The 113,037-nt window shown below is 37.9% G+C and overlaps 2 protein-coding genes and 1 long non-coding RNA gene across 3 annotated transcripts; 2 read left to right on the top strand and 1 right to left on the bottom strand.

The window, feature by feature from the left end:
- Nucleotides 1-4,476: 4,476 nt before the first annotated feature.
- On the bottom strand, nucleotides 4,477-90,266 carry LOC121650691 (transmembrane protein 163-like). The gene is made up of 8 exons (XM_042002344.1): nucleotides 89,721-90,266; nucleotides 81,789-81,908; nucleotides 30,304-30,347; nucleotides 29,412-29,503; nucleotides 24,565-24,661; nucleotides 14,951-15,062; nucleotides 5,449-5,590; nucleotides 4,477-4,885 (listed from the first exon to the last, which is right to left on the bottom strand). Exons 1-8 carry the CDS (start codon nucleotides 89,920-89,922, stop codon nucleotides 4,825-4,827), a joined length of 870 nt encoding a protein of 289 aa, XP_041858278.1. The 5' UTR covers nucleotides 89,923-90,266; the 3' UTR covers nucleotides 4,477-4,824.
- LOC121650692 lies at nucleotides 42,976-49,422 on the top strand. Its single transcript, XR_006012317.1, has 3 exons — nucleotides 42,976-42,989; nucleotides 44,129-44,227; nucleotides 48,476-49,422. It is a non-coding gene; the product is annotated as an uncharacterized LOC121650692 (long non-coding RNA).
- A 7,950-nt stretch (nucleotides 90,267-98,216) lies between the features above and the next one.
- Nucleotides 98,217-105,870, top strand: acmsd (aminocarboxymuconate semialdehyde decarboxylase). The gene is made up of 10 exons (XM_042001845.1): nucleotides 98,217-98,341; nucleotides 100,985-101,029; nucleotides 101,681-101,777; nucleotides 101,873-101,922; nucleotides 103,594-103,830; nucleotides 103,996-104,089; nucleotides 104,413-104,508; nucleotides 104,619-104,791; nucleotides 105,103-105,201; nucleotides 105,317-105,870. The coding sequence occupies exons 1-10, from the start codon at nucleotides 98,285-98,287 to the stop codon at nucleotides 105,377-105,379; spliced, it is 1,011 nt and encodes a 336-aa protein (XP_041857779.1). The 5' UTR covers nucleotides 98,217-98,284; the 3' UTR covers nucleotides 105,380-105,870.
- The last annotated feature ends 7,167 nt before the right edge of the window (nucleotides 105,871-113,037 follow it).

A 113,037-nucleotide genomic window follows, 5' to 3' on the forward strand; every position in this document is an offset into this window, starting at 1 on the left:
ATGTGTGGCTGCAATGCATCTCCAACCACCAACACTGTAAGGGTATTTACAAGCCCATGCAAAGCCTGCAGCAATGATGTAAAGTGGTTAGTATTGCTATCATAACTTTATGAAAGAATGAATGGTTTGATGATTTTTCTAGGGTCTTAATGGTAAGTGCGTTCATCTTTACAATCATTACACCTGAATTACACATATCCAGTAATTTCAGTATGGCCTACATATGGTCTCGATGACTTCATAAAGTCACAGAACTGGATGCGTTTCTGAGCAGTTTCGCTAAAATTTTGAAATGAATTCATATGCTATGTCACATGTCATATGATGAGAGGTTTATTGTCTTTGCTCCTCAGCACAACAAAAACATAACAATTCTTTATCAAAAAACTGCTTCAAGGGATGGAACCAAGTGGAAGTGTCAAAATGGTGTTCATTTAATGTGTGCGATGATCATGCGATGGTGGTCACATATTTCTTATTTTCTGCCATTCACTTATTGCATGGAACCTGTATTCTGCAGCAGTGAATAAAACATCTTAAAAAATGGCTCTAAGTTTCTGCAGCATCAATGTGTTAAAAAAAAGAAGTCACATGATAATAACATAAAGCACAAAGAAGAGAGGTAGAAAGGATTTTTGTTGGCAAGATCATAAATTATTTTCCGTTTATCCAACACAATCATTTGCCCTATGAGCAACTTAGCTACGGAAAAGAAAGATCTGTATAATCAAGCGACAGTGGGTTTGTTCTGTGCCTTGTGTGTTGGTCTTAGCATGTGCAAACACTGTGCTTTTGTTAGAAAAAGTCGTAAAGATTGTCTTCTATGCAGTACAGAGGTGGGGGGAGGGATGATTACAAATCAGTGTGCTGTTGGTGAGTTAAACTGGTGTGAAGTGATTCACACCTTTGCTTTGCATCTAACCCTTCACACAATGGAGCTAAAGATGATACCTACAATTCTGCATCTTGTCTACGATGTCAACTCAGAGCTGATACAGTGTAGACTGGAGGCTGAATCGCAGCCACTGGCAAAGTCTTTGATACTATTCAGCTGGGGATGATTACACACTCACCACTTTTGTCATTTAAACTACCAGCCACAAGAGGGCGGAAAAGCTTTACAAACTGACATCCACAGATAAACAGGCCTCATTTTTCAGTTGTCTTCAATTGAAAATGTAAATATTTTTAATCATACCCACTGAGTTCATTATGAATTTGTTCATAACACAACATCTATGCAATATTTACATGAATTTACACAAAATTCCTCATTTCTATTATCTTTTCTAATACTAACATAATCTCTAGTTGGATATTTCCACTCAATCCTCAGTGTTTCTTTAAAAGCATTTTAAATAATCTTATGTTTGAATACATAATGTCCACAATCCTTCAAACAACACAGAGATAACTAACAACAAGTCCAAAGAGGGATTTTTCCAGCTAAGACACAGTTAAGCCTTGAACAGTGCTGTCAGATCAAACCGAAGTCCCCATCAAAAATGTTCACATAGAGTGCAAAAAACCTACAGTAAGACATGTCATTTCATTTCACCAGTATTCTATAGTAAAACGTAAAATAACATTTACAGTATATTCACACTAACAGAGTAATCATGTTTAACAATATGCAACATTAATTAGTCTGGACTTTAACTAAATGTTTTTTACTCCAAAAACAGTGTAATAAATATATTTACAGAGCGTGTGCTTTGTAATTACATTCTGGTCATTGCAGGTAATTATGGATAAGAATGGAGGCAACATGCAGAAGAAATAGGTGAGAAGCAGGTAAGAAGACAGAGAAAAGACCATGTCTGTAAATTGTATTTATACAAACTGCTTGTATCTTAGTTATTGTGCCTAGATTTATCTAAAGTTTTATCTTTAGCTTTAACTGAGGGAAAAATGAGGTAACTATATCTAAAATAACAGTACTTAAAGTAAAAAATACCCCAGCTGGATTTAGTGCGACACTAATAAGAAAATTTATGAACAGAGCAAATGGTACGGTACTGGAGTCTCTCCTGTAAAAAAAAAATAATAATAAATAAATAAAATAAAATAAAAAGTTTTTTGTTATTGCCTGGTGGCATTTGACTGTGTCATTATATTATCTACAAACTAGTCAAAACATACGACTGATTTAAATTAAACAGTCTTCCATAGCAGTTAATAACAGAAGTAAAAACCATTTTCTAATAATTGTTTGGTGTTAAATAGAGCCACGTGATCAGTTGCAAACGACATCGGCTGGAATATGAAAAAGGTAGGAAAGTTTGCTAATCTGTGCTTGTTCACATCACATGTAGTAGTTTCTGGCTGTCTGTTTTTAAAAAAATTATTATTATTATACAAACACGCCAAATTATTTTAGATTTGTGCCCTCAGGTTTTTTTTTTTTTTTTACTGTATCAAACATTTGTACTTTGTTCTGTCTTCTTTAAGGCTAACTTTTAATGCTGAATTTCAGAACCATGAATGGCCCTCAGAGGAAGCCATGTTTGCTGATTCAGCGTTGCTCATTCTTTGTGCTCTCTGTGTCATTCTTTCTATACTTTTGCTTGCTTCTTTCTTTCTTTACTTTCCAAAAGATAAATTTTTCAAATGTCTGTGCTTAATAATTGAAATATTTAACAGGTAAATTAAAAATCAGTGGGAAACCAAAAGCTGGATGCTGTTGCAAATAAAGTTGTTAAAACATTAAATTAATATATATTTTGAAGTCTTTTAGTGAATCACAAATACATATTGCTTAACCCTGTTCTCACTAAGGAAAAGCAATGAAAACAATTTTCTTAGAATTTTTTTTTTCCCCCCTTGGCAGAATAGTAAGAATGATATTTTTTTAAACAAATGTATGCGATAACAGTTAATAGCAACAATAGTTAAGTGAACAAAACTTGAAACAGTAATGGGATAGCCAACACTTGATTTTGGTATTTCATACCCAAACCATGCAGTAGAGATGGCTCAGGATTCTTTAGTCACTGAAAAATTTACCCAGTGGCAAAGAAGGCAGTTAAAGAAAAATTTAAATCATCTGATAATCTATGATTTAACTATGCTGTGCTGTGATTGGTTGGTTTCTCTCTCACTGTCAATTTCAAAGCCATTACTAGCCATTCGATTATGTTTTCAGCAGCGCTGGTTTGTCTGTCTGTTAGCAACGTAATAGATGGATTTTGATAAAATTTTAGGAAATCTCTGAAATGGAATAAGAAACATGTAATTAGATTTTGGGGGTGATCCAGACACTGCCTGGATCCAGGGATATTTTAAAGATTCTTTAGAGGTGCAGGGCAGGTGCAAACACCCGGGAAAATTGGTGAACTCTGTGAAATCTGGGTCTTTTACAAGTAAAAACATAAGGTTGCTAAACTCACAACACTGGATTTTCATCCAACATTTTTTTTTTTTTTTTTGAGTTTACTTTAAATATGCTGAAAACTTGTGTTGTGGCTGGCTGCCATAAACATAGTTGTTCCACAGACAACACAAGATTGTTGTTCAAACTACCGAAAAAGACACAAAAGCCCAGAAAGAAGTGGTAACTTGCTGGGAGCTATCAAGCATTTTAATGCTGATGACCTTGGAGTCCTTTGATATATTCCAGTATTTGTTCAGATCATTTTGTGACGCCAGGTAGCCAAAAAGGCATTCATTCAGTCCTACTGCCACTAGCTTTGCCAATACAGCCTCCTCTAGATACTGCAAGTGAAAAATGGCATCCCTCAAGGTTTGGTGCGGGGCCCATTATAATTCACTATTTACATAAGTGATCTTGGACAGAATATTCCAAATTCAGCTTTTCATTGCTACGCTGATGACACTGTCTTATACTGCACAGCACCCACTCTTGCGAGGCCTTTCAGTATTTACATTATTAAATACTTATTAAATACAGTATTTGCATTTGATGGAGTACAAGAACAACTTTGTATTCTGCAATTTGCTTCAAATGCAGAGAAAGCATAATATATATAAAAAATTTTTTAAAATTATTAAAAAATGAACAGCGTTAATTAAGCGTGGTGTTAACGCGCGATTAAAGCGTTAACGTGCCCAGCACTAATATATATATATATATATATATATATTTTTTTTTTTTTTCTTTTTCTAGCCTTGACACTAAGGGTATTAATATAACTTTATGACATTATGGATAATTCAAAATAATTCAAAGACTGATGGAGAAAATTTAAAACTTTAGGACCAAGTTGCACACTTCAACACAGGCGCGATTATGATGCAGGGTTTGTTTTCACCAGCAAGTTGTCCATGGTCACGTGACCACCAGGTTGATGTAAGTTTGCACCTGCCCATGGGAAGATAGTTTTGTCTTTAGAGCTTCAAACTCAAAAAAGAATGCCCACAATCACTGGACAAAAAAAAAAAAAAAAAAGTCTGCCGTCTTTGAGTGCTTCTAGTTTACCATTTCTGAATTGTTTTTACATCTCCCCTTTATCCTTATACAGTGTCATTTTTGTTTTACTTTATTAGAATAGATCTAGAGAATTAAAAAAAAAAAAAAAAAAAGATCTTAAGCTGTTTTCGTTCCAGTAGAGGATCTTCAGTCATGTGCTTCTCTCAAAGTCTCTCAGATGTATGTACACATACGTGTGTGAATGTACTATGTACAGTATAAACAGCATATGTGCATGTATATTCAGAACATGAGCATGTACTGACCATATCAATGTGCAAGTGAAATGTGGACATGAGTGTATGAAAGACTAGAGAGAAGAGGGCAGGAAGCTCCTAGGTGTGTGGGCGTATGTGTGTGTCTGAAACTGCTCATCTTGTCAGCATTCAGAGGTCTCATTCAAAGCGTTCGTAGTTCCTTGTTTGTCTTACACGGGGCACCATGTCCCTCAGGAGCCTGAGGACACAGAAACAAGCTGTTATTGGAAAATATGCAAACGTGCAGGAATCACAGTTTCCACGACATCTCAGGCTGGAGTTTCCGCTCATTAGAGATGCAAATCTTAAGTGATCTTTTGAAGCACCGTGAGTGTTTCCATTGTCTGGTTTGAAGCACTACACTAGGTTACATTATGTTACCAGAGGGCGGCAGTATAGGCTGGTTGCTGAAACTGAGCTAAACAACCATAGAGGACATCAACAGCAGGAAAATGGAAAGAACTTTTCTTTTGGGATTTATTTTAATTACTTTGTACAGCTAGTCATATAGGATCAACACTTTTTTGTGCATTAATGAAAGTTCTTTAGACTTCCATTCATCTCTTCTTATTGACATCGTTTAAATGCAAATAAAAATATCAATGGAGAATCAGCTTCAGCCTGTTTGACACCTAATCGCCTCAGACTGTAAGATGTTGCACCAACATGTGAAGCTGGCGTTAGCAGAATCATTTCATATGTTAAAAGCTTACTAGAATGGAAATATTAGACATTAGACCCTGGTGTCGGGTTATCTCTTACTTGACCCCGTATGCAAAAATGATGAGTCCGATTAGAACTCCGATGGTGCCATCCAGAAACCAAACATCGGGATGCTGCTTGAAGACTTCAGCACTGATAAGAATTGAAAATCCCATGATGGCTCCAACCAGAGAATTAAACCCTAAAAAACACAAACAGTTCACCATAAGTCAATAAAAAACATATTTAGAAACAAATTTTAATTTCAAAATTAGTGATTCTAAAGCATATTTGTTTCTCCAATCCTGATACTGACTGTTTAACGCTCTGATGCTTACATGTAATATTTTACTTTCACATCTAATGATGCTTTTTTTATTAATTTAATCTATTTCTTTTTTTACTTCATAAAACAATTTATATATTATAACATTTATATATAACATATGTCTTATGAAAAAATACCTGTTTATTACCGAGTCAAACTTGGCAATTATAATGTATGTACACTGTAAAATCTAATAAGTTGGTCTTACTAAACAAATATGCAAACTCATTGCCGTTTCCGTTAACTTGAGTTTCTGAGTACAATTGACTGGATTGAATTGAGTTTCTAGAACTTACATGAACTTGATCAATTTTGATTTGGTACATAGATTTAAACATGAACAGCAAGTATTCATTTCTTTATATTGTCCTTTTGTATATCCTAATATAAAAACTTCAGTATTCTGATGACATTTTTTCTGCTTTTTCATTCACAGATTCTTGTTTTAAGAGTCCATGACATTGTTTCTAAACGCAGAGTGCACCCAAGCCCTTCCTAATGGACACACAAGGTTCCCTGAACTTGTAACACAGCAGTCAATGGACATGTTGCTATGGCAATGTGTTAATTGTTCAAAAAGTTTCAATAAAATTTACTTAATAATTACTTTTAATGTCTCAACATAGTAGTTTCTCTCATCCATTATATCAATCTAAAATTGTCCACACCCTATAGCAGTGGTTACCAAACTTTTTCTCAAGGGGGCCCCTTCTCATCGATAACAGAGGCAGCCTATAGTGAAACCTGTCATATATTAAAGTGAAATCTCCTCTCATACATCCTCATTCTCACAGACTATAGTGAATTTCTTTCATAAATCATACTGAAATCATTCACAGTGAAATTTCTGAAATCACATTTAACTAGTGTGTTTGTGTGTGAGAGAGAGACAAATTTCAGTTAAAATGGAAGTCACTTTGTAGAAAAAAGAGCACATTTTCAAGACAAACTGATGAAGTAGGAGAACACACAGCGTGACTTTAGATTTTACTATGTTAAATTACTTAAGAAATTTTATATTTCAATATATATATATACTTGAGATATTTTAATTCTACCATGTGTGATGTAAATATGCAATAGTGAGAGATGTGTTGATGATATGTAATATTTATAGCTTGAAGTAATGTGTTTTGTCCATTCATTTCAAGTAGCTTACCTCCATCAGTAGAACCACCTCTCTATACAGCTTTCTCTAAATTGTGTCTACCATCTACTGTTTAATCGGTAATAAACTCTGTTTTATTTTCACCTTTCTTAAAGTTTGCAGAGACAACATGGTCAAAGTAGAATTACAATGTTAAATTGAACTTTTTGTTTTACAGCTTTACCTGTCTTACCCAGTGCTTTTTAACTTGATCATGTGCATTCAGTTAATAAGAAGTTGGAGAAGGCTTTGTTATTCTGGGTTTTTTTCTCACCACAGTGCATCCAGCAAACACTGAATTGCATAGTGGCTTTATTTATATAAAACAGAAAAATACTGAATATTTAAATAAACACTGAGCTGTATTAATTGTAGAAATATCTTAAGGTTACAGACATTCTTTAAACACATTTTAACAACACAATGCAGTCTATCAGTGACGGTTACTGTGTGTGATGTTAATGTCAATGCAGAAATCATACAGCTGATCCAGCTGAGTAGCTGTCAACAGAAACAGACATTGCTGCAGATGACGATGATGAAAAGGATGCTTTATATCTGTAATGATTTACTTGATTTACTCTGTCCATGCATCACTCTGTATATCCTCTGTAGGGGACACAGTGAGCTTCATATTCAATATCCGAATATTTTATTGTATGATGAATCCGCAATGAAGTCAATTCCATTACTGTTCAAGGGGTGTCAGAAAAGCATTTTATTTTCCTTTTTTTTTTTTTTAGCACTTTTTAAATGTTAAAAAAGTATTACGTGTGGGCTTACCTTGTGTATTAGTAATTTTGTATGGGTCTGCAGTACGCGGTATCTCACCAACAAGTAGTCTCTAAAATAAGCCGTCCCTATTCCTTGTGATGCTAGGTGTCTGAAAGTAAGACTCTTGAAGACCATGAGAAGTCAAGGGCATCCCTGTTTGACTACTTGGTCAGTGCAGGATGTCTGAGATCTATGCATTCAATAAGAGACAGGGATCTGCTGATACATGACATTGTCATGTTGAGGTCATCCACAGGGTTCAAGGTCCATTTCAGTAGTATTCAGTACTAAGCATTCACTGTCAGGGTTATTCAGAGTAGTGTTTAGAATTGTACCCTGTTCATGGTTATTTACATTATCTGAAATAAATCTAACTTTTTTCTTTATGTTGTGCATGCACAGTTATATAAATACCTTCAATTACATGTTATTGCTACAGATTATGCGAAGGACTGAAAACACTGGAGGTACTGGAGAAAATCCGAAGCCACAGCCTTCGCCCCTTCTTCCGCTATGAACCGGGCACTCTGACCGCCGACCAGATTAATGAACTTTTTAGCATTCACCTATTTCCAGAAGGTAGCAGCAAGAAAGCTTCTGAGGAAATAGTTGTCACGTTCTGGAGAGACCATCTCTAAAACAAACCTAAAACATGTTTTGTATGTTTTTGTCTCACTCATCTGGCTGTGAGGTCATCATCTGACAACAGGTCACACTAAGTTGTTTTATATATACTTTAGATAAGTAAGTAAAATGATGCCATGCAATGAATCTCAATGGTGTACTTTGTCTTTCTGTATTCGATCGTCTGCGTTTCCCAGTCATTCTTTCTCAGTTTCTTGTTGTTGATCCCTTGTGTTTACTTTCGAATTTCTGTCTAAAATAAGTAAGTAAGTAAGTAAGTAAATAATTGAAAATAAACAAATAAATAAAATAACAGCATAATTACAATATATATGGAATGAGGGAAAGTAAACTATGATGTTCATTGTGGTCTCATTAATGTTTATGTCAAAGTCAGGAATTATGACATTGTTATTGATTTGAAGGTCTGGTTATGGTCCTTCTTCATTGATAACATAGTTGTTATCTTGAAAAACATGATTTATAACTGAATGGATTCCGATGCTGTTAATGACACCTGTATTTCACAGGTTAATAGGAGTTTGCCCGCCTTGTGTTGACAGACCATTGTTGTTCCACTGGTTTACAAATTTTCTAACTGTCCAATCAATTCTGGGTAAATAAATATAGTGCAAACAAAAAAGCTACAGTTCATTCGGTGAATCTAATATACCCTCTTCCTCCATGAAGTTAATAATGTTAATAAATTGTCTGTACACAGCTCTATTGAGTTCTGATCATAGTCTCTTTGGTTGTGTACTCAAACACCTGTTGTGACACTGTTCGGGCCCCTTCTTTGCAACATAAATCGAGCAACTTCAACATTCTCCATACCATGGTCACTTCTGACCCTTAAAGGGAAGCCAGATATCTGTACTCTAAAAACAATAAGACACTTGTGTCTCTGTTGTTTGAAAGGCTCTTTAGACATATTATAGTATGACTAAAGCCACTGTTGCACTCATGAAACACCCTCCGCCACCTAACTAGCTTGTGATTTCCATTAAAATGCCCATCGGAAGAAAAGAATCGGAAATCAGTTTGTATCATAGTTTGTTTGTGTATCAGAATTTATGCTAGTAAACTATAGCAGTAACTATGCTATTATGTGCAGAATTTTAGTATGCCTTCCCTGACTTTTTATTAACACTAAAACCAACCAACTCATCCTAATCATTTGGTTAACAAAAACCTGAATATTTATTATAAAACTGAAATAATAAATAATATTAAGGATTTTTTTGTGAATGCGGGCCCAAAGTTGGCAAAGAACATAACCAAAACAAACACTGATGCCACATGTACAATAAAAGAAGATGCTAATAGCATCTTTCTTACTAAAGTAAGAAAAGAAGAAGTACTCACAGTAGTATATAAATGTGCAAATAAGTCATCCATATACTAGGCTGATATTAACATGAATTTAATTAAAAACATAATAGACCCCATAATATATTTTCTCTAACTTTAGGTCAGTATCTTTGTTTCCACAACTCTCAAAATATTAGAGAAGTTATTTGTAAACAGGTTGGACAATTTTTTGGGGATAAACATAACATTCTATGCAATTTTAAGTATGGATTCTGGATAATTCCATACCAGTGGCCCTAATCAAATTAACAAAAGAACTAAGTACAGCAATGGATGAAAAGCATTTCTGGATAAGCATCTTTGTTGACCTTTAAAAAGTATTTGACACTCTAGATCACACCATACGGCTTAAAAAATTGGGAAAATATGATATCCGAGGGTTGGCTCATCAGTGGGTCAAACATTACCTGACAGAAAGGAAGCAATATGTACCGTTAGACAATATGAAATCAGAGTTAAAAATATTACATGTGGGACTCCTCAGGGTCAGTACTTGGTCCAAAACTCTTTGTCTTGTATGTAAACAATCTAGTCAATGTTTTAGGTTTTAAACTGCATTCTGGTTGTTGATGATACAACTTTCTTTACTCAGGGGAGAACTTAACAGAATAAAATGGTGGAAAGGGAATTATTTCTAATGGGTTAATAAAAAAAAATTATCACTAAATCTTAGTAAAACTTACCATATGATATTCTTTAACAGAAACACAGACGTTCCCATCAATATAGACGGTATATAAATTAAGAGAGTCAAATAAACAAATTTTCTATGGGTGATTTTAGATGAAAAAAAATAATTGTAAAGCACACATAAAAATATAAAAGTGAAAATGTGGGCCGGTTGCTCAAAAAATTTAATCCGGATAAAAGCTATCCGGATTTCGTAATCCATTTCTTCTGGACGGTGGATCACGTAATCCGGCTTACTTTTATCCCGGTTGTTCAAAGCAAAATAGGATTGGATCACCCTGATCCAAAATCCCAGTTTTCAGGATCACGTAATCCGGATTTCCAGCATGTAGATCAGTGTTCGCTGCCGGCCATGTGAAGAACAGCAGGTAGAAGAGACGGTTTGCATGCTTTGCGAGTGGAACCACCGGGAGCATGTAACATAATACCTGCATGTATTGTCCTGCATAACATTGCGACCAGTGCGAATCTCCCTCTTAGTGACAATGTTAATGACTCACCTGAACCCTGTGTGGAGTTACCGGACCAACCTCTGTCAATTTTTTTGGATCAAAGATATCCGGATTCTACTCAAAAGTTTTGAACAACCTAAACTGAGGGTTTTATCCAGATAACAACCAGGATTGGATTATGAGATCCAAGTGGATTTCGGGATCATATTTGTGAGATCATAGAAATCTGATGTTCAACATGCTCCATTCATGTGAAGCATCTATTGGCAGAGAGTATTGTTAGGAAACAAATATTGTGAGTTCTATCCAAAACATTTACTAGAATTTGCACTGACTGCTCAGGTTTATCCTTTTTTTTTATCTATATTTTTCCTTTAATTTTTTAATCTTGTATAATAGATTTTATATAGGTACATATTTTGATTGTCATTCTTATATATTGTGAAATTTTGTAAGATATTGTAAGAACAAGCCACTCTTTTGAATGCGTCTTTGAAAGGAACGGCTCCTCAAGATCCAGCTCCTTTCAAAGAGCCATAAATACCATTTCTACTGGCTTCCACACCACCTAGCACCTCCAGTGAGAGTGATCAAACAACAGGCTGATGTCTGAGACAACACCAGAGCAAACACCAGGACATACACCAAGGTTAAGGCTCTGAAAGAGCAAGCTGAAGATCAAGAAATTAAAGAAGAGGGAGGAAAAGTATAGAAAAAGGTGTCAGACGTTGAAGTTAAGGTTGACAATATTCATTCATTCATTCATTATCTACTGCTTAGTCCATTACGGGTCATGGGTCAGCTGGAGCCTATCCCAGCACTTTAACAGCTTCTAATGTTGTACAACAACCTTTCCCTATCCTACCTATGGTATGAAAGTTTGCCCTCTTCTAAACACTGATGCTGCAGTGTCACAGCTGATTGCTATGTTTTATATTGTTTTCCTTGGAGTCAATATGATGCCCTCAGCTGGTCTAGATATAAGTAATCATAATCCTTTTATTTTGTATCACAGATATCTCAAAATGATGACAGATATGGTAGTCATGAAGTATGAGATACATAGGGTTAAAAATACATTGGGAGTAAAAACACAGTAAAAACAGTTTTAACAATGAACAATGTGTATTACAAGTCATTAAAATGTCACCTTACTATATCCATATCCGGATCCACTCTTTGCAAACTCTGTCTGACCCCTCCAGCATTGAACACTTAATTCACGTGATCTCAGGCTGCCAATAACATAAGGTTCACCTCAGTGGCGTGCACAGACATTTTGATGGGCAGGTGCTCAGTTTTTTTAATAAAAGAGCACTTTGCAGAGCATGTGAAACCACCACCTATGTTTAATTATAGTGTGAAAAAAAAACATTACAGGCTTCGATGTACTTGCAATTTTATTGAAATATGTTACTGTACATGAACCTGGTACTGATCTGACACTGTTGCCCCTATCTTCCTCATCTTCCATGCTGGTAGATGGTCTACTGTGAGACAGTGGAGAGAGAGTGTTATAAAACGGGTGTTTCTCATCCTTAATTGTGATTGGCTGAGCAGCGTTCCATGCCGTGATAAATTGAGTGTAACCCACACATAGACCCGGTAAGACCTCATCACAAAATATTCCTGCGCCAGTGTCAACGGGCGTAGCGTTGCCTAGCAACCAATAGCTCTGAGCGCAACTTACCTGTTCCGTTGTAAATTGTTTTTACAATTGCTAAAAAAGAAAAGAAATGTCAGACTTTGTGGTAAATTTCGATTTGCTGGATGGCCTGAGCCTTGATGAGTGGTTGGAGGAAATGGACAAGGGAGAAAAAGAAGATAGGAGACACGCTGACATCACTGAAGAGGATATTGACTATTTGGAGAAGTCGAGAAATGAAAAAGCAAATAAGATATATCACTGTGTTTTTTGGTTGGCCACCATCCACTTAATCTGACGTGAAGGAGAGAACACATAGTTCTCAATTAGTTTTATTAGCAATAAATTATTACTTAATTTTCCTCACTGCTATTTATTATTATTATATATATATATATTATTATTATTATTTTTATATTAAACTGCCAATAAATTGTTAAATTGTTTTGTGTATGTGTGTGTTCCTTTAATTAAATTTATATTTTATAAGCAATATGAAGGGTAGGGCTAAGGCCCGACGCTTTCGCGTCGGGCCTTAGCACACCCCTCCGCCGTTGTAAAATCCCTGTAACCCACGGCTTCTCGGGGCTTATTGCTTTAATATATCTTTGAGTAAGGCTGTATTGTAAGACCATGTGTGGTCGTCCAACATTGGTGACTCAATAAAGTGTAGTGCACAAGAAAAAAGAAACTTCCAACATCCTCATCATTTCTTCTCACCTTAAAAATTTGAGTCTGCACTTGGAGAAAAAGGATGATCAAATAAATGGAGATTAGGACTAGTGAAATATAAATTTTCTGTCCTGGACTTAAGAGAGCCACTAACACAGTGCTTTGCTAGTTGGATGAAACCAGTGATGGCAGGTAGCTAGTTAGCATGTCCTCATTCAGACTTGACAGGGTTCTAATAGTCTCTGCTGAGGTTAGTATAGTATTCAATAAGGCAGTATCTTCACTGAGATTATCTCCAGGCAGCTGATCAGACATTAGTAGAGCATAAATGTTTATAAAACCTTTCTGCCACGGTATTCTCAAACTTCTTCTTCTTTTTCAGTTTGTTTTGAAAATGCGCTCTTGTTTTTTTTCTACTACGTGACTTCCGTTTCAACTGAAATTACTGTCTTTTCAGGGGAAATTTGTCTCACACTCACACTAGTTAAATGCTTTTCATACATAGAGCTGAAATGTGGTTTCAGAAATTTCACTATAGTGTGTGAATGATTTCTGTATGATATATAAGAAGATTTCACTATAGTATATGAGAATGAGGATGTATGAGAGGAGATTTCAGTATAAATTTTAAGAGATAGTGTGTGAACAATTTTAGTATGATATATGAGACACTCAACCCCCTAAATGTGGCTAATGTTAAATTCCAATTTTAACACTTTTTTTCACTTCCATTTTTTTATTTTGTTTTCCAATCTTTACTTTTTTTTAGTCCTTAAAATTATTTAGCTAAAGATAGACAACAAAAGTTCTTTCTTGATGTTAGGGTACCAGAAACTACTTTGTTTTAGTTTAGTGTGTGAATGACTTAAATTTTATGTGTGACTGTAAGAGGATAATTCAGAATAATGTCTTGAACGGCCCCTTGTAGTCTAGCCCCCTCCTTCCTTGCAGCCTCCTTGTGTGGTACCTATTAATTATTTATAACCCAGCACTGTAGAAGAATGGTGTTGTTTTTAGTCATAGTTTACTGTTGCTGCAGGTAGTCTGTCACCACTGCAGAAGGATTACTATGTAGCTTTAGAGCGGTTCCCTATGCTACAGACACTGACACTAAAGGGGTACCCCACACTGTGAAAACTGATGTTGGGAAATTTTGGCTGAGAATTTGTTTAGCATTCATCTTCAGAGGTGCTTGTAGATAGATGTCTTTGTAAAGAGACAGTTGGACTGTTCTTCTGTTATCTTCTAATGAAGCCAAGCTAAACCAAAACTGCTGCAGTACAAACACAGGGGATTATATCCAAATATTCTTTAAACAAATTTAAAGAAAAAAAATGCTACACTGCATATACAAGCTGCTACATCCACAGTGTTTATTATCTTATAAACCTGTGTAGCTGATTTTTGTTTTTGTTTTTTTTATAGTAGGAAAGCTAGCTCAGTGGGTTATTGTCTTGCCTGCAGTAAGTGTCTAGTCTTGTGGGAAATAAATCCAGGCTCAGAGAACAGCAACCTCAGGTTTATTGGACTGAAGCCCTGTGTTTGAGAGCGAGACCTGTGAACAGCAGTGCAAGGTGTGGATTTGTGCTTTGCTTTTCCTCGGTGGTGCATGTTTCAATGAGCAGCAGCTAGTGTAATTACTTTCTATCTCTCTCAGTTTGTGAGCAACCCTAACAAACAACAGATGCAGATGCATTTGGTTTTGCTCTTTTACGCTTTCATTTTTAGTTAGCACCCCTTGTTATGATTGAGGTAACAGCTCTCTCAACCCTAAATGTTTTCTAGACCATTCATGTTTGTAGAATTTTTTGACTCAATGTGAGTTATTCTCTTATTTATCTGTGTGGAGGGTATCTTACCGTCGGTGATAAGTGCCCGACTAGTCAGCTTTCTTCCCAGTAAGAACTTGGCCACAGCCAGCACAGCACATGTGAGCCCACTCACTATAGATACGCTGTAGAGGAAGTCATCCTGGGGACAGTCATAGAGGAGAAAATGGGAAGTGAGCGGGATTTGTAAAACACATGTGGGATGAAATGAACTAAAGATGGCAAGTGGAGGAAAGAAAGCAAAAGATAAAGCCAGGTAAAGGGATGGAGAAGACCTGTACAGGTACTATAAGTCAGACAGATTGATGCACACAACCTAAGTTGGTTCAAACATTATTAATACATGCAGTAGCGCCTTGCTTGGTGCATCCTCTCAAGGTCATACAGATGATGCCTCTAAGTGATGTGAAGCTTTCAACTGGAGACTCAGCAGAACCCCCACACTTGCCTCCCTGAGGATCTGGCTCCTAGATTTTAATTGGCCCCCAATGGGTAACGGCATACACAGACCAGAAGGAAAGAAAAAGAAACCAAGAAGGAGGACATAACTGGATTGTCTTTGTCCAACTGTGACCTTCCACAGCAGACTTTTAGTCAGGGTTGTATATATAACAGATTTGCATAATATGATAGCTAATAAACAGTCAGCTAATGTAGGGTTTTGTCAGAAACTTGTGCTTCCGTGAAGTTTTATGACAGCTGCATGAGATCTACATACATCCAAATCAAATACGGAGGTAATTGCATCTGAACTCTAACACACATCAAATCCACAATTATGTAAATCTTCAGTATGTCACATCCCACCAGGTTGTGAGTGTTTATATAGCTAAATTGTCACTCATTATGTGGCCTTTTTCTCTGAATCTGGCAAGAATGAAACCACTGGAGTTTCTTCTTTTCTGCAGGCATTTGCACAATAAGCTGATAGAGGTTTCTTCTTCTTCTTCTTCTTCTTATTATTATTATTATTATTATTATTATTATTATTTTATTTTTCCCTGACAATGTGAACTGGATTTCAAGAGGAGACTAAATTGATAAAAACACATGCTTCACTATTAGAATTTTATTTTTGTAACTGTGGAAATACAAAAAGATTTGATTTGATCAGATTATGAATATAGACTTGGATTTCTTTCTCACTATGCGACAGACAGACAGACAGACAGACAGACAGACAGACAGACAGACAGACAGACAGATAGATAGATAGATAGATAGATAGATAGATAGATAGATAGATAGATAGATAGATAGATAGATAGATAGATAGATAGATAGGCACCTCTTTTTGATGAAAAACAAACACATCTCAATGATAAAAACACAGCAAAAATTGCACAACAGGATGAATGAAAAAGAAAGAATCAAAGTCTTGTCAAAATCCAGACCTCAACCTTACTGAAATGCTGGGGTGGGACCTGATAGAAGCTATACATAAAGTAATACCTGCAAATCTCAATCAACTTAAGCAAAACTGTAAAGGAGAGTTGTCCAAAATTTCAAAGTGACTGCTGACCTCATACAGAAAAGTATATCAAGTTATCGCTGCTAAGAGGGTTTCAACAAACAAACTGAATCATGGGCTACAGTTGCTATTTCACTCACTGCTTCTGTTTTTGAGCCTTTTATTTTGTTTTTGATTAATGAATGATGTGTTGTTTTTCATTTGTTATCATCCTCTATGGTTGTAACATCTAATTTTAACACCTGGTAAGATTTAAATAGTTTTTCATTCTGTACTGACACGTAAAACCTAAAACTTTAAAGTAGACTTTTTTTTTTTTCAAATGACCATATACTTGATGAGCTATCATTCCAGCAATAATGGGCCTTGATTACAAGGTGAGCTAATTCCTTGTTAACCGTCTTCTCACAGATTATACAAAGATAAAAGAAGAGAAGACCTTTCTGCACCATGTTTGCTGTGGTGGAGCCAGAAGTGACCATATTTGGAATAAAGGGGCGGAGTTGGAGAGCGATATTTTATGGCTTATTGGAAGAAAGGGTGTGGTGTCTTGAGCCTGTTGCATACTCTGCAGGAAGTGAGAACTTTGTTCTTGTTCTTGAGGCAATGTGAACAAACTGACGTCATTTTGTTCTCACGGCCCTGTTTTGGGAGTTCTTACGACTTATTCTTGATGCATTAGCTGAGCAGAACTTTCTTCTCATAGGGCTCTAAGAAGTATTGTGTGATTGGTTGGACATTTGAGGTGATTAACAAGGAAAAACGTGAAGCAGAAAGTTTTCACCTTTGCCTTTTCTGCGGAAGTGAGGTTGAATGCATAGTTTTAATGAACAGCTGATTGAGGTGGTGAGAAAATATGAAAAAGTAAAATGAAAACTTGAAGACACGAACATTGCTACATGCACAGTCCCACTCTGCCACAGATAAGGTTTGTTATTAAATATAAAATTACTGGGTCAGTTGTTCATTACACATTAAAACACACACATCCCCCACAGCAAAACCCGACCGGTCACGGACGAAGCTTGACCAGACCAAAACAAACTTTTTTCTTGTTCTTGTGGCCACATGAACAAAGAAAACAGATTATGTAACAAGCTTTAAGGACTTATATGTATTTAATTATTAACCAATTTCTGGTCAGAAAGTCAGAATCCTAAAAATCACTCCTAATAATGTGGTGAAAATCGGATTGAGTATCTTATTAGAGAAGAAGATGTTTTTATTTTGTTTGTTTGTTTTTTTTTATGAGAATCAAAGATGTTGTAAAGTCAGCCCCTAGTGGTCATTAGTGGAATTACACTTTAGTACTGTCTTTACGGCCAGCAACGGGCAATATAGTCCATCATTTATTCTGTCTGTAGGTAGACATTGTTACTATCAGAGTGGTCATTTAATGTGAAGCCACAGTGGCTTCTCAACCATTACCACTCATTTCCATCGGGTCTGTGTGCGTTATCGCTGCACCACGGTTTTTTTCCAACCTCCGTGGCAAGTCAATCCACTCCGGGAGTGTGTCAGGTGCGAAGTGCCCGCGAGTGTAGTCTGCCTAGCTGTATTTCATCACAAAATCACAGGAGAATTAAAGAATCTTGTGGTTCTCCTCTTCCAGGATAAACGTCTCGTCATCCATAATAATAAAAAAAAACAAAAACAAAAACACTGTGACACCCTGACTGATTAATGACGTAATGTTTTCATGGTTCAACCAGCATAAATCTGCATGGGGGGTTTTATTTTGGGAAATTACTGGAGCTTTTCACTGCTCCTGTGTCTGATTTTCTGTCTGGCCCTATCTAAACTGCTGAGCTTGACGCGTTCTCGATGCATGCTCCATAAAATATAGACTCGGCCTGTATGTTTAGCGGAGAGCCGCGACAGGGCGCTTCTGGGATGTTTCTGACAGCTGTAACACGGCACATGGACCCGGTGAAGAGGAGGGGTTACATCCTGGTTGCTAATACTTAAACATACAGATTATTTTGTCAGTTAAAGCTGATGATTACTACTTTTAAGATGATTTAATGAAACTGCCTGAGATTGTCAGCCTGTTATTTTGGTAGAGTCTCTTCATCTCTCAGAAGGCTTAGTATAAGTGAGGTTCCTTTTCTAGTTCTTTTTTTAAGAACTTCATGCATTATTAATAAAAAAAACCTCTCACTTGTATACATGTATATATATATATATATATATATATATATATATATATATACGCACAAACACAATATATATATATATATATATATTGTGTTTGTGCGTGTTTACGTACCGCTGCCCCTTTCTTCTCAGTAAAGAGGTAGCAGGAGTTGCTTCTAGCTCTGATTTTAATCAGGTACTAGACACAGACAGCCAGTCAGAGCTGCAAACAAGGACGTGATGTGAATCGGGATTTCTGATTTTCTTCACCCTTTGTCCATTCAGTGTGATTTTACAGGCCGATACGTCAAGGTAGCAATATTTCCCCAGGCTGTTCAGTTTACATGTGAGCAAAATGATCTCCTAGAGAAGGAAACTGCACCATTTTTCACCATGACACCAATAACTGAGGCAAGTCATACTTAACATTCATTACTCGTCATTTCAGATCACTTGTCACACACAGACCTGCAGACACAACAACACACACACACAGAGGCAAACAGAGCATACAGACAGATCACTGTTGAGATGATAAATCACCTGTGACTGCTTTTTGATGAAGACTTCAGTAAGTATGTTTCTGCAAAGAGAACCCCAAACGTGGAAACAGAGGAAGGGACAACATGATTCCAGGACACAGATGAAGTGAGTTTGTGGGAAAAAGATAGACAGAGTGTATAAATATAATATTGTGGAGGGAAGCAATGATATAAACGGATCATGGATGAGGTTGTGAGGTAGAGAAGGTGGATACATTAGAAGAAATGGCACCCTTCTATCTTTCAGTTTCCTGTATCTATAAATTTACAAAGATATGTTGTAAGTTGTCTGACATCACTCTTACATAAAATAATTAAGCAGAAGTTTAATGCTGACAATTATATATATATATATATATATATATATATATATATATATATATATACATAAGATACGACACAAGGACTAAAATATAGGTAAAAGAAATGAGTGAGATGTGAAGAAGAGAAGCAGGGAGTGTCAAAAAGACAGATAGTGGTAATAGGGTCTTGCTGGTTTTAGGAAATTCCTTTGAGACTTAACACACACAGTTTCTATTAACATAATGGCACTGAAGCATCACAGTCTGCAGAACAGCCGCTGCCCTCAACCTGCTCCTCTAGTGGCCTCCATCTCTTGGCTATATCACCATATATCATTTATCTTGCTCGTCCACATGACTGCACACTCAGATTTCAGCTCACACAATGTCCTATTTTTCTTTCTCTTAAATATTACAGCTGCCTCATTTACAGTTGTGCAGAAATTTTCTGGTCAGTAAAAACATTTTTATTCAGCCAATTTACTTTAGGAATTAAGTTGTGGGACAGGGGGAGTAGGCTAATAAAAGGCTAAAGGTGTGCACAGGAGGGGACAAAAAGATTGTCAACAACACATTTTTCAAAGATTAAATTGTCTCAAAACAGCTCATGCTTAAAGCATGTTATTGCTTTAAAAGAACATATTCACATATAAAAAGAAAGCTGTAGAAGCTGGTTGCAACATCTGCAGCTGTTACAGTTCTTCAATGCAAAATAAATAAAACTCCTTTAGGAAGAGCAAATCACAATCTGGTTCTCCTGACCTCCACATACACATTCATCAGTGAACAGCAACCAGTCTTCAAACAGATTAATAAATCTGTCAGGTGTGGTTTTTGTTGTGGTGAGATCTGTAACAAAAGAGCTCCTGGATGGCCACAGAGGAGAGAAGTTCATGATCACAGAATCCTTCCCATAAAACCACAACAACAACAAAAGCCACCTTTCATCAACCCCAGTGAAGGACACTTTTCCTGACATCAGGCTTAGAATTACCAAAGTCTATCAAAGAGCAGATTTGTCATTATTAAAACAAACGCTTGATGTCTAAATTTATCTACAATAAAACAATAGAAACAGAAATAAACAGTAGAAAATTGGAGAAAATAAAAAGGCTGAAACAAAAATAAAATTATTAGATATTAATTACATTATTAATATCGGCATCTATCTTGCATCCTGCCTGTACTCTAAGATCTTTCCAGCCAGTAAAAGTTGGTCTGATGCTGACTCCTGTCTTACCTCTTATTCTGTCCTCTTCTCTCTTTTTTCCCCTCCCTTCTTCCAATAATGTCCTCTTATGTTTCTTTCCTGAATCAGTCACGGGTGCGTTCAAAGCAGCTGCTTTGTTTACGTCTGCTTGCTAGCGTGTTACACTGTGCGTAAAGCAGAACTCAGCTGCACCACTGCACAGCGTCAGAGGCAAAAGTTGTGAAGTGCAGGTTCTCAGCCTTAGGACGCTGCTGAGTGATGACGGTAGGGGCTCCGGGAACCACAACTTCAGAGTCTTGCACACAGTTTTGTGCTTTGTATCTGTTAACAGGGTTTTTGCAAGACAACTTTTTTTTTTCCACAAATATAAATCTTTTTAACAACCATGCAAACCCTTTTCTGCACATTTGCAAACTTGAATTTTTCAGGCAGATTGTTTTTACAGGGTCACAAGCTTAATTTACAGATGCAAACTCTGAAATAATGTGCAAACATTAATTTACAACCCTAACATATGACATAATATTAACCCCATACAGCGGCTCCAGAAATGTGCATGATGTCACTGTGCGATTAAATGAGTCAGAAACACAGTTTTAAGGTCAGAAAGTTACATAGTGCGTCTTTAATATGTGAATGTTCATTTAAATCTTAGAAGCTGAAACTCTCCACCAGCTGGTTGGATCTGAAGAAGCCTTTCTGATCAAACAACTTCAAGACCCAAGAAACAGAAGCCCTTCATTTAAGCTCTTATGTTCCCATGACCTGGACGACTAAGAATCTACACCTGCAGAACAACAGATATTGATTGTTGAGCAGAAACGTTCCAAAGAGTAAGACTGAAATCTTCACCTTGTTTTTGGAAAGAGGCCCAGAACATAAATCTCCTTTGAGTTTACTGTTACTTATTGTTGTGAGCTTAAACATACTGTTTGTGTAGAAGAATGTCATGAAAATGAAGCGTTTTAAATTGTTTAGAGCAAGTACTTTGGATTTTATGTTTATTTCTTTCCTTTTGTTAAATTTAAGTTGACCACTGCAATGACTTTAGCTGCTAAACTGCTAAAAATGTGGACATTTTTAGGATTTTTTTTAAAACATTTTTTTGGATTGCATTTTAAAACTTGAATCTGCATATCAGAAAACCTAAGAGAAGTGTAGAATTCTGGAGGGTGATAATCTCTTTTTCCTCTGTGTCTTGGCATCACTGGTCAGTGAAATGGACAGATGGTGAGGATTAAATAATTCACAAACTAAATAAGAGTGTTCAAAGAAAAGAACTGGAAAGGATGCAATGGGTACTTCCCAAATAGTTTGACAACTGAGGAACTGGGCTGCATCCCAGCAAATGAAAGATACCACTTTTTTAAAGGGAAAATATTGTGGGGTTGGGGGGTAATTGTTTTTCTCTCTGTGAGAAGTTATATTTGGGTGTCTGAAGTCAGAAGCTAACAGTGAAAATCTGAAAATATGTTGTGTCATTCAGTGTGCAGTTTAGATTTGCAGGGGATTTCTATGTCACACTGTCTGCTCAGATTATCCAGATTAGAATTATCCATCTTCCAAATCTTTATCTCCATCAAACTTCAAGCTCCAGTCCTGCTGCATCTGCTGACCTTGGAAGGGGAAAGTAGAAACTCTTTTGCTCTCTGCTTTTTGTTTTGCTGTCAACAGAAAGTTCTGATTATTGGCAATCAAATAATAAACATTTGATCAACCTCAGAAGGAAAATTATGATTATGATCATGTAGTTACCAGAACTTTTCATATTTCTTTTCTTTATTCTGATTTAGGGGATTCAACCACTTATGGTGTTTTTTTATTCTATTTCCCAATCAGAGTTTTAGAGAAATTCTGTTTTCCCATTTGTCACTCAATGCAGCATTAAATGATAACAGATGTAAACTTATAGTTTCGGTTTAACCTGGACCAATGAATTACAACAAGATTCATTTTAGCTGCTGTATTTCTAGTTAGCTTAACCTAAATCTGGAGCTGTGCTTAAATATTGTTCTTTGAACGAGGAATGAGTAGCACGTGTCTGTGGCTGAACTGCAATGTTTGTGTTTAATAGTAAAACTGCCAGACAAGTATTTTTGGTGTGTGGCAGTCTGAGCTCACGGTCTATTTACTGTACTCTCTGTCGTACTGACAACCTGGAAATGCTTAAGTGAACGGAGGTGTATATTCATGGCTGAAAAAAGGAGCCAATGGCCACTGTAGTTTTTTTTTTTTTTTTTTTAACCACAACATGTTACAAATGTTATATTGAGAAAGGAAATTGGCTCAAGATCAGCCATTTGTGTAAACTTGTGAGGGTATGAAGGGAATAAAAGCATCCAGTGACAACTCAGAGAAAAATGGGAGATATTATGTTTACATTAAAAGGATGTATTTCTACAAGCAATGCTGAATAAATGTCAAAAGGAAGGAGGCAAAACTTTTGGTAATAGGAGATGATGATTTTTTTTTTTTTAACCTGAAATTAAATTTAAGTGTACTTGTTAAGAGAAGTATTAGTCATAGAAAGAAAAAAGAATTTATCAGTGTTTATAATAGGAGTAAAATACAACTATTGGCTTGCTAAATTTAGCCAAAGTAACCACAATCCAACATTTCTGATCATCAGATACAGACAATTTCCCAGGAATGACTCAAAGAGTTTATTTCAACTGTTTGATAATGTTAGATCCAGCGATGTGACTATGGAAGCGATTCTGTACCTTATTTCAATTTAAAATGGATTAACAGAAATGCTTTTTCATTTTTAGAATATAGCTGCATTTTTGACTCATAAATAAAATGAATAATAAATAATACTTGGTCCAAACCTGCTATTTACGACAGATTTTGTTGCTGTTTCAGGGAAGCTGCGGCCTCCCTCAGTAGCTCTGGCATAGATTTGGACATGATGGAGCTCTTCACGCTGTTTCTGACAGTCTGTGGTACCAACATAACTTTCAAGCTCTACTTTTCTCTCATGTTCCAGTGTCAGATATGCACACCGCCCTCTACTGTATTAGATGCGTAGCTCGGCCAGATTGGGGCTGAAGAATTAGAAGAAGAGCGGCCACTGACGTCACTGTTCTGCCCCGCCTGGGATTGCGGATTCAAATTGAATTTTGCAACATGTTTTGCTCGGCAGCCATGAAAAAGAAAAAGCAATGTCCTTTACGTTTTCTTTTTAGTTGTGTCATAAAAAGAGCAGTTTTGAAGTTGAAAATAAAATGCAGTTTGGATTATCTATTATCAGTTTTATTTTTGAGTCAAATAATGCACCTATGACCTTGAAATGAAAAAGCCTTTCTGCTAATGCATTTTAATTTTCAAATTTGACATTTCAAATTGAATTTTGGTACCTATTTGCTGGGACAGGTTTGGAAAAATAAATCTTAAATGTCCTTTTCTTTATAATTTTAATTAAGTTACAAAATGAGAGGTCATGGAGAAGAACATGAAAATACAGTTTGTATTATTTATTATTAATTTTATTTATCAAAAAATGCAGCTATATTCGGAAAATGAAAAAGCATTTCTGTTAATCCATTTTAAATTGAAATAAGGTACAGAATCGCTTCCATATGTGACGTTATCAGATATATAAACTTTGAATTGTTATACCTGCATAAAACTATAATTTACTACTTTTTCTTTGTTGTTGCACCTGTATTATTGCAATATGATCTTTTTATGAGGATGTAGTCTTCCATACCTCACCATTACCAAAAATGAAATCTATCTTTAAAAACACAACACAATGTCTCCCAGCACAATGTCAGACACACTGACCACAGCACAGGGATGGTTATAATCTGGAAATTAAACATATCTTTTTAATTAACAGCTCACTCTGTTGTATACAGGATCTGAAGCACTGAAGTCAACCGTTTCCTTTTGTCAAAACTGCATCAAGTAAATGTACAGCCCTATTATAGTACAGTGAAATAGTTAGGGTTAATGTCTATGTGTTTGTATAGCATTACCACTTCAGGAGGCATCTTGGTTGCCAGATCATGGATGGCCTTTCCTAAGATACACAGGGAGGAGAGAATGAACACGATCCCCAAGATGACGCACGCGCTGCAGACATACAAAAAGACAAAGAGAAAAATATTTGAAATAAACAATAAAAAGCAAAAAAAATGATGTTAGACAATGTTTAACGCTTGATACTTCTAGATCGCCTGCTCCCCTAAACATTACCGCTTCTGTTGGCAACAATTTCTTAGGAACCATCGTGTGTAACTCTGTAGAATGAATTGTGTTTGATAGCTCACCCTTTAGGTGACCTACAGATGTTTTGTTGTGATTATACAGATACTCTATATGGTAAATCCACAGTGAGTGATACATGAAATTGTAACAAGAACAAGGTTGCTAAGAGTACTATAAAAGGCCTCTATTTTGACATGGAAATTATGATGAAGTAATTTCCAGTCAAGCTTTCAACCAATCAGATAGTCTAAATTGACGGTAATGTCTAATCAGAAGCAGACAAAGATCAATGATTGACAAAAAAGTTATATGTTTGTTTGAAAAGAAGAAAAATAATGGTCCTCTATGTCTGATTTAAAGCCAAGAAGATGTTGAGAATGCACAGTGTTGCTAAACACGACCTGAGTAAGAATTGGTTTTGCGAGGATAGTAGGTAAATAGTAGCATAAATAATTGTAAATAGCAAAGAGATGCCGGGAGCAAAAAGAATAAATATGTAAAGAGTTTTTGTTTTGTATTTGTTTTAATGAAATATTTTTTCTCCTCAAAGCAGAACTTGAGAGTGACATGCAGATTCAAGGGAAAAAATTGTAAAAACAATATTTGTACAATATATACTCTAATTATGTGGAAATTCACTGTTTCTCCAATGCTTTATTTTCCTTTAAGAGGCAATCTTTGACACATTTGCCAGGTTCAAATTACAATGTCTCTCTCTTCAATCTCACTGAGACAGCACCATGGCAGGTGCAGTGAGGTGAGGTGGGATTTTTCTTTTTCTGGCTTTCACTGGACACATTTACAGTAAAACTGTTGAATTTCTCCAATAAAACGCAACACATATTTCCTCATTTAGACTTCCTGGAAAGCAACACATTTAAAAGAAAAAAAACTTTAAAAGGTGACACCATCTGCAACACCTCCGAGCTAAGCAGAGGTGTCTTTTTAAGACAAGCAAATCTGTGGAGCCTGACAGTTGAATGATGAGTTCAGCCACACCAAGGCTTACACACTTTGTTCAGTTAACTGCCTTCAATGGATACTTTTTAATTTATTGAGAATATACAGCCTGATTTGTCATTATCTTGCATTTATATTGCTCACATAATAATTCTCTGAGGAATATTCCAACACCTTGTTGAATCTATGACAACAAGAATTAAGACAGTTATGAAGGTATAAGGGTGATATCCGCATCTACGTCTGTGGTTACCTCCATATACTTCAGCTTGTCTACGATTATGTATGAATGTATAACCTACAACTTATTTCCTACACTTTGTCTTTTGTGTTCTACATATGGGCTTACGTAAAATGAATTGTACCATATAAATTGCCCTTACTTATTACACGTTTCATATCAAACTCGGCTGTCACTTCTCTTTTTGGCCGTCAACACACTGAGAGGCAATTTTTGTTGTTTCTGACATTTCTGCCAGGAGCTAAGAGCCAGTAAATCTGAATTCATGAATACATTCATGAACCACTCCTCCCTGTGCCGCCACCTTACCGTGGTGGAGGAGTTTGCGTGCCCTGATAATCCTAGTGGCTATGTTGTCGGGGGCTTTATGCCCATGGCAAACAGGTGTCTAGGGGAGGGACCAGATGAAGCATGGCTCAAAACACCCCTATGATGATGAGAAATCATGAACCCAGGTTTCCCTTGCCCAGACGTGGGTCACCAGGGCCCCCCTCTGGAGCCAGGCCTGGAGGTGGTACACTGAGGCGAGCGCTTGGTGGCCGGGCCTTCGCCCATGGAGCTTGGTCAGGCTCAGCCCGAAAGGGTGACATGGGCCCCCCTCCCGTTGGCTCACCACCTGCAGGAGGGGCCATAGGGATCAGGTGCAGTGTGAGCTGGGTGGCTGCCAGAGGCGGGGACCGTGGCGGTCTGATCCTCGGCTGCAGAAGCTAACTCTAGGGATGTGGAATGTCACCTCTCTGGCAGGGAAGGAGCCTGAGCTGGTGATCGAGGTTGAGCAGTTCCGGCTAGATATAGTTGGACTCACCTCGACACACGGCTTGGGCTCTGGAACCACTGTCCTTGAGAGGGGCTGGACCCTCTTCCATTCTGGAGTTGCTCCCAATGAGAGGCAAAGAGCAGGTGTGGGCATGCTCATTGCCCCCCGACTTGGCGCCTGTGCATTGAGGTTTACCCCGGTGGATGAAAGGGTAACCTCCCTCCACATTTAGGTGGGGGGACAAGTCCTGACTGTTGTTTGTGCTTATGCACCAAACAGCAGTTCAGAGTACTCACCCTTTTTGGACTCCTTGGAAAGGGTGTTGGAAAGCCCTCCTCCCTCGTTCAGCTTGGGGACTTCAATGCCCACGTGAACAATGACAGCGAGATCTGGAGCGGCGTGATTGGGTGGAATGTCCCCCCTGATCTGAATCCGAGTGGTGTTTTCTGGTTGGACTTCTGTGCTCGTCATGGATTGTCCATAACGAACACCTTGTTCAGGCATAAGAGTGTCCACATGTGCACTTGGCACCAGTACACTCTAGCCCGCAGTTCGATGATCAGCTTTGTAGTCATATCATCGGACTTGCGGCCGCATGTCTTGGACACTCGGGTGAAGAGAGGGGCAGAGCTGTCACGAGATCACCACCTGGTGGTGAGTTGGCTCAGATGGTGGGGGAGGATGCCGGAGTCAGGCCTGGCAGACCCAAGCATGTTGTGAGGGTCTGCTGGGAACGTCTGGCGAAGTCCCCTGTCAGAAAGAGTTTCAATGCCCTTCTCCAGCAGAGCTTCAACCATGTCCTGATTGAGGTGGGTGACACTGATTCCGAGTGTGCTGTGTTCCGTGCCTCTATTGTTGAGGCGGCCAGCAGCAGCTGTGGCCGCAAGGTCATCGGTGCCTATCATGGCGGTAAACCCTGTATCCTTTGGTGGACACCAGCAGTGAAGGATGCCGTCAAGCTGAAGAAGGAGTCCTATCAGGCCTTTTTGGCCTGTGGAACATTAAACAGACTCCTGATATGCAGATTAGAAATTTCAGCTTTCACCGCTCCGAGGAGACTCCTGTTTCCAATAGACCTTTTTCATAATTTATACATATCACTCGCGCATGCTCGTAACTGTTTCTGCCAGCCAGGAAGCTAAGGTAAGCAGCGGGTCAGTCTTTACTGAGGAAGTTAGCCAGATTAGCGAGAACTCCAACATAGACGCAGTCTTCAAGTGGTAAGCAGCAAAAATAGCACCACCACGCTTCAGGCGCACGGCAGAAATGGTGCGTGGCGCAAATGGTGGAAGCAGTCATTGACCAGAGTTGCCGCTCTGAGCCGCTTCCATTTTAGGGGGAACATAATTGCTATGAAATGGCTGATGTCACTAAAGACTGGTAATAGTAAATTAAGCTTCCTTTTCAGGAATTAAACTAGGCCTACGTCTTAAAGATCAGATTCAGAAATCCTTTTTTTAATTCCCATGGACATTTATTATTTACACCAAAGTTTATTAATTTATGTTTAGTTTTTCTTACAGTTTTACACGTCTTTACCACATGAATTTTGGGCTGAACATCATATTTATTTATTTTCAGTTGATGTTTTTCTTTTCTTTTTGATATTCATATTTTATTGGATGTAGTTCATAGATTAGTTAATAAATATTCATATAATCTTTCACTAGTCATTATCTGTAGTTTTTTCCTTGCATTATGATCAGGTCCCTTCAAGTGAGAACTCTACGAATTATCTTTTTGAGACTGATTTATTTATTTTATTATACAAGATTTAATTTGTCCTGCGATAACTTAATGGGTGGTGCCCAAGGCCTATGAATTTTATTAAAATTAATGTGTGATGACGCTACAGTCAGCCACACCGAAGCTTTCTAAACATGTGCAATTTAATCAGATAGTCCACTGTCTTAATTCTCTTTTCATGAAACATAACAGATGTGTGAATAATGGCGATTCTTCTTTGGCTTTGCTGTTTATCTGTTTGTGATTTGCTTTGCATGGTGTCCGACATATATCCTTGCTGCACGGTGTGTGTTGTGATTTCTGAACAACACACTGATCTTAGTTAAACTCAGCTACATTATGAAAAATATTGTACCAGTTAAGTGTTGTCCTGTTAAACATCATATATTGATGTTAGCCTTTAAAAAAATGGGTGCAGTGAATGTCTGCGTTTATCCGGATGTGACAGAATTACAATGTGATTTTAACTCATCTTCTAACAGATTATTATCCATTTGGTCAATTCAGTTTACCTATTTCTGATCCAACAAGTCAAAGTTATGCCTTAACGTTATGCAGTCCTTCCCCAATTCCTCCTCACCAGAGCTTTAAAAACTTTTTAGTCCAAAAGCAGCTAATGTGGAACTATCCCACTAGCTAACCCGGTAGTTTTAAGATCTTCAACTTATGTTGACAAGTAAGGGACCACAATGGAAGTGGCAAAACAGAGTATAACCTTTACGAGTAGTATTTTTAGGAAAACAAAAACCGAGAGACACATGCACAGAATATTGTCAGGCTGTTTACTAAAACAACGATAAATGGACAAAAAGACTAAATAAATAAATAAATGTATTGAGTGAAGATGTTCTTGTTTTAAGGATTACACAGATTCATCATAAAAATGTTAGTCATCACATGCCTCTACTCACATATACTCTCTGTGTGCAGAGTGCACAGCAGCAGCATTGCTGTAGCGCCACAAGACGATGGCCGATGACATGACGTCCAGCGTAGCATCAAACTAGCCAATGGCAGAAAGGCAGAAGAGACAGAGCCAACAGACATCATCATCTTCCACAAAATAGATCTTCACGTTTTTTTAGTTTATGTTTCAGTTCATGCTTTATAGGTTTAGGTCATGTAAAGATCTAATAAAATCTATGACGAAACATTCAGAAACACATTTCCAATGATTTTGTGACAAAAACTTATACTATAACATTTCCCCTTGAGCAGAAAAAAACATGGTAGGATTGTTATCATTTTTTGTACAAAATATATTCAGTCAAATTAAATACTGATTTTCACTTATTGTAGCAAAGCTAGAGATCAGTTGCCATGATCAAACAGAGGGTTATCCACTTATTTTCTTCTTACCACCTTAATAAAACCATCAAAGACATTAATGCATTTGCTAATTAAAATCCAATCTTTAATAAAGAAATAGCAGGCATGATTATGGGTGTGAATATTTTAATTGCATTATGCTAATCACACTAACAGGGTTTGGATATTTTAATTTTCACTGTTATTAAGTCTAACCTTTTTCTACTAATTACAGCCTCAATCACCTCCTTTGACTAATAAAAACTCATATGAAGCTTTTCTCTGCAAAGCGCCTCCAGATCTGTTTATCAACCACAGTAAATATTTGACACTCAACCTCAGCTCTGTCCCCGGTCCCTCCTCTCTGCCCTGTTACCTTGGCGACAAAAGGACCAATAACACTTTGGCACTAAGAATCATTAATAAATCACCAAGAGCCCAGTTATGACTAATTGATCAGCGCAAAATGAGGAAAGACAGGAAGCAGGAACTCACAGCAAATCCAAAGGCCGACGCGCTGTGTCTCATGAAGGATACAGCTGTGGAGACAGAGGACACGAACATCAGATGACGCTTTGCTGTCTGTAAATACTTGTTCACATACAATTCATCATGTAAGATTAATTGTCATACATTTCAGGGCAAAATAGAAAATAATCAAGCTTTACAATGAAGTCTAACAGGATTAAATAAATTGTTTAAATTTAGTTTTTATTGAATTAACATAAAAAGCCTAAAATACAAATGTAAAAAATAAATTGTGAAAAAAATAAAAAAAATAAATAAAAAATAAAGTAAACAAAGCATCATGTTTTTTTTTTTCTTTCAGTATATAGTGTTCATCCTTTAATTTGTTATTTCAACAAACAAAACATAGATTAAGATAAATTTGATGGGTCGAGGTCCTTTGCTTTAATTGTCACAATGTCAGTCTTCCACATGAATGAAAAAGGTCCAGTTACTTAAACTTAATTAAAAGTGACTCATTCACCAAAGTGATCACTTGAAAACAGGACTGAACACAATGAGTTCGGCGTTTAGATGTGTTTTTTTTTCTCACAAATTTCCCACATAATTGCATTAACCTTTAATCCTCCACAGGTCCAACATTTGTTTCCACACAAGTTGTGCCATCAACATGAAAACAGTCTGGATGATCACAAAAGTCTTTGCCTGATTTAGCCTGGAAGTTTTTTTTAATATTTTGATATATATTGAGCTCATCATGACATTTTATGAAAGTTTGCATGATGTTTTGTGACAAAAACATTCAATAACAATCTTTGATTCTGGCTGAATACATGAAGATTTGGTGTCTCAAAAAAAGCTGGGGTACTGGGTAAAACATTAATAAAACTTAATGGGTTGCAAATCCCATTAATCAACATGTTCTTTTAACAAAATATATCAGCAATTTAAAGTAAAACTATTTCTGTTTTATCCAAAATATTAGCTGTACTTTAAATAAACAGCAACACATCTGAAAAAAGTTAAAAAGGGGCCAAAAAAAAACAAAACAAAAAAAAAAAAAACAAAACAAAACAAAAACAAACAGCTAGAGGAACATGTTGCAACTAATCAGGTTACCTGACAACCATTCAGTAACACAAATAGGCATGAAAAGAGCACCTTAGAGAGGCAAAGTCTCTCAAGTAAAAATGGGCAGGAATTAAAAAAAAAAAAAAACAGTTTTCTTGATTACAAAGACTTTAAATATCCTTTTATTAAATATCTCAAACAATATTCCAAGAAAAGTCTACTCTTGATCTTTGTATTATAGTGTAACACTACAATAAAAACAGGTATGATTGTGCCATTTAGCCCTATAATGACATATGTATCATATTTGATACAAACAGTTCCTAAAAGCTTTTGCATCACTTTATGGTAAAAACATTGTTCAACACCCTGTTGTAGACAGTCTGATAATTGGTTTCTGCCCCCTGGTGGCTACCTTTAGCACTACAATCATTTAGACATATCACAGGGTACTAAACGGTAAATATACAAAAATTATTAAAATTTCTCGCCTCTTAATTGTTGGGATAGACTCCAGCTTCCCCATGACCCTTAATTGGATTTAAGCGGTACAGAAAATAAATAAATGAATATTTACATTAATTAAATTTTTGTTAAAGAGCTAAATAAAGACTTTAGATTAAAAAATACATAAATTATATATATATATATATATATATATATATATATATGTATATATATATATATATATAAAATTTTCTCCCCATTTTTCTGCCGCTATGGTTAAAACACTGCTCTGGAAATTTAGTTTATTTTTCCACTGGAAAAATAAAATGGTCACATAAATAGAAATCCAAAATTATTTAATTAAATAAATAGATTGGGATGTAGTGTTGTCTAGACCAGTGCCCCCCAATTTGAAGAGCAAAGGGGGTCTCCGAGACTTTGACCATTCAAAGCTATTGGGCCGTAATCCCAGTGGATTTTGGTTATCGGATAGGATCAAATCTTGAAAATGCGTTATTCAAAACGGAAATCCGGATTCCGACATCCACTTGGATCACGTAATCCAATCCTGGTTGTTATCTGGATAAAACCCTCAGTTTGGGTTGTTCAAAACTTTTGAGTAGAATCCGGATAACTTTGATGCAAAAGAATAGGATTATCCTGATCCCAACAGAGGGCAGGATTACAAGGCAGATTTTAGAAAGAAACTGTGGTACAACCTAACAGCTGATCAAATAATAGAACTCTTTATTTGGTAAATATGCTTATATTTGTATTTTACACCTGACTTAACTGTTACAGTGATAAAGTAGTTAACACAGGGACAGGCTCCTATTAGGTCTTTCAGCGTAGTAAAATAAAATAGTAAAAAAAGCACAATGTAAAAATGAAAACATGACATTATCATATCCCCAAGAAATAAATGAGCAAACAGATCCAATAACAAACACTAATATAATATTCCATTTTCCTGTTATTCATCACTGCATAATCAGAGGAGAACCTGTCAAAAAATGAAATTTCTAACGATTGCATCCCTCACTACACGTTCCGCCCGTCCTTCACTCTGACAGAATGACAGAAGTTGGTCCGGTACCTCCACACGATGCGTCATTAACATTGTCACAGAGAGGGAGATTCCGCCTGGTCACAATGTTATGCAGGATAAAACATGCAGGTATTATTTTACATGCTCCCGGTGGTTCCACTCGCAAAGCATGCAAACCGTCTCTTCTACCTGCTGTTCTTCACATGGTCGGCAACGAATACTGATCTACATGCTGGAAATCCGGATAACGTGATCCTGAAAAACATGATTTTGGATCAGGGTGATCCAATCCTATTTTGCTTTGAACAACCGGGATAAAAGTAAGCCAAATTACGTGATCCGCCGTCCTGAAAAACTGGATTACGAAATCCGGATAGCTTTTATCCGGATTAAATCTTTTTGAACAACTGGCCCATTTTGATTAATGTCCACACAAAGATAAGTTGAAGTGTGTCCACTTTTTTAATCATCTGGACATTTCGTTCACATGGAACTGCTATATTGGAAGCTTGAAAACACTGAAAACCTTTTAAACCATATCCTAAAGTGAATAGGGGTAATTAAAGTTTGCTAAATGGTATTTTTAAACATATATCTAGTCACCTCCCACAGAAAGCCACCTATAAGACTGCAACTTGCACATCCAGTCAATTATTTACAGGGGTTAGGTAGGTCAGTGAGTTGGTGGAGCTACAGTAGTGGAGCACTTCATGTCTGTCCTGGTAACGTTAATTTTTCCTGTAACGTTTACTTAATAAAACGTGTCTGAGAACCACCACAGAGCAGATGAAAAGTAAAAGAAAAGTAAGGCTATATGTTGTTAATCTTTGGATTCATGGAAGGACAGGACTCTGCCAATCTTGCTAATTTAAGCAAAAAACCAAGCATGATTTCAGCATGGGGTGGGGCAGGAGGTCCACAGCTTTTTAGTATTTGCATTAGGGGGTTCTCAAATGGTAAATGGTCTTTATTTATATAGCACTTCTACCCAAAGCACTTCACAATATACATCACATTCACCCATTCACCCACACATTCACACACTGATGGCGGAAGCTGCCATGCAAGCTGCTCAACCATGACCCATCAAGAGCATTTTAGGGTTTGGTGTCTTAGTTAGCAAAATAAGGTAGGAACCACTGCTCTAGACTAATGAGCAGAGAGACCACCTGGCTAGTTTTCAGTGCTCAGTTTGGCAACCTGTCATGTGTAATGTTATGATGGTGCATTATTGTCTATGGAACTGGTTACTTGCACATGTGGATTAGCTCCATAAATGCTGGAAATTATTTACAAGTTTTAGAACATTTTGCATCCCAGTGATTATTTAAGAGAAGGTCTTGCACATTTCAGCAGGGCAATGCTATTCCACATACTGCACCTTCAGCATGGTTTTCAAAAGTCCAAGTGCTGGACTGATCTCCCTCCAGTCTAACCCTTTAACAAATGAAAACATCTGCCCTGTCATAAAATGCTAATTGTGATGAGGATGACCCTGCAAATAAATCTTTAAAAAAAATCTTTTTCTTTTTCTTCCAGTTCCAAAAAAATCTTTTTTTTTTCCAATTTCATTTCATCACATAAGGATTGAATTCCTCCAAGACTGTGTGTCCAAGTCTTCAAGTCTTCAAGTAATTTTATTGTCCCTGATGGAAAACTTAGTGTACAGACAGGTACACAATATCAAAAAACATTAAATAATAAAATCTAGTCGCATACTTTAAACATGATTGTCCACTGGAATCACAAATAAAAAACCACTTAAAAAACCTACTAAAATGAAAATAAACTACTAAAATGAAAAATGACACTCTCACAACACACTCCTCCTTTATAAAAACTAGATTGTGTTTGGGACATACAAACTGGGTTAAATATGGGTTAACATGGGTTTTGTGTGTACATTTGGGTCTACATCTAGCAAACCTGTTTTATTTTATCCTTGTGTCTGTCCTTGTGTGTTTGGCTCTCTCTCTTAATGCTTTCAGGGCAGTCTCATGGGACACCACATTTCGAGTTAAATCGCCATGGCAACAGGAGATTTGAGGCCATACTGGGAGTTGGTTTGAGCTCATGAAATAAGCAAAAAGCTTTCAACTTCTTCCTTCCTTCCTTTCTCTCTCTCTTTCTCTCTTTTTTTCTCTCTTCCTACTTCTAGTCTTTCTTCTGATTTTGTTTCCATTTAGACCATAACAGATTTCCTTGGCAAATATCACTTATTTTTCTTGTATCCCTCAGTGGTGGTCTTTAAACCTTTTATAGACTTCGGTCTTCCACAGTGCCAGATACAGTTTGAACAGGTTCAATTAATGCAAAAAAGAGCAGAATAAAAAGGCTCTGGTACCAGTAATGCTGGGTAGAAACATATAGCTGGCTAAAAAAAATGCTTTCCATAGCTTTGTCCTAAAACATCACCACGAGTCCCCCCTTTTTTTAAGTCACACATCCCCTTCCGAGTCTCTTCACGCTCTTACTGTCTTGCACACACATTTATGAATCTCAGGGGCTGCACCAGACTTCCCAGCCATCTGGAGAGTCCAGAAACAGACTAACTGACTGCGCCAGCCTTCACCAAGGATAAACATTTATTACAGAGATATTTCTCAGGTTCGCTGTACTGGTATGTCAATAGTGTCCAATGCAGCTAGAAATAGCTTGCAAACTGAAAAACATTTAGTAAGTAATGTAACATCATTTTGTTCTTTGTGAAATAAATCAGGGCAGCTGAAAGGAGAAATCACTAGCAAAGGCTTTCAGTAACAATTATTTTATGGTGTCCTCAGCAAGCCTTTTGCTTGTTGGTAAAAAACAGAAAAATTCATCCAGATTTTGAGGCCTCAGCCTTGTAATATCACCAGAACGATGTAATGCATCTTGGTTTTGATGTATCGACTAATTTTAGCACAAGCTGCAGAGGCTGCATATTGGTGTAAACAAGTAAAGAAAATGGCCTATTCATTAGACAGAAAATTTATACCAGGCCACAAGGCCAATGTTCCCCTTTGGGCTTCTTGGCCAATTTCATGACATCTCTCAGTTTTAGAAGCACCTCTGACTTGAAGACAAAATAATTTAATATTGGCACAAAACAAGGCTCAGAGAGGATGAAAGAGGACAGGAAGTTCTGGGAAGACAAAATGTTGAACTGGCTTTTGGTTTAATTTTAAAATAGCTACAGTGATACTGAAACTGGAAAGTAATGTGGTGGCATCTATGCATCTCACTGGTGAAACCCATAACTGATATAATAATGCTTTAAAAGATCAATGAATACATTTTAACATTAGAATTTAAGCCCATATGTTGACTGATGACAATTGGAACCCCCAAAGTTGCAAAAAAAAAGCCATTTTGTGCAGATTGAATCATTTACATTATCTGCCTTTACTGTGGAATCATGACGCAGCTGAAGAGCTGCTCTGAAGGCAAAATAGGGTTCAAGCTGATACTATGAAGATGTACTAAACAAGGTAGTGAGTGTATTTCTCATATCCTTGAAAAATACTTCAAATACGGCTTTAAATAGTTTTACTTTAAATTACACTATGTTTTTTAAACACTGGTATTAATAATAGTTTGTATTTTTGTGAGTAAACACAGCTAATGTATCACTGAAAGCACTTTAGCTTGCTTAATACTTCCTGATGAAGTATCTGAAGTGGTGTTATGTGAATGTGAGGCGTTTAGTTTAAATCTCAAAAAACCAAATATATAGATACTGACAATGATTTTTGTAATTTTGATGATGCATTATGGCTCCAGAAAGTTGTTGCTTAGAAGTAAAAGCAGGCTTTTCATTTCTTTATGTATGATTTGAGCAACAGACCTTTACAGTCGTGTCTTGTGTGAACATATGAGAGAGGCGAAGAGAATCCACACTTTTTCAAAGTATAATCATCATTGTTAGCACAGAGGCAGCTTGGCTCGGGTTGTCACAGTCCATTTTGTTTTGTGGGTTTTTTAATTGGCATGTTAAGTGTTGCATTCTGGTTAACTTTACTCCCTGTCTCATTTTGTAGTTTGCATCCTTGATGCACATTTTAGTTATTTTTGCTTCTTTCCACGCCAGGCTGAGTTTACGATTGCCACACCTGCTCTGCATTACATCTTTAACCCCCTAAGTTTAAATATTCCAGGTTTTCTTCTCTTCAGTACCAGATTATTTGTCCTGTTGCTTCTTGTGTTTTCTCAGCTCTGTTTCCTGTTTGTTTTGTTATTAGGCTCCTTGGATCTCCTGCTTCTGCAGAACTTTTTGTTATTTTTAAATAAAGTCTTTGCTTTCAACACCTGCTCACTGCACTTCCCACCTGTTGGTCCTGCATTTGGGCTCTACTTTTCCTTTTGCCATGAATGGATCTGCTTGCCTTAGCACCTAATTAGGCCCACCTGTGCATTGTAATCACACTCATGTTACAAACCTGTTCTCCTTTTGCATTTAAGCCCCCTAATGTCATTCCTCCAGTGGCAGATGGTCTGTTGTCACTTGCTCAGTGTTCAGCCTCAGTTCTCACTGATTACCTTCAGTGAAAGTCATCCTATCGCCTGCCATTCCAAGTTTAACTAGTCTCAGACTTGTCTCTCCTTATGTTGGATGGCACCTTTTCTTTTGGAATCATTACTCTTGAACTGCAGACTCAGTTTGACCAGACCAGAGGTGTATGATTAGGCATATATTGCCAAATAATATTTGGAAAATAGGTTAGGAACCACATTCTTAGATCATGTTTCAGAATTCATATATCATCACCTCACTATCCGTCTCCATGGTGATAATTTCTGTCATAAAACCACCAGATGTGATGACTGAAGTTAAACACCAACATTGACAAAGAAACTCTGATGAAACTGATGATCTGGCTGAAAACACATTTTTCCTTTTATCATTGAAGTGTACAGTAAGTGTTCCTGCAGCAGAGATAAAAGTCCTACAGCAGCATCACCCAAAGTAAACACCTGTTGATAAAAAAGATCATTGGCTGTTTGTTTTACATTTGGAAAAGAAGGATGGAAAAGAAGATGAAGACGTGGCAGGACCTAAATAGGACTAGTAGAGGTGAAAAAGCAGTTGTCTCCTGTTGCCATGGCAGCAGGTAAGTCAGGCTGCTGTTCATTTAGAAGCTTAGCTTGGTCAAAAACAGCATTTTTGATAATAAGATTAACCATTTAACTTAGATTGGGAACTTGTTGTGCTGCAACAACCAAAGTTAACAGAATCTAAAAGTAGTTTAAAAAATTACAACAGCCAACCAAAATAAAATAACCCAGACGATAGAATACCTCATTATACTACAGAGCAGAAGTCATTATAAATAAGATTAATTCCAAAGCATTGCTGTTGGTGTGATCAAATAAATGGCTAAATCAATATGCGGCCATAATGAACTGACAAACAGCATGCTGTTACGATCAAATCATCACATAAAAAGTGGAGATCTAATTATATTTTGGTTGGCATGTAATTGCTTTCTTCTTATGAGCAGGACTGGAGAGAGAGGACACTGAGGACAGAGGATGACGAGAGTGACAGATGGATGAGAGAAAAGAGCTGGGGGAGGTGAAGAAGGGTATGGTATCAGAAAAGTCAGCATTTACAGGTTGCCACAGTAAAAGTGGTTGAAACATACAAAAACTTCTTAATCTGTGGAAAAGATAAAATCAGTCTACTTTCAAACATATAAAGTATTTCATTTATCAGACTTTCTAGACCAGTGCAGCTTGTATGGTCTGAAACGTTGAAATGTTCAAATTTAGTTTATTTACTTTAGTAAGACCCTGACTTACTTCAAAGCCATGTTGATTGTGTTTTTAATTCAGGTACAGCCTTGTTTAGACCTCATACTGACAGTTTTACTCCACAATACATTCCTATTGATCACTGATTTCAGAGTAGGGATGTAACAAATCAATTTACAATATCTGTTTAGTCAATGTGTCAATAGCATCAATCCAAAATTAAAATATTCTTAAGTTGTGCTCAATAAAAGAACATTGAAGTTGGAGTATGGTTTACATATAGATTGATATCAAATTATATCCTGCTTTAAGGTCTACAAACAGAAATTTATTATTTCAATTTTCTTTTACATGATGTGAAAATTTTAAAGCTCAGTTAAGTGAATGTGCAGATTTTTCTTAAAATAATGGTTTTCATTTGAAAGTTTGTCTAAGCTCAGGAATAAAATGATATTTTCCTATTTTTAGTTGCTTTTTGTGATTTATTATGAAAGCGACTGTGTTAAATCTGCATGTGACATCACCTCGTATCGATCGCTGGCTCCTGGATCAAAGCTTTTGTGATTTCAGCAATCACTGAATTGATACATCTAACAGTCATAGTTGTGAAATACCCCCTTTTGTTACCCTCTATGGTGTCATCAGACATCAAATTGGGACGCACCCTCATGGACGATGGACAGAAGTTGTCAGAACTCTGTTTATGCATTCCCAACTGAGTTGTGTAGCTTCTGATTTATTCATGTAGGATAATATAGCATTCGTCCAGCAGGGTTTCGTGAGGTTCATGAACATGTATGTAATATAGTGGCGAGCTCTGTGGAAGCCCTAGTACCACTGTATTCAGGAGTTTCTGACTATCATGTTGACTTCGTATTCCTCACACAACCATAGAAGGAGGTGGTTGGATGGTTAATGTGTGTTATCTGTTGGAATGGACTTTATAGACTATTTGCATGACTTCCAATTAATAAGAAGCACATCTGCACTGTAGTGTTTCTTATGAGGAAAAAGCTGACCTCTTAAATTTTCACTGTATGCCTGGAAAAGAAATAACTTGTTTTAAAACCGATTTTTGGTTTTCATGTCTGCTGCCATTTCACTGGGGGTCATAATCAGCCATGTAAAGTTGAGAAATTCAACACACTGCGCTGTTAAATGTTTAGCCCCCAGTGCCTGGCTTGTCTACTTTTCCCACCATGGGTTCAATTTGCATGCTCACTGATTTTCTCTGAGACAGTCTTCTAGTGTGTTTCCGTCTCTTAATCTCTAAAGAACCAAAGCCAGAGGAGAACTTGTGCAGAAAGATATTCATGTGTAGTAAACACAAATGTCTTTCTTTTCCTTCTTTCCTTCATCCTAAAGGCTTTAGGGGTTGTCTTTACTGTGATTTAAGTTGGGGGTATACATTCCATGTTGGTGGGTGACAAGTGATCACAGGAATACTTGTTTCTTTGATGTAAAAGCCTCAAAGTCTGACTGCCTACATTCCAAGAAAGTTTCTGTCACGAAGAACCACTCACTAATGACATGCCATGTGTTTAACATTCATTCAGTGCAGCACCTGCAGTTACAGATCATAAGAGCTCATCAATTATCCTTTAGCTAATAATGTTTGGGTTGGAGAGAATTTAATTATGATTTTTTTATTTTTTTTTTTTCTACCAAATTTTTGGCCATGTGCAAGATTTTCCCATGATTAAGTAGCTATGTATATCCTATGACCATGCTTTGTAGTACAAAGAAATCAGATGTGGTGATAAGTGCCAGAAACTAAAACAGTTGTTCCAAAAGCTGCACATCGGGTGAATCATTTACTGGATAAGAGCAAGAAAGCTAAAATTGACTTTACAAAAAATTGATATTGAATGAAAATATTTACTGGAGGTAATCAGGATACATGTCAGTGTTTTCTCTGAATGTGCAGATGTGTAATAAATGGTTTATATGACCCTCTGTGATAATTTTTTTTTTTTTCTCAGAACTTGTCCCGTCCAGGATCATGGCAAGCAAAATGATGATCTGGCTTCCATGATGTCATGTCTGATTTGCCAAGGGGAGATTTATGGATGTGAAGAGTCAAGTGAAGAAAAAGGACACAAAAATACATGAAACAAAGCTGCTAATACTAGAAAACAAGAACAATCAAAACCACAACAGCAATACCAGATAACAAGCTATGTTTGTAAAGAAGCTTGACATAAAATACCCTACAGCCTCTGTAAGACAACCAAACAGAACCATCAGGAGCACCTACAGGAAGACACATTGTAAATTATTCTTCACTCTGTGGAGCTCCAAATGTAAGAGTGGTAGTTTTCCCTTTCCCTGCAGTCATTCATTTTTCCAGTGTCTGCTCTCATGCTCATTTAGATATGCCAGCCCTCTGTGTGGTTACCACCTGCCAGCAGATCGATGCTTCTCTCGAGGCAAGCAGACACTACTCCGTGTTACATCCTTTGGGTTGTTAGTTAATCAGGGCAGCAAGCATGCATGACCAGCTGCTAACAAGAGTGGGGAAGTAGGGGCGGAGGAGCTGGAAACAGAGGGGGGTGGAGGAAAACGAAGGAAAGGTAGAAATGTTGTAAAGAGGAGGCTGCAGAGAGGCAGACGCTTACTTCAAGACAGGAGGAAAGGTGTGAATGTGGTGACTGTGGACAGACCGGTAAAATTGAATGTGGAGAAAGAACAGAATTGTTAAATGAAAAGCAGCATGCATCTTCTAATAGATCTATTCTGTTCTGCTCGACTCTAACTTGGCAGCAGTAAAATAGTGATTATCGTTGAGTTATCTTGTACAAGGACTGGGGCCAGAGCCAGTGCTTCACACACACATTTCTCTCCCTGTGTGTCTTTTTAAGACTCCCTCAGTTCTGATTGTAAGTAGATCAAGGAATGAAGCAGATGTGAATTACACATCAGTTCCAAATGAGATTTTCAGCTGCTAGGAGTGTTGAGCAAGACATCACAGAGGTACTTATAATACTGATATAATTATAAATAATGTTGTAATGTTGTCCTATTACAATGAGTTAAAAAAAACTCTTTGTAGCGTACTTAATATCAGTCATCTTGTTTGAACATTTGCAATACAGCTGTGATTACATATTAAAGAGTGCGATGGATACAGCTTTAACTAATCCTGAAATAGTTATGAAACTTTAAATCAAAAATCTTTGTCCAACTGTCTTAATTCGGCCGCTTGCCATCCCATCATTTATCAAAACACCTCTACTGGCTGTATGAAAAAAAAATCCATATCAAATTAGAAGAATAATTTGCAACCAAATAAAAATTTAATTACATCCTCTTCTCTGTTCCTCAAGGGCAGGAGCTCAATCTGAGGGGGCAGAACTCAATTACATCTCACGGTGCAAAGGAATAAAGTGGCAGACTAGGAATGGGAAGAAGGTGGGAGGAGAAAAGGCGAGATGGCTGGACAAATAGTGACAGAGCTAGACAGAGAGACAGCGTGGGTGAAACAGTACCAGAAGCAGGAAGGTATGAGATGAAAGATGAAGATGAAAAAAAGAAGCTGACAGAGATTATACGATCTGCAGCCAGTTAATGACACTGAGCTTTCAGTCTGATCGGGGTGAGTCATCTGCAGATAAGAAACACATCTGTTGAAGTTGTGGTCATTATGTTCTGGATATATGAAGAATATCACTGTGGCTCTCCATCAGTTTATTTGAGTTATACAAAATACTGTGCTGGAAAGAAGTGTAATGAGTACGAGAATATGACTAGTAGAGGGGTGCAAAACCCCAAAAGAGGTTGAAATGCAGTTTAAAATGTGTTTTTAGAATAAAGGAATGCAATGATTTGCAATTCCTTTAACCAAAGTGGGACAGTTGGCAACAGGTCAGTATGACTGGGTTTAAAAAGTCTCTCAGAGGTAAATATGGGTTCAGCAATCTATAAAAATCTGTGTCTATAAATATAATATAATAATATAATATATATATATAATATAAATGAACATTTATAGAACATAATATCAAAAGCTTCAGAGAAGCTGAAGTCTTTGCACAAGTGACATGGCCATAAATTAATACTGGATGTCTTTGATCTTCAAGGCCTCAGATGGAACTGCATTAAAAATAAACATTATTCTCTACTGGAAATCACTGCATGGGCTCAGAGACACTTCCAGAAATCCTGTCTGTGAGCACTGTTTATGTTGCCATCCACAAATGGAGGTTAAGGGTCTGTGAACATGACCAAGGAACACTGCTTTCTTCACCGGGTCAAAGCTCATTTAAAAATGAACTGAGACAAAGTCGGCAGCAGTACTGTTGTCAGATGAATTTAAATAGTTTTTAGAAAAATTTTAATGAAATAGTAGTATGATTCGGCAGCATTTTCTTTTAAGTTATCACTTTTCCTTTCTTTTGATGTCCTACATTTTGAGGTATCTTCTAATCTATTCTATTCTAGTCTAAATAAAATATAGGTTTATGAAATTCAAAAACTTTTTCACTGTGTCTTCATTTACATTTTACACAGAATCTCTTTTGGAGTAGGGTTTGTAGGTATAAGAACAGAGGGAGTCAGACAGCAACAAAACAAAGAGAGCTGACAGGGAGGAGAAATTATGGACCAATTAGGCTGGACCAAACAAGATTTTTATGCTAATTTCATGCTAATACTCCTACTGGGGCTCACTAAAACCCTGCTGTTAAAAAAACTAAATAAAAATCACCCTTCAAGACTAAATGTGTGTCAGTAAGTGGAAATGGCAATTTACAGGGAAATGTTAAACTGGACTTAAACTTAGATCAACTACAAACATATTTCCTGTGTTTTCCAGCTTACATTTCAACATGCAAAGTCCAACTTGATAATCAAAATATGTAATAAACTAGTCCATGAAGGAAGAATGTGTCAGTTTTACATTTCAAATCACAAAACGTGAAAAGAGCACAGCTAAATGTGTAAAAAGCAAACGTACAAGCTCACTGAATTAATAAGAAAACCTCATATTTGAATGTGGAAGTTGCAGAAAATGTCATTTCCCTGACCTCCACCCCCAGAAGGAAATGTTTGAGTCTTATCTGGATTCTTTTTCACTTTGATTTTGCTTTATTCTGCTCCTGCTGCTATTTTTTGCTGACATAAAATTTCAAGAGTGTTAATAGGCCACCTTCTGAACCACTGCAATGTGAATCCAAAGACAGATGCAATCAGGCCTATGGGGTCATGTATGAATTAGTTCACTGATATGCATGATTACAATTTATAGACAAGGCATGTTTATTAACCTTTAGCCAAATCTATCAGCATTGACAAAAGTGCTTTTTGTCAACAACCTGCACTTTGTGCAGCCACACTGTCCACACCCAGCAAATACTGGCGTGCAACATAAATAATGCAACCTCATTAGCATTTAACTTTCTCAATAAGTAAATAAATAAACAGCATGGCCTCCAGGAAAACACTTTTTTTTTCAATATAAACAACTTTTAATAAAGCCATGCATGAATGTAATTGGAAAATATTTGTTTGTACAAACCAAAATTCTGGTCTAAGTGTTTGTATTTCTCTCCATAGGTGTAAGGTTTCACCAGAGAAGTTAAACATAAATCCACAGGCCACCACTTTCATGCGGAGAAGTAGCTTTAAATAGGCATTTACTGGGAATACACACATGTAAGACTGTAAAAGAAAAACAGTTCACACTAATTACTAGAAATAAAAACATACAACTAAAGAAATCTCGAGCTGTATTGCAAACGCAGAGCACACTAACACAATCCTCGCTTCCTCAGCAGACATGACCGCCAAGGCTGCGTCCGCCTGCTCAGCTGCAAAATGTTGTGTTTAATAATTCAGGACCTTCAGCTCAGCTCAGCTCTGCACTGTGCACCGCACTCTGGCTAAGTTCACCCTGCGGAAAATCCTGCTGGGATTCTTCCTGTCCCTTTGCCTCTGCCCCTCATTTCTCCTTCTTTTTAACCTCCCCCTCTTGTCTGTCCTGCTTTCACTGTTTGGCCTCGACGGGTGGCCCGCTTGCTCCTGCTCTGTCCCTGTATATCTGCAGAAAGAGAAATCATTGTTTTTTTTTTGTTTTTTTTTTTCCTCCTCCTTCTCTATCTAAGGCTTGTCCTATTTACTGCACTCATCCTCATCTTCTCATCCTTCTCCCCTGTTTCCTCTCACTTGAGTTTTACTATTTATCACCCTTCCACACTTCTGCCCTTCCTCTCTTTGTGCTTGTCTGCCCTTTATAGTCTATTTCTGTTCCTTTCATTTCATCGCTTAGTTTTTTCCCCTCTTTTTCCTCCCTTCCCTAACATAATCTTGCATTGTTTTATCTGGTGTGAACCACCTACTCCTCTGCTCCCCCATCAGCTCTCCTCCCTCAACAGCCCAGCAGTATTGATCTGTAGCTAGGCGGCTCTGAAGTCGATGGGCACAGCAAGGGAAGTGCCATCTGTGTGCAGCTTGGCACGGGGGCATCACCAGCACTTGTACTGAAATTCGGTTTATGCTTCCTGCACACATGCAGGTTTTCAGTATCTTCATCCTGGAGATTTTTTAATAGTTTAAGAAACTTTCAGAGGAGTTCAAAGGTTATATCAGGAGATGAGTGTCCCCAGTAGATCAGATCACAACAAGTTATTAGTTGTCTTCACACCTGGAAAGAAATGCTGCAATGAAGTTAGAAAAAAGCAAATGTTGTGGCTACAAATGTACTGACATCATGAAGACATTCATTAGCAACACACACAAAGTCCTCTGAAGTCTCTAATTGCACCTCAGCTTGTGCCAGTATCATAATTTATCTTTTGTTATCTTTTAACTTTTAAAAGACATAGAATCATCATGAAATATAGCTTTTGATCAAAGAGCGATGATGAATAATTTTCAATGATAAATCAGTCAAATATCTGTAAACACCTACATTTGTCTTTAGATTTTGATGTAGCATACAAATGTAGGGTTATGAAACTTGAAAGAAATATGGCCATACGCATCTGGTGAAACCTGTTCACAGCAAGCAGCAAAGCTTTATTCACTAGATTAACTCCAAGTCTGCATAAAGGCCCTGGGGGCTTCACACGTTTAACTACTGAGGAACCTCAGTTCATAAAGACTTTTTAATTCCGTCAAGCCCTAGTACATGTAGAATTTGACATTACTATGTCAATTAGTGTAGTCTAGATATAGAGTAGCTTTTCTCAACAGTGGCAGCGACCTGAGCCACTGCCTAACCGCAACTGAAAGTAACACATACGACTCACAGTATATTACTTAATATTCCCTAACTTTATCTACGTTTTCACAGAGTAAAATACTTCGGTGCTACGTCTGTGTAGAACGCATTGGGAACCAGAACATGAAGTAAAAAGCACCCTGTGGAAACCACAGTGTTTAAAGAATGATGGATGGAGCCGCCAACCTGTCCAGGACAATTCACGTTTTTGTGTTCACACCAATGATTCTTACATGAAGTCACCTCCTAAACATGTTAAGAACATTTCAGAGCTAAAGCACATGTATGAAAGTCTTAATTATTTTGTGTTAATTGTCTCTTGTGTCTAAGGGACTTCAGATGAAAATAAACATATTTGCTAATTCAGCCACATTTACATTATTAATTTAAAACTGAAATCTTTTTAATGTGCATTTTCTCTTCTTAAATGAACTAAATAAAAAAGCTTAATGAAAAGAAATGCACTTTAAGTTATAAAAATCAGTTCTTTAGGTTTTATGTAAATCTATGCACCCATCAGCCAGTTTACATTTCCATCCAGTTATAACAAACAGGCTTAACTATTGTGTTGAGAGTCATTACATTACACTATCTATCAGCACTATGGGTGGCAGGAGCATAAAAAATTCTCCCCTCTATTCACTGTTTACCTCACAAATTAACACTGAAATGTTTTAAGACTTAAAGTCTTTCATGGCAGAAATAGAGGGAGCATTAATTAGCAGAAATGGTGAAGCTGCTGTGGTTACGTTTGACAGAGCTGGTTTCCCTATGGAGTGTGGAGGGGAAACAAGTATTGCTGTAAATGATTAACGTGACCTTTACAGACAGGGGCAGTTACACAGCTGTGGTACACGACTATAATAGGTCCAAAATAAGAGGAAACCAACTTACAAACAAATACAGAAATGCACAGAATCTCAACCTCTTTAGGGGGGAAAGATACTAATACTAACTTTTGTAAATGAAGCAAACACAAGCCATCACTTATGTCTGTCTCTGCCTCATTTTCTGAAGCGATTGGACTCATTTTTGAGGGCTCCATTTATTCACCAGACCCTCTTTGTAGCAATATCATTAAACCTCCAATGACACCTATACCCTAGAGCTTTTCTTTTCTGTGCTGTAGCAATAAAGGAAGCTTCAGTGAGTTGAATAAATCTCTTTTTGTAAAGAAATGCAAAGCCCAAACAATGAGATTGCGGCCAGTCTCAGTAAATTGGAGATTGTGTCTGTAATAGCAATTCACTGCTCACACATACAATGCTGTGAGCTATTACAAAGCTTCCCGTTCTTACTGTTTATGACAGAGTCAACCACATCATTTATAACTGATGTATATCATTGAAAAGCAAACTATTTTTATAAGTAGGGTTTGTGGAAACACATTTGACCAGGCTTTGACTTATTATTTTGAATGTCAAACTGGTTATACAGTAAAGTCAGCTTCTATCAGATTAAAAAAAAAAAACATCATTTTCTTAATAAATATCACTGTCAAGAGCATAGCAAAAATTCAAGGCCCTATTTGTAAATTATTTTGGTGGCCCTCCCATGCTTGATCAGACAAAGATAGTAAATATGTTCTTGGTTTAACCTTTATATTGGCAGGATAATAAAAGTCAAATGGCCAGACTCATTTGTATTTTTAGTTGCATAAAAAGATCATTGGCTGTTGTTGGGAATTTGTTCAAGGTCAGTTATAATAATTTGCTTATATGTAGGTGGATGTTTAGCACACAAAACGTGCACAACACATCAATGTACTCTTAAGTTAAAATATCAGTCTTCTGCCTTTTTCATCAGTTAGTTTTTCTCAATTTTTTACAGTAAAGAATTTAGAGGAGAAAATAAACCCATCCACTCGTCGGTGTGTTGTGTCAGTGTGTTCATTATGTGAGACTCCCAGTGACCTTCAGAAGATGCTGATTCAGACAGCTCAGCTCAAGTAAGGATTCATTTTCAGCTTATGGAGTAATGGAGAAAATAAAGGTAAAAAGAGAAAAATTATGTAAGACTGACCTATGTAGGTGTGTGCTTGCACATTTATATCTTTTTAAGCTGTACAACCAAATGTGCATGAGTCTGAGCTTCTGTGCATGAGTGGATAATACAACTGTAAGTTGAGCGAGAAAGTTTTGCAGAATATGTTTTGTTTTTGTTTGTGGGGAGTCAGTCTAAACCAAATTTACAATCCTGGTCTTTGGTGCAGCTCTGACCGCAATTCATTCCCCCTGTAGTTTAATAATGAGACCTTTGGAGACTGTTGTGCATAATCAAATACAAACAGACAGACACAGAACCCTGAGATACCCACACAAGTACACACACATTTATAATGTGGGCTCCTATTAGTGAAAAGTATTATTTCAGATGTCACTCACCAACTACTGTTATGTTTTGCAATGGAGCATTGTGAAAAATACCAATTTCCCCACATCATAAGGATAAAGCCCCTGGACTCCTTTCATTTAAGATAGATATAGATACAATATGAAATACTGTACATATTACTTACTGGCAGGATTTATCATGTATCTGTTTATATAGATATTGTTCTAATCTGTAATTTTTCTTTTTGTGATTGCTATCTTTATCTTATCCTTTCTTTATTTGGTATGGAGCAACTGTGTGCACACAGTTTCCTCTGGGATTAATAAAATATTCTCATTCTGATTCAGATTCAGTCTCTCTTCCAGCCAGATCATCGAGTCTAGCGCTTCCGTCTCCAAGGAACAGCAGCTCTGCTCCCACCCAGGCCTCACCAGAAGACACAGCCTGGTAATCAACAACTTGGTTAGCCTTCCTGCTAACCTCTCCAATTAGGAAGCAATCAGTTTCCTTCTTTGAAAGAGAACCCAACTCAGCTTAACTGAAACACAACTGGATTTAACTGGACATAGGATCCCTTCCAGCTCCCCCACTATCCTCAAGGACCAACTGTTTCCAGATAATTTTAGTAACAAAAGACACATACTGGGCTTTAGCAGCTAACATCAGCTTTAGCTTTAGCACAACATGGTTAAAATTAGACACCTTTACTGTGACTGATTTGCAGTTTATTTATGGTTTTTATTTTATTTATTTACTTTGGATTGTTGATTGAATATTTTAGACAAGTTATGTTTAAGAATTGCTCTCATATTCTAAACATCTCCGTCTAACCTGGCATCTTTTTAATTTCCAACACTCACAAACTATTTTGATTTGTCTTTAACTAATGTAGACACAAGAAGGGACTTTAAACACTTAACAACAGGGACTTAAAACTTTTGTTCTATTCTATCATGTGTTGTTACTGTTACATGCCAGCACATGTGGCTACATAAGCTGTGTCCCAATTCAAGGTTTACACACTTCGGAGTGTGTAGTCTGCACACTCTGAAATATGCTTAATTTTTGTGAAATGGGACAGTCTACCTAGCCAATGAGAATTTCCCATAGCAGCAACATAGGATGTTGAATTTCTTTTCTCTGATATTACTAAGTTTGCATATCATAGCACACTTTAGTGAATGTTAACGCAGAGTGATAATGTAAAAAAAAAAAAAGAAAAAAAAGAAAACTCTGACACTTTGTTGTCTTTCAGTCGGTAGACTCTTCATCAACCCCTTAAAAATCCACAAATATAAAATATTACTGAATTTTAATGCCACAGGTTTAACAAACATGTTTTTAATGTACTTGGTTTTGTTGTGTTTCCATTAAAGTGTTGTTAAAAAAAAAAAAAAAGGTTTTCTTCTGAGCTTGGCTGCTCATTTGCTATCGTCTTGTGCGCAATTAATTCTGGAAGAGAAGAGGCCGCGAAGGATACATCACCAGCAGCCTTCCTTTGAGGCCCAACAAAGTGTGGATTTGTAGATTCTGAGGCGCCTTCGAAATCGGATTGCTTGATGCACCACAATGATGTATGTAGCTGACGAATCTGCACTTCAAAGTGTGCAGACCCTGAATTGGGACACAACTATAGACAAAGAACCACTAGCTCACTGGTCTCCTTGACAATGGTAGCCATCTTTTGGCCCCCTTGCTCCCACAGAATGGCCATCTTGTGTCTTCACCAGCTACATGGTGAAGTCCCCAATCTGCCCCCCATTATTTTATCACCTCAATTTAACACTCACTCTTTCTCTCACACACACAGTTGATTGTTTTTATTGCACAGTTACTAGCATGTGTCTGTAGTGTAATAGTTTTTATTAATTGCTCCTACCAAAAACCCAACAAAGCTTAAAAAAGGCTTTTGACTGATTACCATTTAGAGAAGCAATTACGAGCAACCCTACAGAGAAAGCAGACATGATTTTAATTTAGATATAAACAATGTAACTTATTAATTGACACTTAAAAGGAGCTTTTCCAAGGCTGCACCCACCAACCCAAAAATACTGTGAAGAGTAATATTGATCACATCTGTGCATATATGGACATTTTAATCAAACAAATGAATACTACTTCTGTTAACATTACTTGCACTTGTGACTTTGTTACAGTTTAATAGTTTATATTTCATGATTTTAGGCGCATTTTTACAACCAGCGTATGTTTTAACCTCTCCCACTATTTTCTTTTTACAGTACAAAAACCTGAAAACCAAACAAGGGAGGCGCTAACTGGCAACATCAAAGTGAAGCTTATTTATATATCTGTGCTTTCAGACTTAAAAACAGCAGCTTATCACTTTAGAGGGTGATAATATTGAGGAGACAGGAAAACACCTTGGAAGCAGATGTTTGAAATGTAAAGACATTCTTGAATTTCAAACATATTGTCTTTATCATGGAACAAATCATAGCTGTGAAATTGTCCAAACATTTGATTCAACGCAATTTAAATAGCTAACATCAGTTTGTACTTGCCTAAAATGCTAGTATGAACTATAACACCTAAAGGAAAATCCGACCCATTATAAAAAAAAATAGTATGGTAAACATAACAGTACATATAACCGTAAGAGGGCTTGGGTTTGTTTTATATATTTTTGGTTATACATCCCACAGAAGTATGGACCATGCTTGTTTCTAGAGGCACAATGTGATGAGCAGTCCTGTCATGGCAACAGGCCTCTTGTTTCATCATTACCATGTCACCGTGGTAACAGCAGCGCAGAAGGCGCTGATAGGCTTCTCAGATGAAAACATTGTGTGATGTATTGGACTCCAATGTGTTTGGCAGCTGAGGAAAGCCTCAGAAACAGCTAGAACTGAAACTGCAGTTACAACAGAAAAGGACTGGGCATGTAAGAAAATATCCTATACATTATATATATATATATATATATATGTATATATATATATATACATATATATATATATCCATATATATATGGCCTTGGGAAGAGACTCTTAACTCTTAACTATGCTACAGGTGACAATTTGATGACAGAACAACACAAAAAACATCTTCAACTCATGTCCTGTCACAGTCGCTGTCTAAGCATGGATTTATATCCCATCTGTTTTTAAAGCTTACTATGCATGACCTTATCTGAAAACACTCTTTGTTTTGAGAAATTCAGTATGGCTCTGTTTATAGAATTATATTCACTGCAAGCTAACCCACATTCACAGCAGCTGCAGCCCAGTTTCACGCATCCTGCACTCAATACACTGTTTTATCTTGCTTAAAAATGAATGAGGTGCACGTCAGAACCAACAACTATTTCCATCCATTTGATTCTGTGCTGTCACTTTCTTTTAACCTTCATCTCTACCTCTTGAGAGAGTTTAGAGAAAATAACAAGTATTAGATAAAAGTGGTGGGTTTGACTGTGAGAATGACTAATAACACTTCAAGAAAATACATGACTTGTGTCACTCTTGAAAAAGACTATTTAAGATAAACTATATTATAAACCCTTTTGGCATTCCTGCAGTCTTGCAGGAACACTCAAAGCCTGTACCCTGCGACCCACTGGAATGCCAAAGGGTTAAGCGTACAGCAGAGCTTTCACAGTGGAAATAAGCAGCAGCCGTTTATAGATACTGTACAGCAGGGATCTCCAACTCCGGTCCTCATGAGCTACTATCCTGTAGGTTTTGGATTCTTCCCTGATGCAACACACCTGACTTAAATCACTGGGTAATTAAAAGGCTTGTGCAGAGGTGTGTTGTAATAGGAGACATCTAAAACCTGCAGGACAGTAGCTCACGAGGACTAGAGTTGGAGACCTCTGCTGTACAGAGTATTTTACCCACACTAAGTGAAGATGCTTTCTATCAATAAAACTGTATACTCTTTGCTTACATGCAGGTTTAAAGGTGAAGCATGAGACAAAATCAAATGTCAATGACAGAAAAATTAAATATGTTATAAGTTATGTTTCTAGTATCTGGCATTTAATTCCTCAGAGAAAGGTTGGCTGATCGATTCCCACTCTCCCCAGTTGTCTGTTGTGTCCTTGGGCGAGACACTTCACCCTCCTTGCCTCCAGTGTCGGCATTGCTGGTGGTGGATGAATGTTCGGTAGTGATCGGAGCTGCTGTAGGTACCGATTGGCCGCTACATTTCCGTCAGCCTGCCCTAGACCTACATAACTACACATGTAACTTTCCATCACTACGTATGAATGAGGAAATGAATAATGGATACAATGTAAAGCACTTTGGGTGCTAGTGATCACAGATTTGTTTGACAGTGACAAGCTATGGTGATCAAGAAGTGTTGGTACCTCAAACTTCAGACATTGGCTTGTGGCTAGGGTTTTGAACCTATAGGTCACAAAAGACTGTGACCTAAATGAGACCACCCTTCATCCAAATGTCCTCAAACTGAACAGTCCACACACCACTGAGTCTGAAGTAAATGAAATAGGTTTTGCAGCAAACAGAGACAGAGACAGAAATTCTTTGTTATATGAGAGGAAAATCTGTCAGCTCTGGTCTGTGATTGATAAAAGAAAACTTTGACATGTACCACAAATGTTTCATGTTTCCTTCTCCAAAAGCAACGTCACCTGAAGCATGTGAGATCAAACATATACTTTAATGAAGAGCAATTTAAAGTTTACTTTCGTGCTGAGATGGGTGGTACTGTAAAAAGTTTTGAAGGCTGAAAATTAGTGATAATCATTTGATACTTCCAGGAAATGCTTCAGTAGCATCTTGTTGACCAACTGATTCCAGATTTCTGACAATGGTGTACCACAGTGTGACATTGTGCTCTCAGGCTGCCTATTCAGTAAAACGTCTGCGTCACTGTATTAGACATTACTGAGACTGTGAAAGAGAATTCTGTCTGTTCATTAGCTAGGGTCATGTGCACAGACACACTCAAACATGCACTCACTCAGATATAATTTAAGTACCTCTGGCTGTCTCACCAAGAGGTGACTGAAGATTGAGTGCAGATTAGTGTTCTGTTTCAAGTACATGTGCGTGGTTTTTCCTGTGTGATGGAGAGGAATATCTGACTGCATACATACTTATGGGGACTTCCTGTAAACATGTGGGCAGAAATTTTGTCCCCTTGGGTGCAAAATGATTTTTGCGGGTCAAGACTTGGTTTTAGGGTCAGGGATGGGAGGAAGTTATGGGTAAGGCTCATTCAGTCATTCAGTAATGACAATGGGCAACCCCCATGGAGATGTGGCAACAAATGCATGGATGTGTGTTGCGTTTAAGTGCCTGTGACCATAGCAAGCTGCATGGAAAATACAAACAGACAGAGAAAAAACATTTGTAAAAAAAAAAAAAGTGCTGTGATGGTACTTTTAGAGAAGGGAAAGAGCCATTCATCTCTATTCAAGGTTTCATTGCTAAATCCTACTTTGCAGATAAATGTTGTTTACTCATCTGACAACCACCCACGCCCCATCATCCACATATCTCAACCTGTCTGACTATTTGTACTTTATCTGTCTGCCTCACAGAATTGATACAAGACTCTGTTTTGGCTGCGCTGAGCTCTAGGGAGGGCTAACATGAGTGGGTGGTGAGTAACTAGCGGAGTTTGCATCAATGTTTTTTGATGCACAGTTAAAGGCTGTGCTTTAAAAAAACTAAATAAATAAAAGTCTGTGGATCTGTCGAAATCCAAAACAATCTCCTCATTCTTGTTAAAAAGTTTATACCTTCACTAATGTGTTTTTTTTTTTTTTTTTTGTATTGTAGAAAACACACCGTACCTGAATCAGTTCTAACAGACAATATGTGCAACATGCATGACATGAAATTACAAATAAACACAATGTATTGGGTTTAAAAGAATCAGGACATCTTAATTTTTGTTTTGCATTGCCAAGACTCCTTATTTTGTTCATTTTCTTCCTCCAAACTTTGTTTAGCAAATACTACTTATAGAAGGGTCATACTTTTACACGGGTACAAGTCTGAGGCTCCGTATACACAGATCAGTTCCGATTTGTCTGAATGTTAATGCTGCATTTCATCCGAATTTGATGTCAAAAATCACAGATTTCACAATTCTGTGCCGCTGGAAGGGAAATGCAGCAATACTGAATCATTTCTTTAATAATTGGGTATAATTTTGTCAATTCCGACCGTGCAAGTACTTATGATACATATGAAGCATCCATATTTACTTCCATAAACACGACACACCGTGACATCATGTTTTCCTCTGAGCATGCATGCCACTTCAAGGCCATGTACCGTTTACATTTAAGTGTAATGAAGGTCACATTCAAATGATAATGTGAATGACCATGGGAAAAAAATCAGATTTCGGTAAAACATTGAATTTGAGCATTAAGACCTGCAGTGTGAACGTAGCCTGATTCCATGCACAGAGCTGCAGGGTCCACGGGCCTTCCAAAGTACTAAAAGCTTGAGCCAGATAGGCCAGTTCAACAACAACAAATTTAAAATCAAAGAGGTTAAAGCACCCAAAATATTGCCCCTAGGACCACAAACCACTGCCAGTAATGATAGTCTCTGGTACTAATCCTTCCTTTTAAGTACTCAGTTTAGCAATGTTTACAACACATAAGCTAATGAGCTCTTTCAGGAAAGAAAACAACAACAGGAAACACAAAACAAGAGACCCCTTTTCAAGCTGCCCTGTATTTTGAGCACTGCCCCCATGTGGCAGTGGAAAGCTAAAACAAGCGATTGTACATTGTTGTTTACAGTGTTAACCCTTCCTGTTCCCTCTCCTGACCATGGTTGGAAGACACAGGGGAGATCCATCTTCTCCAGGGCTGAAGTAGCATTTGCTTCGGGGCTAACTCCCTAAACTACATGCTACACTTTTTGAGGTCTACACACGCTGAAGAAAAGGAGGGCTTTATTACAAATCTGCACTGTTATTAATATCCACTACTGCTCTCTACCTGCTCTGGTCACCATCTCGTTTTCTAACCGGGGGGGGGGGGGGGTGGTATTCACTCACACACACCCGCTCTTCCGGTCTCATTTCTCACGGCGACGCGCCTTCCTTTGCGCACACACTCACTCATATTCAGACGCTCTGAGCTGAACACATCCCACAACAAGTTTTCCTCAATTGCTAAAACACTAAACCCTTTTGTCTGAACCAAATGTTTAGTTGCCTGAACCCACTGACTGAATCACTCGTTTTGCAAAACCATAAGCACTTTTCACGCGTTTAGACACAACATTTTCATTGTGATGCACCGTATTGCATAATAGTGAGCACTGGTGGAGAAAGTCAAACACAATTAAACACAGGTGTCACCGGTTAAACAGAACAACTCAAAATTGATTTCGAACATGGCTTTTGATCAGGGATGCATGTATATGTGGCAGTATGAGGTGAGTGCTTACAGTATCGACCAATCAGCGGCAGGGGGCGACGTATTTAAGCAGGCGAGGGGCCAGCTTTGGGCTATGTTTGTCTGGTTGACAGGTCGCCTGACCTCCGGCTGTCGTGGAGGTTGTTATTGCTGCGCGTGGTACTGGCTCTCACACCAAGACTGCTGTGGTACCTTAATCTTGCTTTTCCTGTGTCTGGTTTTCTGGTGGAGTAGGTGTTAACAGAATGTGCTCCTGTAGGGAAACCCGTGTGTTGTGCTGCCTCTCGCGCCAGAACGACTTCTTTGTGTGGCGAACCCCTGTCATCCGGGTAGGTCAATCCACAGCTTGTGGGGGCTTTTCCTGGCTATATCGGATGTTCGTGGTTGTTTGTCTTTGTTTTAGGCGGATTTATTTGACGGCATTTTAACAACGCAGCCGCCTTCCAGGCGACTGACAGCGATTGCGGTGGCGTGTGGTGCTGGAGGAACTACAGCCATCCCCACGCCTACTGAACACTGTTCTGCTTTGCTGCTGTTGCTTTGCTTATTTTAACTTTGACTCTTTTAATTGTTTTGGGACACTTTTACGCTCTGCTGCTCCAGTGGAGGCCCGGGACGCGGCCTGTATCGAGGACTGGCTCTGGCGGTTGGCCTCCAGTGTGGATGTTTTATGTTGCAGCAGTTTTATTTGGTTTGGTTGTTGTTCCTTTTTTTTTATTGTGACTAACCTCACAGGTTTTTTTATAACTGTATTTTCATTTTTTCTTTTAGTGGCCTGAAAGCTTGGAGTTGGTGGTGCTTCTGCGGTGTGGGTCCCCTTCCTAGTTGGATCCTCCCCTCATCTGCATGCTGATCACATTTGCCTGTGCTGTGGAACTGAAGTGCGGTGTGAAGTGTGTTTGTTTTGCACGTGTGTTTGGGGTGGCTTTGGTTCGGATCCCCTCACCTTGTTTCGCCCACCTCCCTCCTGGTAAGCTTCAGCCATCTTTTATTGTTGAACCGTGGGTTTTGGTTTTGTTTTGCATATTTTAAATAATAAAGATTGTTTAATTCATTGGACGCTGGTCTCACGCCTCCTTAGTATAACGGACCTGGTTGCCTTGCTGGAGTTTCTGTTGTTATTCCCTGCGGTGAAAGTCCCAGGGTGGCGTTGTCTGCAACTTAACAATATTATTTACTGGCTTGTAGCCCGTAAGTCTACCTATTTTATTCCCTGACTCCCCCGAGCTTGCCACATATATATATAGATATGGATCATATAGATCATACATATCATACTGTATGTTAGTCTATGTTACTATAACCTCGAAATAGGCAGGTTTTTTTTTGTCATACAGTAAGCCATTTAGCCTACAGTGAACAGTAAGCATTTATTTCTACAGCTTCATGTCCTGAGCATTGTGTTTTTGATATTTAGTGATAAATAGCTATTTATTTAGCTATTTAGTGACTTCTCAGTCGTGTTTTTAATTTTGATTGAATCGGACCATGATCTGACAACATAGCTCAGTTTTGGGAACAGATTAAACTGTTTTGAGGTAAGAGTTTGGTTTTGCAAGAAGTCTGAGGTTTTGTGAATGTAGCTTGAAAATTGGGTTTTGTGTTCACAATTTGGAGAAAAGGAGAGAAATGTGTCTTAGCAACCGAGAGAAAATGTATTAGGTCCAAGGCCTTACAACACCTTTACCTCCTGATGATCCTATGCAGCCTAGTTTAAGCACCCCACAGCTATTCAAAATAGTTTTTATCTGCTAAAATCAACTCAAAATATTTCCCAACTTACTCAAGGCTTTATCTTTTGTCCATGTACCATTGTAAATAAGAACATGCTCATAAGGAATGCCTGGTTAAATGAAAAAGTTCGGAATCAGTCTGGCAATGCAACTTGAAGATTTTTATTCTTATTGATTTACACCCCAGATGGAGGTGCTTTGAAATGATTTATCTTCTTGTTCTCTAAAATGACTCTTTCTTGCCACGCTTTTCCCCTTCTTTCCCCTCCCCCATTTTCTTACTCTTATATTTAACAGGTTTCCCTCTGTGTGTAAGGAAACCTACATGGAGAGCTAAGGAGTGAGATGCTGACACCGGTTTCTCCAATTATATGTTGTTCCCCAAAAAGGTGACAGAGGAGATGGAAATTACTCTGTGGAATGAGGATAAATGACCTTCCCACTCTTTCTCCCTCACCCTGTTTTAGGCTTCTCTGATGCTATTTACGAGCTCCATCAGTTCAACACTACAGGGCTCAATAAAACATTCATGCATTAAGGGGAGAATTAGGCTCTCCAAGTCCCTCTCCCTGAGGCCACCCAGGCCTGCACATACAGCAATCTGTTCCCAGGTAATAAATTGCAGTGTGAGGAAGCCCAGGCTGCTTGGTAATGGATCCATTGCAAGCATCACTTTACCATTGATCACAGTGAAACTAGCTGTAGGGTGCTTAAGGAGTTTTACTGTTTGTTCTTCTGTGATCCCCCACTGTATGAGGCTGGAAAGCAGCTATAGTCCAATAAGGGAATTTTAGAAAGGCTTCATCCTTGAACCTTTTATAAATCTAAGGGATTCTCTCATTTGTGACCACCACTGGAGAAAAGCTGAATGTGGGTGTGAAGTGTGATGAGATTTTTTTTTTTTTTTCTCTGACTTGGACAAGAAACACAGAGCGTTATTCTGGCGTCTGGAATGGAACTGCATGCTGTTCCAGTGTGAGAGGGAGGAAGTGGAAAATCAGAGAAGATTGAAAGGGGAGATTACAAATGATTTATTAATAGGTCCTTTAATAAAGAATTTTGGTAAGTATTTAAGTCAAATTCAACGGATATTACATCCCAACTCTACGATGAAGATGTTTTAGCATGATGATAAATCAACTGTCACGCGAGTTGCCTGACTTTCAAGATCACATTTTTAACTGGCCTCGCTGCCATTGATAAATTGCCATTAGGCTAAAACTATATTACTTTTTTGATTATCCCAAAACTTTCCTTTGCCACTATTACCATTTGTATGTTTTTGCATGTAGGCTTTAAATGTTGCTACATCAAGTATTTTTCAGGAGCTTTAGTGGCTTTTATTTGACAATAGCTTGACAAGACCGGCTCAGAGAGAGAAGGATGGCATGCAGAAACAAGGTATAATGTTGAGATTCAATGATGGCTGCACTGAGGAGCTGTGGGGTGGCCGCTAGACCAGTTAAGTTAAAAAATGTCAGTGTCTCAACAAGAAGTAGATTTCTTGGCATGGAAATTAGCATAGTTTAGTGTATCCAGAGGATTAGTCCAAATAACAATGGTGAACCTCTTACTTTCAACAAGGAGATCAAGATTTTGGTTTATCTAGTAAAATATTCAAATTTTTACATCAGTGAATTGAGATCAGTATTTTCTTTTAGATTTTTTTTTTATTTGTTCATTTATTGTACACTCAAAATTGAATTGGCAGACTTCTAGAAACCATTATTTTATAAATATTAAGAATGGACTTGTCTTAATACAGAGAATTTTGTAAATTCAGTAGAAGCAGCAGGAGTTGAAATAAGTAAATATAATTTTCTTAATTCTTCATTTTCACTGGGATGCAAATGCCAGTTTAAGAAATCCTTATTTCTGCTTAATTGTTGTTATGAAAAACCATATAACATCAATTATTCAATACAGTCATAAAATTTTATCTGCCTTTCAAAAATTGTTGAAAACATGTTTTAATCAAGTGTCATAATCAAGTAAAAACTATTATCTATCATTTTATTTTATTATCAGCTAAACTGAAAGTGTGCCCAACAGCCTGAAATAGGCTAACTTATTTAATCATGCTAATGAACAAAAACAAGGTATTTATAATCTGAGTTCTCATCATACATCATCTCACCATATATAAACTGTTTATCAGTTCAGATATTTCTGTTTGCACATTTATGTGTGCAGTAAATTGCTTATAGTCACCGACCTGATGTGTCTCATCAAATGACAGAATTTTTTTACAGACAGAAAATGCTCATTACAACATTTGAAGTAAAGCTTAGCAGTTGGATTTTTGTGAATATAATGAAGAATCTTAAACAAAATATCTAATAACACAAAGAAGAAACAGTTAACCCTTAAATGGGCAAATGCATACAAATTTAAGAAAATGTACCAATTGCTATTTTCTAATGTTTCTCGGCCAAAAAGACAGACCAGGACCCTCATAGACTGTATCATGTGGGATGGCTTAACCTACACGCAATTAGTCTGCGTGTTTCCTAACCACTACTGTGAAGACTGCAAAAGTTGTGCCAGTTAAAATAAAAGCACATATCACATTTTATATTTTAGGTCCGGGTCCATATCGGACAGGCTCCGCATCCAGATCCAGACAGCGGTCCTCTTGTTAGTGACCTCTGCTGTAGAATTTAACCGTCAAAGCGTAAGTACAGTACCAGTCACAAGTTTGGAAACACTTTCCCAATAGATTTAAAAGGAAAGTGTGTCCAAACTCTGTACTGGTGCTATATATGTGAGAGTGATTATCCTTGTTTTTATACCCGATTGGACAATGGACAGAAAACAGAAATTCATCACCATCAATGTTGGGTAATTGTAATTAATTATTTTTCAACAATAATGCAAAAAAATTGTCCTTAACCCTATAGTGCCAAATGTATCATATGTGATACATGACTTTTTGACCCCTCTACATCGTCATTGTGATGAACTTTTTCTTTAAAAAGCCATTGTATACAATTAATTACATGCAGTGCACAGATTAGGCACCAGGGGGCAGTCATTAATTCACCAGGGGGTATTCCAGAGCCTCTAGCAGATTGCTACTACTGAGGAATGACACACTCATGATTTTTGAGGAAGAACTTTGCCAATTTTGAAAAGGTTAAGGTAAGAAAAACATTCTAATTTTTACTGAAACATAAATATGAACAGTTACTGAGTTGTTGCAATGTGAAATTACTTAATATTTTATAATTCATGTTTTAGTAAAACCGTGTGAAAAATGTGTGTATCAATTTTGATACAGCGGGTATATAAGGTCATGTAACTCAAAATCAGTAAATTTCATTGAATTTCATGAATTATACATATCATCAAGCAACATAAAGTCTTTTCATTTTCAAATTAACTGATTAAATGTTTAAATTACATAATTTGGTACACCACACATTTAGAATATGCAACTTGTTATACCATGATTACGCTATAATTTACCATGGCGCCATTGCTAGTAACCTTTTTTTTGCTTACAGATTTTCACTAAAAAATAACCTGTTTTATCTGTCTGCATGTGTGTTTTTAGGTGGCAAAAAAATACAGCGTTGAAGAAGTTTTGTAAATGATTCTGGATGGAAATGCTAGTGACATTGAGCAGCTAGGGGAAGATGATGACGATGATGAGGAGGAGGAAAGGACCCCTCCTGCAAGAATTGAAGAGAACACAGATAGTAATGATGATGAGAAAGATCCAGATCCAGATGTGTAAACTCAGGCCGTGGTTAGAGAAACTACGGCAACGCTTTCTTTGTGTACCTACTGAAGAATGTCACGCTGTTGATGAAATTATGATGCCTTTTCAAAGGAAAGTCACATCTACGGTGCTACATGCCAGGAAAACCTCACAAGTGGGGTTTCAAGATGTGGGGACGTGCTGGACAAAGTGTCTATCTGTATGACTGACATTTGTCAAGGGGCAGGAAATCCTGATGAAGAGAAATCTGATGTTGGTGCTACCAGAGAGGTTGTCCTGAAAATGTCATTAACCCTTCCAGCAGGAAGAAATCCCAAAGTTTTTGCAGACAACCTCTTTACATCAGTTCCATTGGTGGACACTTGAAACAAAGAGGAATCTACATAGGGACAGTCCAAATGAACAGGGTTAAGAACTGCCAGCTGATAGATGAGAAAGAAATGAAGAAAATAGGAAGAGGGTCTTTTGATTTCAGAGTGAACCAGGAAGACATCATTATTGTAAGATGGCATGACAACAAAGCTGTGAACCTGCTCTCTTCTTTTGTTGGCATTGAACCACTAGGCAATGTGAAGCATTGGGATCGGAAAGTCAAAACCCACATAATGGTTCCCAGACCAGCCATCGTTGACACATATAACAAGTTCATGGGAGGCATGGATCTTCTTGACATGCTATCTGTTCTGACTCCTGTCTGTAGTCAGCAAATGTAAGGGACCTCTGGTGGTGACTTGTGTCATTACATCATGCAGAACAGTATTGAACCACAGCACAGGCAGGCTGAGTGCTCCACCACAGTCACTTGTCTGATCCTTGGAGTAGATCTGTCAGTGAGTATGACTGCTCCGTGTTTATTTAAGTTAGTTCCAACTTGTGAGCATCATAATAGTCTCTGAAGCTTTGTATTTTCAGTTGTAACACCGAGCTAATTATGCTAATGCTAATCGGGAGCTGAATGTTAGCATAGGTAGCTGCAGGCCGTGTTGCTTAATGTTGGGCCTCATTTCTGTTATGTGTCCTTGCACATTTGCTTTACTGCGTCTTATGCCTTATTTCTTTACCTGTGGGTGGATTCTATTGTTACAATGTTTGTGTTCATCTTATCAAATATTGTTGCCTAAAGATTGGTTACTTTGAATTGTCATTAATCTATAAGGAGTAAGAGAAAGGTTGAGCAGGAACTTTGCACATATTTTAGTTGATGTTAATATACTGTATATTTTGATTTTGTGTTGCAGTTTTACAAACTTGGAAGAACTCAGTAAAATCAGCTCAATCTGGAGTCAAGCCTACTGAGTCTTTTGTGTTAGCTATCTGTCTAGCAATACTGGTGACGTATCTGCTAGGACAGAATACTATCTGCACTTAAAAAGTTTAGCCTCAGATCCCGTAGATGGTACATATACATCTGGTGGCACACTGTTATGGTGGCAGTGATCAATGCATGGATACGCTACAGAAGTGATTTGGAAAAACTGGACCCCAAGCAGAAACACCTGCCACTGAGAAGATTTCAGGCTTCTGTTGGCACCTCTCTCACAGACCACTATCCTCTCCAGAAGAAACACCCCCCCCCCCCCCCCCCCCCCCCCCCCGCAAGTGGAAAACCACTGGGGTGCCCCCCGATGTCAGAAGGGATGCCCTTGATCATTTCCCAACATGGGAAACACGACAAAGATGCAAGCACTGCACAGGCCACTTCTCCCATGTCTATTGTGAGAAATGTAGAGTGCATCTCTGCTTGAACAAGGAAAGAAACTGTTGTCAAGCCTTCCACCACTGCAGATAAAAAGGTTGTGAAGCACAAAATGAGTCAGATTAAGTGGAATGTTCATCTTCCATTCTGCCAGTTTGGTGTTGATATTTGTTTGTTCAACAAAAAAAGGAAATTTGACCATTGTGACCGGATGTATCAAATATGATACAAATGAAAACTTACATATGGACACTGATATTTTTTATTAGTTCAAAAGGACCAATAAAGGTTCCATTTTCAAAGAATTGGAATTTTCTGTCAATTATTTATGGGTTTGGGCTTTACAGGGTTAAAGAGCATAATTTCCAATTTCCAGCACAATTTTCACAAACAAATCCACTGAAAATGTATCATTATAATTATGATTGCTCCCATGAAGTCACATGACCTGGGTACTTGACTTATCCTAATTGTTTCCATCACATGATGTGTTGCTACTTACCATCATCTCACAATATTGAAGTCAACCTTGTAAATACACGACTTCGTGAGACTGAGCTGTCAGCATTTTAACAAACTATTTAGCTTGTATTTTAAAGCACTGGTTAAGAAAAAGTACCTAAAACCAAAAACAAAGTGATGGCGTTCAGATGGACTCCCATCATCTGGCAAGTAGGCTAACTAACAGGAGACTGACTACATGATAAATTGATTGTGCTGTAATTATTATGATATTGAAGAAAACATTTTTTTTGTATATCAACTGGGGGAAAAAGTATTAAAAACCTACATAAACTAACCCTCAAATACATTTCAACTACAAACTGGGCCTAAGTGTGAAAAGGAGAAAATGTTACTATACTTAGAAAATTCTGTTTCATTGGTTACGTACAGACCTGCTTAGTCTGTGAAACTAATGCACTTTGGCACCACAAAGGTATATAGCAATAATGTGTGACTGACATGAAACATCCTGAACACCATATCAGATGCATACATTCTTGTTTGATGCTTTCATAAGATCACACTTCATTGGCTCATCATTGAGGAGTATAAATAGAAAAGGGGTGCTGACTGATAAAAGATTGTGTGAGGCTGCCTAGAGAGTTTGGCCTATAATTATGCTGCAGATGGAGAGTTTTTGACAGCCAAGCAAATACACAGATAACACTATAACTTCTGATAAAAATGCCTACACACAGTTTCCAACAAACGCATCAACAGCAGGTATGCCAGTAAGTCTATGATGCAGCGTGCAAACACATATCACAAAGTATTCATTCAGCCTTGGTGTTGAAAATTCTTTGGTTTTGTAATGTTTACTTTCCTTCCAACAAAGCTTTTATGTACTACTTATCTTTAGGAGTGTTTGCTTTAACATCAAAATAAACCAAAGGTGAACCATGAAGGGAGACCTATATTATTGGAACAGCTGCCATGTACTGACTTTGGCCCATTAACCACGTCTAAACTGGAGGGCAGCCAGGTTGTAAAATTTGACAGCCTGTGACAGATACAGGTTAGATCAGGAGGTTAATGTAGTGAAAAACCTAAACAGAAATACATTCAGCATGAGTACAAGGCTGAACAGTGATGTCTCAATACGGACAATTACCTTCACAATACCAACAAGCTTTAGTCCCAATGTAAATAAGAAACCACCTCCTTGCCAGAATTTGTGAGTGAAATACATTTAGTTTTCTACAAAACGGCAATAAGCAATTAATTTACTTACTTAATTTGCGCCTTGTCCAGTAGTATTTTCTAATGCTATTATTTTATACAAAGAAAAACAGACACACAAATACATTTGCTGTTGACCTTATTAGGTCCAACTTGCTAGTACCCTTGGACCCTCTTGCCTTCAGAACTGCCTTAATTTTTCGTAGCCAAGATTCAACAAGGTGTTGGTCACTTCTGGACATCCATGATGAAAATCTCCAGTTCCACCACATCCCAAAGCTGCTCTATTGGATTGAGATCTAGTGACTGTGGAGGCCATTGGAGTACAGTGAACTCATTTTTATGTTCAAGAAAGCAGTTGACCTTAGTGACATGGAGCATTATCCTTCTGGAAGTAGCATCAGAAGATGGTACACTGTGGTCATAAAGGGATGGACATGGTCATCAACAATACTCATGTAGGCTGTGGTGACCATGCTTTAACCATGCTCAGTTGGTACTAAGAGCTGGGATATACTTGCTGCTAGTGACACATCTGCATACATGTGGCTGCCATGCATTCCTGGCATTTGTTTGGCATGTAGGCTGCTCACGCTGACACAAGGTAATGTGTCGTGTGCATGTGTAGCAATATTAACTTGAACGCTAGAGGCGCTCATGTGAATATGACCATGAACATGACAGGTCAGATGTAAACACAATGGCAGACAGTTTGGAAGAACATCTCTCGGACCTTGTCCACAACTACTGGCATCTGTAAGATTTTTCCTCCTCGTTGCACAGTGACAAACACTAGTACCTGAAACGTTCGCAACAGATTGGAAGCATTTTGGGGGTATAAAATTTGACTGGTTGAATGACCTTTTTACTATTTCAAAGTCTAAGTGCTGTGTACAGCCCCTTGCGGTGATCTCCGGTATTGAGCGTTTGGCCATGCAATGCTTCTATCATTTGCAGCAAGTACAGTATTTACACAAAAGTAACTGAACATTGACGTGTTTGCTTGCGTTCAAAGCAAGGACATCCCAGCCCTAAGAGTACCAAAATGTATGAAGAAAATGCCCGCCACACCATTTTGGGTGTGCTGATCTGGTCAGCAGCCTGAACCATTGACATAAGGCAGGATGGATCCATGCTTTCATGATGTTTCAACCAAATTCTGACCCTACCATCTGACTATCGCAGCTGAAATCAAAACCCATGAGAACAGTCTACATTTATCCAGTCTTTTATAGTTCAGTTTTGGTGAATCTGTATGAATTTTAGCCTCAGTTTCCTGTTCTTAGCTGACAGAAGTGGCACCTGGTGTGGTCTTCTGCTGCTGTAGACAATCTGCTTTAAGATTGGATGTGTGTGTATTCTGCAGACCTTGTTTGGAACCAGTAGTTACTTTAGTTACAGTTGCCTTTTTATCATCTCCAACCAGTCTGCCCATTCTCCTCCGACTTCTGACATCATTCTGGCATTTTATTCCAGACAACTGCTGCTCACTGGATATTTTCACTTCTTCAGACTATTTTCTGTAAACCCTAGAGATGGTTGTGAGTAAAAATCCAAGTGGATCAGCTGTTTTTAAGTACTCAGACCAAGAAACATGCCATAGTTAAAGTCACTTAAATCCCCTTTCTTTATAGTTCTGATGCCCAGTTTTAACTTCAGTGAGATATCCTGACCATGTCTACATGAAAAAATGTATTGAGTAGCTGCCATGTGATTGGCTGATTAGATATTTGTATTAACATGCATTTGAACAAGTGGACCTAAAAAAGTGGCCAGTGAGCCTAGACAGTGTTTTAAAAATTTGAAAAAAATTCTGCTATATATAGCTGGTCTTGAATCAGGGAGAACTAAATAGTCCCAACATAAGTAGGCAGGATGTTGCACAGCCTTCATATGTATTTCACTGTGTGCCTGTTCCAGCATCCATAATTTAGATTAATCACAAGCTGTGAAACACACCATGCACAACCACATGGTATACTCTGAACATCAAGGGTTTTCTGAACAGCACAGGTGTGTGCAAACACACACTTGTTCAAAGACTTTGTACTTAAAACAGAGGTATCTCAATCATACTTGTGATCATTCTAACACACACATAAAGACACAGTTATATATTTGAGATTATATTAAAGTATTGCTTGAATTTCACCATGTCATGATACACTCGTGGATGTACAGAAATGACCTAACTCAACAATAATAAAAGAAAGGGAAGGTTCTAGTTAGCGGGGGAAGACAACGAACTATAAGTTTGACATTGCCTTCAACCTTATTAAAATTTCATAAATGTCTTGCAGAACAAAGGCGTGGCTTCAAACATTCATGCACACCCAACAGGATACATAAAAATTCATGCACACATACACACAAAAGCAAAATACCCAATGGACACCTTATCCACTGATTACTAACATTAGATTGAGGGGCATGTATGAAACTGAAACAATTTCTGAAATGTGCATCAGTCATAAGTGGGAGAATTATGAAAAACACTATTTGTTTTTTATTTCAAGAAAGCACTGCAACACAATCTGAATTATGTTGCTTTAAGAAATACCTGCATCATTATCATTGTAGGAGGTTGCATCAACATGTGTGTGTGTGCCTGTGTGCATAATTGTCTGTAACCTCTTGGTGTTGTAGAGAAAGAGGGGAGGTGTGACTGAAGCATCTGGTGTGAGAAACTGAGAAACTGAGAATGCTGAAGACAACATCGCTTCCTCAGAGCTGTAGAGCGGGTGAGTTGCAGGGGATTCATTTGTTGTGACAAGATATCAAGCTGGAGAAATGCAGTATATTACTGAATAAGTAAGTAAAAATAATTTCTACTGTACATTGTGGATTCTGTTTACCTTCAACTATAAAATTACAAAGAATCCCCCTATAAAAATAATAATTTTTTGGTTCCTTTAATGTCATTTGTTTTAACAGTATATTACTATTGTGTACATGGACAGCACATATCAATAGGATACTTAAGTTTTACATAATTTTATAAAATCTTCCAATATCTTAATTTATAAAAAGTAAACCAAGGTCATAAAAGGCTGAACAGCATGGACATAGGCATCTGATGTCAAACATGAAGATGACGCAGAAATGCTTCCATGTGCAATACCACGGACGGCCACTAGGTTTCCGAAACCTAAACATCTCAAGTGTAATTTACATCTTCAGTATAACATTGGTAACACAAGTCTTCATAGATTAAAAATATTTAATTTCCTCAACATCATTCCAATTATAATTTACCTGTTAATCAAATATATTTGATTAGTGAGCTAGAGTTTACCCTGTTAATTCATATTAAACAGTAAGGGTGCAGTTAGCTTTTCACTCACTGCGTCTGTAATTTGACTTATTTTGTTCAATAAATCATAATAGAGCATAATAAGCCATATGCTTTTGTATATCCGAGAGCGTATTTACCTAATTTTCAGATTTCATAAAGACTAGAGAATTTTATAATTATTATTATTATTAATTATTATTATATTATAAATTGCTGACATCTAGTGGTAAAGATGGGCATATAAATTACTTCAACTAATAAGCTTAGCTGTGAATGGTTAGTGGCCGTCAGTGTCCAAAATTCTTTCAGACATGAACATGTCTTCATCTGTGAGTGGCCTCAGGTGGAGCAATGACTGCACTACAGGAAACTACTTCAACATCAGCTGCGTCTTCATGGGCAAATATTTAATTTATCCAACTTAAATCAATCTGATCAGAGATTCCAGCTGACATGTTTGCATGGAAGCTGAATAAAGTGCTCAGTTGTATTTACATCATGGACAGATTTAATGCAACCAAATACGCAGTGTCTACTAGTTCGGAAGAAAGTTCAGAAGGTTTAATTTTCTTTTATTTTTAAACTTTTCAAATGCTTAATAATCTTTAACTCTTTCAGTTCAAACAAAACTGCATCCATTTCAGTCCCGTCCTGTTTTGCTGCCGCCATTTTTCAACACTTCCCTGAAACTCATTACATTATGTTAACCCCATGCATGCGCAGAAACGATCAGAATGAGTGTATACATGGTTATTTTTTTCCTGCTGATCCGATTGTGAAAAGGTTTAAGCCCCCATTTCAATTGTATTAGAAATTCTATCTGATTGAGGCCAATCAGATCATCTGACATGTTTACATGACGTATTTTTATTCTGATTGAACGTTCAATCTTGTCATAAGTGCTGCATGTAAACACAGCTACTGTGTATATGTGTGTTGTCTTTTTCTATGTACCTTTTAAGTCACGGTGCTCTATCACCTATCAAACAAAGCTGTTACAGCAGTTCTCACTTCACACAGTATTTTGTCAGCGACACCATAGGAAAACCTGGTAGCACAGATATGACAGCTGCAATGTATGTGGACCCACAGTAAATAGACAAAAAATGGCTCATTCTAAGAGAACAGAAATACAAGTTATTTTAGTAAAGTGTTTAAATATAGTGTTTTTAACAATATGTAAAATATTTCTGTCATCAACCTTAGATTTTGTTAGATGCTGCACCTTTGAAATTGAAATAGACTGTTCTTGATTTTCACATGTTGGTAGATATTTAGTTGAGTTAACATTGAGTCAGAACCACTAGAGTTTATAATTAATTTAATTATTGTATCCAATTTCCTGCGATGGACTGGCGACCTGTCCAGGGCGTACCCTTCTTCTCTCATGATAGTTGCTGGGAAAGGCTTCAGCTTCTACACGACCCTCAGTTGGAAAAAGCAGTACAGAAAATGAATGAACGAATGAATGAATATCTATTTTCTGTGTTATGGATAATTAGGTCACTCGTTTACATTGCCATTCTACACCTGCACCTTGTCTTCCAGCTCAGTTCTTCGCAGTCTGATTTCCTGTCACACCTGAGTCCAACTGTTAGGTCAGTTAAATCAAAGTCATTTCAGCTTGTTTTGTCCTCTTTTTTTTTCTTTTGTTAATAGTGAGCAGTGGCATCAAAGAGTTGCAATCATGCAACAAACGCACAAAAGTTTAAGCCACCCAAGTCATATAAGGACAAATCGTGGAATGACATATCCCTGAGAGTTGAAGCCATGCAGAGCAGCTGGCATGTCAGTAACCCCACTCTGTTCCTGAGAAGTCAAAAGTACCCTTGTCCCCATTCTGTCAGCAGTAAGATGCAACATAGTGTGGTATTGTGTTACCAAAGCCAGCGAGACTCACACAGACCCCTTACCATTCATCATACAATAGCTGAAATACGGTAAATACAGTTTCAGCACATGCCATCAAATCAAGGGCAGTAAAAGAAATCATTATCCACTTCTCCACAAAATACACAGACAAAGCAAAGAATAAGTGGGTTTACATTTAACTAGATTAGAGTTAAACTAAACAGCCAGTCTGTTCCATTAACTTGATTTACAAATCAACATTGTTTCCCATTGCTCGAGTTTAGCTGCTTGATGGATCCAGGTCATCCCAAGAATGAGAAGGGTAATAACTGAACAGTGAGCGGGTATAAAGGAATACGAACACGTGTGTGAAAAAGACTAGTTTATCTATTATTTGACAAGCCCAGCTTATAATTTGCATGTGTTAAATTCATGTTTAGAAAGCAGACATTCATGGCAAATTACACACTGCAAGGACCTAGGTCATTTGACAACAGCAATTCAGCTTAAACAGATGTCTTTCAACACAATTATGGGCTTTACTTTCAGCAGCTGGTGGCTAGAAGTGGATCGAATGCTTGAAGGAAATGGTAACAGTTTAATAGTAATCAGAGGAAACCCCTACAGTGCTCAGAAACGCTCACATGAAATGATACTAAAAGTAGTCAGAATGCTTGGATCAAGAGTTTAGAAGAAAATCTGTATGTTTACTGTCTCACCAAATGTCAGATGTTGTTTGCAAAAAAACTTTTTCTTCTCATTCACATGTAATACCTCATCCCTACTTATTTACACCTATACAAACATCAGATACGAGCAAGGATGTTAATGTGATGATAACTATATATATATATATATATATATATATATAAAATCTGGGAATCTTTAGGCACCTCAGAATTCAATTCAATTATGATTCAGATGGCTGCAATGGAATTATAAAATGATTATTGATGCCTCTTTTATCCTGTGTGACAACTTGACTACTATTACTTTGCCAGTGGAAATGAGTAACATGGTTCCTCATATTTGGCAGGACAAACAATGAAGAAGAAAAGTTGCTCATCTGTTAGTAAATCCAGGACAACTTCTGTTTCCACCAAATAACAGCAAAACATGGAGCTGCATTAAATCCAAGCGGTCTTGTGTTGATCATATTTCTATCAGAACTTTTATTTCATTCTTCCACATCTGGGCAGCCCGAGCCACCTATCGTTCTACATGCAGGTATGTTTAGGTTGTGGTTGCCCACAATGACCTTTGCATTGTAGTCTGCTTTCTGTATTTGGTTCACTTTAAGCAAACCAAGAATTTCAATTTTAGGAGAAAAAGAAGCAGAGTTCTACTTCTATTTTACTTGTTTTACTTTTATGATTAACCCACAGACTGATACACAATGCTAAATATTCAATGACACATCATGACCATTTGGAGCAAGAGATAAAGTTTCATCTGATTATCACAATCAGGTAGTAACCACAATGATCATGTAGAGAGCTTCATAAAACTCCACATTCTGCATTGAAAAAGCAAAAATATAAAAAAAATAAATACACCTTTGGTTTGTATAATAGGAACATGTGCTTTGCAAAAACAGTTAAAAATGCTTTAGAGCAAATAGATTGAGTAAATGATGTTAATTTTTAAGGATGCCGTCGTGTAGCATAGCACTTTGTCCCTGCTGGCAGCTACCAGGAAAAGCAGATTACAATACTGAGAGACAACAGAATAAATAAATAATTGGTTTCTACTCTGAGACAGACAGAAGGTGAGGCTGAGTTTCGATTGAGGGAAAAAGGACAGGAAGTAGAACATAGCTCATGGAAACAAAAGAAAGAGGAGGTCTGGAAGGAAAAGAAGCAAAGAGGGAAAGTAGGTGGGCACAAGGGGCTGAGGGAGTAAACACAGAGAGAAGAACTAGAGCAGGAGAGGTGAGGAAAGAGATGCATACTGGTATGTTTTTCTACAGTGACTACCCAGATATGATTAATGGCCTGCTGGCAGATAAACACACACTATACAACTGTATGCAAACATCTCTGTTGTGTATGCTCTGCCTTCGGTGATTCACCATTGGTTTTTGCTCAGCTATGTGACTCTATGAGATTAAGTAAATGAGATAATGAAGGCAGCAAATGAGAAGAAAGACATTTCTAATGACCGCAACTTAAATGTAATAACAGATAATGCTGTTGCATCTTCTCACAGGGTTAAATAGTCAAAACACAAACAGCGATTTTTCTATAACCTGTCAGAGTTACAGACATCTGTCAGAGGTTCTCGTCATCAGCTAAGGTGTGAATAACATCTTATTCTGAAGTGTGAGGCTCTTGAGTCACATTATATTTTCAATATGGTGTTAGTTTCCATAAAATGCCATGACTAGGTCTCTCGGTTGTAAATGGGTCACACATACATACTTTCATTTAAAAAAAACATGCAATTTTTGCAAACAATACATAAAAATGGTAGCTGCTACTATTATTATTAGGGACTATTTTTCAGTATTGAGTAGACTATATGGGGCCTTATATGTTTGTGCAGCTTTTTGATTTGTTATAAGAACAATTTCTGCAGCTATTTGTCTGTCTCATAGATAAATAACTAAATGGTAAAATATAAAACTAAGCAGCAATGCGCCTGTGAGGATATTGGCTAAATTTTCCTTTCAGACCACAAGTTCAATCAGCTAATGCTACAACTTAAAGATGCTCTGTAGAGTATTCTAATAAACAGCTTCTGCTCACATTCATTTATTTACCAAGCTCCTGTGTGTGTGTGTGAGGTCTGAATATGCATGTTAAATATATTACACACATGCAGAGCTGCATTGTGTGCATGCTAGCAGTGATCTTCATTGCTTTTGATGGTTGTTGTTGCAAATCTTAGCTTAAATGTGACCGGGGTAGTGATAGCCTGGAGAGGTGGACTGGAGGACCCAGATTCAAGTCCCCAGACTGGCAATGAATGTGAGCAATTCCCTTAACCCCTAACTGCTACTGGGTGTTGGACTCTGGTCTGGCAACCCACTGTTTCTATTGTAACACACAATAAAAAGCAGAAAAGGAATTTCCTAGCTGGGATTAGTAAATATAATATATAAATACATTTTAAAAACCTGCATCATTAGGAGCATACAATAGGTTAACCATGTAGGCCAGTGCCATTATGTGACTTGCATTTTTTTAAATGAATCTTAAATACTAGAATATTCAGACATACATCAGAGTTTTACATTATCAGTAGGTTTAAAATGTATAATGCATGTTTTGTACACCAGTAACACTCACTAAACTGGGTGTGAAAGACAACAACAGTTTAATCTGCGACAGCCCGATCATGTGTCAAACATACAACTACTGTGTGAAAGTTGTGTCATGTACCTAACTTGTTATATACTCTGTGCCTCAGCTCCTCTCGTCTAGCTAAAAGATTGCAGCACACATAGATGTGCCATTGAAATTGAGAAAAGATGATTTATTTATAACTGTGTTTGGGTTTTCATTTTATGTATCTGGGTTAAATTAGTAATTACAGCTCTAGTGCAGAGACGGAAACAGCAAAGAAGTAAACACGACAGGAAGACTAAGGAAGAAAGAATAAAAAGAGAACCAAGCTAAAAAGCATTTCTTTCTTCTTGATGTCTTCCTCATACTTTTATCTTTCACACGGATGTTTGTTGTCACAAATGCTCCCCTTGCTTCCTGCTGCTGTGCTGTTTATTACTTCATTTGTGATCTCTTTGCCACTGCTTGCAATTTTCTATCACTTTGAATTTTTTTTTATTTTTTCATTCTTGTCTGTCTCCCTCTCAATCTCACCTTTATTCATTTCACTATCCCTCCTTCTCCTCCTTCCCCCTCTCACACAATCTTCTTGCTCAAACAACAAACTGTTTCTGGGGATGGCGCTGATGGATCATGTGGGAACTGATTAGAGTGCAGGCCCATTGCTTCCTCCTAGAAGTCCTGTAAGGTAATCTGAAAATCATTCCTGATGGTGTGCTGTTTGTTCCTAACTTTGAATATGGAACAGCTTTTCCTGTGGCTGCTTCGCCAAGCACTATGCAAATGTATCACATTAACGCTGCTGAAATCTCTTATAGCAGTCTCTTACACATATATATTTTTACCTTCTAAAAAGATATTAAACAAATAAAAATTCCTGAAATAAAAAGACATGTGAGGAACTCCTTAATACAGGTCACTGTAGACCTCCAGCTCTGTGCCATGCAAATAAATCATATCCTTTTTTAAATTTCTATAATAAAACTCTTGTTTTTCTAATTAATTCTTATATGTTCTGTTCACACTTGGTATAAACACAATCCCAAACATGTCACACCTGCCTTTAAAGCCCATCTCCTCATCCAATACATTGATGTCTGTTTCATCTCAATTCATTCTTAATGTGACTCGAAGGCATTTGTATCTATACTCAGACATATTCATTAGCAAATCAGATCAACCAACATCAACAGGAACACTGAATGTTTTCAGAATTTTAATCAACAATTCAACAACTGCTCTAAATCAACGTGGAAAGCAACACTGACACTTCACACCACGCTGTGGTCTTTTTTGAATGTTTGCTCTTTTTGTTTTAATATGGCTTCCCATTGTTGTCTTTAAGTCCCTCCAATGATCAAAGTTTGATAAAAAAAAAAAGCACATTTATCCAAGGCGTGTCCAAGCCCTTTACCTTAACCATCACGACTGAATGCTAACCCTTACCAAACATTTAATGTCCCCTTTGTTGTGATAACAGCTGTTGTCAGCCCATCCCAGCTCTAGCTAGCTCAAGGCAGCTAACCAGTCACATTTAATCCACATTTAATCAGGGAGCCTGTTTTCTTGACAATCAAAAGGTGATAACTGGAAGTAATCAGATTATTGTAATATTCTAATCTTATGCATCTACATGCACTCATGAAATCTAATATAGCATATATAAAAAAAAAATCCTGTCTTAATTTTACAGTCCATCACCGTGTTTCTTTTGCATTCTGTGCATTTGTGCTGTAACTTCCTGTTATTTTTTAAACCAAAAATAACATGCCTTTCCAGTCTTGTAAAACACAGTGGTACTCATGGTCTTCGCATTAGCTGCTAATGTGGAAGCAATACACCTGCAAAATAGACCGTGAATGCTTTACTTTGTTTTTGCTTGGCCTTCCAGCTGCTGCACAGCCACAGCTGCATGTTTACCTTTTGTGTTCTGCTTATATTGAGATTGTGTCATTTCCATCTTTTTAACGGAAGAAGTTGAAAAGACGGAAGTGATGCAGTTATTTGCACCTGCATCAATCAGATATGCCAGTCTACAAGCACAAAGACACTTAAGTATTGGGGAGAAATTTTATGGTATATATCCAGTTACATTAGACTGACTTATTGCAGAATAAAGAATCATTTCAATTGAATCTATGTAAATTAGCTTGTATATAGTTATTCAAAATAAAACAAAAATGATGGCCTAAGTATTGATGCTATGCAAAAATCAAATGTCAGTTCAAAAGTTAACTTTAACTGAAAAAGGAGGAATCTCAGCACACATAGGAGTAATCAAGAAAATACAGCAAATGAAAAACATAGTGAAGAGAAGTTCAAACATTTGCTGCAATAAACCATTTAGAGGGGTTCCTCAGTTCCACCATCTGTTCTTTCTTCACTATAACATCTTTCTCATATTAAGGCAGAAGCTGACAACAGTAAAGTACAAACAAAAGCAAAAGATCTCTGTCAACAAAGCTGCGTGTAGCCCCAGCACAGAGTAGATTTGTAATGGGCCAGTAGCTGCTCTTACCTCCCTGTATGGTCTAAGCTCACCCTCTGAGCCTCATTCGTCTGATAAGCCCCAGACTTCTACAACTTTCACAGGTGAAATGGACCACAAATGACACTTTCCTGTGAAAGGTTGGAAGCTAACACAGAGCACCCATTCATGACCAAGACATTAAGGATTCAACACAATTGAAAGTGGGGCAGAGGAAGACTAGCTTAAACCTTCACCCTCTTTAAATGTTAAAATCCTGCTAAAGGTCACAGAACTGCAGAGGCTCTTTACAGATTTCCTCAGAGGTGGAATAAGGGAAGACAGACAGCATAAAAAAGGAAAAGAAAGACCACACGTTTAAAAGGTGGGCTGAAAAACAATAAATGATCTGACCTTGTTTCAATAAAACATGTATTTGAGGGAAAAACTCATTAATGATTGATGGAATGAAGTCAAACTAACTTTTGACTTTGCCAGCATAGGTATATAGTAATTTAGTATTACATAAAGGAGGCAAAGAGGGAGAGATGTGGCAAGGAAACATACTATAAAAACTGTAAGGAGAGTAAAGAATAAGGAATTAAGGCAAGATGTGAAACATAAAAATGGGTGAAGACGAGACTCAAAGGAAGAGAAACTAGGGCAGAAGCAAGAGGAAACAGAATGCTGGTGTTCTTTAAAGTTGAGCCATCACAGCCACTAAATCCCTGACGCTGCCTGCCAGGACTCAGCCTGCCCAGTCCTGCTTCATCTTCTGGTGCAATGGTACCTTTCAGAGTTTCATTTTCATTGGTCTCTCACTCTCTCTGCTCCAGCTTCTCTCATTCACTCAGTGTTGCAAATGCACAGCATTTCTTACTGTGTGGCAGCATCACATAAAATGCTGCATTCCCATTTTAATACTCTAACCCAGTGCCCTGTCTCATCCTCTAGAGGCAGCAGAGCTAGTGGAGAAGTGCTTGTCCACATTTCCCCTTATTCCATCCCTCCATTCTACTGTTTGGGTCGTTTTCATGCCCTTTAAGTTCTTCCTGTCTGACTCGGTTACAGTGCACATTTTTAGACTCTTCTGTTTGAACGATTTGACAGGAATGAAAAGCAGAAGTCAACAGCACAACGTTACTTCGCAAGCAATGGGTGGATTCACAGAAGTGCCGCTTGATCCACTTTGAACAATTTCTAATCCGCTTCTAAGAAAAGTTGTTTGGAGTAGTGTGAATCCTCATTTGTTCTCTGGTGCAGACCAAACAACCAAACTTTGAACTACTTGTAAAATGGGGGTCTCGGTCCACTTGCAAATGAACCCTGGTGCAGTTCGCTTACAGTGTGAATGCAAACCGACTAACCAATAAACCAAACAGAGGAAGATACATAAAGCACATCGCCTGCTGTTCATACTGAGCAGCTTTGTAAGAAAGTCTTGAGTTTGAATGCCAAGGAAAAAACAAAAAAACTCCAAGACTGTATAAATTTAGTGCTGCTATATTGTTTACTTGTGGTGATTGAGCTAGCTTAGGGCAAAGGATTGACATGTTTGGGCCTAGACAGTTGATGAGCTAGGTTTACTTCTGCCTCCTATTTTCTTCTTTATCAGTGGTTATTTCAGGCAATGTTGGCCCAAATGAACAGTTGATGCAGCTGTGTGATGTTTTCCAGGCAATTTGGTCGACTTCAGCAAAAAGCAGAATTAACCTTGTTACACATTCCATGAGAAGTGAGAACTTTGTTCTTGAAAGAAAAAAATGTATATTGGTTTCAAGGTAAATACGGAAGCCACAACTTTCTGCTTCATTCTGTTCCGCGTTCACAACGCCCACCTCAAATGTCCGACCAATCACGCAATACTTCTCAGAGCCCCGCGAGAGGAAAGTTCTGCTCAGCTGATGTGCCAAGTACAGGCCGAAAGATGTCTCTATTCACTTCGGTGAGGGCAAAATTACATTTTGTTCTCGTGTCCTCTGGAACAAGAAAGACGTTCTCACTTCTCACAGAGTATCTAACAGCCTTCAATGCAAATCAAACCAAATGAATAAGCAGCACGTCTAATTATTTCCCGGCCCAATCAAGCTAAGTCCCAGAGACTATCCTAATGTGATTTAGGAGAAACATTAATTAATTAATGCCAGAATTCACAAAACTGCTCGACAATGGCAGTTTTGATGAAAAAATACAACTTAGGTGCTGAATTAACTTCTTTTCCTGTTTTATTCCTGTCTATATTATGTTTTACAGATGAGTTTAATACATTCATTCGCCGAGTTATAGAACACCTTCTTCCCTGAAAACATGGTAATATTAATCTTTCACTGGCTACTGACATTTATTGGAAAATGGAGAAATAAAAACACATGGAACCCCTTTTAATATTTTAACTAAATCTAACAAGAAATCGGAATCAGGCTAAATTCAGTGTTCAGATTCATACTCTGAAAATGTAAACAAATTAGTTAAGATGTTCATTTGGATATATAGCAATAACAATGAAAACATAAATCCTCTCATATAAAATCATCATGATATAGTATGTCAGCTGGGTGTATTTCATTATACCTATAAATTCATGTTTTCTTCCTATTTAGTGGATTCTTGACAAACTTAGTTGAATTAAATACATGAATTTTTAGTTATTTGTCAAAAACTTCAATCAATCAGATGGCCCGTCTACAGCTCCTTGTTTAAATAAACTTTATAAACCTGCATTGCTTGAAAAAACACAGGTTTGTGTTTCATCTACACATCACAGCTTAAACACATAGTTTTTAAAGATTTGGATGAATTGAGACTTGAAACTGCACCATGCTTAGCAAAGATGACAAAGCAATATCCTTTTTTTTGTGCAATGCTTGTTAAACATTCTGCATCATAAGACATCTTAGTGTGTGTGGAAAACACAGCTACGTCTTGTCACAATATCCATGTGATCACTGAGGTGCCGTGGGGTACGTGAAGTCTGAAAACATATTAAAGCAAAACCAAATTCTGAGGAATCTGAAAAAGTGGGATATGGTTAGTTAATGCAATTAAATAGTCAAGGAGAATTAAAGCAGTGAAAGACTTGTTTATCTAAACAGAGAATATCAGTAATAAATAAATGGAAATGGAAAATATGGAAAGTAAGTAATTTACTATCGTAAAATATATAATGCTTTTATTTTGTATGCTTTGTTAAAATGAGTTTAGCATAAAAACAACTATTGTTTGTTGAGGAAATGGTGGCCAATATCTAAATAAAATTAAAAAAAAAGGATCAAGCATGTGTTCTCATTTTTGTGTCCTCTTCAAGAGTATCCTCACAAACTTAGATGCTCTATTTAATCTCAAGGACTCTGGACTCATTATACATAAAAGGGAAAGATCCTGTTTAGGATGTAAGTATTTTAATAATCTATTTCGGACTGGCAATAATAACTAATTGACTTGCAAGCTGAATGCAAGTCTATAAGCAATGCAGGAAAACCAGCATGTGTGGACTATGGGAGTTTGTCTCTGCTCACATGGCATGCCGTTAAAGTCTTGAGTAAGTTAAAGTTTAAAGTGAGTTCCTTACTATGAGCATAGCTGGGATTCGCACTGTCACAGTGGATAATATTTACTGGCTTAAACCTGTGCACTAATTACAATATTCAAATTTTACGTACCGATTGTTGCCTTTTGTCACTTTTTATTTTATTTTGTTCGGATTTTATGTTTCTTTTTTTATAGATTTTATATTATTTATTCTTGTATAGATTTTATGTTTTTATTCTATTTCAGGCACCGTCTCAGTGGCAGTTGCTGAAATGTATACATGCACCAAAGTATGACGACAATAAAGTATTCTAGTCTTCTGATCTGATGGAAAATTAGTGTTGGTTTCACTAAATATCCAGAACCAATCCACATTTTCAGAACAGACATATGAAACTGCAACATCATACCACAAGTGACTGCAGGCTCATCTCAGCCTATCAGATAAATAGCTGTGACTGAGTCATTCATTCAGTTTTACCAAAAATTAACCAATATGTCGTCAGTGTGGGAAGGAAGCACATGCCCTGTCGTTATGTACTCATGAATACAACCCTATTCCCAAACAAATGTGAAAGGTGGGTCAATTTGGCAGGTTAACCATTCAAACCCACTATCTAAATAGAAATATTATTAAGGCAAAAAGTACAACTTTTTGATAAATATGTGCTTATTTTAAAGATATTTGCAACAATACATTTCAGAAGTGTTCGGTAACAAAAGGCAAGAAAAGTTGTGTAATGAGGCAAAGTGGAAAACTGCTCTGTGGTGTGACACATTCACATCACACAAGCTGTCGTCACCCAGCTAAAAGGGGAGCTGTGTGGCTTGTTATCAGTTCACAGTTCAAAAGTTGGCATCTGAGGACAAATTTATGCACATGATGTTGGTAACCTGCACATCTTCAAAGGCACTGCTAATGCTAAACAACATACAAGTTTTGGAATAAAATATGCTCCCTAATAGACATCTTTTTAAATGGAAGGTCTTTCTTATTTTAGCAAAACAATGACAACCTAATTTTGTATATATTCCAACAGTAAGACTAAAGGTTTATTTATGATCTACGCCAGTGTTTCACCACTGCCCTGCATGTTTTAGTTCTTTCCAACTCCAGTACACCTGATTCAGATTAACTGAACCGCTTGTCAAGTTCTTTGCAAGCCTGCTAATGAGCCACTCATTTGAGTCAGGTGTGTTAAAGATGGACACCTCTAAAACATGCAGGGCAGTGGTCCCTGAGGACCAGGATTGAGAAACACTGCTCTACGCTAAAGATGTAAACAGAGCCTGTCGCCCATCTTAAACATGCTTATTCTGAGCAGTAGTACTGGAAATCTGGGGGCAGTGTTGAGTAGTGTGCGAACACTGACGTGCAACTCACAAAAGGAACAAAGAAGAAGAAGCTGCAATTTTTCTAATGGCCACACAGACCACTGCCATCTACTGCACCACTTCCTTTTATGTCTCTGTCTGATAATGTATATCACCATGATCTTGTCCATCTCACTTTCCAAAAACTTCTGGGGTCTTATTAAAAAACAGAGCATCAAAAACAATAAAGCTTCTCTTTTTCAACTTGTATACTAGTGTACATGGAGGTTCAGCACAGACCCAGCCCCCCTCTACATAAACGGCGAGTGTGTGGAGAGGGTCCACACCATCAGGTTTCTTGGCGTCATCATCTCGGCCGACATCTCCTGGTCAGAGAATATCACGTCAATCACTAAGAAGGCTCAGCAGCGGCTACACTTCCTGAGAGTCCTCAGGAAGCACAAACTAAACTCCAACCTGCTGCTGACCTTCTACCGCTCATCCATCGAGAGCCTGCTCACATACTGCATCACAGTATGGTACGGCAGCTGCACTGTAGCAGACAGGGAGAGGCTACAGAGAGTTGTAAAGACAGCACAGAAGATCATTGACTGTCCTCTCCCCTCCCTGATGGACATTTACACCTCCCGCTGCCTCAGCAGAGCCAGAAACATCATAAATGACAGCTCCCACTCTGGCTCTGATCTGTTTGCCCTGCTGCCCTCTGGGAGGCGCTACAGGTGCATCAGGACTAAAACAAACAGACTCAAAAACAGTTTCTTTCCAAAAGCAATAACTGCCCTGAACTCCTCTAGGACTTCAAATCTGAAATACTCTGGACACTAACGACATGTGCAATACATTCTGTCATGTGACATATACAACATATCATGATACGTGCAACAATACTCTGAATGTGCAATATATTTTTTTTGATTTGAATATGTTTCATTGTAATTTATATATTTCAGCTCGAACACTATACACACGTATAGTATACAGGTATATACAATTCATACTTATATCTGCAAATAACTCGAGTGTGCACATCTGTTTATTTCTGTAAATATTTTATACCTTAGATCGTTTATTTATTTATTTATCTTCTATACTGCTCTCTTTGCACTGACATTGGGGATGGCTTAATCTCATTGTATATTTGTATAATGACAATAAAAGGCATTCTATTCTATATTCTATTCTACATCATATGACTAAACAAAACTTCCTGCAATCATCCATTAAAAACTTTTCAGGAGAACTTTTTAAAGAGCAAAATCTTGCACTAATACTTTCACTCATTTTAACTCGCAGAAATATTTCTTGGATTTGCTTGAATGTTTCAGTTAATGTTAGTGTGTCAAATCCTGTGTAGAGCAACCGTGACTTCAAATAATACAAAATAATTCAAACGCAAAAACTGCCACTGCTTTTTACCACTGTAGAGCACAGTAACTCAAATATGCTGCATCTCATCAGGCCTTTCGCTACAGGAGAGAGGTTTGAAAAACACCTTAGATGGTTACATCATTACCACAGGATGTTTAAATGATATTTAGTTAACAGAAATTAGATAAATCCTCTGCTACGTAGCACGCAACAAACAAAGCTGAATCAAACTTAACACATTTATTCAGCAAACCCACATTTTTACATCTTATACACAGCGTCGACATAAAAAAATGTGGTTTAAATGCTTACTGAAAGCTGCTACAGCCAGTATAAGTGTGACCACAATGGATATCCAGGAGACCCACAGAGCCTTCTTCCTGTAGTTCTGTGCCTCATGGGGCTTCAGGCGCATGCTGCTCTCAAGAAGACCTGAAGAGAGACATACATAAACTTTATTACATGGACAATTCTATACTTTCTGAATTTGTTTTGTAAAATTCATTTAATGTACGGTGTGGCCATGACAACCACATAAGTAAGAGGTCATTTTTGCAATTAATCCCTGTATTAAATTAAGGAATCATTGTTTTTGGGTTTGTCTGTTCTCTATAGGTAAATGTTGGTCTGAGCCACTAAGCATCGGTGGATGTATTACTCAGTCTGGATGAAGTGTAGGTAAAACCTATGTTGGCCCTGCTGCTCAATTGCCCATTACTTCCCTGCAAAGTGGAAAGCTCAGTTTTTAACCACATTGAGTAAGATTCTTAACCTCAAGTATGGAAACACTTAGTTCAAAGTGAACTGTTAACTTTGTATGGAAGAACTCAATTCATATTAAACCAAATAGCAAGATTACTTCGATTTGGCTAACGTGTTTCAAACTGAAAAGAAAGAAAAAAAAAAAAGATAGCTATGCATCCTGTCAGGACTGAAGTTGTTAAAATGTTAGATGAAAAGCAACATTATTCAAAGTAATTTAAAGCTTCTCTAATATTAAATGGAAAACAAGCTACTTCTGATTTTAAAACTAGCCTATTAGCAAACTAAGTCAATGATGAACTAACAGTTGTTTGGCTAGCTTAGCTGTAGAACAGTTGAGGTTAGCTTTAGGTCCTAAAATTACTACAGTAGTAGTAAGAGAGATACTTCCAGTGATTAAGTGGCAAGCATAATACAGAAAAAGTCCTCTTTGCATCTGACATTTCAAGGTCTTTCCAAAGAGACGTGTTTTGTTAAAACTGCCATTTCTTGAGCAGGGACACGAAGCAAAGGCTGTTTATGTACTGTTTTTAGATGAAATCCAGCAACTGATGTGGCCTCGCTGATGATGTCTCACTTCCCCTGTGACCTCAGAATAATTTGGAAGACCTCAGAAGAACTTGTAATATGCATAGTTTCTCTGACAAAACAACTACAACAGTTTAAGACCTACAATGACTGGTAAAAAAGAAATGAAAAACACATACAAAGCAATAAAAAGTAACGTAGCATTAATCACAAGATGCCTGTGTTTCTAAATTTAGGTCATTGTATAAAGCACATTGTTAAAATGGTATTTCCAGTGGGTATGTTCTGGAGGCTATGACGTGCCCTATTTATACATTCCTAAAAGTGAGTAAAATTGTCTTAATTTTTCTCAATTCCAAGAAGGGATGGGCTCAAAGTTGAGATGTTTTGTTGTTATACCCATCATCAACAGGACACCCAGTGGACTTTTTCAGTGTGCAGCTATGCTTTTGAAATTAACTGTATATTTTGTCATTCTTTTCAAAATGAGTGCAGGCAAAATACTCAATTCACACCAGGAACAAAACATTATGTACCACCTGGAAATCCTTCTTAAACTGAATATCATGGGTCATGTGTGAAACACCCATGAACAGCTTCTCAGGTCTCACTTCTTTACTGTCTGCTCATGGAAACTATACAATAAAGTAGTACAAGAAAAGAATATTAACTTATTGGAAAATAGTTTTAATATATGATGTAAATAACATTAAAAAACAAATAGGTCAAGGATTCTCATTAAAGTATTCCCATAAATTCAGAGTAACCTATGTTAGGATCCAGGAGAAGCAGAAAAGCCTTCATTAGGCAGCCTAAAAGACTAAAGAGAGATGGCACTAAAACAAGAATAACTTTCAGTCAAAAAATTCAGATTGGAATGGTAATGACTTTCAGCCCTGTTGGTGTGTGTGAGAAGCCTTTGTCTGAAATCATAGACTTAACAGCCAAGATTTCTAACTGCCTGCAGCTCTTTTATTCTTGTGAAATGTAAGAATGCCTCTGCAGATTCATGCATCATTTATTAAGTTGAACTTTTACATCCAAAAGAGAGTTCAGCTTTGTTGGCTGTCACTGTATCCAGCTTTTTGTCCTGGTGATTGTCGTTGATGCCACAAAAACAAATGGATAATGGGAGCTGTAATGAAGGGGACAACATGACCGCTTTAACCTCTGAACCTACTGAGCTAGTGTTCATCATTTAGAAGATGTTCTAAATATCTAAGTATCTTTATTCAGGGGTAGTTTATGCAGAATTAAAAATCAGTAAAGAGTTTTCATCTATTATAGGAGGCATTTTGCATACGAATTTTAAACCCATTTATTTTTTAAAATATATTGAGCTTTTACCAAGCGGATACTGTACACCAATCCATCATTTGCCTTGATATACTCTTTTTATTCCATGTAGCTGATGCTCCAGCTGATACTCAGATGGAGTTTACTTTGTTCTCCTATATTCTGACATACACATGATTTTTGCCCTAAAAAGTTGATGGCTTAGCACACTTCCTCTTCAACAAAATTTCATGCAAAGGCCCTCAGTCATTCCATTTTGTGACAATCCCATGTTAGAAAATACATATAATTTGTATAATAAATCAAATCAAATCAATTTATGGGGTTGACACAAGTTATAAGTCAGCTGTTGTTTAACTTTCAGCTTGATTTCACTAAACTTATGAAACTTATTTCAGAGGAGGTGCTACAACTTACTGACAGAACTTTCTCTGTAAATGGAAACAAAACTGTGACTGTGACCATGCATCAAAGTTGATGATTCACATGACTGTCGTAGAGTAAGACAGCATGATGAACGAGCTAGTTTAGCTGGAATAAAGCATACACTAACAAGAGTTAAAGCACAATGAAAATGTTTTTGTATCAGATTTCCATAAGTAATCAAAGCAGCTAAGTCTGACAAGTACAGACTCTTAGTCCCTCACATGGGCCAACTTTTCACATCTTTAATGCAACCAGCTAGAACCTCTTTCTTTTTTAAGTTATTCTTTCATTTCTAAAATTCTCCCACGAATCTTGTCAGCTTTTTTTTTGTTGTTGTTGTTGTTGTCAGGCTTTACAGGACTCTTCCAGAATCACAGATCACATCTGAATGTTGCAGCAGAAATGGAGACTCATCCCACCAAATTTCCCATCTTCTACTGTCCGGTTTTGGTGAGTCTGTGTGAATTGTTGCCTTGGTTTCCGGTTCTTAGTTCACACTCAGTCTGGCGTTCAAGGTTTGACATGTTGTGCATTCAGAGATGATATTCTGCATTCCTTGGCTGTCACCAGTAGTTATTTGAGCTACTGATTCCTTTATATCATCTCCAGTCAGTCTATCCATTATCTTCTGACCTCTGACATCAACAAGACATTTTGGTCCAGACAACTGCTGCTCACCGGATCTTTCCTTTTCCAGACCATTCTCTGTAAACCCTGGAGATGGTTGTGTGTGAAACTCCCAGTAGATCAGCAGTTTCTGAAATACCCAGAACAACAACCATACCATTTTCAGTGTCTCTTAAATCCCCATTCTTCCTCATTCTGATGCTCAGTGTGAACTTTATCTCATCTTGACCATGTCTACAGGACCACATGCAATGCATTGCTACCATGTGATTGGCTGATTAGCTTTAACAAGCAATTGATCAGCCGGTGAGTGTAAATGTGCCGAACGGGAAAAATGCTAAATATCTACTTCATGAATTTCACCATATGAGGAAACATTGTACAACTGGCTTCTATGAAAGGCATGAAATCAAACAGCTCTAAAAAGAGCTATAATCACCCGAAGACCTGTAGCGGGGCAAGTTTAGTCAAAGTATCCAACTCTGCTTACAGAATCTCACTGTAGGAAGCAGCTTCCATTTTTAGGGTATAAAAAAGTCACAAATAGTAGGATGAAGACTTGGTTTAAGGTCATAGGATGGCTGGTCTCCAGGACAGCAATGTAAATCAATGTAGTATTCTTTGAAGTCATAGCAGCATGTGTGTGTGTGTGTGTGTGTGTGTGTGTGTGCATGTGTGTGTGTCCATGTTTACGACGTTGCATTCATGCAAATGAGTCCCTGTGGATTTTTGCTTGTAAATAAACTCTTAAATCAGAATTCTTCCATGTGGCTTGTCCTGTTTGAGAAGGTGAAAATACGTCCACATTAAGAGTAATCATCTCCAGCCATTTAATATTCCATATACTATTTATAGTAGTCAACTTAAAATGTGTTGGATACAAAAGGAATACGTTGTATTGATTTTTTCTTGTGTAATAATAACACATTGTATGGAAGTTGACATCACATTATTGGTTGGTTTAGACACCGTATTGTTTTCCCACCTGTTCCAAGGCTGTTGTAAGCACAGACCCTGAATTCTAACCTAAAAATGTTGTTTCTTCATTCAAACTGTAGAAGCAGCCTTTAAAATCATGCAAAAATCCATTTCTAATCATGATAACTAAATGTTGCATTGCATGTTTTAAAAAAAATCATATATAATGAGTTTCAATATTAAAATGCAACTTTGTTATCAATATAGTGACTTTTGTAATTATACTTAAATTAATTAGTCATAAATGTCTAAATACTGGCTTGTTAATTAGGAGATCTTGAATTCAGAGGTGCTACTCATTAAGTTTACTTTCATCTTTCTCCATTTCGTCCCTTCTCAACAAGATTTGACATTTTAGCCAAGCATTACCAGATCTTACCTGCAAAAAAGGTTTGTAAACTGAGTTTAAGGGAGAGCATTCCTAGCAAGACGGCTCTCTTGTCCCTGCATGCAGTACAGTGTGACCTCTTCATATTATCCACATCACACTTATCTCACAAGATAATCAAAGAGATTTTCCTAAAAATATTATAGAAACCAACAATGGTGCTGCCCCCCCACAGAGAAGTGGAGGCCCCTGTGAGAAGATGCAAACTTTATTAAAAGCTTAACTGGCTAGCCAGCTTGCGTGTGTGTGCCTATGTGTGTATGTGTGTGTGTGTGTGTGTGTGTGTGTGGTAGAGGGGGGAAGTGAGACAGCGTGGTAAATCACTCCCCTCACATGATCCCTGGCTGGCAGAACAGACAGAAGGCATGTGCTCAACATCTCCTCACAGCCTACGTCTCTCTGTGACTCAAGCACAGGTTTGTGAGCGTGTGTGTGTGTGTGTGTGCGTGTGTGTGTGCGTGTGTGTGTGTGTGTGTTTGCATTTCTGAAATTTGTCTCTGTCACAGTTTTCTCTTCTCAAAATGAATGAACACCCAATAAGTGACTCAAAAGTTTAGAACACAGCTTCCATAGAGGTAAGAGAGATTCATGAGTGAAAAAGAAAACATCAGGGAGGGAGAATATTTACATTTCTAGATAATCTGAAGATCAATAAAAGTTTCACGTGATGCCACTCTAACATGTAATGAGTTCAGGCCTAAGCAAAAGGAATATGAAGAATTTTATTGATTGCCTTCTAACATTATCAAGAAGGGGACTGATTTGTTGGTCCAGTTAAACGTTTGAACACCTCCACTCACTCTAATTGAATGATAGCTGTCGACCACCTGTGTAAATTGAATTGAGAAGAAGAAAGCGAGTTAAGGAGACAGAAATAGCTTCTGTGAGAGTGAGAATTATGTGGAAATGTATGGGCATGACTGGGCTTGTGTATGTTTAAAAATAGCTGATTCTGTTGCTTGACTTTTAAAGTTTATCCCAGCTATTTATATTTACTCAAATGACATCACCACTGTAAGACAGCGTATTGCAAGGCCGTTTCACAAACTCATTAAATTATTTATTTATTTTTTTTATTTATTTTCAGTCAGATTAAACAGAATATTGTGGGCATTGTAAAAGCAAAGGTGTTTTATTATAGTATCTGCTTAGAATCTGCATAAAAGATGCATGCATGCGAGCTCAATAGATCAGCACCTATAGAACGAGGTATTCATCATATTCCCACTACATAGTCCACAAGGTCATTCCAAACTGGTGGGGATGTCGGCACAAAGCCTCATGTGTAACCGTCTGAAGAACCTTGCTGACTCTTGTGTGTGTGTGTGTGTGTGTGGACATGCATATTAAAATATCAGCCACAGTCATGCATATTATGACAATGTTGTCTGCTGATTTTGGTAATTATGATACTCATAGTCAAAGTAAGAAGTTTCAAGCCCAAAGATAATATTTATTTTAATCAGGTTCTATAATCATAACTCCATGCTTATTAGTGCTATATAGGTCCTGCTATACAGTTACTGCATTTTCTTTACTCTGTTCCCTACAAAAACGCTGCTTAAGCTTAATTTCTTCAGTGCATCGCTGCTACGTGAAGATGATGTCCAATTTCCACATCTCCCTTGAACTCATCTGATCCCAAATCTTTATGAGAAAGAAGCAGATGCTGGTGATAGGTGTTAATCCCTTACAAGAGACTCTACAGCTAGCCTAAAATGTTGGCAAGGATTAGAACTGATGGACATGGTTTGAAAAATATCCAGAAGTCCCTCTCAGAAAATAACAGCCTGGTATGAAATTTCCATCTCATAATTCATGGATTGTGACGCAGGTAAAATGTAGCTGCGTCACAATCCATGAATTATGAGATGGAAATTTCATACCAGGCTGTTATTTTCTGTTACATGTTATCTGGTGAGACAAGAAATAAACCTGCTGATATCACCACTGTCAGAGTAGCCTGCACTGTAAAAAATAATCTGTAACATCAGGGTCTTTTTCTTTTTTTTCTGTATTTTTTCGATATGGGGAAATACCAATAAGATTATAGAAACAGATTTCAGATTTGCATGTGTGATGTAAAATAACATGAAAACCTGTAATTATGAAAATATCTGAAATTTCTTTTTTTTTTTATTTCACATAAAATGACTTGTAATCAATTTTAAAAATTATCATAAAGATCAAAATTGTTAAATACATAAAGTCAAGTGTGATATTTAACTCTGAATATATTGATGTTGCTATATGATACATATACTGTATGTTTGTTGGCCTCGAGGTTAAGGAAGTAGCCTTGAGACTGATGGACTTTGGTTCAAGTCCCTGGACTGGCAATGGAGGTGAACCACTGTGGACCCTAGAACAAGGCCCCTGATTGTATTTATAGGTATTTACAAGTTTTGTTTATTTATTTATTGTTATGGGGGGTGGGTTTTTTTTTTTTTTTGTTGTTTACAGTGCACTTTCTATACACTAAAATCTTTTTACTTTATAATTAAAGGTAATTTAGGGGTTTATTTTCCAACCTCCAGCCCTGAACAGGACGCAATGAGTAAAGGATGGACAGATGAAGAGACACTGGTTCATTTATTAACCTTTAAATCCGGATTTAGTTCATATAAATTTTAGATTCTTAAGCTAACTATTAAAGCAAGCTCCAGGTTTAGAATCTATTGTCCAACTGAGACTTCATGAGCCCTCTGGGGAATGTTTTGTTTCACAGGTTTTGAGCATGTTAGATAATAAATGGGTTGAAAAAAATACCACAAACACACAAAGACAAGCACACATGTGCTTGACCAAATGCCTATGCACACTTAAGGGTTTATTGGACATGCATGTGACTGGTATCAGAATCCTCCCTTAAGGCAGGCTGAGTCCGTGTGTGCCGCTGGTTGCATGATTTAATTCTGTGAATTCCCACTGGCAACTTAGTCTATACATGCAACATAAGCCAACTAGATGATCACAACAGAAGAAACGAACATTAATTGTGATAATCAATGTGTTTCTAAAGCTGTTAGTAACTTTTGAATTGCTTATGAATCCTGCTGATGTATGACTATCATGCATTATTTAAGGAGCAGGCCAAAAATATCTGGCGCGGGTAAAAATAACCATCATATCTCCCTCACCCCTCTTTCTCACACTGACGCACGCACATATCCCACCCCAACGTGCACATCCACATCCATAAGTTTTGAAATAACTGGGTTATCCAAACATGAAGTTACCTTCTCCATCCACACTGTCTGTAATCTTCATCTCTTGATTCATAGTGAACGACTCGGGCTCGGTGGGGGTCTTGGCTGGTTGCTGTTGGTGGTTGGTGAAGCCATCCGCGGCGCACTGGCCGTTCCGCACTGTGGCCGGGCAGGGATCCACAACAGTCGGGTCTGGGACGGGATAGGACTCCTGAACCACCTGATCTGTCATTGTTGCTGCTGTAGTTGTGGTTTTTAGTCTGAAAGTCTGAGAAAGATGAAGAGGATAGGGGGGAAAGAGGTTCACACCGGCTCGTTAAGTGCAGCAGCCATCCAACGCGTCCAATATGCCACCGGTGTCGACTCAGTTGCGCAGAGGGGGGGAGAAAAGAGATGGCGATAACAGAAGATAGAAGATAAAGGATTTTATCTCCGCAGCATCAGGGGCGAAGCAGCTCCCTCCACGAGACGCCAACAGTGCGAGTTCAAGGCAGATATATTGTCTGGCTACGCCTATAGAGCAATTTAGGGTTAGATCCGACGATGTGATAAATCTCTGAGATCTGCTATGAATCTGGCAGGCGGTGCCAGCAAGTTTTTCCTCCTCCCTCTCCTCCTTTTCTCCTCCTCTCATAACTCAGCATCTAATTCCCATACAGAAGCACTTCTTGCAAGATTGATCCTAAGTTACCCAACATCTGTTTTGCTTTAAGTTTTCAATGATTTATAACGTAAATAAAACGTGTGGAGCTGCCCCACATGTATTAAGCAAAACAATAGCTGCATAAATAATTTTCTATTACAAGATATTACCTTTTTTTAACCCAATGGACGAAGCTATAGCATGTTAATTAACCACTAAAAAGAGGTAGCACGCAGGGGTGTCCAGGTAAATAATTAATTAATTAAGCATCAGATGAGTAGAATCTGTCGGGTATCAGTGTCCATCGGTCAGGGACTTTTAGCTGTGAAATCTCATCAAATTGACTGCAAACCGAGAGCCAGGTGGGACTGTATCATCTGTCAGCATATACATGCACCTTCACCAAGCTATGAGCACCAAACACTGAGTCAGCGTAAGGCAGGCAGCCAACCAAGATGCTGCTTTGAAAGCCTGAGTGCTGCTGGCGAGTCATGAACAGGGGCGTAACTTACGGGCGGTGGTGGTGGGGTGGTGGTGTAGGTTATTTTGCTAATTTTTATATATGAAAAGTTTTATATATATATATATATATATGTATATATATATATATATATATATATATATATATCCTAGTAGCTTGTAGTACTCATATGCATAATGTAAGAGGATTTGTTTTTTGTTGTTTTTTTTTAAAGCAACAGAGTCTAATTATGTTAGAATGCTACTTTTCATATAGTAAAACTAATGAATAAATAAACTAATGAACAAACTAAAAAAATAAATTAATTAATAAAGTACATTTTTGCACACAGTGTTACATAGCATATGAAATACACTTTATGCCTCACTACATTGTGGAATGCAATTTTTATAATAATAGAAGAAAGAAAGAAAAGTTGGGATATTTAACGAAATGCTGTTATATATATCTGCATTTCCCCTGCAGGACATCAGTGATCAAAAATACCTACAGAAGGGCATAAAAGAAACAAAAGAAAAATATGTTTGAAAAGCCTCTAAATAATGTAGTGGCTGGTCTGTTAATCTGCTTAATATTAGCGTGCTGCCTTCTGTATTAATGTCCCTTCACTTATTTTTATTGACAAAATTTTGCACTGAAAAGTGCCCCATTGCTTTTTTCCTGGATGAGAGAGAGGCAGCAGAGCTGGCAAACTTGACATCGATGGTTTAAAACCAAAATATAGCTGTTCAGAGAATATAGCTGTTTAAGCTGTAACACAGGGCAGTGTGCCAGTGGTAAGAGCTCACATAAAGCTGGGTAATTTTGTTGGATCTATGCTGTGATAAGGTCAGTGATGGCAGAAGATGACGCAGTACACCTGCAGCATCACAGGTGCATTGTACTGTGCAGCTGTCACTGGAAACACTATGGAAGGTGGAAATAATGAGAAGTCAGCTTGACAACTATGTAGGACGTTTTCTGTTGCTTTTATGTTCTGGTTGTTTGTTGTCTGAGTTTTTACTCTAAGATTATTATGGTTGTATCTAATTTGACTTGAAGACGACAAATGTTGATTATAAAATGTGACAAGCCTCATCAGACATGAACAGATAAAGGGATATTAAAAAGATCTGTGTTGCAATTTGGGGGGTTTGGGAGAAAGAAGTAATCTATAACAGAAGTTAAAGGTACATGCTAAGCTAATACCAGAGAGGGTTCAATTAGCAAGACACATAAGCCATTCTAGTTAAATGTGATGATACACTGAATTCTAAATGTCTTCTCTTGTCATCAGAACATGTAGGAAAGAAAATCATCAGCATTCAGGGTTGTTTGTACACAGCCAAGGCTAAAAGTCCATATTAGACTTAACATTAATAATATAATACTTAGCACTATAATTGTAATCAGAGAAAAAAAAACAAGAACTTAAAAAAATGAATATCACAGCCCTTTGTAGTCCAATTAATCAAGATCACTTAAATGAACAATAAAGGTGTTTCCTTCTATGGTTCCAAACCATGCTGAAAACACTTAATAAAATCAAGAAGGAGGAACTAATACAACCTCAATTCAAAAACAAGCAGAAAAGTATACAAAATCGTACAAACAGATTATGGTTGTTTACATTTCATGTTTCATAAAGTACCAAATGTTTTTGTAGGGAAAACGTATAGACTGTAGGCCAGAGAACTTTATGGACTCATCCTCTGAAGCTATGATGCTGTAAGAAATACAGTATGAGGTTTAGCAACGTATTGCTGAAATATGCAAGATCTCCCCTGAAACAGACACCGTAAGAGCATATGTTGCTCTAACGCCTGTTTATATTTACTCTGCTCTTTAGTCCAAGGATGTAATGTCAGTAAAGTTCAAATTCAATCTGCTTGACCACAGAAGAGTTTCCAACTGTTAAAGTTAGTTTATAGGATGAATGCAAAAGACTGGGGAAGGTGAGCTAAGCAAAGGGTTTATTTACTATGTGTGTTTTTTGTTTGTTTGTTTGGTTTTTTCCAGGTAATCCACAACACCTTAAAATAAACCAGTAACCAATGAGTTGAATCTTTCTCATAAGGGTCTGGTAGAAGAAATAAAGTTTAATATGTTTGCAAATCCAGAGGAAATTGTCCAAGTGAGTAGTGGTGGCGGTGAAGGTGGCAGTGGGCAGGTATGGGATGCTGAACACGGGGATCTAGTCTCGCTGTGAAGCAGGCAAAGGTGAGTTTTCAAATTGAAATGACGTGAAGAAAACTTCAACTTATGTGTGATCACTGAGCCTGTTATCGCATGGATGAACAAATAAACTAGCGATGAGAAGAAAGGAGACTGGAGTTTAAATGCAGCCCACAGGAAATCAGCCACCGGTGGAAACAATGTGGAACCTGGATCACTGCCAGCCACCAAGCCAAAAATCACACACCCTACAGCAGTATTTCTAGATCATTTTCTTATTTGTATGATAGAGCTTTAACTGGGATTTGTGGGTGGTGCAGGGATCTGTGTGCACATGTAAGACGCTGTCTAAGTAGAACCTATCCAACAACGCCACCCAGTAAAACTGGGACTAAATCTACCTACTGCAAGCCTGTGGTTTGGTGGGACCACTCACAACAGAGCAGCCCAGACAAACTATTTCAAGTATAAAAGTCAATTTTAATACAATGAATGTCTTTTTTTTTTTTAAGTTTCTTCATTCACTTGAGCTCTGGCTGCAGCACACCCCTCACGACCACACATGGAGGCTGGTCAGAGAGGTGCTAGGTCGGTCGAGGGGATCCTTGGCTCCAGCAGGGGCTGTATGGTCTGAAGTATTCTCAAGTCCCCAAGTCCACAAACAGTCTGTTCTGCACAAGTGATAGTCCAGTACACTCACTGCAGGCAGAAAAACAGAAGCTGTCAGTATCTCCACACAAAACAAGCAATACAAATACCAAGGTTACAAGGTAGGCTAAAATACAAATTTCTATTTGATTTCTCCCTGCAAGGTATGTTCTTTGACTCTAACTGCTCAGTGACATAGCATATGTTTGATATATTTGAAAATGTTGATGATAACATAGTTCACCTCATCACCTTGTCTTGTCATTTATTTATATTTAAGGTGAAGTGTCTCTTGTGTTTGAAAAAGCTTAGCTACAACAGCACTTCCTCTATGCTGTGGCAACCCTAGCAAAGAGGCAGAGGCAGTGAAGTGGTTAACAACTGAACATGCTGCAGTCATGTGACAGAGCTCCTCCTTCTCCTCCTCATCATCATCACAACAATCAACATCAGACGTTGCTCAGTCTGTGACACAAGGTGATATGTCGTATTTTATATATATATATAACTTTATACACTATAACTTACAGCCTCTGTTTTCACTTTAGGCAGTGAACTGTGGCGTCATCTGGATAACAAATAGAAGAATGAAAACAAAATACCATTGACGTAAACTGGCACATGATGGAGCACAGTGTTAACAGATGACCCCCTGAAGAAAGGAAAGACAAAAATAAATGTACCCCACCTTGCACAAGCTGGCAATGGCCTTTTTGAGCACCCCTGCATCCTCTGTGCCATGTGACAGTTTTCATAAGGAGGAGAAATACTCTTTAAAAAGGAATCACCTGATTCCTAAAAGTGTTGAAAAAAGTGTATTTTTCCCACATTCACTGCCCCACAACCCAATGGACCATTCACCCTGTTCACCATAAACTTTATTTCCACTTTCCCTTTTAACCATTGTACTGTAAGAACAAATAAAACAATACAGATAACAAAAACAAATACATACTTTTCTTAAATAGATCCCTTAACGTCATGGAGTGTAAATTTGATTTTATTCCGTAAATTACTGATGTCATTGTGGTGGCTTGAACTGTGAAATTCTTTGTCCAGTAGATGGCTTCATAGAGCAAATGAAATATCAAGAAGTTTTGCCCTTGAATGAGTCCATTTGATGAAAAGCTTCAATGCTTTGAGAAGCTTCACCATCATGACACACAGGAACCCAGACACAACCAACAAGGGTAGAACACACACCAAGGGCCCCTCGCTGCCTCTCACCTTCTACTTTTTGGCCTCTTTGTCCTCCAGTGTTATCTGGCCAGCAATCATCTACACCTGCTACTACTAAGCAGCAAAGTTCAACACAGGTGGAGGAAAATGGGTATTGTCTACAAGTTTAAAACCAGTTCCACCCTCATTCAAATGTAAAATCATGGCAAAATGTGTACATGCATAGAAAATGAAAAAAAAAGAAAAAAGAAAATGACCATTCTGAGCAAAACACAACATCCAGCTTTGTCCTTTGACTACAGAGATGTCTACATATTTTAAAAAATATATTTATTTCTTTAGCTACTGGCCATAATGTATTATTCATTGTATTAGCTTTTTCATGAAGATGATGATTCTGAAATTTCTATTCAATTTATAGATGCTTGTATTTTTGCACATTGAATAAGCTGTGCTATCTTTACCTTTGAGAGACTCTTCCTCTCTTTAACACTCAGTTATGTCCCTGACCTGCTGTTAGTTAACCTGCTTAGCTTCTACTTTTTCTACTGACTGCTTCTCTTTAATGCCCCTTACATTTCCAGCCTTTTGTGTCCCTCACCCAGACTTTCTTGAAACATGTTGCTGCCATTTAATTCAAGACTAACATTTTTTCATGAAATAATAAAAATGTAACTTTTAACACATGATTTTATTTTCTACTGTGATTGAAATATTTAATAATAATCACATCACAGCATCCCAACCCTTTGAAATTGGATTACTACAAAAATAGAAATATGTAGATAAAGATATATAAATGGAAGTAAAATTAGAAGAATGCGAGGATAGAAATTAGGGTTATCAAGCTGCTATGTAATTAGGATGGCTTAGTGGATCCTACATGCAACAGTGACTTATCTTTTATTAAGAACTGCAACAAAGCTTTGGTGTAACATACTGTAAAAAATCTGAAAAAAAGTAATGTAATAATCTTTTTACACTTAGATAAGTAAACATACAGTATAGAATTGTTATTGTTATACTATAACATTGATATCCCGTTGCTAATAGAAACATGATTGCCATTAGGGCATGCACCTACTGTATTTCCTCTCAGAGCCAGTCATGTAAACTATAACAGCTATTTTACTACATCAGATTATGTTAAATTACACTTTCTGAGCAAAATAGTTCTTCATTTTTGTAAACAGACTGCAGGAGTCTGGCCTGCACAGCTGGACTGACAGTGAGCAGCCAGACACAAAGCAGACTGTTTAAATGGCTGCACAGCTCAGTAAATGTGTGTGTTTCTTTAAAAAGCTATTTTAGAACTGAAGACACCCTTTCCCAAGTACCGCACACTCAGCATAACAATCGGGTCCATTGAGGTGTCATGTTTACATCACTGACAAGACATGGAGGTGATACACACCTGTAAGTTCTGCATTTGATGTGGGACAGGATGCTGATTGTACATTTCCCTATTGCAGACAAAAGACAAATGTTAGTGAGTGTTCATGTTTTTTTGTTAAATGTGAATTGCATCGTGAGTCTCAGAGCATCAGGAAATAGTCTGCACTCCGCCTCAGGAAGAGAGGCACACAGTCTATTAGCATGCTGGACATTTTCGTGCGCTTGCTGTTGTAAATGTCACCAGTGGAGAGTGACCTGCTGCTAAACATCCCCTTTGCAGACGATTCCACCAGTTGCAGTGTATGTCTGCAGCAGAGCAGTAAATGAAATGGAAATCTCCACAGGTGTAGGCCTTGGTAGGCCCTCCTTATTGTGTTAACTTAATCAGTGTTCCAGTTGAGGTTGAGTGACGTGAACCCTTAGAAACCAAGCGCACATCCAGAGCTGCATTTTGGATGTAGAGGGAAGGGTGACTGATGCTGGTCTGCCTTAAGTCCACAGATATCTGTTTTGCTTTCTATACAGCACATAAAGATGATGAAACTGAGGCAGCCTCTCAGATGACTGTACACAGTGCAAACTGGGAAAAATGCAGGATTACAGATGCTAGTGGAATACAGATCAAACACAGCTTATGTAAGCACATTCTCTGTCTTATCAAACTCTGTTTCAGATATAATGAGGACTTTCATAGTTTATAATCCCTTTAACCCTTGAGGGTCACTTCAATTTACTACACTTTTGGATCAATAGACTTGTTTTTTACTCAATTTCAGTCTTAATAAAAAATACCAAATACATTATTCAAGTTTTTTTTTTTAACCTTTTAGATGCCAATTTCACTACACATCACAATTTCTACGAAAAAAGAAAGAAAAGGTTATTTTCCTTAAAATATGTGTTTTAAAAATACAAAAAAAGAAAGAAAAAAGAGTAAAAGCATTTATTTTGATCTTGAAATAAAATCCATATCCCTCTAACATGTAAGAAAATTAAATGGGAAACTGTGACATCATTTGATCAATTTGGTTTTTAAAAGGGTTCAAATAATTTGAATAAGTAAATGTTTGCTAATGTTTTTCTTTATTATGAGTGATGTTGATTGAGTAATTTAAGCAAAAAAAGGGGGAAATATTACATGAAAAGCTTGTTTTTCTCCTTTAATAATCCGAAAAGATTAAATTAGTCCCTTTTGTCCTTTTGACCTTAAAGAAAAATTTAAATTGGAATTTCACAGTTCTTCAAAAATCAGCACAACCAGAATGGTTGTTAATTAAGTAAGGGAGAAAATTAACTTGAAAGGAAAAAAAGTCCCTTATGACCTAAAAAGCTTAACATATTATTTGCTAAGTTGTCAATGTTTTGAATAAAGTTTCTGTCTAAGATATTTTGGTACTCAGACCAGTCTGTCTGGCACCAACCACGTCACATTCAAAGCCATGTAAATCCCCTTTCTCACCATTCTGTTTCAATTCAAACTTCAGCAAGTCATCTTCACCATGTCTGTGACTAAATGTATTAAGCTGCTGCCATGTTTCCTGCTTCCCTCTCTGTAAGCAATGCAACCGTTGTACCTAAAAAAGTGGCCAGTTGTATATTGAATAAATAAAGTATCGTGGTGTGTACTGCATACATCTGTCGGTTGCACACAGTGCTACGAGTGCAACTGATTTCAAAACACGTGACAGAAGTTTCAATACCTATACCTATATAAGCTATAACCACTTTTTATGAGTGGCGCAGTCATGCTGGACTTTGAGTTTGGGGCTGATTTTCCAAATTAGAAATTTAACTTCACACCCACCCTAACACACACAAACCCTAATGTTTTTAATTCTGCCCCTATAAACATAAGTGCCTTAGCAAAAGTAGAGCCTGACAGCTCTGCACAGCATACAGCCCTGTCACACTAATGCGTTTACTTTCTGCTTGTTTTATAGTGGGATTAGGTAATAAATGACCAGAGTGTCACAGCAGCAGCCATTCACCCAGCGGTCATTGCTTTCTGGTCGAGGGCAGGAGTACGTGTACCCATGGTTATTATTAAGTACTTCGATCTGCAGACCTTAATGTCTCCGTGAGAAAAACATCAGGATGAAGGTTGATATTCACAATCACATTTTACCAAAGGAATGGCCTGACTTGAAGGAGGTAGGCACTGCAAGACACACAGGACTAAAAAGTGTTTTAAAACAGGGAGTCTCAGTGTGAGTACTCATCTTGAGTGCTCAAGTTTTGTTTTTGTTTAGTTGTTTTTCTCTCTCTGAATACATTTGTATCACAAATCTCCATCTGTATCAGGTCTATAGCCGACAAAGCTTAAATTAAATGGCAGAAACATAAAATCTATCCACTTTTCCCACTTGTGTGTGCAAAGAAATTATCAGCTCACTCCATAATCTGCTGTCTGTGGATGGTTAAACTTTAATCAATAGGCACTGGCCTTGGTTAATCTGTTCCAGCTCTTATGTCTTAGTTTGTCGGCTAATAATTTGCTATATTGGGGACCATGGTCTTCTTTCTTTTTTTCTTTCTTTCTTTTTCTTTCTCCACCACAAATCCAAAATTGTGTCATATGCAGGATACTGTATATCACTATCTTTTTAGTATAACTACCAGACATTTCGTAGAAATTCATTGAACTCCAGTTTAACCTAAGAAGAAAAGGAAAGATAGTAAAGGTTTAATCGACATACAGTCCTTGAATAAATATACTGTATGAACTATTTAATTGGGGGGGGGTAATTTATTACAATAAAAGCTGCCTTTAATGCCAGCATTTATTTAAGGTACAGGCTTCAGTAGTATTTGTGAGGGGCGGCGTGGCTCAGTGGGTAGAGTGGGTAGAGTGGGTAGATGGTTGCTGGTGCGATCCTCGGCCTGTTTAGCTCATGTCAAGGTGTCCCTGAGCAAGACACCGAACCCCAAGTTGCTCCAGATAGGTCGTGGTTGAGCGCTTTGCTTGGCAGCTTCTGCCATCAGTGTGTGAATGTGTGTGTGTGAATGTCATGTATAATGTAAAGTGCTTTGGGAGTCATTCCAGGTACAGAAAAGCATTATATAAATACAGACCATTTACCATTTTAGTAATGATTATGATGCTAATCAATGTTTAGTGTATTCGCGTTAAAAAATATTTTAACAGTACTCTTCAAAGTATTTTTTGATCAACTTGATGTTTCCTAACAAGATAATTAACCACAAAAAAAATAATTAAATAAAAATCAAAAGAAGTGCCTGAACCATGAATCGACCACTAAATGTTTTGGTTCAGTGACAGCTTGTATCTATACAGCTCTCCTTATCACACTGTTCCCATTTTCATCAGACCGAGACAACACCTGACACATGACAAGTTACTGCGACGTTGAGGTTGTGGTATATGTTGTTAGGTTTTGGAATAAACATCTACATTCTTCATCAGTTTACTTGTGTACCAGCTGGCAGTTTTGTTGGATGGAGCCTTATTATGGATCTTTTTTTATATAATTTCCACCATAATTCTGAATGCTAGCAAAGTCATTAAGTTGTTAAGTCTTTCCTGAAGAAAGTTTTAAATATTATTTTTTTTTTGTTCTGTGGCTCTGTCTCCTTTCAATTGATGGAGTGAGAAAACACCTGTTTTTTAATGTAGAGGTAATGACTGTCATCTCCACCGGTCCTTTACCTGACATCAGCCAATTATTATTAATGATGGTGAAAATAAGCTTTTTTCCTTTATTCGGTCATCTTTATATTATGTTTCACTGGACATGCATGAAGAAAGAGTATAACTGTAATCCATCTTTCGCATATATGACTGCTTCTCTTTGGCTCACTGCAACCTGATTTTTCTTTTCTTCTTTTTTTTTTTTTTGTTTTTAATGTTTGACTGTTTTTTAAATGTAAATAATTTCCTCATGATTTTTACAGACACAAACATCTATGTTTTGTTACAGAATTCTTTTCTTGTACTTACACTAAGTTTAAAGCATTTTAGATTCTTTTCTGACTCTTTGATGCCTTTCTTTGCTGTATGTTTCCCCCTCTTGCCTTTAAAGTGAGATGGAACTGACTTGGAAACAGCAATATATTTTGCTCCACTCAGAACTGAATTACCGTCTAGGAGTTTTATATCTTTCCCGTTGATTGAACTTACAGCTTTCTTGTTGGATCTCCTGCTGGTGCAACAGCTTCTTAAGCTGTGCAAACAGTCATTTTAACTTTAGACTAATTTGTATATTTAGATTTGAGCAGATTTTTTTTTTTTTTACTCCATATGTCAAGGTATGTCTTTTTACTTTCTACTAGATAAAACAGCTGAATGAATGAACAAAATCATTTGGAAAAAAAAGGCTTGGGCAGCAACAAACTTAGCTTATCAACTTGACATAGAACAGGTTCATTTTACTGAGAAGAGAGAAGCCTTTGAAGACTCGTAGATTCACCCTTAATACTAACAGAGGGGTGTTAAACCCATCTTGCCTTTTGAAAAGCTGAAGCTTCGCAGTGCATCAGGCTATACGCAGTATAGCAGATCTGCATGGATGTGAAATAAGGCTTCACTGGCTGTCTTTCTCACATTGATCATTTGCAACTTCATTTGTATTCAAAGGCTTCCATGACCCCAAGTTGCATTAACTTGTACTTATTTGGGGCGTTTGAGCAGATATAGGATGATGTTTGATGGGATTACAGAATCAATAAATTAAAAAAAACAAAAATATATAATACAATAAATATGATGTTTTGTGATTTTAATGCATGCTATTTCCAAATGACATAATAAATAATTCTGTTTTGCTTACCTTTCAGAGATATGGATACGGTGGGTTTGTTCAGCTTCACCATCACTGTAAAGTAAGTCACAAATTTTATTTCTCTTTTTGTCTCTGGCAAAATACAGATATAGACAGTTCTGAGCTGCGCACGTTGCTGCGTGTACAGCAGGTTCATCCTGGCAGCCCCCCACCCCCCTCCAACCCTGTGAACCTTGTCAGGCTGGTGCTACATGAGAGCAGCTGCAGAACTCAGCACGGTGCCCCTGCACCAGCGAAGTGATTCACTTTAAACAGAATCGTAGCACAGTCGAACGCTGTGAGATCTGGCTGATGTATAGTGAAACCTTTAGCACCAGAGATTGACTGAGCTTGGGAGGATGAAGTTAAATGTAAAAAAAAAAGTGATGCATGCAGTTTTATGCTGCAGCCTGGTGATGAACACTTGCTTAAGTCTTAGTTAGCTTTAGTGTCAGTGTTAAAATAAGATTAAGAGAAGTCTAAAGGATTTTGGAACAGGAATGCAGATTCACCATGGTAAGAGCATTTCCTTTAAGAATAAACTGGTTGCTGCCACCATGTGGTTGTATATTAAAATGTTTTAAATCCCAAAAGTCAGAAAATTCAATAAATATGAACCACACTAAGGTAAACAAGTCTGCCAAAGAAAGCAGATTCTACCCCAAAGACTCAGTGAACCTATGTTGTTTTCAGTGGTGCTGATGTGTTTCAGGGTGAAGCCAAGATGATGAAAGATGGGAAGCTGTTCCGGGTGATACAAGAAAACTGCTGGGATGCAAATGCACGCATCAAGGACATGGATCAACACGGTGTGCACAAACATAGACACATAGGTAACACAAACAGTTTTAACTGTACTAAAATATTAGTGTCTAAACATCATATTTCTGTTTGTAATCTGCAGGTGTCACAGTTCAGGCCCTCTCAACTGTTCCTGTCATGTTCAGCTACTGGGTCAGTTCACATAAGAGTAAATTTAATCCAAACATGGGGGATTTATTGTTGTTTAAACAGTGAAACTAAAAAGTACAATAACAAAGTGGTTAGTAGTAGTATAAAAAAGTATATAAATGATATCTAAGGTTTTATGTATCGGGATGTAATAAAATGTTATCTAGATATTGGAAAGTCTGAAAATTAGGTAACCACAATTTAAATGAACAATAGCATGACATGTTAAACCTTTATTTATAATTTATGTAACAAAAACTGGGATTTGACTGAACCATTGCAACATTATTTTTACTCAGTTAGTCAGGTGCTTTGAGATCATTGTCCTGTTGCATGACCCAGCTATCAGAAAGACTCACATTTGACTCTAGAAGACCTTGGTTTCCAGAAGAGATCGTGGTTGACTTGACAACTGCAAGGTGTCCTGGTCTTCTATTTGCAAAACAAGCCCAAATCATGACCACTCCACCACTGTGCTTGATAGTGTAGAGGTGTTTCTACTGAGTTTGCTGTGTGTGTTTTTACTCAGAACACAAAAGAACACATCATAGCTGAACATTTCCACTTTAATCAGAAACAGTACTGCAAACGTGTGCTGTCATGTACATTATAGATTATATTCTCCTGGTAACCCTTTCACACAAGCCATTGTTGTTCAGTACTTTTCTGATTTTATTGATCGTGTGTGTGATTTTACTGAGATGAATTTTGAAATTGAACATGTTAACTGAGGCCTGTAGAGTTTGATTGTCTTCCTTGACATTGTGTTAACACACACATAAAGCTCCAGACCAGCAAACTGACAAAACATCTACTTTTATACACTCAGAAAAAAATAGTACCTAATTGTACCTCTCAGGGTTAAAAAGGCTTGTGACTGGAGCAGTAACCTCAGATACTGCATTTTTTTTCTAGCACACATTCACATACTAATACACATGTAGAAGCAATGTAGGGTTCAGTTTCAAACCCCAGGGAGACTTCGGAATGTGGTCTGGGAGAACATGGGCTCAAAAACCAACCTTTTTGACAGCAGATTTGTCTCGATAATCCACTTCGAAATGGGATGTTTTTGTTAGGTGACATTAGGTCAGGTGAGATGTCCAGCTCGGAGGACTAGGTTGTAGATCAGTTGTGTAAATCAGGCCTAAATGTACACGTAACCTTTTTTTTATTTCCTCAGGACTGCATTATACTAACATTAATTGAAATCTTTTTTTTAGTGTGTAAGGGAAGCTTGTTAAGTATTTCTTTTTTTCTTTCTTTTGTTTCCCCAACACAGTCTATTTCCTAATATTGTACCCTAAATTTTAGAAAGAACGGTACATATATGCACCATTTACTATTTTGGAGCATAAATGTACCTTCCAGGCCCTCAAGTAGGTACACCTAGTTACCTTGAGGTCCAGTTGTGGGTACATACGACCAGATTGTACCCTTGGGGACAGAAATGTTCAAATACTGTACCCCTTTTCTGACTGTGTAGAAGTGCTCACTTTAGATAATCAATTAATCATTGTCCTGATACATAAAACCTCAAAAATGAAAGAGAGTTCACTTTTTTCACATACCTGTACTTAGAAGCAAAGCCGCTTGTATGTATTTTTTAATAAAGGTGTGTCATTACTGTTTAACGGTCCTTATACACACTTTCATGCCATTTTGTAATTACAGGCCAAACCTCATGACACTCTGGATCTCTGTGTCCTTTTAAATGACGATTTGGCGCATACAGTGCACAGCCACCCGAAGAGGTTTGTAGGCCTGGGCACGCTGCCCATGCAGGCCCCTGACTTGGCTGTGCTGGAGATGAGACGCTGTGTGAAGGAGCTGGGCTTCCCTGGCGTGCAGATTGGGTCGCACATCAACAACTGGGACCTCAATGCCCCAGAACTCTATCCCTTCTATGCTGTGAGACATTCCAAAATGTCAAGACACAATCACATATTAATACAAGGATCCTGGTGGTTGTGGCTTCATCAGTTAAATTTAATTCATGACATCACTTTGTGTCTAAAGCTATTTTTTCACATTTAGTGAAAAATAGTGATCATGCAGTCTGTGTTTCACATGCAGGAGGCAGAGGAGCTGGGATGCTCTATATTTGTCCACCCATGGGACATGCAGACAGATGGGAGGATGGCTAAGTATTGGCTACCCTGGCTGGTGGGTGAGCAAACTGGAGCAGGAATAGAAGACATTAATTATCTGTGCAAAACAAGCCAAGCTGTCAGCAAAATCACAACAGTATTTCTAATAATTACAGATGAAACTACTCTAATGAAATCATTGTATTTAAAAACATTTCTATTCATTTTTATGAGTATGAGTATTTTAGCTCTTAAGTTGGAATTGATGAAATGTGATAATGGCTGAGGTTGCCATTGGTTGTGCCTCTAAGTATACAAACTAATCTACAGTATGCTCTTATGACTGACGAACAGCGTAACTAGAAACATAAAGAGTTTTTTGTGTGCCTTTTCAATCTTAAAGGGATGCCATCAGAGACAACCATGGCCATTTGCTCGATGATGTTTGGGGGTATCTTCGAGAGATTTCCTAAATTGAAGGTCTGCTTTGCTCATGGAGGTATAAAAGAAATTATATTTTACCTGGAAAATCTCTGTGTTGCAGCAGAATAACAAAAACATGCTTAATTTAAGATAAAAACCAGCTTTGGTATCTTCATCTGGTTTCAGGTGGCTCTTTCCCATTCACTGTTGGCAGAATTGAACATGGACACAAAGTCCGCCCTGACTTGTGTGCTGTTGACAATAAGATCAGTCCAAGGAAATACCTTGGTTCTTTCTATACGGACTCATTAGTTCACGATCCCATCGCACTGAAGCTGCTCATTGATGTCATTGGAAAAGTAAGCTCATATTCATAATCGCATCACCACACAAGTCATGTTTTATCATGGTTGGAGAGAGTGATATTGAATGTGGAATGTGTGAGGGTGAAAATAACATTTTAGAAGATATTTATATGAAATCGCTTTCATCTTGAGTATGAGACAACAGCTATGTACTCTGGTTGGTTCAAGTTGGGGACTACTATTCTGCTGTGTGGAAAGACTGACATTTCAGAGTGGAACGGCTTCAGTTTCACCATTTTGACAGAATATACAGTACTGTTGATGTGGCCAGCACTGCTTTCAGTAGCTCTCATGTATTCTTCTAGAATAAAGTGATGCTGGGAACGGATTACCCCTTCCCACTTGGTGAGCTGCAGCCTGGATCACTCATAGAGTCAGTGGTTGAGTTTGATGACACTCTTAAGGTAATTACATTTTCCTCTGTTTTATCCACTCAAGTGATGCAGTTTTACGTTGTGAATTGATTCTACCTCACACCACATATGTCTTATATAAGTTGTGTTCTTTTGTGCTTTGCAGGATAAATTGCTTGCTGGAAATGCACTGGAATTTTTGGGACTGAAACGAGAGCAGTTTGTGTAATATATTGTACAACAACTACTTTAACTGCCATTAATTAAATGAAAAGCCTTTATTGATATTTTCATATGTCCGTAATTTGAATTAATTTTGGATTACCATTTAGAGTAGACCTAATTAATTCCATTCATGTTGGTGTCTAAAAGTCATTATTTGACTCATTTTATACATGCAGTACTCTTGTTGAATATAAAAACAAGTCTCAAGAGGGAAAAATTTAGGCAGATATTGTTTTTGTGCAATAATGGTATTTGATCGCATCTAATCATAGATGATAAGATTACAAATTATAGCAATATAGTAAATAAATTTCATTTAGCCCTGTCTCTGTTGGGGTTCAAACGCCAATCATTGACCATATGCTTTGTTATTAAAGGGGCCCTGTTATGCTGTTTAGACTTTACTGAGTTTTCTACAGTGTTAAAGTGTTGAATACTTATCAGACAAGTGATTGACGGCAATTTTTTTTATCACAGAAACACACGTTTGAGTTTTCCAATGTCGCTGAAAACAATAGGTTTCAGAGAGTTTTTCTCTACTTCGATATTTTCAGTTATTGGTTGTCTTCTCCAGATTGTACACATTCACAAAAAGAAGAGCACACCCACCTTCACTGCTCACTGTAAGGTGGAAGACATCGTTTTCAGTGTCACAAGAAATACTCAGCTGTAAGGGAAAGCTACATTTGTTCAAATTACCAAAGGAAACAACAGCTAGACAACAATAGTTGGACTTTGTTTTTGGGAGCCAGCCACAGTGTTGTGCCGACATTTGTATTTGTGACCGGCACTATACCGAAGACTGCTGGATGAATAAAGGCCGGTCAAATGAGAGATTTCCGACCAGGCTTTAGCAGAAAGGAGGGTCTGTTCCTACAATCAAGGACCGGGTTTCCGATCCTGAGCCACAAGTTGTAAGTAAAACTGAGTAAGTTGTCTGTTTTGTTCTGATGGTTTGTCAGCAATGGTCAAACTAAAAGAATTAACCCACACTTACTTCATCTTATCGTTACCAGCAGGTAACACACATGTAATGATTACCAGAAAGTTAGCAATCAACACTGTCGATGGAAATGCTACAAATGTAATAACCAGGGGGGAAAAAAAACACCCAGCTGTTTAACCACGTGAAACAATAGATGTATATGGAGTGGTTAGACATACAGCTAACAGTGTAACAATGCATAAAGGTGTTAGCAAATGACATTACCTTATCTATTTCTTGGCAGCAGATGTTTTCTACCTCTGTTGGCATTGTGGTACATTGTAAACCTATTAACGGGCATGTACAAATATATAGGTTGGGTGAAGGACGGCAAACAATGTTATATTGGACTATTGCTGATAAGCAGAGTATTTACGTCCTGCTGCATTCCTTACTGCGGGTCGCCTAGTTGTTCACTCTCATTTTCAGGGTCTGATTCAGGCTCAAACATGTACGGCTGATCGTTTGGTGTTGACAATATATACTGAGGATTTATATTACTTTGGTTTGTTTACAAGTTATGCCATTTTTATTTTTTTTATGACAAAAACAAACAACAGAACAATGCACACTCCCTTGTGATTGGTCAGTTTGGGACCACGTGTTGCCAGATATCTGGATCTTCTCGCTGTATTTGTGTGGTAACCAAAACAATAACCAGTGGTTCAAGTTGATTAGTGGCTGATCGAATTATTTCTTTGTTTTCTTCCACAAGCTAATAAAGACACTGAACCATACTGGATGCCATTGTTGTTTTAAAACAGAAAACATGTGCCAGAATCATAGACTCTATATAAAGGATGGATGGAGCCTCCGTGACGTCACCTGTAGGTTTCTGAAGCGCTGAATTGAAGCTCATTGGGCGGTTCCCACTGTCGCCATCTTGGCAGCATCACTCCTGCCGTTGCTCCCAGAAAATACAAAAATGTGCAAAGTGGCGGAGCTGAGAGCGGGACTGTGAGCGTGGGGGTGGATGATTGACATCTATCAAACTCTGAGCTACCTGTAGCTAAGGGCTAACTGAGCCAATTCGAATGTAATGTGAACTAACCAGCTAATGAAGGTAGGTGGGCTAAAGCTAAGCTACACTGTTAGCCAGCTAAAAACCATGTTGGTGCTACACTCTCCCTTCTTGCTGCGGATATTGGATACCTGTCAATCAAAAGGACACGCCCCTAATTTCGCCAAATTTCAAGATTAAATATCATCCAAACGGATGAGTTAGAAAAAAATTTACCCCCTCACAGTTGTCATGAATGTAAACTTGACCTATTAATCCTAAAATGAATTTTTGTACCAGGATTTAAACATGTTTATTTCTGCTGTGAAGTTGGCCTTTTTTAAAATGGGAGTCTATGGGGATTTGCTCTGTTTTGGAGCCAGCCCCTAACGGATGAGGGGTGAGGGGTTCTTGCAGTTTTTTGCACTTCCACATAGGCTTCACATTTTACCACCGGAGGTTGCCGCTTGGCCAGAACTGAAGTGAACTATCAAAAGAACTCCGATCTGGTGAATTTACTGGCCGATACCGCCCCTGCTGCCATCTTCAGATTAGGAGGAGAAACTGCAACATGACACCAAAACGACGCGTACCCCCAATGCTCGAGAGAGTGTGAGAGCATACTCAACAGCGTCAGCTGCGCTGTCACTGACCGCACACAGACTTATGAACAGTAAATGCCACTTTAGAAGGACCTATGATTATTCCAGCTGATTAACAAACAGGCATTTGATCTTTTTCAAAGCAGCTGTTGAAACTGGGTTAAGATTAACAAATACAGCTTTTGCTAGGCTTACATCAGAAGACTTTAAAAAGATTTGGAAAAGACTCCAGAAAACTCAGTTCACACCTGGTCACACCTAACGACAAGTCCCTAGTCTCAGAGTGAGATTTTACAAAGACTGTGAATCTTGTGTGGTCACTGTCACAAGACTACGACTAGATTCTTTTAGCATTTTTGTGATATGTTGGCCTTTGCGTCTCCACCAGGTGTTACACCGACTCATCAGAATCTGGAGGGATGAATGAGTTTCTATTCTTCTTTCATTTGTTAGATCATGATACTGTAACACCTAAATGATCCACAGCAGACATTCAACTTCTTAATAACCATCTGCTCCTCTTTCTGGACAGTCCACCTACAACTTTTTCATCACCGGTTCTTGTTTGTCTTTTTTTTTTTTTTTTTTTGTCTGTTTTTGTAATTCTGTCAGGATTCTTGTTTCTGCTTTTGTTAGAACTCATCTATTGGCTGTTAATCGTGTTACATCATATCAAACATATCAAACATATCTTGGGTCTGCAACAATATCAAACACGCAGATCCAAGACTAGGGAAAGACTGACATGAAACAGAGCAGATTACCACCTTAAACGTAACAATCGAAATGACGAGAGCGCGCTGTGACTCCAGTAGACTCCTAAAATTTACTAAAGACTTTCAGTTTTTAGTCTGCAACTGTGAGAATCGTTTGGTGTAAGCTCAGCATAATTAATATATGCAGAAAAAAATTCCAACATGTGTTATGTGTGAAATCTAAGTGCCCTTCCCTGAGTTAATAAGTTAATTTTCCTTTTTAGGTCAGTAAACCCTGAAGTTGATGAATAAATAATTAAGAGTAAATTAGATATGTATGTTTATTTTTTTTAAATAAATCCAATGCTGTTCACATATGAATACACAAGTAAAAGAAAATAATATGCAATTTTGAGATGGCAAAAATGACAACATATTTAAGACTTGCCAATATCCTATAGACCATTCTCAGCTTTCGTCACTGATCACGGTCTCCAGGCGGTCTCCAGGCGGTCTCCAGGTCTCCAACCTGCGATTCTGGAGCTGCAAGTGGTTCTCTGGACCTTCCACAATGCCTAAATACGTGCCAAAATATTTTTTGAACACATTTTTTTTCTTATTATTAGGTTGGAAACCAGGCACCCTTTCGGTTTTTCTTTTACTTTACATCATTTTCTACAAATATCTTAGAAGAAAGTCTCTCTATCCTCTTTTTATGAAGGCTTTATATTTTTCTTTATTTTAAAACCTAAAAGAAAAGACTAAAATAAAAATGTGGTTCTTTAAAAATAACAGATATCCTATGGTGGCTCTTCATTAAAAATATATATTAAGTTGCCTGTTTGAAAAGTCTCATAACATTTGCAGCTCAGAAGGAGTTTTATTTAGCTGGCTGAGGGAAAAATGGCTCTTCGGATTGGAAAGGCTGCAGACCCCTGCACTAAACACATAAACAGGTTTAGCTGCATTTTTTTCTTTAAATTGCAACAGTTAAATATTTCTTCAAAAATATTTATAAAATCAAATATTTATGACAAAGAAGGATGAAATGTTCAGGATTTACCAACTAAAAGGTAAAAAGTCAGCAGGATGAATTTAAAGCTGTGAAGCTGCTTCCTTCTAAACACAGAAGGAACAATATGTGATGAATATCAGGTGAACAGACAGAAAGCAGGATTAGAATCTCACAGCTTCTAGATGGTGAGGAGAGAGAAATATTCACAATATGCACAATAACTTCCATCCATGTACCTTCATTGCTTCATTATCCAGATTTCTGGCCTGTAATTTCTCTAACCTTTCATTCTTAGCTTGACTGCACCTGCAGCCTCCGCTACTGGGAGTTAAGGGATTAACATCTCATTTCCGGGTGTAGCGTCATGTCTGTAGATGTAACTGTAAACATGCGTGGTATCCACAGAAAGTCTAGATTCTCCGCCAACAGCTAAGTAGAACCATTTCTGTGACTAACAAACACAGTTAAGACCACAATAATTAAAAGACCAGGTACACAAAGTTAGAAAAACGGCTTCTCTACTGAAAGCTCACATCTCACAGATTCCACAGCTGGAAGTTTCATCTCGCTATGAAGATTCACCGAACCAGAGGTAGAAGAAAGCCCAATTTATGCTTTGTGTTTGTCAGAAAGCATGTCTTACCTTTGCTGTCCTGCCTAAATTAAAACCACATTTATGAAAAAAGCAAACAAACAAACAAAAAAAAAACAGGTTTCTCATTGTCCTTTGGGAGCAGTTTCCCGTAGAGATGGGATTTATGGCTCTTTGAAGGGAGCTGGTTGGGCTTGGCGTGTGTGTGTATACGTGTGTGCGTGTGACTGTGTGAAAGATTTCATTGAGTGTTTTTATACTTATGTTTTTAATCATGTAAAGAACTTTGTTTTACCTGTGGCATGAAAAGCGCTTTACAAATAAAGTTTGATTTGATTTGATGAAGGCAGTGTCAAAAATTTGTATATAAAAAGAATGGCTCAGAAATTAACAGCTCACAGCTGTGAATCAGTTCCCATTGTTCATTTAAAAGAGTCGTTCAAAAGAATTTATTCGTTCATGAATGTCACTTCTCTAGTTTCCTGTCGAAAAATCACAATGTTCTGCCCTGCATCTGCATGGGCTTTGACAAAGCGAAATTTCGGTTCTTCTTCTTTCTTAAGTTCCAGCCAAAAAAATAAAAAAAGACGTCTCTTCTTTTTAATAAACCCGCTTTCTCCTGATTACATCAGCCGCACCCCTGCAGCAGGGAAAGGAGAGATAATATATAAAATATATATTATAATATATTGTAACGTCCTGCCGGACGTGTAAAGAACAGGTGGAGGCTTCTCCAAGAACGACAGCTTTATTGCTCACAATAACGGTTACTGTTGGCCGTAACCACGCCGTACACTCGTCAACAGCTCTCTCTTTTCCCTGGCCTTCCCAGTCTCCCTCCAAAAACCCCGAGAGCGAGAAAAAAAGAAAAACTACTCCCCCTCCTTTTCCCCGCCCCTCAAACATTCTAACACCCATAACATTAGCTAGAACCAGGGGGAAATAACACTACTCTTAACACAACTCTTAACATTAGCGGGACCACTATGATACCGCTACACTGCCTCCCCCTTAGAAAGCCCCTTGCCCCGAGGGGTCACGTAAAAAGTCTCTCAGATGTCCTGGGGGTCTCCTCCGTCTTCTAGGCCGTCTCTGAGAGGATGCCGATGGCTGTGGGTGTAGAGCGGCCGGTTGCTGAATTGGGGATGAGATGGGGGTTGGGAGAACATGAGGGGTCCCTGCATGGTCAGCAGTTGGTGACTCCTGGCGTGCATCCACCTCTGAAAGCTGGGGCCGCGGCGCAAAGCCCGGGCGCTGACTCTGCCGGGCAACGCCCCTATATGGGGCCAATCTGTCCCTGTGGAGAACCACTCGCCTCCCCCCAGCTGACAGCTGAACTCTGTACACCACCTCACCAAGCTTCTCTAAAATCTCACAGGGCCCTAGCCAGTGGCAGTCCAACATAGGGCATCGGCCCTTCTTCCGCTTTGGGCTATACACCCACACTAGGTCTCCCGCTTTGAAGTCCTTCCCTCTGGCCCTCACGTCGTAGTTTCTTTTCTGTCTCATGCCAGCTTTCTGCAGCTGAACACAGGCGAAGGCATGTGCTGTTTCCATACGGTCCTGGAGCCTCCTAGTGTACTCCGGTCCAGGTGGTGCTGCTGGGGTGTCTGGGGGCCTGCCAAATGCCACTTCCACTGGCGTTCTCAGCTGCCGTCCTAACATGAGAAGGGCAGGCGTACATGCCGTCGAATCCTGCACCGCTGATCTGTACGCTAGCAGGATAAGGGGAAGGTGACTGTCCCAGTCCTGCTGGTGCTCTGTGCTGAGGATGGCGAGCTGCTTTGCCAGCGTCCTGTTGAACCGTTCGATGAGCCCGTCACTCTGGGGGTGTAAAGGTGTGGTCCGGGTCTTTTGCATGCCCATACGTTCACACATGGCAGTAAACACTCTCGACTCAAAATTTCTGCCTTGGTCGCTGTGGATGGTCTCCGCTGCTCCGAAACTGGAAAACATGCCCTCCACCAGGGCATCTGCAATAGTCTCGGCCTCCTGGTTTGGTATAGCGTAGGCTTCCGGCCATTTAGTGAAGTAATCCATGGCTGCTAGCACGTAGCGGTTCCCCTTGTTTGTACATGGGAATGGACCCATTATGTCCACAGCCACCTTTTCCATCGGGGCCCCCACCGGCAGTTGTTGGAGTTGGGCGCGAGACTGATCCGGGGGCCCTTTGTGAGGGGTGCAGAGGTCACAGCGGCGGCAAAAATCCACTACATCTCTCCGGAGCTGCCCCCAATAAAAGCTTTGACGGAGGCGCCAAAGTGTTTTGGAGACACCAAAATGTCCTGCCCCGGTAGCCCCGTGTGCAGTTTTTAACACTGCTTCTCTCATTGTTTTGGGGACCACTACCTGCCACTTTTTTTCGCCAGTAGCTGGTTCCTTCCAGGCTCGCTGCAGTACTCCATCCTCCACCCTCAGGGTCTCAAATTTTGCAACCAGCCCCTTAGTGGCAAGAGAATGCCCAGCGGCTTCGTTCCATTGCGGCTTATGTGCTGACTCCACCCACCGTAGCACTGGTCCTATGTCAGCATCCTGCTCCTGCTGTGCTCTCCAACTGGGTGAGTCCATAACCTGCACTCCTTTGCAGACCGGCCCTTCCCCCTCTCTGCGGAGCTCCTCCTCCCGGAGCTCTTTTTTTTCACAGTACTGGCAACCATTGGCTGCGCAGGGACGCCGGGACATAGCGTCAGCGTTAGCATGGTGTACTCCAGCTCTGTACTCGACACTAAAGTCATATGTGGCCAGTTCTTCCAGCCAACGTGCCAGTTGACCC

This window comes from Melanotaenia boesemani, chromosome 12, assembly GCF_017639745.1.
Source record: "Melanotaenia boesemani isolate fMelBoe1 chromosome 12, fMelBoe1.pri, whole genome shotgun sequence".
Taxonomy (NCBI): domain Eukaryota; kingdom Metazoa; phylum Chordata; class Actinopteri; order Atheriniformes; family Melanotaeniidae; genus Melanotaenia; species Melanotaenia boesemani.

Excerpts from the sequence above, each read along its gene's own strand:
- LOC121650691 (XM_042002344.1), bottom strand. The coding sequence starts at position 89,922 with ATGACAGATCAGGTGGTTCAGGAGTCCTATCCCGTCCCAGACCCGACT. Across the intron at positions 30,348-81,788 it reads ACTGGCTGTAGCAGCTTTCA|CTGTATCCTTCATGAGACAC; the intron begins GTAAGCATTTAA and ends CTGTCTCCACAG. Across the intron at positions 15,063-24,564 it reads CCAAGATGCCTCCTGAAGTG|GATGACTTCCTCTACAGCGT; the intron begins GTAATGCTATAC and ends GACTGTCCCCAG.
- acmsd (XM_042001845.1), top strand. The coding sequence starts at position 98,285 with ATGAAGGTTGATATTCACAATCACATTTTACCAAAGGAATGGCCTGAC. Across the intron at positions 101,030-101,680 it reads AGCTTCACCATCACTGTAAA|GGTGAAGCCAAGATGATGAA; the intron begins GTAAGTCACAAA and ends GATGTGTTTCAG. Across the intron at positions 101,778-101,872 it reads CAAGGACATGGATCAACACG|GTGTCACAGTTCAGGCCCTC; the intron begins GTGTGCACAAAC and ends TGTAATCTGCAG.